The sequence below is a fragment of the Rhea pennata genome, chromosome 1 (assembly GCF_028389875.1).
Source record: "Rhea pennata isolate bPtePen1 chromosome 1, bPtePen1.pri, whole genome shotgun sequence".
NCBI classification, from domain to species: Eukaryota; Metazoa; Chordata; class Aves; order Rheiformes; family Rheidae; genus Rhea; species Rhea pennata.
In genome coordinates this window covers 177,923,369-178,067,547 of record NC_084663.1, presented here as the reverse complement: position 1 = coordinate 178,067,547, position 144,179 = coordinate 177,923,369, and positions in this window count along the sequence as shown.

Here is a 144,179-nt window from a genome sequence, read left to right as displayed (position 1 = left end):
GCTGAGTCTTACGCTTGTTTTTATGTTAGTCAGCAGAACAGAGTATGACAGGGTGTTAGGGGAATGCATGCTGTAACCTTTCAAAAGGAGTCACAGCAATTGCTTTCACATATGTTCCTTAGCTCCCCTGAGGATTTACTCATTGCTTTGGATGTGGAGTGATCACTATTCTTTCCTAGCATGGGTCCTGCTTGTAAAAGCCAAGCTAGACTTCAAAGGAAGGGAAAAGTAGGCAAAGAATGATAGCACTTCCTTCTAAAGTGTCTTGCAGTGGTTTGTTGTTAGGCTCTCCAGGACTGTCTCCACAGCTGCTAGTCACATGCTTAGAGCATAAAACAGATTTCATCCCTGATGTAGCTGTCTGATGGATTTCATCTGCTTTCATTTCCAGCTGTCTTTGCAGTTACCAGACTACAGATTCTGCTCCAACCTGCCTCACATGGGGACAAAAGAAGTAATTCAGTCACAGAGGGTGGATAGGTTAAGAAGCAACATGCCATACCATGTGACACAAAGAGCTTGAATTAAAATAGCTAGCTTACCTTGCTCACAGAAACAGTTCCCATTGACACTACTAGGGCCTATGGAATATGGAATTCATACCCTTCCACTTCTTGGGAGTTTTACATTTCCTTTAGAATTACATTAGGTAATTCTAATCAGAATTACATTACTGCCATGCTGTCCTCTGATGTGGCAACGCTTAAACTCTTGTTACTTAAAATTTTGTTATGGGTAAAAAGGGAGCACAGATTATAAGTGGAACTAAGAAGTTACAGTTATGGAAGTTATACATTAGTATAACCAATGATTTAAGGGTCTAAAAATACAATAAACCATTATTATTATTAATCCAGTTACAATGATATAGACACATTAATACATACATTAATAAACAAACTTCCTAATATCTATCCTTTTTCTCTGATGTTAAATTCATGTTTCTAATATCCCTCAGGTACTAGTGTTCTGCAATAAGAACAGGGAGAAGGGCTTCAGACAGCCCTCAGCACCCTGAATTCTTTGCAAGAAGGAATATGAGATTGCTGGTGAGATCCTCCTCCTCCTCACTATTCAGTCCAGTTGGAATATGTTTATATGTTTTCTAATGTAGTCTGTTTACTGCCTCTTTTTTTGACTGGTTCCCAAATTCACATTTTACTTTGATAGTGCTAAGGCCGGTTTTACCTGACACCAAGACTGAAATCTTTAAAGGAGTATGGATACAGGATTATGTTGATACAAATCACATTGATTAAGTACTTCAAGATTTCATTTTTATTTTTTAAACTTCATTTTTATTCTAGGATCATAGACTGTTACTGTCTTGTGAACACTGCTTGTTATTGTTACCTACTAATTTACAATAAGCATTACACTACACATCAGATTGGTAACAGTCAGTGGTCTTCTGAAGTGGTTGCTTAAGTATATAGTTTTCTGAACTGCTCAGTTCCACATCTTAAATTAGTTGGTAGATCTTTTGACAGATCAATAACAATTCATGATCTGTGAGCACCAGTATTTTAAAAATAACAATGTTTGGTAAGTTCAACTGCTTGGGGAGTAGAAATCCTAGTTTTTGTCTTTCTGTTCCACTACAGTCAAAATTGCAAAATAATTATGTTTACTGAAGCATTTGCAAATGTGTGTGGGGGGATCAGATTCTATTCTTTTTATAAATCTATGTCAAGCCAGAGTAACTTTACTAAACAGAACGGAGTTTAACTTTTACAACAATGTAGTTCATGGTAAATGTAGTAAATGGACTGTTTTCATTAAGAACACACTTAAAATTAAAGATAACTAACACTCGTTAATTTGAAGGGAAAGGAATTATAAAGATAACAAAAAAAGAAATATATATATATTTATGTAAATATCCTGTACTAAATGCTCTATTCTATTAATTGCAATTTCACTCCCTTTCAACATTCATTTTGTTTGTGTAATGTAAACATTCTTTGATACACTCAAAAAATTCAGGATACTGTAGGAGGACTTGGTGCTTTGAAAGGCTATCAGCCAGGCTGATAACTACTATCAGTAAGAAGGGCTAATAAGGGCTATCAGTATGACATATCAGTAGAATATATGTTATATTAAAGTACTTAAGTGCTGTACGGCAAACAGGGAGACTAAATTAGTGCATAGTTTAAGACTTGTTCTTTTTTTTTTCAGAAAACAATTTCATTTTAAAATATTAGCTAATTACATTTTTTGTTAAGAAAACTTCTGGGGAATGTATTTATTTTTAATGAGTCATATGGTGGATAATTTCATAATTCAGGAGATGTGATCTTTAGAAGAAGCACAGTATACATAGAATCAGATAATGGATTAGGTTGAAATATACTTGGGAGATCATGTACCTCTGCTCAAGTGAGTAGAGCAGTTTTCCTAGGGCCATGTCAAGTCAGATTTTGAATATCTCAAAGGATGGAGACTCCACCACCTCTCTGAGCAACCTGTTCTAGTGAAAAAGTGGGGGAAAAAAAAAAAAAGATACCCTTACGTTTAAATATCATTTTCACAAAATCACAGAATGATTGAAATTGCAAGGGACCTCTGGAGATCATCTGGTCCAACTCTCCTGCTCAAGAAAGGTCACCTAGAGCAACTTGCACAGGACTGTGTCCAGGGAGAAATTGAGTTTCTCCAAGAAATGAGACTCCACAGCCTTCCTGAGCAAGTTGTTCCAATACTCAGTCACCTTCACAGTAAAACAGTTTTTCAACATGTTCGGATAGAACCTCCTCTGTTTCGATTTGTGCCCATTACCTTTTGTCCTGTCACTGGACACCACAGAAAAGGGTCTGGCCCCATCCTCTTTACACCCTCCCTTCAGAGACTTATATTTTTTTCATGTCCTGTTTGAATGGTTGTCATCAAAACAGAGTTGAAGAACAGTCAGAGATATGAAAAGTTTCTGATAGGAAGAAAGAGGAAATTTGGAGTCATCTTTCATCCCAGCTTATTATTATTATTATTATTAAAAAAAAAAAAAAAAGAAAAAAGAAAGAAAGAAAGAAAGAAAGAAAGAAAGAAAGAAAGAAAGAAAGAAAGAAAGAAAGACTAAGAAAAATGTGGGCCTGCTGCTGAACCAGGGCCCCCACCTGGTGACAAAGGATACAGAGAAGGCAGAGTTACTGAATGCCTTCTTTGTTTCAGTCTTTACTGCTAAGGGCAGCCCTCAAGAATCTTAGAGCCTGGAGACAAGATAGAAAGTCTGGAGAAAGGAAGACAAGGAGGACCAGGTTAGAAATCATTTAGGCAAACCTGATACCCACAAATCCATGGGCCCTGATGTAGCACCCAAGAGAGCTGAGGGAACAATGACAAATGTTATTGCTAAGCCACTCTCCATCATCTTTGAAAGGTCATGGAGAACTGGGCCAGTGCCTGATGATTGGAAGAAAGTCAGTGTCACTCCAGTCTTCAAGCAGGGCAAGAAGGAGGACCCAGGCAACTATAGGCTGGTCAGCCTCACCTCTATCCCTGGAAAGGTGATGGAACAGCTCATTCTGGATGTCATCTCCAAGCATATGGAGAAAAGGAAAGTGATCAGGGGTAGTCAGCATGGATTCAGCAAGGGGAAATCATATTTAACCAACCTTATAGTCATCTGTGATGGAATGACTGGCTGGATAGATGATTGTTGTCTTACTTGACTTCAGCAAAGACAGTGTCTTCCATAATATCCACATAGGCAAGCTCAGGAAGTGTGCATTAGATGAGTGGACAGTGAGGTGGATTGAGAACTTGGCTGAAAGGCAGAGCTCAGAGAGTTGTCATCAGCAGTGCAGAGTCTAGTTGGAGGCCTGTGGCTAGTGGAGTTCCCCAGGGGTTAGTACTGTGGCCAATCTTGTTCAATTTATTCATCAATAACCTGGGTGAAGGGACAGAGTGCCTCCTCAGCAAGTTTGCTGATGATACCAAGCTGGAAGGAGTGGCTGATACACCAGAGGGCTGTGCTGCCATTCAGAGACACCTGGGCAGGCTGGAGAATTGGGCTGAGAACCTCATGAAGTTCAACAAGGGCGAGTTCAGGGTCCTGCACCAAAGGAGGAATATCTCCATGCACGGGAACAGGCTGGGGGTTGACCTGCTAGAAAGCAGCTCTGCAGAGAAGGACCTGGAGTTCTGGTGCAAAACAAGTTGACCATGAACCAGCAATGTGCCCTTGTGGCCAAGAAGGCCAATATTATCCTGGAGTGCATTAAGAAAGAGTGTTGTCAGTCGGTCAAGAGAGTCCTGGTGAGGCCACATCTGGAGTGCTGTGTCTGTTCTGAGCTCCCCAGTAGAAGAGAGACAGGGAACTACAGGAGAGAGTCCAGTGCAGGGTTTCAAAGATGATTAAGGGATTGGAGCCTATGAGGAAAGAGCTGGGCCTTTTTAGCCTGGAGAAGAGAAGACTGAGAGGGGTTCTTATCAATGTCTAAATGTATTTGAAGGGAGGGTGTCAAGAGAATGGGGTAGGACTGTTTTCAGTGGTGCCCAGCAACAGGACAAGAGGCAATGGGCAAAAACTGAAACCACAGGAAGTTCTGCCTGAATATAAGGAAGAACTTCTTTCCTGTGAGAGTGACAGAGCACTTGCACAGGTTGCCCAGAGAGGTTGTGGAGCCTTCTTTTCTGGAGATGTTCAAAGCCCACCTGGACACAATCTGGTCTAACGTGCTCTAGGTGACCCTGCTTGAGTAGGGTGCTTGGACTAGATGAACTCCAAAAGGTCCCTTCCAACCTCACCCATTCTGTAATTCTATGAATGTAGAAGTGGATCCATCTCACAGAACCTAATTCACATTGTTTAAAATAAATGTAAAGAGAATGTTTAACATTTTTTTTTAATTCTGTTTTTCTCTTGTGAAACATATTTATGAGAGAAGATAATTACTTTCTCTTCTAGTTAATATTTTTTGGGAATCTTGTTACCACTTTGTTTCTTAAGATTTCAGCCACTCTGTGTGGTGTAATTTTATATGAAATGCAGATAACCTTCCTAATGATCTCAATTTTCTGAAATATTAATTGCAATTCAGCTCAACAGAAATTTCTTAGTAGTTTCCTACTAATATAATCAGTAAGGAATAGAAAATACTGGAAAGAACTGTGCTAAACTGTGTTTTATCTTCCCATAAATCAAGAATAATGGAGACCATATTAAAGACATGCAGTCTTTACATAAAGTTCAGTTGCATCACAGTTAAACGATAGGGGCCAGCTTCAGGAATCGTTTTCAAAATGCTAAGCTAATCAGGTAAATTCCATTTAATTGAAAGAAAGAAGTTAGGTACCTCAAAATTAGAGTCACAACAATTTCACAAGAAATTGGAGGATTTCTAAGTTTGGCTTATAGTAAAGGATAAAAAAAAAAAAAAAAAAAAAAAAACTTTTAGATTTCAGGCATTATGTTTCACATTCTTTTTTTCAAATCCTATGATGGCCAAGTGTAAATATTTTCATATTCTTAAGAACAAAGGTGTTTCCTAAGATTTCCCCCAGAAAACAGCCTTAATCAAGAGAATCATAGAATTGGTAAGATTGGAAGGGACCTTGGAGATCATCTAGTCCAACTCCCCTGCTCAAACAGGGTCACCTAGAGCATGTTAGACAGGGTTGCATCCAGGCGGGCCTTGAAGATCTCCAGAGAAGGAGACTCCACAACCTCTCTGGGCAACCTGTTCCGGTGCTCAATAATTTAGAGACATCTTCTTTTCTACTTATTCTATATTTTGTCTCATAATGTCTACATTTTTGGTTGCATAGGACCCAAGCTTCAACTGAAACAATGAACTATGTCTGTCTTAGAAGAAATTCAGGAGTTAGTGTGTACTTCTGGCCAACAGAGAATATGGAACCATCCAAACTGAAAAAGAATTCAATTCAACTACCTGGTAAGCAGTTAAGCCACTATAATAATATGCAAGAGTTAGCTTCTTCCAGTCTTTTGTAAGAGGGACTTACAAAGGAAAAATCAACCTATTTTTGGTTAATATAGTTATTGGAGTAACTGAATTCTTTTCTAGGATTTTATTAAAAACAAAACCAACTAACCAAACAATGAGGAAGGCCCCTGGATTAACTTTTTTTACGATACTCAACTTACTAGAGTGAATCTGTGGTAATGGAAATGCAGCCTCTAATTTTTAAGTGTAAAAATTCTAATTCCCTTAATGGAATTATCTCATATTGCCCCTTCTGTGAGTCAAATAAAGTATTATTTCCACATACCTACTTGGTACATTAATTTGCTACTGCAAACAGTAGGCAATCAATCGTTAGAGGTTCCACAACATTACTCTACTTTAAATGGACCATCTAATTGCCCTAAAGGAATTGTATGAAGTAACTTTTCCTTTCCAAGTCTACTATTAATGCTATATCCTCTTCAATGTGAAGGTTAAAATGTAAATTACTCATATAGTATTTACATCATTTACTTTTTAGAGGCATCTTTTTTCACATAGTGGGCATCTCTCTAAGAGGTAAAGTTTGAAACATCTAGTGCTAAGTATTACTTGGCACTCAGATACAGAAAAGTACTTTTATATTGCACCTCTAAAGGTCTAGCACAAATAAAGCATAAGCCTTATGTTTGAGCTTTGGCCTTCTATAGGGATTACTGAAGACCAGAGACTGGAAACTTTCTCTATGACTGTGTGGATGCTAGGGAGCATGCAGATCATGTTTCCTTCATGTAAGTTAGTCAATCAGATCGTTATTACAAAGTACAATGAGATAAAATATTTGCCAGTAGTTGCCTGTCCTGCTACTCTCTTCACTTTTGCAGAGTGGAGTAGAGTCTATGACGGATGCAGACTTGGAGCTAAATAGCTTGTGAATAGATATTTTCTATCAACTGATTACTTGTTCTTTAAATTGTGGATAGTCTTTTTTTTTTAAGGGCGAGTTACTTATAAATTCTTTCTAATTGTCTGTCTGTACATGATTTCTTTTACTTTCAAAAGACTACCAGGAAGACCTCTTTATTATTAACTGCAGAGACAATAGGGAAGGAAAAGTGGTTCTTCATCCTCATTTATCATCTGCTCTACAAATAAGTTTAATACTGAGTGATATAAAATATATAGAAATAGCTTAAATGATTAAAAATATGGCCTGGAACTTTCATTGAATGGATAATTTCCCAAATATTTACAAAATTTGTACCAAATCAAACTTCATCTATTTTAGTTTTCTGAAGTGAATTTAAGCATATGATTTTGTTATGCCAGAAAGAAAGTATTAAGGTTCTTCCATTCTTCAGAGGCTCTGTTCCTCTTTGATTTTAAATTGCTGCAGAAATGGGCCAAAAAAAGCTAATGTACTTTAATGTTTTCAGAGAAGACCACCAAGATCCTATCTTCTTCCTTTCAGTGAGAAATGATTTAGACCATAGCAAATGTCTATTACACTAGTTCTCCCCCAAAAAGAATGCATGAATTGTGTATTATACACAAAAGTAACCACTTGGGAAGGAAAATAAAAGTAATGTCCTTTCTGACAATTTCAGACAGGTGTCACACCTTTTTGGCTACATATGCAATCTTACTTGAACCATGAACCGTGAAAGAGATTTACTTGTCATATATCATTGTTCCAGGGATGTACCATTAAATACTATTATTTTTAAGAACTAAAGAATATGATGCTTCTTAGAGTTGAAAATGTCTGGTGCTGACCCCATTCACAACTTTTAGTTGTGGTTCCATCTTCTTTTTTTTCAGTCACGGTCTATAGGCATTAAATGAAATAAATAAATAAATAAATAAAAGCTTGAACTAATCAATTTTTCATACGTGTATGGGAAAACATAGAAGAATGTCAAGAAGATAAGCAAGGGAAGCTAGCTAGACCATTCCATGGGAAAAGGAGTATCAATAGTGCACGTTGACCCGTAGTAATGCAGCTAAGCCTGTGCGACTGTGGCGCTACACCTGGGCTTGGAGAAGAAACAAGTGATGAGCTCAATATGTTAACTGCACATGTGTATAATACATTAAAAGCTCATATAGTGCTCCCACTGTTGTGCCTTGCCATGGACCAGCACTCAGCGGTGCTTGGGAGTCTCCTGCACCTTTATTGCCTCCATAGGAAATCACTGGGGAACTCCCACTTAGACACAGAGGTTGTAAACACTCAGTATTGGCCACAGTGTGCCTTGCGTTTGTGTATCTGTCCCTGCCAGCGTCCAGGCATTGCCTCTGCCTTACTTTTACAATATGTATCATGCACTTTATGTAAAGCAAATGTTATCGCTGTAGTTATTTGCACATTCAAATTTCCCTAAATCCTGTACTCTCCAGTTGGAAATTGTTGAATTTAAGGAATCTTGTCACTTTGAATTTCTGAACATCTGGCAGTCTGGTTAGAGGATGTCTAGAACTTACAAACATCCATAAATCCTGGGCAGAAGGCCATTGTGCATACACACGTAAACTCCATAGAGTATATGCAGTGAGTATGATGCAGATGTATTGCTCTGGGCCTGCTGTGAAGATGCCCTATATATTTTTTACTGTTTACTATGTATGGATAAGCTTTCTAAGCAGCATATGTACAGGACGTAGTGCATCTGGGACAATGGTTTTGCTGTTCATGGGTTATGTGTGATATTTTATGATAAAAACATAGTATCCATGAGCAAGGCTTCCCCAGCAGGTACTTCTAAAGTACCTGAAAAATATATGTGCTATTTTATTGAATATTATTGAATATTGAATTTTATTGAATGTTTAGATTTTCACAAGAAACACCCCTTGACTCAAAAAAAACCCCACCCTCTAAAACAATGCAGGTTTACAGATTTTACAGGTCAACATTGAATTACAGCTCATAATAAGAAACAAAATAAGCATTCAGAAGAAAACCCATATTGTTCAGATACTACAGTTTGCAAACACAGTATTTCATTCTTATGAACTGTATTGTGGATCTTGCTTAAAAGTCCATGCTCATCCTTCTTCCTAAGTTCATATGTTTCTCAGATCTTTACAAGTGACTCATTGGCTCTGTTGAGCCCCTTTTCTGTCTATTTACTGTTGAAATTTGAGTTATTTTTTTTTCTATATTGAATAATTTTAACCAAGTAAAGACTTGAAAAGTATTTTTTAGCTTTGGAATGTCTTTTGCATTGCTTTAATTTGTGTAGCAAAAGCAATCAGTACAATTTTCTTCCTTGAAAACAGTGGCTCAGGGAAGTAAGTGATCCTTGATTTGCTTGCAACTCAGTATGTTTAGGCTGTAAAAGTTTTTAATTACAAATGGATGTATATACCTTCTTAGATTTGCTTTGTGTCTTTGGGAAATTAGCTACAATGTAAACCAGTCTGTTTTACTTATTTTATACCATTTATATCCTTGAGTCACTCAGAGGTATTTGGGATATCTGTGATAAGTACTGTGGGGAAAGAAAAAATCTGAATAAGTGTCTCTGTTCGCTGAAGCAAATCTCTGGCATAGATAGACAATTTCTCAGCAAGCTAATGTTACAGCCATACTCTATTAGTTCCTTACTCCTCTGGGCAAAGTTACGTTGAGTATTGGCACCAACGGGCCTGAAAAACAGGAACATCTGTTTGAATCATAAGACACTTGTTGATGGAGCTTAGCAACACAACAGTACTTAGTTTGCCTCAAGAATATAGGAAGTTATTAGTAGGAATAGGGACTAGAAATTGCATCTGCAATGCATTTTTACAGTGTCTATACCTTTTTAGGTGGATATGAAATTTAATATGTTTATGATAATGTTTTATTAGATTTCATGTATACATTATATGCATAGCCACTTCCTTTATATTCTTTTATATTTTATGTAATTTATGTCTTTTTAATTGTATGACTTCAGAAGGTTTTTTTTGGTATGACATTTGGTCCATCAAAGTGTACTTCTGCTTCCTTATAATTCAGGTCTTTCTTTTAAATGCTCTTCCATCATGAAATCTACTCTACTTTTACTATGTTGTTATTCACTATGTAAAAATTGAAAGAGATGAAAATTAAGTTTATTTGTTTTCTTGTAGAGTTCAATAATTCATACCTACAGGGCCTTTCTGTATTAAACCACATTTATATCAGGAAGGAAAAAGGGCCTAGTTTAAAAAGATAACATTTTGTATCAGCATATATGCGAAACCAAATGAAAAAAAGAGTACAGTAGGTACCAAATGCATCTATTTCCTGATTTACATGATAGATGAAATAAATATTGTTTCTCCTGTTTATGATACATTTACGGAATAAATTTTCCATGTTTTCAGCTAAGTAATAATACATGAGTATATGTATACTTTTTAGAATGGAAGCTATGTCAGCCATCAGATTAGCCAATATCAGTCACTTTACAGAGATTAAACCAAAGTCCATTTCATCCTAGTCTTCTTTGTCTTTTAAAGATCTTATTGGGCAGAATCCACCTGAAAGCACATTTGAGAACAATGATAATGGAATTATGTAATCTACCTTACCTCTGTTGTCTGTTAATAAACAGCCTAGAAAAGTCTTAATTCAGGCTTTACAGCAAAAAATCTTCATTGTATCACCATGAAAAAATGTAGAAGAGGGTGGGCAATAGGTCTAACAGTATTTTCCTAGTTTACTCATCTTCACTGTTACAATTCACTGAAAGAAACTGATAATCTGGTAGACAAGGAGATTCATCTCAGCTGTTAATCCTTTATTTAATATGTTTAGTTCAAGCTAGTCATGTAGTCAGTGAAAAGACATATTCATGAAGTGAATTCCACACTCAGGCTGGTATCTAAAATAGGTGGAATTAATTGCTCCCTAGAAATGTCTAACTAGCTTTAAAAAGTATATGATTCCCTCCACCCCTGTTCCTCCCTCATTTTTTTTGAAGAAAAACACTAGAATTAATTATTTACTAGTTAATCACTTCAGAAGGATGTTGATCTCTTCTAGTTACAACTGAGTTACAACTGCTAGCTCTATGCAGATAACCCAGATAAACCTCAAAATCTAAAATGACAAAAGACATTTAAGATTAATCAGCTGAATTATTCCCCTGTATTTCAGACACTTACATTGACATCTAAATATAGGTTCTGCAATCTGCAATTTCACTCTGAATATTACTTATTTAGAGGACAGAGAGCTTGGAAAGCACCAGGCCTATTAAGAAATGCTTTGTTTTGTTTTGTTTTGTTTTTATCTGTCAGGTTGGCCTTCCCAACATGTTATTGGAGACAGCATATAGAAAAGAGAAAGATGTGTCAGGTGACCTGGAAGATGAGAAATGTTTTCAAAGAAGAATTTAAAAATTTAATTAATTTAGTGATAGTCTACAGAAAGTCAAATACATACATTAAGCTAACTTAATAGTACACATAGGATTCTATACATCCACTTCCTCATAATAATCTTTTTTCTTCATAATGATAGTACATGCGATAAAAAATACATTTAGCCATATTTTCAGAATAGCAAAATACCCACACATTTCTTATTAATTTAGGGATGTTAGAAATATCTAAAATATTTACATTATTTTTCTTATGACCTATAACTATTTTTTAACTCTTTCACCTCAGTGAGTGCCTGATCCTGCAACTCCACAAAGCTACAAAAAAAATGAAATAAAAATGCATGATAAGTGCCTTTCCTCAGAAAATATATATTCTATTTCAGGTAAAATTATTAGAGAGCAATGATCTACTGTATCTCAGATAACTTCTATTATAAGTATGTGTTTTACCTATGTGAATTTTCTATACAAGCATGTTTATAACAAAGTTTTAGTTTACAAATTAAAATTTGATACATTAAATTGAAAAAAGAAGTAAAGTATAGTCTCTTTCAAAAATATATGTAGAGGAAAAGCTTTTTAGACAAATCTTAACTGACTTAGGTTCCTTTAGACAAATATCAGATAGCATAATTTTTACTTTAAGTTTTACTACTAAAGTTTTTAGAGGCATCTATGTAGTAAACAGAAATATGAACCTGTTTGAACACAACATCTCTACATTTTGGTGAATTTTTAATACAGTTCTGAGTTTTAAAATTTTGGCATACTGCTACAACTGATTATTTTTCATTTCTCACATGTACTTATACACTGAATTTTTTAAAATGTTAATATTGATCACTGGAATCCCTTATTTTGTTGATGAAATTTGTATAGTCAAGATGTTTTTCCTCTAAACATACATACACACACTCATTCACATAACACTCATATATTCTTTATACATATCTATTCCTTTCATAGGCATAAGTTATGCATTCAATGAAAATATAAACAGCCTACCAGTGTAGACTATTGCTAGTGTGTTCTAAAACAGTTTATCACTGAAAAAAGATATTTCTTGTCAAAAAGTCATTTGAATGTTCTTGGCTGTAATTATGACTTGACTTTTGAAATATTGTATGGAAGGTAATTTAAAATCCTAATTTTAAAAATCTGTGTAAAGAAAATGCCACAGACACATTACAAGGTGGATGGATAGGAAAGGTCAAATTTACAATTCATATAATGACACAGAGAGTTTAATTAAAAGGTAATAAAAAAGCTATAATTTATTGATGGTTTTAGCATGCATTAATAGCTTTGACATTAGGACAGCCTAAGGCATATCTACTGTTTCTGATTTTAACAGAGTATAAATACTCTGAATTATTTCAATATTGCATATATCAGTTAACTTATCACAACACTGAAAAAAGATCAATGATCAGTTGTGCTGGTGTGCTGATCATTTATAGCATAGGTCAATTCTTCATTCATTCATAAAGATGGGCCTCAGGATGGTATTTGTTTACACTTATTTCAGTTTGCCAATGAATCTAATAATTATGCATAGATGATATTCTGTCAGCAGCCAGTGACCATAACAAACTTGTAACACCTTTATTACAGAGAAGGGTAGCAACCAATTTATCCATTTCATGGAAAATTTTAAAGATTTAATTCTCCTCTAATCTCCTCTGAGGAAGTTGCAAAAATGATGCTATTTGACTGCAACAGAAAGAAGAAATCACAATTGACCAATTCCTTTTAGTCCTGAGTACACCAGATCCTAGGTTGTCTGATTCAAAAAAACAGGAACCTTATCTTCCCATTGGTCATTTTATACATGTATGCATACACTGTGTGTGTGTGTATTTATACTTTTTATCTGTAATAAAAATCTTTCAATTTCAAAAATAATTTTCTCTATCCATTTTATGATTGCTGAATTTTATCTGAAAGAGGCTGAATGTTGTACTGTTGAACTCTGATTTAAAATTAAGATAAATCAACTTGAGAAAAGTATATGCTCCATCCTAGGCCTGAACCTATCCATATTGGAGCCCTGACCAGAGTGCACTGCACTCTAAATGGAAAAGAAAGAATATAAATTAGAAGGAAATATAGGAAGGATAAATCTGTGCATGAGTTAAAGTTGTCATAGGTCTCCTTGTTCTATGTGGATCTTAAAATTTATACAGGTTCAGTAAATGATCATACTCATGAAAAAAAAAGAAGGCTATGAAGCTGGTGAGTACTGTGGAGTATTACCACTCAGAGTTTGCCATATTTTTATATTTGTAGGCATTCACTACTAACTTCTGTCATAGAGAATGTACAAAGTTACAAATCTGCCCTGGTACAATTGTGTGTTCTTTTTTTGTTTGTATGAAACTATTTTTAGTTTTTACCTTCTTAATTTCCCTCCTATTTGTATGGCATGCAAAAATATCTATTAAAATATCCCCAGCACTTCCTTGGGAACATTGTGTATTTCCTGCAAGAATTCATTCTGCAACTCACTTTTGTCTGATTAACTGAGAAAAATTATAGACTATTTATTTTCATAATCATTTAATATTACCCACGAGGGGAGGGTAGCCAGGGTATATTCTCCAGAAGTATATAAGGCGGCCGTAATGCTTACAGGATCCTTGTCAGAATGTAAGGTAATGTGGCCTGAAGGTCCTGGAAGAACTTCTTGATAATAACTTTTCAAATCATCAGAAACAATTAAAAAACTTTAAAAAATACTCAGGAAAAATATTCATGCCTTTATCAGCTATTGTAACTTTAGGTGTGTCTCCAGCTGTAAAAAGACTGACTGAAAACAGGACAAAAGCATTAAAAATATGTATTTCTCTCTCTTTCTCTGTCTCTTACTGCAGTCTGTAATATCAAATTTTCATGTTCATGATGACCTGGGAGATGTTAAACAAATGTTAATTTTAATTCACAAAAAAAAAAAAAGATAAATTTCTATTATATTTTCAGTGGCACAATAAGCATATGCTTTGGGCATGTGAAAGATCCCTACTCGCATTAGAATCAATTGCATGAATATTCGTTTGTTGCCTTATTTTAAAATTTCCCTCAAACTGACACTTGAAATGTTGTGTCAGTTTCTTGCTGTATCTTTCATATCTCAAGAGATACAAGATATATTTTCCAAAAACGCTTTCACCACTGACAAGGGAATTATTTAGAAGTATTCTGTAAGAATAAAGGTAGAACTCTGTTGAATTACGTATGTATCAGGCATACTGTTTCTTCATCAGACTACAATATAGTTAAGAAGATTTTGTTTGTTTGTTAGTGAAGGAACAAGTAAGATAAATAGAATTGTATGCTCTATGGATAATGTTCAGCCTGCCTCCACATATGACTAGTTGGCAATAAATGATGATTGCCATTTGACTAGGAACAAATTCATTTCAAATAAACGTGTATTGTTAGGATGGAAGCATCTCTGATAATCTAAATACAACTTGTTTGTAATTAGGCACGGAAGAAAGTTATTATCATATATTTTGTTCATGAATGATGAAGATTATGGTTCAAAACTTAGTGTTTCGTTTGTGTTGTTACCTCTTACTTAGGTTTTTCTCATCTTTGATTCAGTTAATTGAGAAGTAAAATAATGTTTTGAAGTGAATTTAACTTCTGGAAGAAAGTCCTTACTAGGAGATCTTTTTTTCAAAACTTTTACTGAAAACCATATGCTTGTGTGGTTAATAACAGAACTTCACTGTTATGTGTTCAGTTCCTTCTTGTTCTGGAGAGACATGAAATTACACCACTAGCATAATAAGCTTCCACAGTCTGCTAGTTCTTCAGCTACTTCAGGAGAATGACAGTTCTGTGCAACTCCGCAGAAGTCCTCTTTATCTTTTGCTAGGTATAATGTGACCTGAGAAAAAGTGTCAAGGAATTACTATTTAAATTTCTGACATGAGTAATGATCTTACGATAGAGTTTGCTTCTCCATCCTGGCCATTACTGCCACTTCTTATATGAAGTTTCACATTGCAGGCATCTGCTCAGAAATTACAAGGTTGCACTATCCTTTAAGGTAATTTATCACTTACTTTTGAAAACTTTGTGGGAGGGATGGAGAAAGATTTGTTAATTTGTGATTGGAGCTGGGGCACAGGGACAGATGTAAGTTTATAAAGTGATCACTAGTTAAATTTCATCAGAGGTGAATAAGCTAGCTAATTAGGTTACTTGTTTCAGTTCAACAATATAGTAAAGAAATATAATAAATTCTATGCTAAGGAAGATAGTTTGTCTATACATATACTTTGAAAAAAATTGTGTCATTGTGAAAGTTTTCTTAAAAAAAAAAACAACCTTCTACAATAATTATAGTAAATGATTATGTTACCTGTAGTCCTTCAGATAAATACATAAATAAATGCTGATTTAGCTCTTATTTTCTCTTTCTTTTTAAATAAAGACCATATGTCAATGACAGCAAAGGGTTTCATATTAATCTTTAAAAGGCTTGTTAAAATATTTTGAATTGCTTCTTATATACAATTATAATTCTTAATTTTAGAAATAACACATTATACATATATCTTTCCATAATAGTTTTTTGGTTGCTTTTTTTTCATCTTAAGTAGCGAGTAAGTTTTCAGAATATATATTCAAAAATGTATTTTGTCAGTCCAGAGAGAAATACCAACTACCTGTATATAAGCACAAAAAAGCATGAGCAAAACACATTTAGAATCATGACTATGGAAAATACTACAAGTTAGATGAGTCTCCGTAATAATCCTCATTTGCTTAAATGCTCATGTTTTCTCCCGTATGAGCACAGGAGGAGGAATAAATGCATAGAGTGATATCTTTTTACTATCCTTCACACCAAGGAAAATTGTTTTTTTATAGTACTGTCAAAATGCTTGAAGTTAGAATGTGAGAGTCCTATTGGCACTGTTTGAATGAAAAATCTGCCGGACTGACTTGAGTTTGGTTGGGAACACACACAAACACATACACACACACACACGCACATGGACTAAAGGGTTTTGATAACGTAATGAATTGCATGTGGTCTTTTCATCAGTCCTGCGTATTAGGGGGAGGCATGGGAGGAGGAGTAGGAAGGTTTTCCAAATCAACAACTGGCTACACCGCTGGTGTTGACAATAGGGTTTTGGATTCTATGACCATGGTACATGGTTTGATGATCAATAACTGTTGGGGACCGATGGAATTCACCTCACCAAGTGGGGCACATTTGCCTTTGCCAACAGGTCGGCCAGCCTAGTAAAGAGGGCTTTCAAATAGGTAGGAGGGGGGAGAGGAGCATACAGACAGGGTAGACAACAAAACACAAGCTGTTGGGGGGCCTCCAAAGGGTGCATGCAGCTGGGGATGAGCATTTGGGACATGGCTATGGGGGACCCCCATACACCCTTCCTGGGAAACCTGCAGCATGACCACCTCTTTGAAATGCCTGTACACCAATGCACACAGCATAAGAAACAAACAGGAGGAACTGGAGATCTGTGTGCAGTTGCAGGGCCATGATCTCATTGCAGTCACAGAGACATGGTGGGATAGCTCTCATGACTGGAACGCTGTCATGGATGGCTATGTGCTTTTTCGGAGAGACAGGTCAGAGAGGCAAGGTGGTGGAGTTGCTCTTCATGTGAGAGAGCAGCTGGAACACATCGAGTTCTGCCTAGGGGTGGAGGAAGAGGAAGAGTCAGTTGGGAGCTTATGGGTAAAGATCAATGGGCAGGCTAACACGGGGGACACTGTTCTGGGTGTCTACTGCAGGCCACCTGACCAGGAAGAGGAAGTCGATGAGGCCTTCTATAGACAGCCGGAAGTAGCCTCACGATCACAGGCCCTGGTTCTCCTGGGGGACTTCAACAACCCTGACATCTGCTGGAAGGACAACACAGCAAGGCACAAACAGTCCAGGAGGCTCCTGCAATGCATTGATGATAACTTCTTGTCACAAATGGTGGAGGAGCCTACAAGGAAGGATGTCCTGCTGGACCTTGTCCTTACCAACAGAGAGGGACTGGTTAGAGGTGTGAGGGTTGGAGGCAGCCTTGGCTGCAGTGACCACAAGATGGTGGAGTTCAGGATCCGTCAGGAAACAAGTAAGGCAACAAGCAGGATTGCAACCCTGGACTTCAGGAAAGCAGACTTTGGGCTCTTCAGAGACCTACTTGGAGGAATCCCATGGGTTAAGGCCCTAGAGGAAAGGGGGGTCCAGGAGAGCTGGCTAGTATTCAAACATCACTTCCTCCAAGCTCAAGAGCAGTGCATCCATGTGAGTAAGAAGTGCAGCAAAAGGGGCAGGAGACCTGCATCGGTGAGCAAGGAGCTCTTGGCCAAATTAAGACAGAAGAAGAAAGTACACAGAAAGTGGAAGAGGGGACAGGCTACTTGGGAGGATTATAGGAATGCAGTCAGAGCACGTAGAGATGTGGCGAGGAAGGCTAAGGCCCAGTTGGAATTGAGTCCTGTAAGAGATGTTAAGGACAACAGGAAGGGCTTCTTCAAATACATCAGCAGCAAGAGGAGGACTAGGGAAAATGTGGCCCCACTACTGAATGGGGCGGGGGCCCTGGTGACAAGGGATACTGAGAAGGCAGAATTACTGAATGCTTTCTTTGCTTCAGTCTTCACTGCTGAGGGCAGCCCTCAAGAATCCTGCAGCCTGGACGTGAGGGAGAAAGTCCAGAGAAGGGAAGCCTTTCCTTTGGTTGAGGAGGATAGGATTAGAGACCTTCTGGGCAGGCTAGACATCCACATATCCATGGGCCCTGATGGGATGCACCCACGGGTACAGAGGGAGCTGGTGGATGTTGTTGCCAAGCCACTCTCCATCATCTTGGAAAAGTCCTGGAGACCTGGAGAGGTGCCTGAGGACTGGAAGAAAGCCAGTGTCACTCCAGTCTTCAAAAAGGGCAAGAAGGAGCACCCAGGCAACTGTAGTCCGGTCAGCCCCACCTCCATCCCTGGAAAGGATCATTCTGGAAGTCATCTTCATACATATGCAGGGAAAAAAAGGTGATCAGGAGTAGTCAGCATGGATTCACCAAGGGGAAATCCTGCTTAACCAATCTGATAGCCTTCTGTGATGGAATGACTGTCTGGGTAGATGAGGGCAGAGCAGTGGACATTGTGTACCTTGACTTCAGCAAGGCTTTTGACACTGTCTCCCATAACATCCTCCTAGATAAGTTCAGGAGGTGTGGGTTAGACGAGTGGACAGTGAGGTGGGTTGAGAACTGGCTGAAAGGCAGAGCTCAGAGGGTTGTCATCAGTGGCATGGAGTCTAGTTGGAGGCCAGTGGCTAGTGGAATCCCCCAGGGCTCAGTCCTGGGTCCCATCCTGTTCAACTTCTTCATCAATGACCTGGATGAAGGGACAGAGTGCCTCCTCAGCAAGTTAGCTGAAGATACCGAACTGGAAGGAGTGGCTGACACCTGGAGAGGCTGGAGAGCTGGGCGGAGAGAAACCTCCTGAGGTTCAACAAGGGCAAGGGCAGAGTCTTGCACCTAGGGAGAAATAACCCTAGGCACCAGCACAAGCTGGGGGCTGACCTTCTGGAGAGCAGCTCTGTAGAGAAAGACCTGGGAGTTCTGGCGCACAACAAGTTGACCATGAGCCAGCAATGTGTCTTTGGGGCCAAGAAGGCCAGTGGTCTCCAGGGGTGCACTGGCAAGAGTGTTTCCAGCAGGTCGAGGGAGGTGATGCTGCCCCTCTCCTCAGCCCTGGGGAGGCCTCATCTCGAGTACTGTGTCCAGTTCTGGCCTCCGCAGGACAAGAGAGACATGGAGCTACTGGAGACAGTCCAGCGTAGAGCTACAAAGATGGTCAGAGGGCTGCAGCACCTGCCCTATGAGGAATGGCTGCGAGAGCTGGGCCCGTTTAGCCTGGGGAAGAGAAGACTGAGGGGGGATCTTATCAATGTAATTACCTGAAGGGAGGGTGTCAAGGGGACAAGGACAAATTTTTTTCAGTTGCCCCAAGTGACAGGACAAGAGGCAATGAGCAGAAATTGAAGCACAGGAAGTTCCACCTGAGCGTGAGGGGGAATTTCTTCCCTGTGAGAGTGACGGAGCACTGGCACAGGTTGCCCAAAGAGGCTGTGGAGTCTCCTTCTCTGGAGACCTTCAAGGCCCGCCTGGATGCAACCCTGTCTACCATGCTCTAGGTGACCCTGCTGAGCAGGGAGGTTGGACTAGATGATCTCCAGAGGTGTCTTCCAACCTTACTGATTCTATGATTCTGTATCATGCCAGATAAAAGCTCTAGGGTAATTTTTTACACCTAAGTCAGTAGTAAGGCAAAATTAGTGGATATAGCAATTTCAATGTTTCTTTACTTCTGTCAGCATTTTGGGTTTTTAAATCCCAAATCCAATTTTACAATAATCTTGTTACTTCCCATTGTGTTGTGTTTTGTGTGAAGCCCAACACAATCAGATGTATTACTTTTGAATTTGCCTGTCAGTAAAAACATTTTAATGGATGAGGCATAGAGTTGCCCATTGCTTAACTAAAAGCATTAGATAAGCATTGAGATACTTAGCTCAGCCTAAAGTACTGACACAGAAAGTATACCACCAAAGCATTTGCTCTTTAATGCCAAATAATCTGTTCTTTAATCCCAAGCACTATAGCATAAAAGTGGGGTTTTGTGGTTCACCTTCTTAAGCGACAGCAGTACTTATACTGTATTTATAAGTATAAGGGCTACAAAGATGATCAGAGGGCTGGAGCACCTGCCCTACAAGGAAAGGCTGCGAGAGCTGGGCCTCTTCAGCATGGGGAAGAGAAGACTGAGGGGGGATCTTATCAATGTGTACAAGTACCTGAAGGGAGGGTGTCAAGGGGATGGGGACAAACTCTTTTCAGTTGTCCCAAGCGACAGAACAAGAGGCAATGGGCAGAAACTGAAGCACAGGAAGTTCCACCTGAGCGTGAGGGTGAATTTCTTCCCTGTGAGAGTGACGGAGCACTGGCACAGGTTGCCCAAAGAGGCTGTGGAGTCTCCTTCTCTGGAGATCTTCAAGGCCCGCCTGGATGCAACCCTGTCTACCATGCTCGAGGTGACCCTGCTGAGTGGGGAGGTTGGACTAGATGATCTCCAGAGGTCTCTTCCAACCTTACTGATTCTATGATTCTCTGTACACATACACTTAAATATATACATATACATGAACACATTCAAAAATATATTTTAGGTGTCTAACTTTTCTTCATCTTAGTGAAAACTAATTATGTATCAAGAGAGCTCTTAGCCTTTTTGTGTCAAAGTGTTTTGGTTGTTCTAGGCCTGAAGTGACTACTCCAAGTTATCACACAGCATTCGTCTCAGAGCAGAAACATTTATTTGTCTCTTAAATCACATATCATAAATTTACACACACACACACACACACACACACACACAGATATTTTATATTATATATATATATTTATATATATATTTATATATATACACAAATATTTATATGTAAATATGTATATACTTTTTTTTAATGTGCCATGCAATGTATAATCAGTGTCCAGTATGATAATTCCAACACACTGAAAATTAATTACCTGATACTATGGACATACCAGCAAGTCTCAATTTGTATAAGGTGCCTCATTCCTACCTGAATGCAAGTTTTTGAGGACAAGATCAAAGGAGATTTATAGCACAATCATGTTTCACCTTTTCCTTTCTTAACTATACATTAAGAGAATTTGTGGTCACCAAGTTCAACATTAACTGCAGTAGCAAAAGACTTCTGAAACTATCTGTATTTAAAACAGAAGAAGTATTTAGTTCCAGCTGATTTTCACTGTTGGTTAACTCTATTGGTTTTAAAAGATATTCAGTGAGAATATTCAGTATTCTACAGCATATAGTTTACCTACCTCAGTTTAATTGTATTATACTGAGTGCAAGGTCTCAACTGTGGGAGTTGAACAGGGAGTTGTGAATTTTGAGTTCCATTATACTAGAAATCTTAATTTAAACTCAGGTTCATTGTTGGTTTGCCTTATCAAAATGCTCTCCAGCAAGCTGAGCTGACGAGATAATGCAGAATGGAATATTAGTTGTCACTTGCCAAATACATAAACACAATACAAAAGCAAATAACTGTCATCTCAAAATTAACATATGCTTCCCTGAAGGACTGCTGTTCATAAACATCTAATTAATTAAATAACAGTATGACTGTATGTATGCAATAGAGCAGACTGCTTGGATACTGTGTCTTAGCATGGAGAAAAGGGTGGAAGGGAAGTCATTATAGTGGGGACATTTTCAAGAATCCCTACAAGTATTTTGAAATTACTAGTATTTAACTGTTATATCACTTAAATATTTTTTTAAAAAATCATCAATTTTATTTGTACTTTTTCTGTGTTTTATTAGATTCTCTTTATGACTTGTATTACTGCTAAGAAAATGAATGTGACAATAGACAAGGTGGCAATGACATTGTCATTCATTTAAAGCAGGACATAGTTTTGCAGAATGATTTAGAGAACATTTTTGTTTTGTTTTGTTTTTCTATCCTTGACCTGCCTGAGGAATGATTCAAATGTTTGCTTACTTAGCTGGGGCATAGCATTATTCTCACTAAGTCAGCAGCATTTTGGCATTGACTTACATGTGAGTGTGGCTGGTTCTTACAGTACTGGTAAAGTAAGGACTGTTTATTATATAATTATGCTTTCTATACACTAGAAGTCAAAACTTAAACTTTCACTTTAAGAATTTGAAAAAAAAAAAATAATGATGAAAATGATTGATAAGTTGTCTTCTGCACCAGAAAGTATTCTTGAAGATTGATATGAACTCAGGAATCCTGTCTCCATTAGCTGTGGAGACAGCCTAAGGACAGGAGCCTTTCTTGGCTGAAGTTGACCTTCACAATTCTTTAAATAGCTGTTCAGACACTGCCCAGAAGAGAAACTTCTGACAACTTTGTCAAATTCTGCAAATGTAAGCCTTTTGGTGCCTAAAATCTTTAGGTGTCTCCAGATTTAGGTAACTGACCATGTAATGATCTAATTTAAACTTTAGGAAGCAAAAGCATCATTAAACACCTGCATGACTTTGTGGGTTTAGCTCCCTGGAGCTGTCTTCATTAAATCTGCATGATTTGAACAAGCTTAAGCTATGCAGCAACCTGAGTGAAAAGCTGCTGCTTGTGAAGCTCAAAAGATATGAGATATAAGAGCAAATGATGTTTTTCAGTGATGCTTCTACTTCCTGCTTCTCTTTTGATTTAGGCTGTTTGAAAGATGCTAAGTAGGATTCTTAGATTTACTTGGTTGAAATCTGTAACAGTTCAGTCAATGGTGCTTCTTGGAAGAGATTTAGGTCAGTGTAAAGAGCTTGAAAAAACTACTCTTAAAATCTTGCTGCTTTTAATAAACTTGAAGTAAAATTTTGTTCAGTTATTACTTAAATTGAATGAAATAAAATTTGAGTCATGAACAGAACTGGGTAACAAGTATCTGACAGTAATTGCTTTCCTTTTTCTGAACAGCAAATGCATTCCCAAATAATAAATGTTTTGTATAGGAAAGTTAAAAGCTTTTTGACAAAGTATTTGTTTTCATGCAGGATTAACCCAAACTTTGGTTTAAATATGGCACTGGCTGGCCACAATGAATCCAAATTTTTAATTCTGACTCAGATTAATATCAGTATCTGTCCCTGTGAGCATCCATTATGCAAGCTGGAAGACATACATAGGGTATTTTATGTACTTATTCTCCTGTTCTCCTGCATGATCTCATTGGTAGGATACACCTTCCATTATAAATTTCTTACACGTATCTTTCAAACCTGGCAGCCATGATCCACTATATAAGAAGTACTCTCTTCAGGAACCCAACTCAGAAGAAAGGAAATGATGGCACAAAAGTAGTTACTGTGAGATGCACAACTGTTAAGAGAGAGAAAGGCTAATGCTGTACAATGTTGACCATTTTCAAAATGATGCTATTGCTACCTCTTCTTGGAAAAAATCTTAAAAACCCATGATATTTCAGATTTCCATTCCAATTGAGATGAAATAAAAATTGAAATTTTCTGTGAAAAAGTATGGCAATATAGTGAGTTTTATTATCAAACTTCTGAAATTACACCTTTAGAGAGAGTGATCTACATAGTGGTTTGAGAATTAATGTATAATAATTGTAGTTTATTTTTGTTTTTCCATATATTGTGCCGAACTTATTTCTCTCAATATTGAGTATCCAGTGATTAAGTTAATGAGATAGTTAATTTCCTGAAATTGGTTGCTCTGATGAGGTATTATGAATAGCATCTGTGCTTTACAGAAAAATTAGTGAAGTGATTAATTTTAACAAGTGGAAAAAATCAAGAAGCAGTAGAAGGACTGCATGGTAAATATTAAACATAACTGCTGTTCCATTACATATGCACTTAGTTCACATTAGCTTTTTTGTTATACTAAATAAAATAAAATTTTTGTAACTTTGCAAATACTAGTATCCAAATAAACATTTTCTTATTTTTTTTTAATTTGCAACTAATAATATAAAAACTAATAAAAGCGGACAATCTTATTGTAAACTGTTTCTTCCTTCACGCCTTGTTTGTGAGGCGCACAGTACTTTGTGGTCCAATTCTCCCAGTGAGTGAGAGTGAGGAGAGGAAAAGGAAAGGAGAAATAACAAGGAACGAGGAGACTGTTGATGGTGAAGGGGAGAGTGAGTATAGTAAATTATCCTAGAAATTTCACAGTGATCTCATTAAGTTTTTTTTCTGCACATCTGGACAAATTCAACTAAAGCTGTTCTTTATTTTTTTTTCTGGCTTCAATTGATCTGTTTAACTCCCATTCTTTATCACTACACTGAATTTTTATTCTGACCTCAGACTGCTATTGAAATATGTGATGTATAAGATACTAACCTCAGAGTCAACTCTTTAGGTTTCTTCACCTAGAAGTGCATGGGTGTTTTGGTCCTACAAATTGGAATGGAATACAGATAAAGCATCAATTTTAAGTATGCTTAAATGAGCATTTATGTACAAAAATGGCCCTTTAAAATTACCATTTCTTTGTAGTGTATGCTTAGATGATTGCTATTATCTGTTTGCTAATTTCATCAATGAGGTGACATACAGAGGCTCACTGTGGGAAATCTTTACAGTATCTGTGAAGTATTCTGAGTCAGAGACTCTTATTTTCTGCTCCATGGTGTGTGGTTGAGAACTACAATAACAATAATCTGGAGGTAATTACTGTCTCTAAATTACTTCTGTTGAGCCTCCCCTGGAACTTTAGATACTAATTTTTCAAAAGGCAGTGCACAAAATCTGTTTGAGAAGGGAAAAAACAACTTCTGAGAAATTAAAAGTTTTTTTTTTTCCTATTTTTTTGGTTTGGTTCTTTCACAAGAAATCAATAGGCTAGGCTTGTGAGCAAGTTAGGAATGCTCTGTATGTAAAACACGCATCCAATTACTTTGTATGTACAAAAGAAGGAGAATTCTGTGTAAGGCTTGTAACGTTCCATTTGCTTGGGTAATGACCCTGGTTTATCTATTCACAGTTGTGACAAATACATCTGTAAAACTCTATAAGTAAGTGCTAAGAAACCTGTTTATAAATCTGTTTGAGCTTTTAAAAAGTATTCATATATAAACAATTAGGAGGAAATGTTTCTCTAATAGTACAAGAATACACAGAACATTCACCAATTAGAGACATTTATCTTAGTAGTGATGTGAAGCTGGTATTTCCACAAAAAGTGGTATCAGTTATGAGTATGTTCCTTGTATGGCTAAACATAGAGCTCTTGAGAAATAATGAAGAAAAAATTGATACTGCTCAGTCCATGAAATGATGTTAATATGTAGCTCAAGAATGTCCTGGAGAAAAGGGAAAGAATTTAATCAGATCATAAGTACTGTATTTAGGAAGAAAATCTGAAAACTAGGTAGATCACTATCCAATACTAACTAATGTACTTATGCTTCTTTAATACCATTAAATCAGTATGTACACAAAAGTTCATGTCTCTGAATGTGTCACTATGTCCATTTATCACATGGAGATGAGTTTTTAGTACTTTGAAATCCATTATGAGCAGGTAAATTTTAGATATACCTACATATAACGTTCAGATCTGATCAGAAGTGATCTTCCTGAGTGAATCTCCCAGATTATCAGGCATTATCATGCTTTGTTTCCACTTTGTTTAACAGTCTTAGGGAATAACAAATAGATTCTTTTGGGGTGAAATTTGTCTGGAATACGTGCTCCAAAGGTGCACCTAGTACACCTAAATTGCTAATAGGTGCTTAGTACATAAGAACAGTCTAGAGCTAGTCTAAAGCAAAATCTTGGAAATATTTTTAAGGGGGAAGCAATAGGTTCTTAAAATCATCTGAAACATATTTCTGTATTTCCTCAAGTCTTGTCTCCTCTTCACTCTTTCCCAAAAGACTTAAATAGTTTTCAGGGCAATTTATTCTCTAAATAGATGGAAAGATACTTAGGCCAGAATAGACTGTTATTATCATCAAGTCAGATATGCATAACACAAGCCAAAGAAATAGTCAAATTAGAATTAAAAATATATTTTTTTATGCTGAGAAAGAATTTAAATGAAGAAAGTCTGAATTTCTTTTCCATCATAGTTTTTTTTTCCTTTTCGAAAGTCTGTTTTCAGGTGAATTCAGCTATATATCTCATTCTTCTTAAATATTTTTTACTTATCATATATAGCAACATCCATATTGTTTGTGATCCTCTATTAAGTTATTGAGAGTCTTTATAAAAGCAGAATGAAAACTAAAAGCTGATGCAGAATAGCATTGCACTCTGATTAACTGATTCAGGCAATATCTTACTATATCAAATATATAAAACTTTAAAATATTGCCAGAATTAAATTAGGAACAGTTGGCCTCTTTCTGCAAGCTGTTCCTCATTTAAGAAGTCTCACAATGAAATGAAAAATGAAATCCTTGCCTAAGAGTCTCCCATGCTACTTAGTAGTAGTTTGGGATCTCCAAAAAAGAAGTCTGCACAGTCTGTATTTCAGAGAGGGAGGTGTTTCTTCATGAAAAGTAAAATAAAATAAAATAAAATAAAAAAGCAGTGTTGCTCTATAAGATAATTAATGAAAGGTAAGTAAGTTTGAAAAGCGTCGTAGAAGAAAATGAAGTGATCAAACTGATTTCACTGAGACTTAGTAAAATCTTAGACAAACTTTATCTATCAACGATTTCTAGATTTTCTTAAGGTTACTCTGTGGTTATAAGCTAAAACACATTTAATTTCTATGTTGACGTAAATCAGCATCAGCTATTTTTACTTAACAAGTTACCGTCTATTTAAGCACAAGAAAAACTAGATGTTCAAGTTCTTAAAAAGAACTTCTTTTTAAGTTCTTAAAACTTAAGTTTAAGTTCACATGGTGAGGCAGAGGAGACTAAGAAACTATCAACCGATGTTTCTTCTCTCATAATAGTGCTTTGCACTGACGTTTATGCTCCTATAGCAGTGTCAGTAAAACATTTCAAGAAAAACACCAGTGAAACTGATGCTGACTTAACGGTGTTAATAACTGTAAGGAAATGTGAGCTGGCGTGATAGTTTATCGTAGGTTTGGGACTGGTTAAACTTTGTTTACCCTTAGATGTCTCCCCTGTAGCTAAGCCGTTAACCACAGTGCAGTTGCCAGTGCCCACAGACCCTTCCTGAAGGATGGGAGGCGAGCAACAGGAACAGCCAATCACCAGGCGCCGCTGCAATGACAGCCAATCAGAACCGGGTGCTCTCTCCCCACCCCTATAAGGGACTAGGGGTCAGGGGTCAGGGTGCTATGTGGACCTGGTGGGTGGTTGTGGAGGGAGGCCTGAGGCCCTAATGACAGGGGATTGAGGCACTTGCTAATGTTAAATATACCTGTGGCTAATTCTATTATGTATTAAATTATGTATGTATGTATTAAAAAAAAAAAAAAGAAAAAAAAAGAAAAAAAAGTGCTTCTTTTCACCACTCTTTTTCTCCAGATTGGAGTATCCCTGGGCCAGGGGTGGCAGTTCTTTGTTTCATCCAGTTTTCACTCAGTTATAACAGAGAAGGGAAGGAATAAGAGGGAGGTTGCTGACTGCTGCCAACTTGTCCCCAAAACATTCAAATAGATAATAAAAATAAACTTTTAGACTTATGGAGCTTTTGATGTTTTAAAGACAGTATAAGTAATTCCTCAGTGGAACAAAAACTGACACACACTGAAAACATGAAAGCCCTGATTTGCCATAATCGTAGCCCACTGGCAGAGTTCTGCAGTTGCCTACATGTATGCCTTTCATCAACTTGGAGAATACTATTGCTTTAGAGGAACAGTAATTCTCATCCTGTTTTATGTATTTAAATCTGACACTGGCCTTGTTCATAGACAAGGTTGTCATCTTTGTGATGGATAGAAATATTAAGGTGAGAAGGGCTATTTCAAGAACCTATAAATCAAGGTCATCAGCTGTTTTCATCACATGCACCAGTGACCAAGTACAATTCAGCATTCTTACAGCTCTACTAAAAAGTACAGAAAAGTTCATTTAAAAAAAGAAAACATTTTGTCAACTAACTAGAATTTTTAATATCAATGTGTACTGAGGAAAATAATCATCATCACAGTAAAAAGATTTGCGAGAATACTACTAAATTTAAATAGGAAATTAATATAAAAAAGCAGATCTCTGCAACTATCAGAATTATATTATATACCATTTTAAAAGTTAGGAAAATAATTTAGTGATGCACCAGTTAATATCTATTTACATTCCTTCATCCAGCCTTCTAAGTAGTTGAAAAACATGTCTCACAGCTACTGTTTCCACAAAATGTTACAGTATTTTTCAATAATAATAAAAAAGTAAAAATTTATTATAAGCATGGATGTCCATCTTCTGAGAATAGTCCACATTTGTCATATTTAGCATAAATGTAAAGCTTAGGTTTTACAGATCTGAATTTATACTATCAAATCTAATATTTTTCTGATACAGTTATACAAAGGCAGAGAATTGGGGAAAATAACACCTTGTCTGCAGGCAAAAAATATCTGTTGCATTTAGTTGAAAGTCATATGCAGTAGGCGCTGTCTTCCATGGGGAAGGTCTCATGTGTTGAAGAGTTTATCTTTGTGGGAATAAGAGGATACTGTGCTTCATAACTTTCAATACTTCTTCTTTTATGTAAGAATTGGATCCATATATTCTTCCTCTGCACGACTGCACATAGTAGAGGAAGGAAGCAAGAAGAATGAGACATCCGTACACTGCTGAAGAGCTATGATCTCACTGGAATCACAGGTGTGTGGTAGAATAGATCGCCAGATTGGGGAGTTCTGGATGGTTACAAGTTTCATTGGAAAACAACTTGGGAGAACGAGGAGAAGAGACTGTGCTCTATAAAAAGGACTGGTTAGAATGCGTAACACTTTTCCTTAGATATATGAGTAATTGATAGAGGATTTATGGATACTAATCAGAGAGAAAAAACAGCACAAGTGATATTATGGCGTGTATCTGATAGATATCTGATTTAAAAAAACAATAAGTAAATTAAGCTTTTGTTGGACACCTGTTGGAAGCTTCTTAATTACAAGTCCAGCAGCTCCATGCTGGGAGGGAAATATGGCTGGACTTCAGCACTTCAGGAAATCTTTGGATGGTATTGATGACAGCTTCTTGGCATAGGTGATTAATGAGCAGACTAGAGGAGATACTATGCTGGACAATCACAAACAAGGAAAAATTGGTTGGAGATGTGAAGCAACAACGAGACTGTGTATTTTAAAATCCTGAAAGAAGTTACCAAGCCATATACCAGTCACAAACACCAGGCTTGGGAATTTGGCCTTCTTTAAGAATTTGCTTGGCAGGATCCCTTGGGAAATTGCCCTGGAGGCCAAAGAGGCCCAGGAGAGTTGGTTGAGTCCATCTCAATATCTGTCTAGCAAATACTGCAAAAGAAAAGAGGAAGTACATAGAAAAAGGAAATACACCAAAAGTAGAAGCAAGAACAGGCTACACAGAAGGAATACAGAGACATTGCATGGGAATGCAGAAGTGGAACTAACTGTCAGAGCTCCACTGGAGTTGAAACTAGCAACAAATTTCCAGATGAACAATAAGAGCTTCTGCAAGTGTATTTGCACTTGCAGAAGTTAAAATGTTAAAAAATATTTTTTAAAAAATGTAAAAACTTAAAAAAAAAAAAAAAAAAAAAAAAAAAAAAAACTAAGGAAAATGTGATGTACAGGCCCACTGCTCAGTGGGGCAGGGAATCTAGTGTCCAAGGACATGGAAAAGGCAAAGGTGTATTTTTGCCTCAGTTTTCACTGCTCAGTTCTGTAGGAGTAAAGCATTAACTATAGCAGAGGAAGATACTATTAGGGAGAACTTCAGCCAGCCAAAGTGAGGCTTCTTTCTATCATCTTTGAAAAGTCATAGCAGTCAGTGAAGATTCCTGAAGGCTAGAAAAAGATTAACATCACACTCATCTTCAAGAACAACAAGAAGGAATATCTGGGGAAATACAAGGTGGCCAATCTGACCTCAGGTAATAGGAATTTTATAGACCAAGTCCTCCTGGAAGACATGCTCACCATTTAAAGAACAAGATTTTGATTGGAAAGGGTCAGAATGGATTTGCCCAGGAAAAATCATGCTTGATCAATCACATTATTTTCTGCAATGAGGTGACTGGCTCAGCAGACAAAAGCAAAACAGTAGATGCCATTCACCTTGACTTTATCAAGGCCTTTCATATAGTCTCCCATGCTTTTCTTAAAACCAAAATAAACTTGTTTACATGAAGGCAGTCAAAGGCCGGAACAGATTACTCAGGAGTTTGTGTATTCTCCATCCTTGGAGTGTTTTAAAACTCAAAGGAACAAAGCCATGAGCAACCTGTTCTGACTGGAAACACTTTGAGCAGGAAGTTGGACTAGAGGACTTCTAAAGATCATTTCCAATCTCTTTTGTTCTGTGTGTTTATAAGTAAATATTGAGGTGGGAAAGAGTAATACTCTACTATTTTTCTTCATTTATATCTTACTTAAGTACTGGAGTCAGTATAAATTTATTGCTAGGAGAAAATCATAGCTGTCTATAGAAATATGAATAAGAACAAAAGATAAAAAGATAAAAAGAGTTAAATTTCATAGAATCAGAGAATCAGAGAATCAGTAATATTGGAAGGCACTTCTGGAGATCATCTAGTCCAACCTCCCTGCTCAGCAGGGTCACCTAGAGCATAGTAGACAGGGTTGCATCCAGGTGGGCCTTGAAGATCTCCAGAGAAGGAGACTCCACAACCTCTCTGGGCAACCTGTGCCAGTGCTCTGACACTCTCACAGGGAAGAAATTCCCCCTCACGGTCAGGAGGAACTTCCTGTGCTTCAATTTCTGCCCATTGCCTCTTGTCCTGTCACACGGGACAACTCAAAAGATTTTGTCCTTGTCCCCTTGACACCCTCCCTTCAGGTACTTGTAAACATTGGTAAGATCCCCCCTCAGTCTTCTCTTCCCCAGGCTGAAGAGGCCCAGCTCTCACAACCTTTCCTCATAGGGCAGGTGCTGCAGCCCTCTGACCATCTTCGTAGTTCTACGCTGGACTGTCTCCAGTAGCTCCATGTCTCTCTTGTCCTGCGGAGGCCAGAACTGGACACAGTACTCGAGATGAGGCCTCCCCAGGGCTGAGGAGAGGGGCAGCATCACCTCCCTCGACCTGCTGGAAACACTCTTGCCAGTGCACCCCTGGAGACCACTGGCCTTCTTGGCCACAAGGGTGCATTGCTGGCTCATGGTCAACTTGTTTTCCACCAGAACTCCCAGGTCCTTCTCTACAGAGCTCCTCTCCAGAAGGTCAGCCCCCAGCTTGTACTGGTGCCTAGGGTTATTTCTCCCTAGGTGCAAGACTCTGCCCTTGCCCTTGTTGAACCTCAGGAGGTTTCTCTCCGCCCAGCTCTCCAGCATGTCCAGGTCTCTCTAAATGGCAGCACAGCCCCCAGGTGTGTCAGCCACTCCTCCCAGCTTGGTATCATCAGCAAACTTGCTAAGGAGGCACTCTGTCCCCTCATCCAGGTCATTGATGAAGATGTTGAAGAGGATGGGACCCAGGACTGAGCCCTGGGGGATACCACTAGCCAAGGCCTCCAGCTAGACTCCACACCACTGATGACAACCCTCTGAGCTCTGCCTTTCAGCCAGTTCTCAATCCACCTCACTGTCCACTCGTCTAACCCACACCTCCTGAACTTATCTAGGAGGATATTATGGGAGACAGTGTCAAAAACCTTCCTGGAAGTCAGGGTACACAGCGTCCACTGCTCTGCCCTCATCTACCCAGACAGTCATTCCATCACAGAAGGCTATCAGATTGGTAAAGCAGGATTTCGCCTTGCTGAATCTATGCTGCCTACTCCTGATCACCTTCTTTCCTCCATATGTCTGGAGATGACATCCAGAAGGAGCTGTTCCATCACCTCTCCAGGGATGGAGGTGAGGCTGACTGGCCTGTAGTTGCCTGGGTCCTCCTTCTTGCCCTTTTTGAAGACTGGAGTGACATTGGCTTTCTTCCAGTCCTCAGGCACCTCTCCAGGTCTCCATGACCTTTCAAAGATGATGGAGAGTGGCTTGGCAACAACATCTGACAGCTCCCTCAGTACCCGTGGGTGTATCCCATCTGGGTGCATGGATCTGTGGATGTCCCCCCTGCCCAGAAGGTCTCTAATCCTTTCCTCCTCAACCAAAGGAAAGGCTTCCCTTCTCTGGACTTTCTCCCTAACATTCAGGCTGCAGGATTCTTGAGGGCTGCCCTTAGCAGTGAAGACTGAAGCAAAGAAAGCATTCAGTAATTCTGCCTTCTCAGTATCCCTTGTCACCAGGGCCCCCGCCCCATTCAGTAGCGGGCCCACATTTTCCCTAGTCCTCCTCTTGCTGCTGAAATATTTGAAGAAGAAATTTTCTTCCACTTTTTAATTTTTTCTTGTTTCAAAACAATAGTGATCTTCAGAAGAGCTTTTCTTTCTTTCTTTCTTCATTTATTTTATTTTATTTTGTTTTATTGAGAAATATTCACAAATTTTAATCCTTAGAAGTAGTTGGCCTTTGGGAAGCCTGAAACAGAATGTAAGGCAGGCATTTGCGTATGTCAGCTTCACTCTAAAGAAAAGTAAACAAGCCACAAAACAAGGAGATTAACATGCCTGAGCCTCCCTTATTCACTTTAAATGATTCTTTAACTAGCATTGGAAGATTTCAAAACTTCCCTATTGAATCTTTACTTTTCATCATATAAGACTTCGGAGTGATAATAACAAGATCAAAACATACCTATAAAGTTTAGTAGAAGTAATATTTCTATAAATAAAAGTTGTTTGTTGTTATTGTTGTTTCTTAGTCAAGGATGAATGGCTTTTCTGATAGCACACATTTAATAATTGTGACCATCAAAGTAAGTAGAAATAAATGCAAATAAAAACTTACCCCAAAAGATTGTGCAATCTCTGTCTTTGCAGGCTTTCAAGACCCAAGTAGATAAACCCTGAGCAACCTGGTTGACCTGGTTACTACTTTGACGAGGTGGTTGGAATAGAAGCATCCTGATAGCTCTTACGAGCTGAATTATCCTATGATCTTTTGCAGACAACAGTATTTATCCCATACAGAATTTAACAGCAGTTTGCTCTCAGATTGTCATGCTATCACAACTTACAATTTTAACCTTACACACACATACAACCAAAATTCCATTAACCATTTCCTTTATTACAACAATGGCTTTAATTAAATAACATGTTAGTCCTTAGTTCCTTTCACTTCACAAATTGGACTTTCAAAACTGAAATTAAATATAAAAAGCATTTATAGAAGATGAACCTAACTAAATGAAAAGGCAAAATTGTTTACTATATTTCTCTGGAAGTATTTATCTAAAAGGAAAGGTAGCTTTAACAACACTGTTATTTCCTCCAGGAAAATGTTTGTTTTACTCTTTCTCCTTCTCTTTTTTTCTTATTTGACTATTAGATATACTTCTGACAGCACATTATTAATTAATGAAGTTTCCATTTGATCTTGTCTAATATATATGTATGTATGTATACACACACAGAGAGAGATAAATTCACCTTGTTTCATATGCAAATATATTCTTTACTTTTTTCCATTATCATATTAGTTACTATTCTTTGTTATAAAAACTGAGACTTAAATCTCTATACTTTGCTAGTGAAGTATTACAGAACAGGGCTAAAAATTTGCAGCTACCAAAATATAACATGAATAAAATGTACTCAAAATATTGTTGAACAACCTTTGCATTTTACTTTTTCTCTTTCAGGCATCGTATAACTACCACGTAACATCATAATGGCTAGTACAAGTCTCAAGATATGAGGAAAAAAAAACAGTCAAAGCAAGTATTATTCTACAGTATGATAAATTACATTGAGAAATACTGGATAGTTGCAGTTACTAGAGTGTCAGAGTACCATGAAATTTCTTGCTCTACTTTATGAAGCATTAAGCTGTTCAAAATAACTGTTGCTTCTAGATGTCATCTATAAATCAAGTCAGGCCAACGTCAGCAAAGTGATGGATATCCACCCATCTAAGGGACTTGATCATAAGACACAAGCTAAAACAGTGACAAGGCAGAGATAAATGTTTGTGTTCAGATTAACATCCCAAGGTCAGAGTGCCTAGGCATATCAATGAGGAATTTCAACCAGCACTCTAAGAATATTAATCTAGAAAGGTATAATAACAAACTGAAGAAGAAATTGAATTTTAATGAAGTTGTCTATTTTGATTGTCTAAGAAAATATTTATGGTAAACTAATCATACAGAGATTGGATTTTGTTCTTGCATGGGGCCTGTTCCTTGAAAATATCATCTTCATTCTGAATATTTTTTTTTTTCGTTTATTTAATTTTATAAGGATATTAATAAAACATTAAAGGAAAATATGTTGTGAAAATACTTTCTTTCTTGAATGGAAACAAAGACCAAAAGGAAGTCATGCATTACTAATTCTAAGATGACTTTGTGTTTATACAAAGTGTTGTTAAGGCTGTACAAGACGATTATTTAACATTGACATTTCTAGAAGTTAATAACAGGCAATAGTGGGAAAGAGATTTCAAGAACATGGCAATTAATATTTTCTTAAAAATATATAAATATCCTCTCCCTAAAGTAGCCTGGTTGTTTTCTGTATCTGCAGTATACGGTATTTTGTTCAGGTGTCTAAGATATTGAAAATATCACTTTCCACCTGAAAAAACAGAAAACTAGGACAGCATAACTAGGGCTTTCTTCTGATACTAGATTTTCAGTGTGTGCATGAGTGTAGTAGCTGTTTTAACAAGATGCTGAGCAATGCATGCTTGTCTATTTAAGATCAGGCTCAGGCCCATAGGGCACATGCTTTTTCTGTCCTGTTTTTTTTTTTTTCTTTTTTTAAAAAAACTTTCAGTGGCGTGCTCTTTCAGTTTGCTTTTGTGCATTCTGTGAATTGCAGTAGCAGGGAAAAAAAGAAAAAAAAAAACATTTGAAGTCATTAGTAACTCGTTCAGTTTATAATAACTCTTGAGAAAATCAATTTTGTGAACTACACTATGCCGGATCTTTTAAACTCTCTATAGTTATAACTGAAATTTACTGGATTAATAAGCTTTGGGTCCTGATACTTCTGTAAAAGTGAATTGAATGCAACTACTGTTTTTAAACTTTTCAAAAAAGAATGATAAATCATATTATTTAAGTAATAGATGACAAAATTATTGTGAAATGTAAATATATATATTTATGTATGTATATATCTATATGCATAAACACACACACACATATACCTCCCCTCTTTCCAGAGGAATCATTCATTAAACTATCAAACTTTAAACAACTCTAAAATCCTTATTTCTGTTTTGCTTTTATAAATTCTAGATGAAGATAAGTGGTTTATTTACTAATGTTATCTGTCATTCCTAGTCCTTTCTATAGACAGCAACAGTTCTGTTCCCAGTTTTTAGTTTTAAATGAGTTCAAGTGTTTCTATGATGCATATATATGAACATATGTATGTGTGTATATATATATATATAAATATTACAATATATTAGCCTATTACAGTTATTGCAGATCAATGATTAAAATAAAGTATATTTTAAAATAAATGAACAGGAAAAATAGATGAACAAGAGAGGATATTAACTTTGGATACCACAATGAAAAAGAAATGGTGCTACAGAAATCAGTTCGGTTTCAAGTAGCATTTTCTAATCTTTCTTATTCATTTAAGACAAAAAGGACCAAATCTTTGCAGAAGACTGATCTTTGCAGATCTCACACTGAGAAAACTGGAAAAAAAAATCAAAAACTGGAGAGCTCCTTAATCATGAGCCTCTAGTACAACAAGGAGGAGGAACATAAGAATAAGCAAAACTAATCTGAAAATACTCTAACTCCATGATGCTTAAAAAGTGCAAAAGGAAAAAAAAAAAAAAGATATTCTGAGCTGCAGATTGATTAGTTAATTTAGTTCCACATCCTTAGAGAACTTAATCTGTTTTAGAGAAAATCTCTAGAACCCTCTGCAGACCAATTTTGATGCATTATATCAGTGCAAGAAGAATCAAGAAATAATTATTAATCACTAAGTGTGAAAAATATATGCAGAAAAGAAATGTTAACATGATTGCCGACTTCATGTTCTCCATTCCATTGTGAATCTGAAAGTGTTTCTGAACATTTGGGAACTGAGAAAGAACATACTGTTCAAAGTTATAAGGAGGGGGAATCGAGTAGGAAACTTGTTTCTAAAAAAAGGATTGACATGGCTTGTCTGCAGGGAGATCAATGAAATAATGCACTGTATTTAAATGCTTCATCCAAGAAAAAGAGAACAATATTAATTATAGCCTTTAGCTCTTTTCATGGCAATCCTTTGGTAATTATAGTTCAAGAGAAAGAACAGAAGTAATTTAAAGATGTATTTCTTCATAAGACATCCAATTTTATTTTTTCTTAGAAAATAAAAAGGAAGACTTTTTCTTAAAGTTAGATATGTCTTATTTTCAAAGATGGAATGAAATAATAAACTGTGAAAAGATTTCTTCAATAAGAATTATTATATTTGCAACTGTATCCACAGTGGTAAAACTTCTCATTTACAGGCTATTAAATGACATCAACTTCAGTGGTACCTGCTGAACACCTTAATGGTATGGTGTATGAATTTTAATTTAAATTATTACAAAAGCCTTTTTTTTTTTTCTTTTTAGTATACAAAATATTATCTTATAATATCAAATTAAATAGCTGTGTAGAAACTAAGGTTCTTTTGAGGAATACATGGTAGCATACCAAAGGAGACAATGAGGTCTTACAAGCAAAATGGAAGACAGAAAAAAATAAGATTTAAGTCTGAAAATTTATCTGAATTAATGAAAGTTTGCTGTTTTGTGTACTGTATGTCATCATGCAACTCCATAAATGCCATTCTTTAAAAAGATATATGATCTACAGACAATTAAGCTCAATCAGGCTCCTTAGTTACATAAAAAGTCTTTTTTGAATTCAATATAGGGCTAGAGATACCTAGCTCACTGAATTCACTAACTTAAGTACTAAGTAAGAATATTGTAATTTAGGATAATATAGCCTTTTATTTTTAGGCAGTTGTTTAGAATTATTTGAACAATATTATGTGAAGCAGAGTGAGAATACCAAGACCAGCTTACAAGAGGAAGTAAATGAAATAGAAAGTAGCCAGTAGAAGATGGTTTCCTGATATAGGCAGTTGTTATAGTAATTACAAAGTAAAATCCTTCTTAAGAAGAATGCAAATGCAATGCAGTAAATGAAATTCTCAATATGCAATTAATTAAAAGAAATTAATTTTCTTTTGAGAACATACCTGCGTCAATTCTGTTTAAATTTAATTTGGACTGTCTAGATACAGCTTGTGGTATTTTGATATGGAAGTCTGTCAGATGTATTCACATTTTTTGTTACTATATTTATTTATTTATTTATTATTAAAAAATAAAAGCCTCATTTTGGTGGAGAACATTTTTTTCTTCTTGATTTCAGCTATTTTTTTCCACTTTCAAACAGAGGAGAGAATATATAAGAATTATAAGAAAGAATGGGTAAATAATCTTTTATCCTTTTATTTATTCTTCTCTCAGTGAAAAAAAAAAAAGACTTTTTTGGTATTCTTACCATTTATAAAAATATCTTTATCTGAGCAGAAATTGTTTGGTCATTTTTAAAATTAGTGTTTTAAAAATCCAAATTTTGTTCTTACTAGTTGTTTTCAATATCTGTGACTTCTGAGTGTATATTTCCGCTTAAATTATGAGCCAGAAGAAAACTATTTTTCAATGATGAATAGAAGTGAAGTTTCTGTCTCACAACAATTTCTGAAGATTCTGAAAGTTTTCTTTTCTATGATCCTGAGTAAGGATGAAAAAATGACTCCTGCAAACGTTCAAAATATGATGATAAAATTTTAATTATAAAAATCAGACTGAATCTGCTGAAATTTTAGATTTATTTATTTAAAATTGTTTCATTTTGGTGAAGATGTATTTTAATCATTTTGCTTTCTAGGAATTTGAATATCAAAACTATTGTTGTACAAAAACATATTACCTCTAATTTAGAAATTGTCAAAAGTTCTTTTCTGGCAGTTATAAAACTCAAGTATCATTTTTTTATTAAGTTCAGAGGTGCAGGGAGGGAGGAGGACTAAAATTGGACCAAAACTATCATTTTCCTATTAGTTTCTGAATGTTTCTGAAGCAGTTTGTTTCATGCAGAGAAATTTTTCAGCTAAAAATTTTTCAACAGTACTTACAGACTTAGAACATTGTAAAAATGGTATTTTATTAGTGAAATCTTATCTAAAACATAATTTTTTAGAGATAGAAGGGTTGTTTTCTTTTTCCCTAGCATTCATAGCACCACAGAGTATGATATGAGGGTAAATCCCTAAATGAACCTTTTTTTTCCCCTCCTTAATCTGTAATATGTTTGGGGGTTTCCATACAGACAGATGTTCCCTTCCCCCCTATAAATGAAATAAATCCATTGTTCTACTAGTTCATTTGTGTTGTTAGTGGTTCGAGAAGCATTTTGTGTGAAGTTGTGAATGAGACAAAAGCACTGATGTTTCTCTGTTCAGATAAACATTGATGGAACTATCTTTTTATAAGCTGTTTATACTTGCTACTAAACTTCAAAACCATTGAACCTGGAACATGGCTTCCCTCCCAGGGTATTCTTGAAGATATTCCAAAGTATCTGGAGTGTTTAATACAAACAATGAACTATTATAAATTAAGACTACAGAACAAATTTGTGAGATACCTTCAGTCTCTTTATCCCCCACCATTAGCATGGTATTGATTTGCTTTACAGTGTTTTTATAATGGAAACAAACAAACAAACCTCTCTCTTTGCTTCTTTCCTAACTCTCAAAGAAAGCTTACAACAGAAGCTGTGGGAAAGGAGAACAAGGAGAAATAAGAGTTGTTAGGTTATTTATATTTTAAACTTTTTAATAAAGGGAGCTATAGCTTCTCCAAATTTCTCCTTATTTTTCCCCAGTCAGTGATTTTGACTATTAGTTTTGACTAATACTTAATTATTTTATCTCTGGTTGCTACAACTGATTTTTATTTTTGAATACATAAATCTATCCCTAAAATTCCCTGTATTTACTGCAAGGCACTTTTTGAAAATCCTCTAACTTCAGCACTTACATCTAAATTGTCACCCTATTTTTTCTTTTTCCTAATAGACATTAATTGTCAGGATACATTTCACCCAAAGTAGATGTCCCTCTATGGTTAGATGAACCTTGATACAGAATATTATTTCTCTATATTCCTTACAAAAGGAGCCAGTGGAGGCTAGCTCAATTGTAGACATCCATGAAAGGAATCAAAGGGATTCTCCTCAAGTTATGTTTGAGGCAAATGTGTTTCAAATTCCTCTTTTATAGCACTGAGAAGTGAATACAGTTCTGCAAAGTTTCATATTAGAAAGTATTCTTCAGAAATAATAGGTGTCATTATTGTGTTTACAAGTGATTACATGAAGGGTCTTTATTCATCCAGATACATTAGACATGTCATAGACATATAAAAGAAGTGTCTATAATAATGTGCACAGAACATTCTGAACTAATGTTCATGGATTGTAGTTCAGAAGAACCTGTCAAGAGCCCTGTCAAATTCAACAAGAAAAAAAGATTTCAGTCGTAATAGGATATTACCATAGTCTAATTACTATCCCCATTTACCAATGAACTACAATACCATTTTATCCTTTTGAGAAACTGAACTCAGTTTGCCCACCTGTAGCTGATAGAGCCTTTGAACAGTCTATTCTTTCCGGCAAATTATCTGTTTGGAACAAGTTATTAAAAACGTCTGACATTAAACTTTGACCAATAACAAAAAGTTTACAGTATGCAAGTGAATTGTTAAGGGGAACAATTTTATGAAGAAAATTATACTCTCAGTGATATGGTTGCAGCATGAAAAAAGACTGAAAGTGACAGGAAGAACAACAAGGACAGATAAGAAATACAAAAGAAAAAAAAAAGTTAATTAACTAGTATTTCAGTATAAGTGGCTGTTTTCAGGACAGCAACTAAAGAAGAAGAAACTGCCAAAATGTTACAGTTTTACCAATCTCTGTATTTTTCATATTTTTGTAGGTTTTTCATAGATCTTTCATCTGAAGATACTAGCTTGGATACAAATTTATTGTGAAGAGCATATAAAAATCAGAGGATAAGTATATTCATTTTTCCATTTGTTTGTAGTTCAAAATGAATGAAAGTAACAATTTTCTCACCTTTTTTGTTTCTTAATGACTATGTGGAACAGTATGTTAAACACTTCTTTTTTGAGCTAAAAGCATGCTGCAGCTCAAAAGAAAATACTGTGTTCAGAAATCTAACAATAATGCTTTATAAATAATCTCAGTCTTATTTTAATTTTAGTTATTCGGTGATTCTTTAGTATTTGGAAAGGCTGTATGTAAACAAGTTTATCTCAGTAAAACAAACAAGCAAATAAAACCTTTTTTTTTAATTGAAAATGTCATCGCATTGGAACCAGCATAATGAGTTTATATGAGTTTATTTATTATTTCCATCCCCAAGATGTTGCCACTCATTTCCAAGCAATCCTGAAACATCCCAGATAGCAGTAGCATACATTAAAACTTTTGCCAAATGCCAAAGACATGGCTCAACATACTGTTGGAGCATATTGTGAAAATCTGCTGGTTTTGAGCACTTGTCTTCCAATTTTGCTAAATATTACTGAATATCTAGTATATCATAGAATAAGAACAGCTGCCATTTCAGAAAGGCAATATTGTTAAAAAGGACTAGTCTGTCTCTGTGTTGGCAAAATAGTAGCTTCCATGGTTCAAGATCCATATATTCTTGATATCTACTCCCTGGATATTATTTTTAGCAGATAGCTGAATTAAGTGCTTGAGTTGATTTTTGATTTTGTTTACTTATTTATTTTCTGGGCAGAAGCAGAAACTAGTTACTGTATTTCTAAGTTTTCTCTACTGCAGATTGTTTGGTCTGTGAAGTTGACTGCTTAGTCTAACTCTGCATTGCATTTAATTTTACATGCTGGTGGTGAGTAGATAAAATACTAAGATAGAAACACACTCTTCTACCTGAAACACTAGTAAGACTTTGACTACATCTGCCCAGCTCTAACAGACTGCATTATGTATAAGCTAGAAAGACAAAAGAAACGAAGTGAAACCTTTTTTTTAGGTAATTGTTGCTAACTGCACTTTTTTGTGTTTCTCCCCTTATTTGAGGTGGGAGAAACTCCTGTGAAAAATGCTGATTGGCCTTAGATATGTAGAGAGTCAAAGAAACTGTCCTGAGGCTACATTGCCAGTGAGACCACTGGCAGTTCATCTCAAAAATCTAGTTATAGAAAGTAACAAATAGTGAAAGCAATAGCCTCTTGGGTTGGAGAGAAGCACACACATACCTGGAAATCTGTCACTGTGTAGAAGGCTGACCTTGAGGTGGAACTGCTACACAGGAGAATTAGGACCCCAGCCAGGATACAGTCAGAATAGGTTCGTGATCTAAAGTGGACTGGAGGAGCATGGGCCTTGACTGGTAGTAGTGTGAAATGTGTCTGTATCATAAAATAGAAATAACAGACTAGAAATTAGTCTCTAGAATAGAGAGTCTTGCTAAAAATATGTAGCAAGAGCAGGGCAGGGCTACTCCTTCTTCCCCTCTGCCTTATGTTGGATGTTAGAGATGTTAGAGAGATAGACTCTTAGCTTGAATAAGTACAGCTATCCGTTGTCCTTTTTGTACTTCTGTTCTTGCCTTGCCTTGCCTTGCCTTACCTTCTCGCCTTCTCCTTCTCCCCTCCCCTCCATTCCGCTCCCTTTTTTTTTGTTTTCTGTTCTTTCTAATTTTTTTTTTCAGTAAAGCTCTTGCTTTATGGAAATTTTATGGAATTGAGCTGGAAAATTAATTATACCTTTACCATTTGCAATGTATGAATGTATGTGCTGAAGCATATCAACACAATTGCTATACACTTCTATAGTTGCAGTACTACTATATCACATATATAGCATCTTTTTTTTCCCCTCATTACTTTCTTTGACCCAGTTTTCACTGCTACTTAATTTTTTTTTCCCTCACTTGAATTTGCTTGGCAGAGTAAAATTTAAGATTTCTTAAGACTTGAAAAATATTTAATTCTTTTTAGCTTCATAAATATAATTACAAAGTAGTTTACAAATAAGCATAATTTTCATGTAGCATAGCTGCCTTTTGTTTCTTTTTTTTCCCCCGAATTATCCCAGGGGATGAAAGCAGACCTTTAAAGATAAAAGTGAATTTAAAAATCTAATGAAAGCATTTTTAGTATCTTAGCTTTTGCTATAAGGTTTACTATATAATCATGCAAATTGTCTGTGTCTGCATGTGGCGACTGTATTGTATATTTCCCTTCTTGGATGATGTGTTTTCTTCTACTTCAAAGAATCCGAAAATAATTGGACTTGTGTATTATGTACGAAACCAGGGGTAAAATTAATTGAAATTGATGTTAATTGTATTATTTTCTTAATTGCTGCAAATGTGGGTCATACCATGGACTTCATATAGCTTTTAATAGAATTGTGAATTCTGAGGTATTTTTGGATTTGCTTCAAGCATAAAGTTCTTCAGAAAATTGAATGGTAGAATTTCATAGCTAATGCCTTCCCAGTGAGAGCAGTTTTAGACTGGCCGTTTACAAATGGATATGTACTTTGGGAGAGCACAAACCATGTATTGCTTACTTCATTCTTATGCTGGAATTCAAATGTGTTCTCCAACAGCTTACATGTCTTCAGAAGGGGAATAGTGTTATATATCGAGAAGCAGGAGGCTCAGTTCAGTTGCTCAAGCAAAGTTGTCTTGTGCCATCTGCTTAAGGCATTCTGTGAGATCTGCAATTGCTGGTGTAGAAGGCTGGGAATCACCCTTAAGTGATTCTTGTATCACATTTTCCAGCTCTGTCTGGAAGTTTTCATTGCCCTAGGGCATCTGAAATTGCATTATCCATCCATGTCTAATGGATTTAAGAAGTTACAAAGGAGATTTCACTTACTCCACATAATCTGATTCATGCAATATCCAAACAATAAATTAGAGGTCCTCAATAACTGCATCTTGCAACAATTAGGCAGAGATTCACAGGAAGAGAACCCACTATCTATTTTCTAGCTGTGCTCCAAACCAAGATATATTGGTTAAAAAAAAAAAAAAAAAAAAAGAAAAAGAAAAGAAAAAAGAAGAAGAAAAAAGTCATAATGACCACAGTCTACACAGAAATAAAATCCTCAAATGAAAAGAAATGTACCTGTGAGATCCACAACAGCCTTAGCTTAGTAGAGAAAAATATAGAAAAAATATGGTAGCTACATTCAAGGAAAATGAAGGAAAACAGCTAAAAGTAAAATATTTGAACGTGGCATGGAGACTTTTCAATTGTATTGTTTAATCAGTGTGATATATGTTTATAGACTAATCAAGACTGAACTTGAAATGGACCATATCAATAAAATATAAATAATAAAAAAAACCCACAAAAAGATTAGGGGAAAAAAAACCCTCAAGTTTAAATATCAGAGACAACTAGCTTTTTAAAAGTGAAGTACACTTTAAAACCAAAAAGCTATATTCAAATGAAGAAGATAGCTTAAATACTGGCAACGTAAAGGTGCATGTAATGCAATGTATGCATTGTTTTCTCATTTATACTTTACAAATGTACCTCCATACAACAGATTTCAAAAGATTTTGAGAAATGACTTCTCAAAATTAATAATAAATTAATTCTATAAGAAGAAAGAAACTTCTCAAAGATTCTTTTTCTGTTGAAAAATTACCATGGTGCAAAAAGAATTCAAAAAGGGGAATGGAGAGCAGAAAAACAGTACAAAACAGTGTTAAAATAATTCCCTTATGAAATTGTGGAACTACTAATTAATATGTAAATTATCACTTCAGTTGGCTTAAGTATTAGAAGTAGAAGAAAACAGTAAGTGTAGAATATGCTTTGTACACATATGGATGCATACAATATAATGGAGAAAAGACAACAGGCTTTTGCTGAAAAAAGGGTATTTTCTCAAATTTATTAGAGCTTCTTAACCTTAAAAAAAGGTTTCAACAAGATCTTTCAGCAAAAACTTTTTAGATAGGGTAAGAGGGAAGCTTCTTTTATATTATGATAACTGTTTTAAAAAAGAAAAACAGGTGATAGGAGTAAAAAGGAGTTCAAGGCAAAGGATTATCATTACTCTCACACTATGATTTTTGTGGTCATTTTAGCTCTGTAGTATATTTATGTAAATGAGAGTGCAGTTACATGTTAATCTTTGCTTCCCACAGTATTAAGGGTGGTCCATATTAATGCTGACTGAGAAGAATTATAGAAAGATCATGTGGTAGCAAGTGCCTGGGTAATAAAATAACAGACTAAATCAAATTACAGTAAATGCAAAGTAATGCACATAAGAGAAAAAAAGCAAAAAAAAATATAGCTATTAGAACTACAGGCTGGTGAGCAACACTTCAATCCCTGGGAAGGTGATTAAGTAAATTATCCTAATAGCCATTTCCAAACATCTTAGGGACAAGAAGGTGAATGGGAGTACTTTGCACTGATTTACAAAGAGAAAATCATGCTGGACCAACCTGAGAGCTGGTGGAGGAGGAAGGAGGGGAGATGTTATCGGTCTTGATTGTAGTAGGGCTTTTGACACTGTCTCCCATATCAGCCTCATAAACAAACTGTTAAAGCACAGACTAGAAAAAGGAAACAATGCAGTAGGCTGAAAATTGGCTGAACTGCTGGGCTTAAAGGCATTTGTGAATAATGGCACAAAGTCCAGCTGGAGGCCAGCTACTGGTGGTGTGTCATAGTAGTCATGACCTGGACAATGGGATAGAGTGCACCCTGAGCAAGTTTGCTGATAATACAGTACTGGGAGGAGTGGCTGATACACCAAAGGGTGTGCTGCAGAGGTACATCAGCGGGCTGGAGAAATGGGCAGAGGGAAACCTCATGAAATTCGATAAAGGGAAGTGCAGGGTCCTATATCTAGGGAGGAATAACCTTATACACCAGTACATGCTGAGGGCTAACCAGCTCTGCAGAGAAGGCCCTGGGAGTCCTGGTGGACAACAAGTCCAGTATGAGCCAGCAGTATGCCCTTGCACCAAAAGCAGAATCACAGAATGGTTGAGGTTGGAAGAGACCTCTGGAGATCATCTAGTCCAGCCCCCCTGCTCAAGTAGTGTCACCTACAGCATGTTAGACAGGGTTACATCTCAGTGAGTTTTGCATATCTCCAGAGAAGACGACTCCATAACCTCTCTGGGTGATCTGTGCCAATGCTCTGTCACTCTCACAGTAAAGAAGTTTTTCCTAATATTCAGGTGGAAATCCCTGTGTTTTAGTTTTTGCCCATTGCCTCTTGTCCCGCTGTGGGGCGCCACTGAAAAGAATCTGGCCCCATCCTCTTCACATCCCCTGCCCCCCCAAAGGTATTTGCAGACATTGATAAGATCCCCTCTCAGTTTTCTCTTCTCCAGATTAAACAGGCCCAGCTCTTGCAGCCTTTCCTCATAGGAGAGATGCTCCAGTCCCCTAGTCATCTTCGTAGCCCTACACTGGACTCTCTCCAGTAGCTCCCTGTCTCTCTTGTTCTGGGGAGCCCAGAACTGGACACAGCCCTCCAGATGTGTTCTCACCAGGGCTGAGTAGAGGGGCAGTAAATCGATGATATCTTGAGCTACATTTGGAACAGTGTTCTCAGTGTGTTGAGGGAGATGATCCTTCCCCTTTACTCAGCCCTGTGAGGGCACAGCTGTACTGAGTCCAATTCTGGGCTCTGCAGTGCAAGAGACATTGACATAATAAGCGAAGCCAGTGAAGGGCCGCAAAGATGATTAAGGGACTGGAGCATCTCATTTGTGGAGAGGCTGAGAGAGCTGGGGTTCAGCATACAGAAGAGGCTTAAGAAGGCTTAAATATGTTATCAGTGTTTATAAATATCTCACAGGAGGGTTTAAAAAAAGATGGAGACAAGGGTGCCAAGTGACAGTACAAGAGCCAGTGGGAACAAACTGAAATACAGGAAATTCTGTTTAAGATTTTTTTTTTTTTAACTGAGAAGGTGGTCAAACATGGGAACATAAGTGGGAATTTGCTGTTAGTCTACTTGTAATCTGAACAATCTAATTAAAATCCAACCTGCATTATCAGTCCATTTGTGATAACACTCTCATAGTCTAAATTAATAGAGGAAAACCCCATCAATGATACCCTAAAATTGTTATACTTGAATTGTTATCTACCCCTTCTTTTTGATGTTATACTCCTTTATTTCCTCTAGCTCCAAAGGCTTTCCATATCTTTCTCAAGCAGAGACATGGGAAGCTGTCATGGTCTATTTTTGGTATCCCAAGTTCTTTATTAGAGGAGTTTCATGTTCAGGCACTGTTTCATGTTCACTTAATGTCTAAAAGTTGCACTGTAGCCTCTTCCAGCTTCAGGTCACACAAAGGCTATTCTCTGTTATGCTATTCTTTGTTATACTTGGATTTCTCACACTTTTACTGTATATGGTATTTTCCAAAGCTTCAGCTATAACAGGTTAGGGGCAATAGTCACTCAGCCACTAGGTAATTGTTACAAACAGTTAAACCTAGCTAAGTTCAAGACAACCCTGACAAGCCTTGAGCCCCTGCACTGTCTTTCAAGTACAAAGCCTTTTTATTATTAATGGAAAAGATCATATTTACTGCATTACAGAGCTTTCCATTTTCTGCATACTCTTTCTTGTATTCTTATATTCAGTGCTGGCACAGCTGGAGCCTAAGTCATAGGCTCTAAAGATGTTTCATCTGTTGAGATAGAAAAGGTCTTACTTATACAAAGTCTATTAGTCTATTATATATAATGAAGAGTTTGCATTTGAGTTTTTTTTTTTTTCTGTATTTTGTACAGACATCTATTACCAGCTAAAGAATCAAGTCCTCCGAGCTTCCAAAAAATTATAAAGTTTACTTTTGGGGAGAGGAAAGAGAAAGGATTAAAGAACAACTATGTATGCCAGGCATCCAACAATGAAATACTCTGTGGAGTTAACATTATGTAAGATAACTATTCTAATAAGTTGCTTTATGTTCATGCTTTGTAAAAGAAGGTGTTAGAGAGATAAATGGGTATATATATTCCTTTTCTATGCAGCTTTTTAAAATACAAAGTGATCTTTTTTTACTGCACTGCACAATAATTGATCTAAGATAAGATAGAAAAAGGACTTGCTAATATTAGGTTGAAAAAAAAGAAGAATCTTATTTACACTCCATCTCCAGACATTCCCAGGCACCTAGATGACCAAAGTGAAAGGCAGTGGGAAAGCTTGATTTTAGAGGACACAGAAACAGGGAGTCATGTAATTGTCCTAATAAGTCTGCCATGGTGAGTATTAGCTTAGTAGGAACTACAGAGAGTTTAAGCAGAGTAAGATAACATTTTTCAGTCTTCTTGCTTATTTTTTATTGTCACCCGGATACTTAGGCTCAATAGATCCTAGATGGTAAACAGCAGTCATGTGCTGACTGCTAGAAGAAATGTATTATGATTATGCAGTAACACTTAAAAATGGCAGTTTTAAATATTTCAGTCATTGTATATTATGATAGTGCAATTAAACAGTAATTAAGTTCCTTTTTTAAAACTTTTCTGCAGACTGAAAAATCTACTTTCCTTTGCATTTGTTTTTATATTTGTAGATAGATACTTGTAATGTAGATATACAGTTTTTACTATAGACCTTTTCTGTATCTATCTGACAGCAGCATTTCTCCCTATGATTAAGCAAATTATGGTTTGAGAAGAGCAAATAGAAACACCTGATTTGCACATCACATTAACTTTTTTATCTCTCCTCTGTTTCCTATATGTGAAGTTTACATTTTAGTTGATTTTTGAGTATCTCCAAGGACAGAGAATTCATAACCTCTCTGGGCAACCTATTACACTGTTACCATGGTAAAAATAAATAAATAAATAAATAAATAAATAAAATCTTTACCGTAAATCAGATTTTCCCTTGTTGCAACTTGTAGCTATTGCCTTTCATCCTATGCCTATCCTTTGCCTCAGAGAAGAGTCTTGGGTCCATTCTCTCTGTACTCTTCTGTTAAGTACTTAAAGACAGCAGTAAGATTTCCCTTTAGTTATTTCTTCCTAAGACTGAACACAATTCTCTCAGCTTCTCCTCACATGGTGCAGAGAGCTGTTGCAATCAAGGCAGTCATGAGCATTGGCGTAGGCCATAGATCAAAAAGTGACAGTAACACATAACCAGGAAAGTTGCACTTTTGATATCATTGTGGACTAATCTGCTTGGTGTCCTGTGCCAATATCTGGCTATATGTATATATGTATATGTATGTGTATATATACATAAGGACCCACAGCAGGAGACGCTGGATGTGTCCACACTGTAGAAGCAGAGTGCCCAAGGTGGAGCAGTTACAGGTGCCGAGCCACTGGCCAGAGGCTGGCGCTGAGACTGATCAGAGAAAGTCACTTTTCCCTGGACTAGACTGTGCCGACTCACTGGACTGGAAACTGTAGTGGGCCTCTGCTGATGGTCTGGGTGTGTGAGTGAGGGAGAAGCTTTTCCCTGACAGCCTATCCCTTGTTTCTCTGCTTGATAGAGCTTAGCAGTTCTTCCTCAGTTTTTCCCCGTGTGACAGTCCCGTGCTCTAACCCCTTAATCATCTTAGCTCTCCACTGGACTCAATTCCACCATGTTAATGTCTTCCTTGTGCTGTGGAGATAAGAGTACTGCAGGACACAGTACTTTAGATATCCAGTGGAGAGGAAAAAATCTCCTCTCTGCACCCGCTGGCTACAGTCTGGCTAATGCAGGCTGCTCTGTGGTTGGCCTCTGCTGCAAGGGCTCACTGCTGACTCATTTCACTTCTTGTCTTGCAGACCTCCATGTCTTTTCCTGTAGATCTGCTTTCTAGCCGTATGGAACCATGACTATAGTGTTGCTTTGGGATTATTCTGCCTTGTTACTGGATTTCACATTTGCCTGTGTTGAATATAGAGAGATTCCTGTCAGGCTATTCCTCAGGACTAAGGAAGTCTCTCCCAAGTATCAGCTCTCTTCAGCCTATCAGCCACTTCCTACAGTTTGTTATTGTCTGTGAATTTGCTGAGGATTTTTGTCCCATCATCTAGATCTTTAATAATGACATTAAACAGTTAAGAGAGCTTGTTTTGCCTTCCTGGTAGGCTATCAAATTAGTCAGGCGTGATTTGGCCTTGATACCTCTGTACCAGCTGTTTCCAATCATCTGTTCTCCATGTACCTGGATTTGACTTACAGGCTGATTTGATCCATATTTTTTTCTTGGGAACTGATGTCAGACTGGTGGGTATGTAGTTCCCCAAAGTCTCCTAATTCCCTTTAAAAATAAGCATGATATTGTCTTTCTAAATAGCTTCTATTCCTACTTACAATGATATAATGGCAAAATAGTGAAGCTGTGGTAAATAACAATGGGGTAATTCCATATAATATCCTGCACATAGCAATGAACCCGGTTTATAGGAAAAAAAATAATTCAGCTTCTCTAAGATTGCTTCTTTTACCGTATTGCCTTTCATTTTTTGAAAACAATAACACCTTCACGGATCTATCCTACTTTTGTAGTTTTCTCTCATTGTTACCAGACAGAATACTATGTTTTTGTAAAGTCTTATGACTACAACACTACATGTGGGGAGGGAGTTCTGCCCTCAGCTCTTCTTTTGTGACAACATTGGTTTCAGATATTTTAAACTCCTTGTTATGAAGTAATCAACATTATCTCTGCTCATACTGCCATCAGAGAGAGTGTAACTTTTCATGTTGTTCCAGGATGCTATCATATTCCTGGCAGAACAAGTTTACAATAAAGCACAGTCAGCCAAGACACTGGTCAGAATCATTCTTATTTATACTAATGAAAATCCAGAGTCAGCTGAACATAGTTAAAATGATGTCATGTGGTTCAGAACTCAGTCTGCAGATGACAGTAGAATTTGTAGATACGAACCCTAAAATATAATTCCTTGAATATGTATTAGTACAAGTGAAATATTGTTAACCTTTATCTGACTACCTAATGCTTCTCCATAACTGTCCAGTCATGCATACAACATTGTGTTTAATTATAATCAGGAATTTCAATGATGCTTCTCTTCAAAAAAAAGAAAAAAAATAGGCAGATAAAATACAGACTGAAGATCTAAAAAATGCAAAGTAAAGAGAAGTGTTCTAATATAAGGATTATTGTGAATCTGACCCCATATTAGCTTTACATTGCAAATCACGTAAGGAGAGCTCTTAACTCAGAACAAATACATAAAATTAATGAAGTCCAACACTCATTAATTCTATTAGAAAGAAATAGTTTAGTTAGCACTTTGAGGTTTTCTGTTTCTTTTGAATCCTTAGCAAGCTTTAATATTCCTTTCTATATGCAATATTAAGCCTCAAATTTCTTTCTTTAGACATATGTCCATATGTCTGTGAGTCTACCTGACAGAAAAATAATTGGGAGGCCTCATCAATTAGGAGCCTGAACAGAACATTTCCAAAGCATACTTCTTAACAAAAATTTCAGAAGTTTTGCTACTCTTAAAAATTATTATTTATAAAGCTGGGGAAGTGTGGAATAAAATAAGTAGTCTGTTTTTAAATTATAGTTCTTGAATGTGCAGCACGTTGGAGTAGGAACTGTCTTAGCGTGATTCCTGATTTCCAAGTTAGTCTTTTCCACCGTCATTAAGCTGCTAATGAAGACAATGTCTTTTGTTACCTGTATCAAATATATTATCTAAGCTTTCCAAAGTTTTGCACTCTCTTCTTCTATTTTATGGTTTAATTTACTCTTATCAAGCTTTATGTGTTAGAAGATATAAGTTGAAAGAACTGGGATTGTTCTCGGGTCCATCCTGTACAGATGAGGGAAAAAATAGGGTTAGGGTTGAGATCTTCTGTTTTCTTTCCTTAAGAGAGCTAGATGGAGAATTGTGTTATTCCTTTAGACATAGACCCAAGGCCTGTATAAGATGGATAAGTGGTATTTCTTCTTTGACAATTTAAAAAATGTTGAAGAATGTATTATTTTCCATTATTCAGTAACTTACGAGTGGACTAATGTAGTTTTATCCCTTCCCTGCCTCAAATTAAGACTAACAAAACAGAATTAAGTAAATATTTACAAAAAAAAAGGGGGGGGGGGATATTTCCTTTAGATAGTGACGGTTCAAGTCACAAAATAATATGTGATCCTATGGAAATATGAGATTACAACAAAGGAGAGAAAATGCATTCTACTTCACTAAATGCTGAGAAGGTCCAACACAGTTTAGGCCAACTTTGGTTGCTATCTGTGGATATCTACATAAGTGAAAATACAGAGTTTGTTTTGTCTGACTTCTGTTATTTTCCCTAATACTCACTCTCCCTAACATTCACAGTAAAGACCAGCAGAATGCCTGTTTACTTGATTGTTAGATTAGTATGGAGATGGCCCTATAGTCATAAATTTGAAAGGTGATGATGTTGCTTTGAGATTTTCCCAGTGATACGAAGATGAGATTTTTGACAATAGAAAAAGCCAAATCTACTAATTATTAAAAAAAGATGAAAATTATAATGGTATATTGGTCCCATTTTTGAGATGAATTTAAGCACAAAATTGAAAGAGTAGCATGCAGTATTTGGAACCATTTACTGTTTTATCACTGACCTATACTAGCTTTCATCACTCTTTCAATATTTTTATTTTATAAATGAAACTCAAAATATGGAAATCGTTTATTATGATCATAATGATGAGAAATATTTAATACATTCACCCATTAAGTAACACAAAACCCGTAATTTAAGGAGCTGTGCTAACTGAAGAGAACAAAAGGAACAGTATAAACCTTAATACAATTATTATATTGGGATGGACAATTTTTATTTTTACTGAGAATCAACCTCATCCGAAACTTTCACTTTTTACTACGGGAAATGTAACAGAAATTAAATGCTGTTGTGACATACCTGAAGAATCATTTCCTAATAATTTCTATCAGGAAAACTAATAACTGATTCAGGTTGGAATTTATTTTCAACCTATCATTTCCTAATAATTTCTATCAGGAAAACTAATAACTGATTCAGGTTGGAATTTATTTTCAACCTATGTTTAGCTATCTAAAAGTTAGACTTCAGAGTGTGAGAGTTCGCTCTGAAGGGTTCATTTTGCCAATGGGAAGAAAATAAGTATCTCAGAAGGAAATTCATCCTCATCAGAAGGAAAATCTTTGTTATAAGATAGATATCTGCTATAAGTTAGATAAGTCTCTTTTCATTAGCCATAATGAGAGCTTAGGATAACTCACATGGCACCTGGTAGAGATCTAAACTTAAGTAAAATTACTGTGTGCCATATTGCATACTAGTATATTTCCAAGGTTCTTTTCTATGAAATTTTCTATTAAATTCAACCGACTTTAAAGATCATTTCAATGAATAAAACTTATCTAGTTGTTATTACTTAATTGTTCGTGTCAGTGCTAATAAATTAAACATATTCAGTACCATTTTCTGACATTGAAGCCATCTGCCATAGGAAGGTTTGTGTCCATAGTATTAAACTCTATTGCTCTCCAAAAGAGTGTACCCATGACAGCCCTGCAGGGATTGGACTCTGGACTGTGAAGCAGTGCAGAGTGCCAGCTGGTCCAAGACAAGCTGTGCCTGGGATTGTTCTCTCAACTTAACTAGATAAATAATCAGCTGCAGAGCCCAGGAACACTCCTTGGCACTATTTAATTTATGAAATCGTTAACATTCTGTTGTCTGTTAATAACTATGCTTTACCGAAAAAATGTAAAATACAAGATTACTGCTATATTAAGAGGTTATCTTACTTATAAGTTTATCACTGTTTTGCCTATGAAATTACTACATTCTACCTTAGGTTAAATGAACATCCATATGCAAGAATAGTATGAACAAAGTGATTTCTTAATATATACTTCAACAGTTTTCAGAATCTCAAAATGATCATTGAAATATTCTTTAGAATATATTCATTCAATGCTTCAGATTTCTGCATAATGGAAACGCTGTTCCTTTTTGTCTTCTATTTTGTAATTTTAGATCATAAAAAAAAAACCAGAATTTCAAAATGGACTTTTCTGTTCATTTAGGGATTTTTTATTATTCTTATTATTTTTCCCTGTAAAATAACAACCCATGAATTGTATATGTTAGAGCCACCTTAAATTATAATTTAAAAATATTGTTTTAATGCTATGCAGAGCTAATTTTAGGGGAAATAAATAGGAAAATGCAAGTCTCTGAATGGGAAAAGAGGCTCTTAGATAAATTAGAGAATACCAAAAATATTAGGTTCTACTTAAAATCCCTATGAATCAATCATCATGTCTGCTACTAAAAAGCAATATCTGAGTGCTAAATATACAAGTAACTTATCACTTTACAAAATTGTATTTTAATGTCATTAGGTCCAGATGATGTGTTAAAAACTTTAAATGAACATCTGATCATTCAACCAATAAATAAATTTTAGGGAAATCTGTTTCTTGACACAACATTGACAGGTTTTATTTCTATTTCTATTTCTATTTCTAAGACACATTTTCTGCTGAGGTGTTTTGGTGTTTTTTCAATGAAAAACTTCATTTGATATATTTTTTTTTTTTTATAATAAAAAATATATAATGCTGTATAAAGTACCCCCCCAAGTATCTTAGTGTGGAACAACTGGAAAGAGCAATCTGTGTGGTTTGCGTTAGTAAAACTGCTAGAGTCTGTGCTGCAGCAAGACTCTGCAAAGAGGATGGTAGCTTAGTCTGCAAAGGCAACTGTCAAAATCAGAGGGATTGCTTCTGAAATTCAATTACAAACATCAGAAGTGATTCTTTCTAGTGTTTTTATGCATGGTAATAGCTGCCAACATCAAATATCTTCAATAAATATTCTTATTTAATATTTTTTTTGCTCTATACTTTAGTATAGACAGAAGGCTAAATTATTCTCCAAATGATAGAATTTCAGAATCTAGGTCATAGCTAATTTGTAAAAGACCACAGTTCTAGGAAGGAAACTGCATGTGTTATCAGCTACTTTATATTCTTTATAAGCGTGTACTAGATCACTGTACTAAGTTTTTTTCAAAATTTAGTGAACAAAAGACACTTTCATCATTAAATCTATCCCATTTGTTTGATCTTCACTCCACTGTTCTCCTGCATCAGCATGCCTTTCACTTCCTTTCTTATCCAAGGGCAAGTTCTTTTAGTTTCATTTAACTTCATGAGATATTCAGCAAGTAGAAATACTTGGTGTTGGATGCCCAAATACTCGTAAATAGTAATGAATTTAATAAGAAGAAAAGGAGTTTAGTTAATCTATTTGTGCATAAGTATTTAATTTTGCTTTGAGTTCCATTACACAATTTTATTATCCATAATAGGAAAGGATTACTTGAAAGATGCTTCGAAAGTGCAGCATTTGATTCACCATCGTGAATTTATTTCTAAAGTAGAATTTTCTTTCTGTAAAAAATAGTAGCAGGAAACTGAAAAAAAATACATATTAAAACAAAATAGTAAAAGTCAGTTATCAACAGCTACCAAGTGGTCCATGACTTACAAAGAAATCCTTATTTAAAATGCAATATGGATTCTATGCTGAAATTACTAAGTATTTTCATAGGTAAAAAAGAAGGCAGACAAAACTGTATCCATATTAACCCTGCAAAGTTTCATAGGCTTCAGTGTAGGCAAGAAAAGCATTTTCAGAATGCTAGTGCTATAATCAGGCAATGAGTTCAAAATGAAGCTAATGTTACTACAGCCTAACTGATGGGGTTACCAGAAATCAAATTACATATTTGTATTTCTTATCACATTTTCTCTTTAATATGTTTATCTTTTTTCACATACATATATATCCATACACATACTACATTTCTTAGATCTCTGAGGACTGATATGTTTGTATAAAGTAGCTAAAATAAATCAAAGATAAATAGAGTAGAACTTTTCTGTAAGTAAGCAGTTGGAGTTTTAAAAAACAAAGACTTTAAACATCCTACTCTTTACTATAACAATGAAAATGAACTATAGCTGATGAAACAGAAAATAGGTATATAGCTATATGTAGATACAGGTATATTTAAATTGCAAAACCAGAAATACTAAGAAATATCATCATCTTACATTTTGTTTGTTTACTTGCAGGGACAGTATAAGAGCAGAGCAAGGAATAGAGACAGATCCACATTCTAAACCACAAATCTTTGTTAGCCTACAGTACAATAACATTGCAGAAAGGACTGTCTGTAAAAGCTGATCTAAAATTCTAGCAAGGCTGATGCTCAGTTAATGGCAAACCCTGCATTAACTATGGCAACAAGGATATTCCATTTTGTGAACAAGAATCAATTATTAAAAGAGAAATCTATATAAGAAACATTATAAAAGATTCTCCCTGCACTCTTCTTGTCAGACTTCAAAGAGACTTTTCTTAAATGCATTAAGAATATACTAAAATTCAAAGGTTGTGTTTAAGTTGTGATGTTAGCTGCAAGAAGCAAGAGAACTAATTGTGCTTACTGTAAAAAGAGTAGATTTTTTTTTTTTTTCTGACGAGAAGTGATAATTTCAGCAGCAGGATTTTTCCATGGGCTCTTAAATTTCAAAAGGACAAGAAACATATCCTATCTTTTCTAGAACTATGAAGAAAGACAAATAAATCATAATAACCTGGTTTAAATAAAACAAAATAAACTGATATGAATTTAGTAAAGATTAAGGATTGGATAGAGAGTAATATTGATCAAGGAGAGAGAAATCCCTGCACTAGGCATGTGTGGAACTTATAATGCATACCATGGCCAGTTCTAGCGTCTGTAGATCAAGAATAAAGTTGGTTAGCTGCAGAAAATTCAAAGAGGACAACAATTATTATTCTTATATCTAAAAGCACTCCGGATAGTTTGAAATGCCAGATGTTAATCATTTCACTTTAACAAAGTTAGTATGTGATTTGGTCATTATATAGAGAGAATGGACAACTGATAGTAGACAACACTTTAAACTGGAAGAATAAAACACTGAGAGGATCAATGATAACAGAATTAATCAGAATTTTGGTGGATTTTCTATTACTGATGTATCTGAGAGAAGATTGGGCATTTTTCTAAAAATATGTTCTAATTGAAATAGAAATGAACAACGGGAAGCTTTATGCCTTTTCCTATATAGAAAGTAAGACTATGCTATGATAACTCTTAAACTATAGCACTCATCAAAAGACAGAATATCTTTACAAAGATCATATTTTACTTTTTTTTTTTTTTTTCTATCTACTGTTTTTCTCTGGAGGATAAAAAAACATGTATGAAAGAAAATTGACCTATGAAATGTGATTTATTTAAGACAGAGGTACTACAATAATTACTAATAGTGTAATCTTTCTTAGGAATCTGGCCCTATTTTATAATCTTTCACACATTCAAAGAATGTCTTTTACTCATATGAGTTTCCTTGTCCCAGGCAAAGTTCATATTGAATTAGTAACAAGTCTTCTGAATTGTCTCCAAAGCATCCCCTCACTCCTCTCCACTTGTGACTGACCAATAAACCCCTACAGTGGAAGAAGGCTCAGAGAAGATGGGTAGGGGCTAGGTGCCCATGTAGATCAGGGAAGAATGTAGGGAGTGACTGACCACTGCTGTTGCAAATAAAGCTGAATTTATCTCAACACAAAGAGGCCTAGAAGGTGGCCTTTGTTTTAGAGAAAGGGCTGTGTCAGTTGAGTGGATCAACTGGTGGCACAGATGTCTCTCCCTGGGTACTTTAAAAGAGTGTGAATGTCTCCTTGAGTTAGTCAGACCAGCATGAGAGGAGTGCATATATGGCTCAGCCCAAGTACAAAAACTGAACAATTAGCAAAAGATTTTTAAAGAGAGAAACAGGCTTGAAATGGCTTCAAGCCACATGATCCTTCCTGGCAGCTGGGAATGCCCAGTGTTGTGGTGGTGAGCATGCTACAGAAAGTGATAACGGGAATCACATCTGTACCGTGACTGCACTGTATATTGCAATTGCAATATTCTGCTAATTGTAATTTACACTTGTATTGTGATTTCAGTGTATTGCTGAACCACTCTGCTAAATGAAAATCCCATGTTACATAAAATATCTTCAATAAGTAAACTTGATATTAAAGTTTACACCTTCGATGTGTGGAATATCGAAAGAACCTAGTCAGAAAATATTGCACTCTGACACCACTATAAAAATAAAAGCCCTTTGTTCATCAACTGTTAGTTCTTACTCAGGTCATGTGGGTTCTCACTCTGTTTTGTTAAATAATTTTATATAATGCCTCACAATTTTCAACATTTTTCAACAATTGCAATATAGTTTAAACACTTACTTGCCTGGCATTATATTGATTGTATATTTATATATAAAGAAATTTCTGGAGCTGAAGAAGGTGTTAAAGAAGATTACACTGAAGTTGTTTGCTTTATATGTGGGAATACGCTAGAGGCATTACTGTAAGCACTGACCAGCAAAATAAATGTTTAAAGTATGTATCACAAAGAAGATACAGCAACAACATAAGATGGGAAAAAAAGAAAACTTTAATGATAAATTTTTAAGCTTTCAATAAAGGTGACATGGAAGTGTATTTAAAAAGTAGTTTTGATAGAAAAAATACTCAGAATTTAAACTCAAGTTACTATATTCTGTACTTCAAAGTCAAGAAAACAATGAGTCACAAATGGATTTAGGAAAAAAGAGAGAACAGATGTCAAGAAATATTTGATCATGCAGAGACTCATAAACATGTGGAATGGCCTATGAAGCAAGATTGTTGAGGCAAAAACGCTGGAGCCATTGCAACAATTAGATGGTGTCCTAGGAGGCACAGAGTGCTAAAAAGGAATGAGTTTGATGGGCTGAGTGGTCTTTAGTTATTTCACCAATATTTCTATCTTTTATGTTTTTTCTTCCCTTGGTTATATAGGGTGATGCTTTTCTTTCCATCTCTTGTAAATTGCTCAGGGTATCACACAGTAAATTAAGGCTTTATGAGTTTATCCAGAAAAGTTCATTGCAGGGCTTTTTTAGTAGAAAAGAGAAAGTTAGAGAAAAAGACTCAGCAGAAGAGGTCTTTTAAAAGTTAATTTAAATAAAATGAAGTAATATGAAAAAGAATCGGCTTTTCTGTTTAATCCACCCATCTCTACTGATCTGTGTGTCGATTTATCCATGAAAACAGGAACCACCTTGATTGTCTTACTCATTTATGCTAGTCCCGGAGAAGTTAATGAGATGATTCATGTAATTAACATAAGTAACGCTTGGGTTCTGTCTGAGATATATTAATGGTGTTTGGAATGCTTAATAAGTGCTCAATTATAATGCATATTTCATAATCCACACTCCTCTGGTAGTATAAGTCCTCAATGATTTGCTAAAAATATTAATATCATATTCTGTCTGCATTTAAAAATGTTAATAAGTAAAAATTAAGCTAATTTTTAGGAGACATTATGGAAAGCTAAAAAAGTACAATATATTTTATGAAAAATATACTGTTTTAAATTAGATTTCAAAAAATATAAATATTTGCTGTTTAAAACCTGAAAATTATAGAAAATTCATTGCTTTTCATTTTAACACATATAGCATATTAGTTTTTATTCTGTTTTTGCTTTCAGTTTTAAAATGTTAAGATATTAACGAAAGAGCACTGTTTATAGCTAGTGAAGGCTCATCATGTCTTGCTCTGATTCATTCTAAACTCTACAGAATTCATTCTAAACTCCACAATTCATTCTAAACTCTATAGAAACATTTCAATAAATTCTTTCAATTGTATTTATTAGTTTATTTTCAGCCCATTAATTAATAGTAATTAATTCAATTTCTCACTCATACACATTCCATATTTACTCCTAATGACTTAAAACATTTTGTTGCTTCTTCTTGTTTTGACACCCACATTCCTAGGATGGGTTACTTTCTACTAAGCAATAGTATAGCTCCATATCTTTGGAATTTAATGTTTAATTTTTAAATTAAAAAGAAAATCAATGAACTGGGATATAAGTCAAGTGCAATTTATCTTGCTCACACTTACATGCTATTCTCAAAATTCAGGAGCCAATAAATATACAGAGCATTTTTCATTTTTCTGGATATCTCAACCAATGCTTTTTGTTTTGTTTTGTCCTCCAAAGAAAACCTTGAAAAATTTGGCATAGTGGGGTGGGGGAGAAGGAAAAGGAAAAAATTATGGAATAAAATCTATCAATATTCCTTTGCAAGCAAGTAAAACGCCTAAAGAAGCTAGCCTTAAGCTATGCAGTGGATACAAATTAAGCTTGTTTAGGATTAGGTCTGGCAAGCACCAGATCAAGCATGAGGGAGGGATAGAAAAAGCAACAGCACTAGCCGTAAGTAAGTAATGAAGGAGAAGAGGCTTGGAAAGGCACAGGATGGCCCCTTTTGGTGTCACTATACCATTCAGTAGTCTAGGTGAAACCCTCAAAAACAGATTAAAGAAGGCAATTGAATGAGTTCAAATCTTCCACACTGCCTAATTGATTCAGACCATTTCAATGAAGTCTTCCCAAGATAATGACTGGACATGGTGTGAACTATAATTCCCTTCAGTTGCTGCTTGTAAAAGAGAATATGATGCAACACAAGCAAAATTTATCCCTTCATCCCTGCTCAGTCCTCTAACCTTATGCCAGAATGCTTCACTCCTTCAGATACCCTCACAAGTTATCCCCTGAGAAATGAAACATACACCCTCTGATACCTTAAACAGAAGCACCTCTCCGAGAGCATGAAACAGAATCCCACATTTTCAGACACTGTGGCCTGAAAACTTTAAAAAAAAAAAAAAAAAAAAAAAAAAAAGGAAAAGAAAAAAAGAAAGAAAGAAAAAAAAAAGAAATAAAAGAACAGTTATGCCTGGATACCCAGTCATGAACTGAGATGAGACTTGGGCCAGGATCATTGGTGCAATGCATCCAATTGACTCTCCACGTAGTCTGGACTTGAATCAACCATGTCACCAAATTCTAGACCCAAAGATTAGCCCCTACATTTATTTTATTTGCTAATATGAAATAAAGGCATAGCACAGCATAACTATAACCTCAAACTATCTCTGAGTAATCAGTATAGGAACTTTACCCCAATTTGCATAACTCAGGTAAAAGCAGGGTCATCAGATTGTGGCTGTGGACCATATCTAACTTATTTTCTCTTCCTTGGGAATTTTTATTTTATATTAATAACTAAATAGTAACGGCCTGTAAAGAGCAAAGCTTCATATACCCAAGAGAATAAATGTAAATATCAGAGGCAAAATTCTGTGTGTGTGTGTGTGTGTGTGTGTGTGTGGACATAACAACCATCTTTTATTGTGTCCTTTCACAGAACTGTTTCATTTAAAATAAGTGTAAATTAAACTTCTAAATCATAACGGTAGTTTATGAAAAAGTATAGCATCAAACAAGCTGCCTGAGTCCAAAATAGTCCAAAACTAACCTTGTGGTAGCTACCTGTAGGCTTGAAAGTTATACTGAAAATAATATCAAGAAAAAGAAATGACAATTCCATTTCAAGCAGAAGAGAATCTTTTATTTTTATTTGAACATTACTGACAGCATAAGCTATAAGGAAAATAAGAACTGTGTTGTAGAAAGCATTTTTTATTCTCTTTTCATTTTTCAATGACTAGTTTAAAATAAGTTTCCTTCTCATGTAGGTTGACCAAAAAACTCATCTGGACTTGAGAAATGCTTCCTGTTTGTTAAACCAACTAACTAAGTTCAACGAGCCCTTCTGAAAAGCCATCAAAAGCTATCAGTTTTATCCTCTGCACAAATTTTATTAGTCATTATCATGGCATTTGTCTTTCAGGAAGAATGAAAGACAGCTAAAAATATTTTATATGTGATGTCTGCACTGGAAAAAGTAGCACATGCCACCACAGACCTTGCTATTGATAATTAAAAAAGTAATTAAAAAGTGCCTTCTAGTGAAAGCACTGTCTATAATTAAGGTGTGAATATCCTTGTTGCAAGGCATGGTGGCGGTTAAAAATCTGCATTGATTCAGCTTGTGATTGGATTTCCTCACTTATGAGTGAGGAAAAAAATCCCTTGACATCCATTAAAAATAAAAATCACCTCAAGCTGAGGAATTTGCAAATTGCTGGAGGCTGGCAAAATAGTCTGGAAAAAAAATCACTGTATTCTGGTCCTATTATTATGCTCCTTCATAGTAATCCCTTTTTAGCTACTGCCAAAGACAGAATGCTGGACGGATGGGCCCCTGGGCTGACATGCTGCATAGCACTGTCATTTTAATGTTCTTATGCTGTTGCGTTTTCTTTTTCTTTGCCTTTTTTTTTTTTTTTTTTTTTTTTGTAAAGCAGCTAAGCCATCTGTAGGAACAGGGAGTTTTCTGGCAATATGTGCCTGTGTTTTATGAATATATCGAATTTAGACTAAAGCTATAGATACATTTTCAACAAGAGAATAATAATTGCTTCTTCTTGAGGATTTTCAGGTTTTTAGCCTAGATTTTTCCTTAGAAAACCCCTTGTATGTTATATTAATTGCAAAGTTTTAATTGTCTTTAATCTCAGAAAGGCAGATACAGCATTACTGAAATCAGTGACATCTTTCTGTGTGAGGTACACCTAAGCGATGTGTACTAGTGTGATGGCAAATTGAGGAAAAGCAATTTTCTATTTTTCTTTATATCCTTATTTTTATTTCTTATCTACTATATGCACATTACTCCTATATTTCCTAATGTTTATGGTACACAAAATAAACAGAAGAGAAATACTCAGTTTTGCTTATTAGATAAAAAATAAACCTCATATCTCATATCTTGACCAAGAAAATTTAAATTTAATTTTATCTATCTAAAGTTAATAAATCTACTTATTAAACATCTTCATCCGTTTTACGGATTTGCATTTATAACTCATGGGAGAATTTTATTGCTTAGTATACTTTGAATGAACATTGTCGTTTATATTTTGTTTCTGTCTTTTTAGAGATCCATAAAACTTAAAACTCCTTGCCATGTGAAAGCATGAGAGAGTATTAAAGTACACAGAACAGACTGTTTATTTATATGAGTTTACAAATGACCGAAGTTTATTATAGCATGAAAACATATGCGATGCTATCAATGTCAATTAAATAATTGTCAAGAACATTTGCAAAGAATTACTTCCTTAATTTATTTTTGTTTTGGAAATGTTTACTAATGACATGAGGGATAACACCTTTTTAACAAGGAAAATAACAACGTGATCTCATAGGTTTTTTTTATTATTTTTATTTTTATTTTAGTCTTCTCTTTTGCATGCAATGTTTAACTTTTACAACCCACACTTCATAAATGCTCACTTTCTTAAATTAATACTTTCTTAAAAGTCTTCTGTGAAGTGCAGCTTGAAGAATATATTTCTAATGAAGTCAACAAGTGACACAGAAATCTGTTTGGCTTATTCATGTAATATAAAAAAAAATGTATACACTAAACTGTGTGGATTTATTCTTTCTGTGTGTTGTTTTAAAGACTATGGAAATGTCTCATAATTTAAGTTATTGAAGTTGAGACCTGCTATTATTTTTTGCATAAATGTATCTGTATGTGTATATAAATGCATATATGTAAATAAACATTTGTATATGTGTACAGTTTTGTGTATAATCTGTTATGCAGATAGGGAGGATGAAACAGTTCAGAGGGCTCTATAAGAAGACTCATTTGGACTCAGAATTCTTTTGAGACTTTGGGCAAAACAATAACTGTACTTAACGTATTCTTTACTGTCATGTCTGATCTTTTCTCTAGCTGTTCATGGTAATGTAAAGAAAAGCTGATGAGTGATAATGAGAAAATGAGATATTGCAAGACTGTTATACAAGTAATGATGTTAATATTATCTTTTTTTATTTGACTTATTGGTGTTAGACTAAATCTGCTATGCAAAACTGGCTGAAAGTTTAAAGGGTAAAATGAGTGTTCCCCTATTAATAGAAAATAGGGCTTGTAAATGTACTATATTTCCTGCACCTTTTCCAGAATGTTAATAGGTTTTATAGAATAGCAATGTAAAATCCTTTTTCAGATCACTATGTTTGACAACTTTTTTTTTATTTAACACAAATTGCACATTAGTAACTCGTTGTCAAACTAATTATTTAGATTTCATTACACTGAACTGCATTTACCATCTGTTGTTCCAATTACATAAATAGTCCAAAAGCTTTTGAATCTAGCTGTATGAGTACTACTGTTTGCTCAGACTTCATTTTTAATACTGTGAGTTTTGATTCTGTGTCCGAATGCTGTTTTCACAACCATTTTCCAAGTGATGTATGGGGAATTTTCTGCAAAGCTCGGTCCCTTGTTAATGTCATTTTGTGATACCACAGGCTCATGCAGTAGCCTGAACACTGAAGTAAAGACGTCAAAGGATATAGAATCATTGGATAAATTAGTTTGGAAACAAACTAGTCCAACCCCCTCAGAGCCAGGTCACCTAAAGCTGGTTGTTCAGGTCCACGTCCCATACCTCCAAGGATGAAGACCCGAAAACCTCTCTGGGCAACCTGTTCTGACAGATAGCATGTTGAAAATGTTTCTCCTTCTGTCTATATCTTATCTAAGTACCTGTGGATTTTATAAAATGCTTCCATAGAAGAGAAGCTTCAATCCCCTTTATGTTATTTTCTGTTTCACCGAATTGGTTCATGTTTGAGACCAAAAAAAAAAAAAAAAAAAAAAAAAAGGCTCAGAAGAAAGGAATGAGAGAAATAAAGGAGTGGAAAGTGAGCAGTATATGAAAGGAAAACTAGGCAGTACACAGAATATTTTAGCTCTGGGATGGGCAGGTAAATTGGATCGTGGATAGTTGGTTGGACTTGAAGAGAAGAATTGTACAATCTGTTGTTGACAGATTAACTCATTGATACAACAACATCCTCAGTCCTTAATTTTATAATAAACCTTTAGAACACTAGAATTGCGTGTGATGGTTTGTAAAGCACATTCCAAAAGCCTTGCTTAATTGCAAAATAAGATGGGAGAGAGATAATAAAATATTTCTACAATTCAAAATTTTATACAATAGATGTAACAATTTAAAAGTGAATTTACAGGCTTCATATAAAAGTTCAATGGATTTCGGTGGTCTATACACTGTGTTTTGTGAGTTCCTGGTACACTTCGTAAGTTTCCAAAAACCCAGAAACCAGGAAAATTAATGCAAAGTTGACAAATAACTATTACAAAATTGCTCTTCCCTCCAAAAGATATACAAAAAACATCAGAATGTGTATTACTTCTTTTTCTACCGTATGACAAAGACTTCTGAACTCAGTTTTAACTATTATTTGCAAGTAATAAATTTATGCTTCTAAATCTTAAGGTCATGCCAACTCACATTTTTGTACAGCTAATGGTTTTATTTGTTGAAATAATATACCAACCTGTTTTTACAAATGTTGAATATGTTTTTCCTGACTTGCTCTCATCAATAATGCCTGCACTCTCCTTTTAAGCTATTAATAACTATCTTACCATAAAATATAGTAATCATACTGCTTTGAAGGCTAGTTTCTCAACTCGTATTGATTTGCATTTCTCCTTTTAGTTCAGTTTCAGTAGTATTATGTTGTACTTTATCATATATATTTATTAGTTTGAATATCATATGTGACATTATTTATTTAGGAAGAAAGTTTGATTTTCAAGACTGCTTTGTTTGCTTTTGGTTTTGGCTATTTTTTTTCAGCCTCTTGGAGGTTATAATTACCAAGAAAGTAATAACTATTATAAAGATTTGCTTTTCCATTTATTCAAAACTAATCCTATATCTTCTCCTTGGAAATAATATCATGAAAAAAAATGTAATCTAATTATAACACAAAATTTGCTCCACTTCTTCATAGTCCAAGTTATCAATGAAAGAAATAAATTTCCTTCTGTAAATTTTTCACCGCTGTTGAATGAAAAGCTCAGAATTGTATTTTCTCCTGTATTACATTATCATCCTTGCATGGATTTAGCTTAACCTAATGAGTTAGACTTTCTTCACTGATTAAGTTGAGAGTTTATGCACTCAATCATTTACTAACAGTTGAATTTAGCCTCAGATTCAAATATCTAACCCTAGTGTTTACATGTCCAAAGATAGTGAAATGCTAAAATTAGTTCTGCTGGGGCTAGCCACATTTATAAGCTTCAGTAAATGAGCATTTTTTCAGGATATGTATGTCTAACATATGTATGTACATTATCAGTAATCATGTTGTTGGTGTTTAAATATATAGCAGAGATAAGAAGTAGTACTTTAAAACAACAGGATTATACGTGGAAATGTATTGCTCAGTCTATCAGTATACATACCTCACATGGAGCTCTGATTACTGCAGCAGGGAACATGATGTAAGAGTTTTCCCAAGAACAATAGGTTGTAGGAAAGTATCTGAATACACCTTCAAGCATTTATCACTCAAGAATAAGTAGAACAAACCCTAGCTTTGTTTGCTATCTGTTATTCAGCTTTCATGACACTGATTTTTTTAAACTATTCACCTCAACAGCAAGTCATCAAATATAAGATATACTACCAGATAATTGCCCTAATATATTCTAATAGAGTAAAAACGAAATTCACCACTTTTCCTAAAAAAAAATAGGTTCTTAATTTGTCACTGAAATGTGTAAATGCAGGTTTCATCTTTCTAGACCAGTGTTCTAGCTTCTGTAGGAGTCTTTCAGAGAGATGGACAGAATAAAAGATGAAATAACTCATATTATAGAGGCTGTTGGGAATGGGAATGGTTGTTTTGAAAATATTCCTATGACTTCTTTTTATTATATGGATAGTAAATCTTTTAGTCTACTCTGATACATACAAAGAATCAATCTGATGATCTCCACCTCTGAACTGAATATACCATTTCTGTTCTACATGCCACAGTATTCTAGTTTTAATAGAAGCAGCTGGGGAATAAGGTCATTTTGTTCTGCAAAACTGATTATGAACTATGTTTTTTTCAGTCCTATATTTAAAAGCAATTTAACTGTTTTGTGAATGGAGAAACTTGTGACCATCCACAGAATGAAATTTGAGATAGATTCAATACTTCAGTACAGGCAGAACTTCTCTACAAACAAGCTAGGTAACACCCATTTTTAATCAGTTTTGCAAATCAGTATAGTAAATTCAGTGCTCCTTTTATCTGCTAATTTCTTGATTGCCTTAGATGATTGAGTATAACTAAGTCAAATCATAGCTAAATATTTGTTTGTTAGCTTGTTTTTCATACTCTTCTCAATTTGATATTTTCATGGTTTATATATCGGAAGTACCTCTGCATTTTCATCCCTGTAGTTTTTCAAGTTTATTTTTATTTTTCTATGTTTGTACCTTTTTATCTCTGTTTATGACATACATCGACACTTTTATGATATATATTTAAATAATTCTGAGGTGTAGTTCAGTGTGCACTACAGATATTTTTGAAGTGAGTATGATTATGATGGAGATATTGGGAAGTAAAAACCACAAAACAGAATTCTGTTTTTATTTCCTGCAGGAAAGACACATGGATTCTTTGTCACTGAGGTCTGTCACAAAGACATCTTAAAAGTGGCTTTTTATTGAGTGTGCTGTCTAAATCAGCTTTCTTATCAATTTTGCAGCTATTTATAGTCAAAAGTAATGAGTGTCTCAGCTCAAAGGTTTCAAAGTAATATATTAGAAAGTCAAAGTAAGAGTGCAATGAATGGAAACTGCATTGAACTTCAGAAAGCAATATTGATACTTTTTTTTTTCCTGCTGAGGCAATTACATGAACAGCAAATACTGTTTTTGATGTTATTAGCTGTTGACAATTTAATTATTGTAAGGGTTTTCTTAAAGAGTTCTTTCAAAATATGAAAGTGTTGCACAATATAAAGTTGATTTTTTTTAAATAGGGATTACAAATCACCATTGGGTTGAATTTTAAACAGAACTTAATGTATATGGAAACTTTAGAAATATTTTTTCTCTGAAGGGAACTGAATTATTAATGCAGGCACAACAAGTCCAGATTTTTGTATTATATTTATAAAATAAGGACAGATTCTTTTTTCTCTGCCTTTAATAAATCAAAAAATATATGCAAAATATAGGCAACATTTTATTTCTTAAATATGTATGAACCTTTCACAATCCTAATTCAGATTATACTCACTATATTATACTCACTATTCCACTCAATCACTGAGAAAGAGTGAGTGATTCAGGCATATAAGCAGGAAATGGGAAACAGAAAAAGAAAAGGTGGTAAGGAGGACATAAGAAATATTTCATGCTTGAAAATAATGTAAAGATAGGCCCAGGAAGGCTAAGGTGATGTACAGTACTGAAATTAGGAGGAATAACTAACCTATCTGCAGACCGTTGGGATTCAGTATCAATGATCTATCACATCACAGTCTCATCTTCACTTGGAAACATTTTCCTATTCCTCAAAACAACTGGTGTACTTGATCTAGTTTAATGTCAACAACAAGAACAGCAGCAACAACAAACATGCTTTCAACTTTGTGTTGGAAAAATAATCTCAAAAGTTGATCATCCTGTTATCCAGCAATGTGAAAAAGCTGTTTTCATGATGTCCTTTATTTAGTTTGCCTAAATTATGTAAAAAAAAAAAAAAAAGAAAAAAAAGAAAAAAAAATAAAGAAAAAGAAAAGAAAGAAAGAGAAAGAAAAGAAAACTAAAACTAAAAAATAATTTCACACAAATTTCTTAAAGGGGAAAATTACCTGTGAAAGAATCCTGTCCTACTTAACTGAAATTTCCATTGTAGTTTCCTCTTTCCAATCAACGCTACTTTAGATCTCTTGCAGGCTTATTTTAATTCAATGTCGATTTCATATTCAGACTATGATATACTTGTAAAAGTGTCTCGTGTGTACATAATGAAAAGAGGTGATAGAGCAGTTTATCACCTATTGCTGACCATAAAGCTTAGGATAGTTGAAAGATCCTCTGAAGACACTTCTATGCATACCAAATAAGGATGCTACAAGTGCGGATTTCTGCAGGAGCAATTACCCTTTACATTGAACAAAGTGAATATTAATATGGTAGGAGTATTTTCTTATTTTCTTCCATTTAATGAATATAAGACTTGCTCACCTGAAGACTGGAAAAATGTTGAGATATTTCCCCTAAGAAGAGATCTTCGTTCATTTGTGGGAAGTAAGTTCATCCTCTGATGAATGTCCCTGTTTTGCCCCTTATGAAGGTCACCTTAAAAAATACATAATAAAAGAAGAGAACAGTTAGCACACAATTCAGTTGTTCTGACATTTCTTTGACATTTCATCTAGTAATGGTAGGTAGGAGATAACTCAGGATCTAATTTATACATGTCTATAAAGCTGCAAATTAAAATCTAAATTCTTTTAGCAATTGGTAGTTCATGGAAGATGAATTTTCTTTCAAATTAAAAACATCGCTGTCAAAAATATAATCTTACTAGAGAGGAAAAAAATGTGGAAATTAGCCTTTCCTTAAAATAAAACTTAGATTTATGAAGGCCTTACTATTGTAATGTTATGCAAGCCCACCAGGGAGAGCAAGAGCTAAAATATTGAAACCTGTGGTGCAACCCTTAGCATTAATTTTGGACGGCACCTGTAGCGACATGAATAAGTGAAAAGAAATTTCAAGTACATTTGACATCTCCTTTTGCATTTGAGTTTGTTTACACATTAAGTTTTTTTAACAATTGGACTAGATGAATTTTATTTTTAGTAAAAGAAAAGCTGGATGTTAAAAATACATTGTCCTGTGTGTTCACCTACTGTTTCATTTAGAAATTTGTTGTGATTACTTTAGACAAACACAGGATCCAGTGTTGAAACATCTTATCCACTTATATTTTCTTAATTTTCAATGAAATTTGTAAAGTGCTGACTTTTTCTATCTGGTACAAGTAAACCTAGTCTGTGTCAGAACAGAGTTTGTGAAAAATTCTCAAGTTATGCCTCATTTTGTAGGAATATGTGAAAGTGAACTACTGCAGCTTGTTTGTTGGTTATAGTTTCAAGGACAGACTTCAAAAATATGCTATTGTAACATATCTACAACTGTATCGACTCCATATCATATTATTTTAGGACGGCTGAAGGTAGGCAGTTTTGTTGAGGGAGAAGTTACTATCAAGACGATAACACATCTTCATGAGCACTGATTAAGCATAAGGATGCAAACTTTGATTATCATTTGAATACCTTTAATTGAAGAATATCACAATGGAGAAGTAATATGCTAGTGAAATTGTATATTAGAAATGTATTCACATTATCTCCTCTGAGTTAGCAAGGATATCTTATTGCCTTATTCTGTTGACAAAATGTCTTGTCTAAATCGTGTCCTTTTTACTATACCATTACAACCGCTTCTGCGAGTATCACAGCACAAAAAGATGGGTAATTGTAACATCTGCACAGCACAACAAGGTGGGTAGTTCTAACATCTGCAGGTTGACTCTGTCATTAAAAGCTTTTTGGTTCCAAAATGCTTTGTAAAAGAAAAGTCATTTCTATTCCAACCAGCTAGCGCTCATTGACTTTCAGTTATATAAATCTCTTTAGAAGATAGTCTCTGAGTATTTGAAAACGTAGACTTAGATTATTACATCCGTGATTCTTGTGTTCAAAGTATCTAAAAGCTTATCATTTTATTAAAACAGAAAAATCTTAAATTATGGAGGAATAAAAAATAATCTGAAGACAAATCTTCATTCCAAACTTGGTTTTTAGATTCACAGTTGCAGGTAACGTACATTCGTAATGTGACTTCTTTTTTTCTCCAACACATGATGCAAATGAGGTGAAACAAGAGTATATAAATGTCTACTTTTACTTTTTTTGCCTTTGTTTTGCTAGTGGTTGATGGTGCAGTTTTTATCTTCTAGTGCCCACTTGACTCTATCTCAAATGCCTTTAGTACCTCAAAGTTAAAAGGAAAAGCTAGGGGAAGCTAGGAAAAGTGGGGAAGGGAAGTATGTGATACAACCGAAGGCTATTAGTTACATATGCATGACCAGAAAAATGTAATCTGACAAATTATTTTATACTGTAGTACAGAACTACGTGAAAACTTTATTGGGGGGGGGTGTCTGGTTTTCTTTTCCAGTCTTTGTTGAGACTGGCAAAATATTCAAAATAGCCATAGGTTTTTGAAATTGGTACTGACCAAGTAGTGTGTGCCGTGGGCAAACTTTCTCACGCATTCAGAATCACCTGTGGGTTCAGTGGAGGTCTCAACCAGGCCATAGCCTGGGCGAGGCTTCACCCTAATATCTGGATACGTATACATAATCCCTATTCTGTAATATAACAAAAGCCTTTTTTCTAATAATAATAATAAAAAAAAAAAATCAGGCAATCCATTCAGACAGGCCAATCTATTGGTCCTGACTCTGTATGATCATGTCCCTAATTTGTGTAGCAAATAGCTTAAATTCCATAATCAAAAGGAAACTCTGTAGCAGCCCAATATGGACCACACAGCAATTTTCTCTAAACCACCTCTGTTTAAGTGAAATCATGGTGAGTGAGTATTATTTATTTATTTATTTATTTATTTTTATCGGGGATTATGGGTAGATACATAAGTTGGTTATTTAAAAACCTGTCAGCTGTCCTTCATTGTGAAGGATGTCCCGTATTTCAGACTCAAACCTGATGTTATGCTAAATTTATTCTTTTAAATTACTTACCTCAGAAATGCTGAATCAGTAAATTGAAGTGATTCAAAATGTTACGCTGAGTCTGCTATCACAGCAGGGACCGTGACGAGGGCCTCGGTGCTGGGATCACATTTGCTGCCATTCCTCTCCCGTATTTAGCTGACAACAAAGGAACTTTCCTGCTGGAGACATGTACAGGGAAGGACATTTTTTTCCAGTGAAGAGTAAGAGGAGAGAGACAAGTCATCTGAATAGTACTATGTTCCATTTTCTCTCATCTCCTCTGTAATTTACCTATGAGAAAACTGTATATGAGTTAATAGAGAAGAAACACTCTCTTATAAACATGGATATTAGTTTAACTTCTTTGAGAAATGAATATACAGCTGATCAGATGATCATATTACCCACATAAGAATTCAGAAATCATGTATTATAATTTTAAAGTCATTAATTTCTTTTTAAGAAGGATTTATATACCAGTGAGCATAATGATAAAAAAAATCAGTTCCTTGTATTACATTTCCGAAATAGTAATAAATTGTCTGCATATTGAAATCAGAAATTTTCCACTGGATACAACAAGTTTTAAGAATGAATAAAAATTCAGATAGAAAATATGTATATGATATGTAACATATTAAATATGTGTAGATATGTAATAAAGAATACCGAGTACTAACTGTAAATAAAGGATGCTGAATACAAATAAATAAAAAAACCAGAAACCTCATCTGTATATTTAATACAAAATTAAATAAGTGAATCAATAAACTGAGGACCAACCTACCAGACAAGGGAAATAAGGGCTGAATTTGTTATAGCAAAAGAAAGGAAGCAAATGATTTAATGAAAAGTAGGATCACTTATAGAAAGTTAGAGAGATATCACATTTATATATAAAATCCATATACATATCCATATATTTATTAATGGATATGATTAATGAGTATATCTACATGTTTTTAAAATGTGAAAATGAATTGTGTGTCAAATTAATTGCTATCTTTCCATCCTAATATTTGTCCCATATTTCCTTGTCTATATGTAGTCTCATTATACTGTAAATGACTTTGGACAAGGTCTTTGATCTTTTCCATGACTGTGTGTCTGTCACTTTGTTAATATCCAGAAACTAAACAGACAGTAATTAATAAAATATTTTGTAAGAAAGCATAACCCCACAACATATGAAGTACATGTAATGTTTTGAAGCTAGATTAAATATTTTTATGCTTTTTTGTTTGTTTGTTTAAGATGCAGATGTAGTATCATTGCAGTAGCTGTTACCTGAAGCAGATTGACCATTTTTTACAGCAGCAGTAAGATTAATGTGGTAGTTTAATAGCCTAATTAGGTATAAATTTGGTTTCTCAGGTGTCTGAAAAGTCCTTGAGGTTTCTGAAGAAGAAAGATTCAGGAGAGAAGCATACTTTATGGAACAGGAACTGCAAAATACTTTTTCATATATTTCTTCTGAAAAAAGAATGAAAAAAAAAACCCTCACAATCAAACAACACATCTTCAACAACGAATAACTTTTTTGGCATTTTCATTTTGTGGAATATTTAAGGAGCCATTATGATACACAAAATATCCTTCTTTGGAAAAATTTCCATCTTACTTCTATGGAGTCATCAATGAAATATATCAGGGTTAATATTTTTAAAACAGAGTATGCATAAATACACATTTTTATTTCTTTTTATAACTAGGTAGTCATTCGCTGTGACAGAACATGATTTATTGCCGAGAAAATTAATGTAAAAGGCATCATAAGTTTATGTAAAGCAAGTAACTAATGATATATCGAAGTGTGAGGATTGGTAAGTAAAGAATTTTTTCATTTCCCAGAGGAAGAAGAATTTGCTAACTGGAGACATCAGCTGCCCCACAATAGCATATGGGCAACTCTTTCACAGCTTGAGCTCTTACTTTCTGGAATTTGCTTACCAATGTGGATCTCTAAAGAATTCACTACATAGTATAATGAGCTTTCTGCTCACACATTCTTTTTATTTTTATTTTTTTTTTGTAAAGTCCAGACTACATATGCCTTGCTTTAATTTTACCATAACGTGGGTCTAAATATTTTCAGAACTGAGGAAAATAAACAAATTAATTTTTTTTTCCTCTCCTTTCACTTTTCCTCTAACTGCACATCAGACAGTTCTTCACTTCTGGGTTAAGTCTTGCTCAGCAGCTACAAAAACAGTTTTTAGAACTGTCCATCATATAAGGAAATCTCATGCTCTGCAATGCTCCTGCACATTTTTGTCTTGCTTTTTTTCTTCATTCCCCCAGGAAGTTCTGTCTTTCATAGTAAATCCATGGACTTTTGTAGCCCTTCTGTACTTTGCAGCAGAAATAACCAAAACTTCATTTTTGCTTCCCCTGTTTCCTTGTGCCTTTTGTTAACTCTACTCTGTTTTTTGATCCTTCCAATTTTCCTTTCCTTTTTTTTATTGGTTTTCATTATTATATTCGAGAAAAGAAGTTTTAGGAAATAAGAAGTCATTTCTTCAATACAGTGCAGTCTTTCTCATGTTAACCAGTGGGTTAAGTGCTTGTTTCTTATTTCTTGCTAGTCCCATTTTTTCTGTTCCATTTTTTCCATTAGTTATCTGGTACAGATGATTTCTTATCACAGAAACCTCTGAACACAGGTCCCAGTTTTATCTGCCCCATTCCACTATTCTTTTACACCTGTACTTTGCAGTTTAAATATGTTCCTCCCTTGTCCTCTTCTTCTTCCCATGCCTCCTTCCTGTGCAAATATCACATACCTTTAAAGATTCCTTTCACTTATTGTGGTACTAAATTGGCAGAAGAAAACTAACCCCAATAAAAAGCTTTTGGGACTCAACTCTATTGCCCACAGATATCCATTTGAAAAGGTCAAAGATGTCAAATTTCTATTAAAAAAAGGAGCAGTTGGAGCAGTTAGTTATATTAGTTATGTCTCAGATGCATGGCTATCTTGACAGAATTTATTCTGTAAATTTTGAGAGCATGTTAATGATCAGAAACAAGAAACAGGAGTTTTACAAGTTGCCTATAATATGGGAGACTTTCAAGACAAGTCCAGATCACTAACCACAAATCCTTCTAAATTTTATTCTTCAGAATGATGCACTGTTAGCGGGATACTTGGACGTTTCAAGGAATGTGAATAATCTGTCAGCAAGAAAGATTAAGTAAGTTAGTTTTCCATATACTTACATGGTAAAATGTAGAGGATATTGTTCCCTTTTTCTTCCACAGACACAAGCAGGAAAAAATAAAATCTATTTTAATCATTTAGACATATTTTATCAATTGAGAACTGTTTAGAAAAAGGGTTAGAAATTCAAGACATGAGAACCATTAAGAAGTCTATGAACAACGTAGATGTTTCTCAGCCCTGGTTCCACTTCTACAATCTTGTTTTAATTTTCTGGCATCACAAACTCTGTGGTGATGTGTAGTGTCCATTTATCATGCTGAATAGGTACAACTTGACATTATTTGGGCTAAAAGCCTGTCCTATCCTGGTGTCACAAAAACTAGCACCTTCCCCCAAGTCTAAGGCCACTGACTGGACAAGAGTCTCTCTTAGAATTATCAGGAATAATTTTCTAAAGAGGATATTAGGTGGAATACTATGTGGAATTCCTGTCCTAATAAAAACATAGAATGATATTTTCAGGTGTTGTAAACTGTGGGTCTTGCTCTGTCCCTGACTGAAATCAGCAGGAGGTTTTCTCATGGGATCTAGCTCAATAGAAAGTATCCATGAAATCATTCCTCTAACTTATGTGTCCTAGCGTACCTCCTTTTTTAACCATGGAAGTAGGAAGTACTTCTGAGACTTGTAAAAGCTTTTCAAAACTTTATTTCAACTTTGGGCCATATATCATACTGCCATTAAAAAAAAAAAAAAAAAAAAAAAAAAAAAAAGAAACACCCACAGAGAGAGAGAGAAAAGAAGAAAAAAGAAAAGAAAAAAGCAGTTTTTCAAGTGAGCAAAAATGGTAAAAGATGAAATTTCAGAGAGAAAAGCTTTGGAAGTTTATTACTTTAACTAGAAAGTTCTTTCAACTTAATCAAAGGAATTTAAATCCTGCTTTTTATCATTGAAGTAGTTTATTTTTGGGGGGTTGTCATCATACCCCAAATGGGTTTTAGCCAGAGAAATTCAACATTATATTCTACCAGTTTCACACAAAAAGCAGTCCTGTTATACACAAGTCTTAACTTCCTGCAAAATGTCAACTAAAAGGGCTCCAATAAACTTACAGTCTCCATGCAAAATATCAGCAAAACAAATCTTCTTGGACTCAGGCTGGACAAATATTTCCACTTGAAAAATAAGACAAATTACTCTTTTTTCGTGTAGGAGTTTTGTCATTAGAAGATAGTCTTGGCATATTTATTCAGAGGAATACAATAATCACGACATATGATACATCATCTTTTAGGAAATTCATTTATGTTTGGACTCTCTTTCTTTTTTGGACTCTTACATTTTACGTTTCTAGAATTTGTACCAAACATTGCCTCATATCTGGAAAATTTGTGAAAAAATAGAAGACAAGTTCCTTTTTTTCCCTGCAAGGCTCAAAAATTCTTATATCTGAGTATTTCTTTCTTTCTTTCTTTTTTTTTTTTAATCAATTGGGGGAGTTAGTTTTGGTTTCATTTGATTCAACAACCATATTTTACTCTGTAGCTCAGGTGGGAGTTTAATCGCATATAATCATAACTGATCAGCATAAATAGCTTCTAATCTTAATGTGTTTAATCCATGTTTATTAAAAACATAAAACTTTTAATAGCTTTAAATTCTTATAGAAAAGTGTCTTTTTCTATACCACATTTTCCATGGAAGTCTATAAAAATTGTTCCCATAAATGCAACCAGTGAGATCTGTATATTCTTACATCACATTCTTCATCACCAATAATTATTTTAATTTAAATGAATTATTTTCTTCCATAGCTACATTGTCTCCATAAACTTACCACTTTTTTTTATCAAATGCAGCCACCTCATTCAGCATCTATATCTATAAAATTTGATGTTATTCGGGTAGATTTGACCGCTGCTGCAAAATCATAAGCTGTATCTCTACGGCTGTGCCTGATAAATGTGCATACTGACAAGTCCCCTGCTGCAGCAGATATAGTTCGACTTCCCTCACTGTGTTACAGACTTTTAGTTAACACATAGGACTGTTATAGCCGACTCATTGTGAATATGGGTCAAAGAGGATCAGTGAAGATGCTGACTTTCAAAACCTTTCAAAACTCCAAGAAAGAATATGCCTAGAGCTAGCTGTCCGGGTATGTAAGGGGCAGGTGGAAAGTTTAAATCTTCCCTTTGATGCTTTACTTGGGAGATGGAGAAAGGTCCTTCTGCCTCCTGGAGTTCTCATGTAAGGTTAGGTGCCCACACCCGTTCTTCCGAATAACAGAGCAAAGATCACGTTTGTTTGTTTGTTTAAAACAGTCGTGAATCTGTCTGCCTTTTTCAACAACCACCTCTATGTTAAAGAAAACTTACTTAGGAAGAGGGAGATAGTGGTCCATTTCCTTTCTGTGCCTGAGTAGATTCAAAACCATATTTCAATTTTCCACCCAAGTGCCCTAACCATACTGTAAGCTACTAAGTCTATTAAGATGGTTCCACTTTGCAGAATATAATTTAAGAATCATTGGGTCATACAAAGAAATACAAAAAGGAGCATATTTTTATGGCTTTAATAGTTACAGTAGTTTCTGTAGTTTAGCAGCTGCCTGGTAAAGTTAGAGAGAATGTTAAATTCTAGTCCCGATTCATAGGATAGCTTCAATGTTTTAACCAGTGGAATTTGCATATAAATCTCATGCTCTTTCTTACACATTCATGTTAACTATTCTAATCACTACACAGAATGGCTATATTTCTTCTTGCTTCTTCCTCTCTATGAATTTTTAATTTTATTGAGCCTTGAGGAACAGCTTCAGTAACTGACAGCTGCCTTAAAGTATCTTATCATCTAATGCATTTTCATGGCAAATGCTGAATCTCCTCACATAGGAGAAAACACAGAAATCCTTTTTTCCAGTATCCTGCTGAATCTTATAACTAGTGATTTATTTACTGATTCAAGTAGAACATCTCCTCTTTCTCTCTAAATATATGCTTTACAGTAAAGTTGCTTATACTATTATAGGTTTTGTAGACTTCAGCCAAGTCAGATTATTCATGGAACTATTAAGCTCTTAAACTTTCAGAAAAGCTCTATTATATGCAGAAAAACATCTTGAAGAATTTAAGAAATCTTCTAGTCAAAGTGTGACTTAAGTCAGAATTATTTTTCTATACTCCAGAGTCAGGTAGCTGTTGACTAAGGACTATCAGGATTATAATTTTGAATATGCAGACCTACATTCAGCAAGAATCAAACTTTAGCCCTAAAAACCCCGATGGATCCAAAAACCTTGGATCTTATTTTATATCAACCTAAAGTTATTATATATATACACATATATATATATAAGCTTTATAGATAGATAGATATAAAATTTATTGTCTCTTATAAACATGTCTAGCTATGATATCACTTTACTAACAGTCAGTCTACATTCATATATTACGTATTTGGAATATAAAACATTACAGAATTTGCCCATCATTTTGAGAAAACAGACTTAAATAGCTTATAACTTTATGTGGGAGTGAAACTGAAGAAATCAAGAGAAGCCTGCATTGAAAGACTCACATCCACAGATTGTACTTTACATATATAATAGCTACTATTAAAAATAAATAAAAGAAAGCCACCCTCCTGAAAAAACTTCTAATTTTATATAAGTTACATTGTAGTCTGTATGCATGCAACACCACCACTAAATAATTAAAATTCATTGGTAACATATAAATGCCATAATACCATTAAGACAACCAAACAATTAAAATGTTGTGCTTTGTTCATTAAAAATTGCATATCCTGTCAGATCATGCTGTTTCTATGAACTGTTTGTGTAACAGTGCAGAAGACTGCAGGAAGCCTATGCAACTTTAGATAAGAGAGGGTAATCAAAGATTTATGAAGCTATGTGTGGTAGTTTGTGGAGGAATTAAAGACTGCAGAATATTATGCTAAAAATGTGAGCCTGGCTAAACAAACAAAGAATTAATACTATATGACAGTTTATGTAAGGACTTTGAAGGCTGGATTTTGCTGTCAGTTTTCAAATGTTATGTCAGGTTTGGCAAGGAGTGATTTAATGGAATCTACTGGCTATGTCCATGTAATCGACTTTTCAAAACCAGAAGTTCACTTAAGCCAATTTTATTGTAGAAACATAGATAAAGACATGTATATTTTTAACAGAACTAGGTCCCATAGACATAAATTCCATAATAGCATACAGTCCTGAGGCTGAGGTGTGGGCTCCTTCTCAGTATATTCTAAACAACTTTTTTCTAATACCTAACTTTGCCTAGTTTCCCCAGGTTGCTGGATGATTGATGCTTTTAGTCAAGTGTTACAGTGTCTCATTCTTAACATCTGCTGTGATGATGGGGAAATCATCTAATAACTGATACACTAATCCAAGAGAACTGTATCTCTGGGATTTCAGACAGTGTAAGAAAAAGTAAGTTGAAGCTGATTACACAGGAAAAAAAAATCTAGAAAAGTTACAGAACTAAAACTTAGATGGAAATTATAGGACCTCAGTCTAGAATCTGATTCTTAACTCTTGAGCAGTGCTGCTTAATCACAGAGATGCTTAGCTGTGCAGTCCATTAATGTTTTACCTTAAAGCTTTTAAACATGTAAAGGTGAACTTTTCTACAAATCTAGATTTGATAGAATAGCAAATATTTATGTCTGTCCAAAAAGTAAGTCTTTTTTTTTATTATTATTATTTCTTTTTATTAGACTATGTGTGTATGCCTTAAAAGAGGCCAGGACCTATTCACTGTTCCTGAAAGCGTGTGAAATAGTGACTCCTATCCGTGTAGCTACATTTTCTTTCATCTCAGAGCAGGGTGGCCGTGACCAGGCTGTTTACAGAGAGTTGTGCTGTCCCCCAAACCGTGTCTGAATTTTTGCTGTGATTGTGCCAGCTGGCATGGGACAAAACTGTGTGAGGAGCAAGTAATCAATTAAACAGTACAGAAATCTTGTGCCAATGTTCAAGCCTATGTAAGGCTTTTTGTTTACCAGAATAGATGTAGCCTGAGAGATGCAAATCTGTGAAACGCTTATTCTTAAATTAATTTATATATCTCTTCAGGATCATATTGTCTATAATAGACAGTGGTCTTCCTTAAGGGAAAATATCTTTCTTTCAAAATGTGACCCATGAGGTGGAAGAGATGCTGCTACCTATCTGTTTGCTTTCCTGTCTCTTGGAGACATGTATTGATTGAGCTCGTTCATCTCACTTCTTATTTTCCAGGCAAGCAGTTTAAACCTATCTATAGCCTAAGGGTAAGAACATTCATCTGAAAACCAGAATGTAATGTTCTAGTTCTCATCCCAGCATCTGCTTGTGTAACAATTTTACATGAAACAGCCCTTGCATGCATTCTGCTAGGGACTCAGTCTTTTCGCATCAGCATTTCCACCGATTTGCTAGAGTCTCACTTCCTCTCCACAGGTTCTCCTGCATAATAAAATTTTGTGGGATCATTTTAAATAGATAAGATTATTTGAAATTAAGATTTGTCTTTCTAGCTAAAAAGAGATAGTTTAATTGAACGTATACTCCTCATGATTTGAACTGCATAAATAACAGGTTTTTCAGGTTTTTGAAAACAGAGTAAAATTTGGTATCTAATCATTTTCTTTCTTTTGTTGGTAACAAATCTGAAAAATATTAAACAATGAATAGTAGTTGAAGCAAGAAATGGAAAACTCCAAAAAAACGTACCTTGACCTTTTCTAATATTTGGAATTTAGGATACAAGCACGTTGATGAAATTGATTAACAAGCAAAATTGATTAAATGTTATTGCAAATTAATCAGTATATCTTACTTGGCAGAAATATACAATTAAAATGTTGTCCTTTCCTAGTTAAGATAGATATATATTTATGTCTGCTGTGATTAGGGTTAATTTGCAAAAAGATATTTTAATATATATCAAAAATGCAATAATATTTTCCTAAAAATTTGTCATAGACAAATCTATAAGTAGCACCTAATCTTCCATAAAAAAATGAAGAGCATGCCAACTTCTTGGTTTTGCATGGATACTATTTTTTCCTGATCTGTCTTGAGACACTTCTTAAGAACATTAAGAATTTATGAGGCACACATAGATCCGTTCCCTATAGACCTGTATTGCATTGCATGCAGACATGCTTTTATGAGAATGATTTCTCTGCTTGTATTTTTATTTTATTATTTTTTTTAACTAGGGATGCATTCATCTTGCTTATCTCTATTTTCCTAAAAAGTTAAGTACTGAGTATAACCAAGTCAGCTTTGCCCTGTGTAGGAAGAGGACACCTGAAAATGTCTATTCTTTCTGGCTATCCTATGGCCATTTTTCTTGAATCTCTTTCCATTGACTCTGAAATGAAATTAGGCAGCATAGTATGTCTTAGATAAAATTTCTAATTTAAAAAGAGTTTATATTTGCTGAGATGAATCTCATCCTGATCCTGAGAAATGGGGAAATTTAGCCATCATATTTCAGTGTCATGTGACCATCGATCTTCTATATATCCATAGTCTGAAGAAATTTATAGCTTTTGTTCTTAGGTTCTCATCTGATGGGTTTTTAATCTATCAGATTTTCTAAAATACAAATATATACATATATATATATTGCACTGAGATAATTCTGAGCAGAGATAAATCCCACTGATTATTATTGTCCACACAACATGAGTAATCTTTTTGTAAAGTAAAATCAAATCCACTAAATTTCTTAGTATAGCTTTTTTTAATTTTAACATAGTTCAATGAACTTACTTATCCAAACTTAAATCTGTCCATACTTTTCTACAGTTGTTGAAGTATGAACAGTTATTTTGACCTCTTGTAAGTAAAATCTATGTCAGTATAGCATGCCTGAGATGACAAGAAGACTGAATCTGTCTTTTAATAAATGCGTATTTCAAATCCAGTCTGTCTTGACATCAGGACATGCAGCAGGAATGGATTGAATGAGTTCTTCAAATCCTTTTCAACCTATTAATATCATTATGTGGCATTTATATTTGTGTGGTTACCACAAAATTCTCTGAAAACGCTTATTGTAGTGCTGTAACATGCCGCATTGACTGCAAATATTTTTCATGTGTCATTATCTGATATTTATGTAGAAATAATTTCTCTAGCAGGATAATTCTAAAGGCATCGCAGACTAAGTTTTAGAGGATATTCAACAAAGTATTGATATAAATGATATAATATATTGATATAATTCCACCTATATTAGCATTTGGTCTTTAAATATTGTGTTAGATCTTAGTCAAACATGATGACATGTATTTGCACACTTACAATTCTAAGGAAAAAAATGTCTAGAATAAAAATCTATTTAATGACAAAAGATCAAACTTCATAAAATTCATACAATCACAGTATTTTCCAATTGATAAAATATCTTCAATTTAAATAATTAAATAATTAGATAATTTTAATAATTTAATAAAAATATATTTAATTACATGTATACTTAAGATAGGTAAAGTTATGCTGGTAATGCAACTTTGTTAAAGAACATAGCTGAACTGAACTTTTTTCTTTATAATACCATTTTAATCAAAATTATTCAGATACTTGAATGTGGAAAATATAGATTCAGTCTGCCTATTTTAGAAATATAATTATTTGTTTATTTTTTTAAATTCTTGACATCATGAAATTCTGATAGGAATTCTAGCATGTACTGATTTTTTTGATACAGACTGAAAAAAAAAATGGAATTGAATTTCCAAAATGTGAAAGATTAGATCAGTTTTTGCAGGCCCTAGGCTGTCTTAAAAAAAAAAAAAAAAAAAAAAAATTACAGTGAGTTTCCCTATAATGTTCAACATGAACATTATGCTTAGTTTTCCCTAGGAAGCAATTATACATTCCTATATCTACTGCAAAAGTTCACATTACTCAGTTCAATCTAGCTCTATTAGTGCCAATTAAATATGTAAAATTTACAGGAAAACAAATGGTCAGAGAAGCCCTCTGGCTTTACAACAAATGTGTAGGGAAAAATATGTGATTTTCTGATTGATTTAGGTAATATGAATAAATTATTACTCCTTATAGTAGCAGAGAAAATTAATCTTTTGAGCACAATGAAATTAAAAGGTTTTGGCTTGCCTGATCCGAACAAAGTAAGATGAATTTTTAATACAGCAAATTAATTAGGCACGTAATGAGGAATAGGATGCATAATAGCTCTAATTCTGATAAATAGCAAAATAGTCCAGATCCTCAAGGAAATAAATATCATCCATCACAGACACACCTTAAATTCTGTTTATTGGGAAATATTAATGGTAAGAGAGCTTGTATAAAGGAGTTAGATAAATTCCATTTGCTGATTTTGTTCAGTGCAATTACATTACGTGTTGACCCTCATCTGTAACTTTTTGTGGAATTGATCTTAGGACATTATTCATTTCTGAAGGTGTTAATGTACCATAAAGGATTTGTATTATCGTTAAACATACTGTCTATGCCAGGTGTTACATGTTATTTGCTTCTGCCCTGAAGATCATTTTACAGCTTATAAATCTTTATGGCCCCATGATGTTTTGCTACAATAATTTGCATCTTTAAATAGCTTTTGAATGATGTGTTCTAAATATAAGTAATGAGCAACATTTTTGCTATTAAAGTACATATATCTTCTCTTTTATAATAGTGCTAGTTACAAAGCTCAAGTAATAGTAATATAGGATATAACAAGAAATTGGTTAGAAATATTAAAAAAAATCTATAACTTTTTACAGTAAAAAATATTTCAGTGCAAATTAAATTGTTAAGCAGTTACGAAAATTTCTTTTCTTGGACCTCTCCATGAGCTTTTTAGAAAGTTTTTCAGATATAGATAACTTTCTGTATTTCAGTATAAAGTAATGGATGCTATCTACATAAGTGTTTTGGACATCTAGTAGCTAAACATATAATATAATATAAATAAATAAATAAATACTAATAAATATAATCTAACCTCTTCTATACCATACAGAAATCAAGAAAACAGAATAAAAATGGGATAATTTGATAGATCTGATCTGTTTTATTTGTTCAACACTTGTTACTCTATGTCTTTATTTGAAAGGATATGGCTACATACCAGAGAAGGAGACTGCTTTGGGGGCTTATCTTGCTGCTGCACACAGCCTGAACCACCATGGGAAAGGAGAGCCCTGGGAATAATCGGGCATGCTGCTTTGGAAGAATGCTTTGGGATGGAGCAGACAGGGAATAATACAAAAAAATAGGGAGCTTATAACAAAAGGAAAGCTACCTCAGGGAAGCATGAAGAAGACAGGTAGGAATGATAATTTACAGAAAGATATAATTTTTCCTTTTTAGAAATATTTAAACCTGTAGCTCGATAATTTCTGCATGATCTTCTGTTTTGGCTGACTGGTGCTCTGTTTTCATAACTTGTGATGTCCTGCTGTTTCTCATGTTCTGCGTCGTTGGTGGCACCAGGAGTCAAGGTGATCCATATGTATATTCATTATTCCCTTTTATTATCTGAAGCATTCTATAATTTCTCATATTAGAGGCACCACAGCTCAAAATTAGCTATTGGTATGCACACTTTAACATTGCCTACACTGAACTGTATTTTTCAGCGTCCACTGAAATCCATGAGAAGGTCTCTATTGTCTTCAATTTGAATTACTTTTTTAGTCTATGCAGATTTTCCCTTCTGAGCTTTCTTTCTTTTTAATAGAAGGCAACGACAAAACTTATGTTTCAATTATCATTTCTGAAATTTCTTAAATAAGAACATTTTGACTATGCAGTTTATCCCAATTTATTTTTATGATGGCTAATATATGCATGTAAGTAAACTAATCTGAAAATAAATGGTAAGATACATATTAACTTTTAGCAGTTGATGGTTTAAGGCAATTACCATAAACCTCACTGAAAAAAAAAATTAATTACATCTCTGTATTTCTATTCACAAATAATAAAAAGTCACTGTTGAATCTATGCTGTCAGTGTTATTTATTTTCTTTATGAGAATATTCCATATACTCACGCTGTTAGTATTGATTCCCTCTTCTGTAATTTAAAGTTTGGATTTTCTTAGTAGGAGCACTCACAATATTCAGGGAGGCAAACTCTCTAACTTTCTCTTAAAGCTTTGTTAGACATTTCAGGTTGCATATAAATCGTGATTTTATTTAAGGAAAAAAACCACATATATGTATATACACACAAAGCTGAAAGCCTTAGGCCCTCAGTAACTTTAGGGTAACTTGTATGTGGTCCTGGTAACAGCCATCCTGAATAACATATGGAAAAGGACAATGACACAAACACGGCTCTTAAAGTCTTGAAAAACAAGCTTGATCACATTAGTAATTTGTTCTTCACAAAAACAGCAATACATTTCATCCTGAACTATTTGCAGAACGACTTTTATTTAGGAAATATCTTTATATATATTTCAAAGTATGCAGATATAGCTGCTAACAAATCTCTATCTAAGATCATAGGTGCTATTTAATGTAGCATATCATACACTTCTTACTAATAAGTTAGTATAAGTATTCTGAAAAGGAATAAAATATATAATTACGTAATGTTTAAACCTGTTAGCCTTAGTAATAAAAAAGGCATGCAACTGAAAAAAGAGCATCAAACCCTCAAAAAAGAATCCTTCTGTTAATCCTACTAATTCTCTGATAATAACTCACTACAAAAGTACTTTATGCCTTTCAAACAATGGCAGAGTATGTTATCTTTCATTATGTTCTCTCAGCTCAAATTGTAATCCCAGCCATGGATAAATCCAGTACACAAAGAAACAGAAAGAATCTTTGGTCTATCTTCTCTTTTTGACCTAAAGGCTAATTTACATATTCTAATTGAAGTTTATTTTTGAAGTTATTTCATAAATAAACAGGTTTTATCATTTAAATGGAATAAAAATGTATTTAATGTAGTAATAAGAAATACTAATATCAGGGAGGGCAAACATACAGTTGTTCAAATGCAAAGGCCACTTAATGAAATTTGTAACTATTTTGCTATATGCTTTTAAATAATTCTCGTATAAAAGTATGATCACAGCTTTAAAACTATGGGGTTTTTAATTATCTTGTTTATAAAAACAGATTTTTTTTAGTACATCTCTATTGCCATGGAGCATATCAGTAATCAGGCCTTTAAAACTGTACTCATTATCTATTATCCTCAGAATTAAAATTAGTAACTCGGGAGAAAGCACTTGTCTTCCTTGTCTAAGTGGGCTGTATTGTTACTAATCTTGAATTTCAAAAAAACCCTCAATGTTTATAGGATATTTTAAAGGCATCTAATCTCCAGCTGGAGGTTTGCCATACACTTACAGGCAATATACAGTTGGGGCCTTTGCTATGAACTACTGTTAGTAAACTTCATTTTTAGTAGGCTTGTATAGGTATAGTTCATATTATTTTTCCTGGTTATAGTCTACCTTTCCTTTCCCAACTTTACTCCATTTCAACTGTATTAATAACAAATTGTCTCTCAGCAATTCTTCATTTTTATTCTGTTTGTCGGATTTCTTTTCTTCATTTTATCTCTCCTTTTAGTCTACGTATTCCTTATTTCTGTTTTAGTTCTATTTCTCTCCTACATTTCTTTCTTCTTTTCACATCCTTTTCTTTCTGGAGTAATCTGACTTTAGATGGGATTCATCTCATGTAACTTTATTTGTCTAAAAGTAAGGTATACTTTAAGCAAGTTGTCATGACTCAAAAGTTAAGGAAAAAGTTAAGGAACTTTTGAAAAGGAGAAAATTGGATCTTTTACTAAAAAAATGGCTGAAAATTCATTACAGATATTTATCTTCCTCTCCTGCAGTTGAATATTCTGCCTATTTATCTATATCGGCATAGATAGATAGACAGATACATACATACATAGATATATAGATATTGACTAGGGAACTAGAGATCATTAGGAATGTTTAGAAGACTGTCAAATTAGATCGGTTTTAAACTCTAAAACTAAACTTTACTGAATACCTTTGTCAGAAACACACTGCTTGCTAATGATCAATATTAATCTTCATTACTACATATACAAAATTCTTACTCTTTAACAAGAATTATTCTTGTTCTTATTCTTTTCATTTACCAGTCACCCTCGTTCGTTGTAGATGATGTCTGGCCTTTTTCCAATCTGTTGTGCTTATCTTGTCCTTTGCGTGGCAGCTTTTGTTGTTTGGATGCCTCCTGGGTGCAACCACTCCCCTCTTCGTCCCTTTGATGGTCACGCTGCTCGCTTAGAGACCTAAAATTTTATCTGTCTGTGACACCACGGCTTTGCAAAATACTCTCATGCTCTAGTTAGTTCCACCATTTTAGTGCACTTAAAATACATAGGTGTCTAGGCCTCCGCTTTGGCTGCGCTTGGTTATAGAAGTAGCCTATACAACCAGCTTAGATGAAACATGTACGGTCAGAGATAGTTTACAACTTACATTAGCTAAGTTTATGTGTCTAATTACAGTCTCCTTGTAAGCCATGTGTCTAATCTTCCAGTACAATGAATGGGACATGAAGTCAAGACAGCCCACACAGCTATTCAGACCGAGCCCAACAGCTGCCTAGGCTTCATTGCGCTGAATTTGGTTGTCCACATATGGAAGTGCCCATGGGGTGGTATCCACATCTGCCATTTCAGATGCCGAAGGCATCTAAGACACTGCACGGGGCAGGCCGTGTGACCAGCTGTCATCAAATGATCTTGTCCTTTCTGCATGGGGCAGTGGAGACCGGGTAGAACACCCCATGCTATCTAAAATAACATTAGCACCAGTGACTGGGCAAATGAACTGAGTTTTACTGTGTGCTGACTGTCATGGCAGCGTAAATGCTTATTTCCTATGTAGACAAATTAATACACTGAAACTTTGGTATTTACAATCTTCACTTAAATTTCTCCCCTACGTTTCAGATAATTAAGTGAAAGAAATCCAGATTTCTGTAATGTTTTCTATTTTATATTACTACTGTCTCTCATACATTCATATGAATACTGTTTGCAGACAGAATGCAACTGATGAGAAACATTTGCTAACCAAAGAGTAATTTAAGAAATGGTTTAAAGAATGCCATACTGAACTTAGGGAAAAAAAACCCTCCTAGGACTGTTAGGTTTGCTCTTTAAAAATTCTGTAGATATATAGATTCAAAAACATTGAGGTACAGAGCTATATTATTTGCTATAAGATAGAAAGATAATCAATAAAAGATTTATACCGCAACTTCAAGTCTGTTTTTTCATGTGAAAGTTTATATTTACACGGGGAGTGTACTGTTTTTTTTTTTTTTTTTTTGGGGGGGGGAGAAGGCTGTAGTACTGAGAAAGAAAATGTGAGTAAGTATTTTTAGACTGAATTTAATCTTGTTGGATGATTTTTTTTTCTTTTAACACGTTGTAAAAAAAATGAAGCATTACTCTCACAGAAATGAAAATATTGTTTCAAGTAAGTACTTTCCCTAGAAACAAAAATAATTTTCTTGCTCACTTTGTAAACCACAATCTCTTTCTCATACTTGTAAATGTTATTTCAAACCGAAAATAATGATAGATCATCTCCTCAGTTCTTTAGTTTTTCATTAAATTTTCAGTTTTGAGAAATGGCAGTTGAATTCAGTTTTAAAACAAATGAATTATTTTGCTTTAAAATCAATTATTACTGTATTCCCCCTTAGATGATGTTTTGAAATGTTCTTAATATAACTACAAAACAATTAAAATTTAATAACTTTAAATGATTACATATTCTTTAATAAGTTTGTTCTTTAAATATATACATATATGTTCATATATATTACCTACACATTGTTAAAATTTTACTTAGAAAATTAAGGTGTCTGTGAGAAGATTTACTGAGGTCATCACATTTTTCAACGAGGTCTTTTTAGATGTTCACCCAACCAAAGAATACCTATTAACCTAAACATGAAGTGATGCCTTGATTCTGAACCAGAGAAAGTAAAAGAGAGATTACCATTAACTGCTGTGAGCAGTTAAGTCAAGTGAGTAGATAAGGTTGCAAAAGATACTATACTACTAAAGATACTATAAAAGATATATGAACTTACTTGTTGGCATTATTTTTTTATATTTATTTTTTAATTAATTAACTACCATTAAGTAATTTTAAGGAAAAATATATCATCAAAAGTGTGTAATTATGCTTAGTTAATAATTCTTCAATTAAAAAGGACTTTAAATGTAAAACTACTTCTCATGGTTTTCCAACTTTACATTTCTAAAGCGATTATACCTTCAGTCTAAGGTACCATTCTCTGGTACACAGCATTTCATTTTGAAGGATGTTTGTAGCTGTTTTGTCAGTTTTAAAAATTAGAGTTTATAATAACAATCTGAGCAGACAACCCAGTTAATATAAATTATGTCTGTTATCATGTTTAATTTTAAATTCATATGTATCCGGCGTTAAAAGTAGAAATATTAAAGAATATTTTTCTTTAGGCAAAATAACAAAAAAAAAAAAAGATATGTTTTCATATGTGAGGAGGAATGCTTTCTTGAAATATTATCAGAACACCAGAAAGATGTTAAAATTATGAAAATCCTTTAGCTTCCTAGACACATGAAGGCCTTTTCCTCAAGGCAGGAGGCATTCAATGCTGAACAGAGATCAGACTCAAAATTCTACTGATTTTCACCAGTTTTCATTGTTATTTTTTGCTTTAGTAGTTAAAATAATGGAGTAATTATATAACATTTATGCAAACGCATTAATAAAATAAAATATTACATTATTACAATTGCTGTATTGGGAGGGTAAAGTAAGTTTGTGAAGTTTTATTTAAAAATTATTCAAAATTATTCAGTAATCAACAGGCTTTTACATTGTGCATGAGTTGCCAGTGACTGACAATGATAAATGATATTCCATTCTGTTATTCAGTTGATGAGAATGTGCTATTCACATATGAATAGCTTTATCTACCCATGATATTTTTGAAGTTCTTGTATTGTTTAACCATTATTTAGTAATAGACATTTCCTGAATTGTTTGGAAGAATTACTAACCTTAATGTTTCTTCCAAAACCAAAGAATAGGCAAGATCCTTCACATTTTATTTATTCAAAGAGCAAAATATAATTTTAAACCAATGATCCAGATATTTCAGTTCAAATCCTTCAGTGAAAAATATTCCAGATGTAATACATCCTTCTTATGACCTTTAAAGTATATATATTTTAGCTACTGCTAGATGACAGTGAAATATATCTTAAAGGAGGAGGTGGGAAAAGAAGATGCTGTAAGGTCCATACTTCCACTGATGTAAATCAGAACAATGCTTTGAATTCTAATCATCTATGCAGAAACATGCAATCTGAGCATGTGGACCTATATTTTATTTTTACAATAACTGATACTGTTACAGTTTTACCTCTTTCATTTTATTGGAGTCATTAACTTATTTGATCTTTGAAATATTCAGGTTCCAATTACTCATAAATTTGAGTAAGCTTATTATCTACCAACAATTTTAATTACTCTTGATTTCTTTGTATCACCTCCTCTAATCTCAGATATCTAGTAGTCCTCTGACTGCAAGAAGAATCACTCTGTTCTCATACATTAACTCCAGATGCTCAGTAATAGCAGTGATCATAACACTTCAAATGCTAGATTTATGCTCGAACCTTATTTCTTTAAAGACAGTGACAATAATAATCATATTTATGCACACAGGCACACATACACTCAAACATACTTTTCATTTTTCTTTCACACTTCTTCAAAATCTGGGAAAGATGAACTTTTTTTAAATTTTTCTCTCTCATTTCCAATTTCTCCCTCTGTTTTTATCTTTGTCTTTTTACCTTACTATATGTCCTCTAACAGATCGCCACCTTCTCTTTTTCTCCCTCCGTGCCCAGGTGACCCAAACACACACATTCAGGAATAAACGATGTTAATGGTTTGTAGTCTTTTAACTTAGAAGCCCTGAAACACAAATTTTAGTGCATGAGAGAAACAGGAAAAATCTGTGAAGTTAACAGGCTCCCCATGATCTTTCAAGGGGATACCTGGATATTATTAGCTCAGAACTACTGTATTATTTCCTCATTTATCCTTTCTAGATCTCCAGTATAAGGTAGATCAAAAGATTCATACAAGAGATTGTCTTAACTTGATATAGATTTACTCACCAACCTAGTGACATGCACTGTTCAAAAGGTTATCAGATATTAATTAATAACAGTTTAATTTCTGTTCTAATTTGCCTCAGTTAATTTTAGCTGCCTAAAAATTATGCTTTTAAGACTGCCTGTATTGCTAAACAAAAGAGGACCAGGGAGCAATCCTGGGCTTGAGGTCAAGTGGCAGCAACTACTCTGTATTCATAATACTTACAGACAATTTTCTCTATACCAGTTTTCCATGGAACTAGGTATCTGGAACAATCAAAACAGTGTCAAGGAATAAGCTAACAGTTCAGCAATGTGAAAAATAAAGGGCCAGTATTGGAGCACATTCCCTGAACTGCTTTTCTTGCTAGTTAGGATGTACTTTAAGTCTACATATATTATTTAAACTCCTTCTATTTTAAATGAAGAGAAGCATTTCTAGAGGGATACAGATAGTATCCTAAATTAAGGATTAAGATTCATGTGCCAGATCACCCTTTGGTAGGTGCTCTCTCTGTAGCCATACAGGAAGCATAGATGATTAATTTAACTAGAAACCTAATATTAGATAGTGAAAATTCAAATGGAGGTGATGATACCCATCCACCGCACAAAAGAAACAAATAGAATTCTCACACATTTAAAAGAATAGTCAACTGAAACAATATAAATGTTTACAAGAACTTGGGAATGAGAAGAAAAATTTACTTTTCAAAAATCTGAAAAAAAATCACATTACAAGAATTTACATTATACTCAATCAAGATTTATGTGTTTCTTCATGTTTATATAAATAATAGAAATGCAAAGGTCTGATATGAATATATTTTTGTCATATTGTGAACAACTAATTTTTTTCTGGATTTGTATTTATATTTCTTTTCAAAATGCCTATTTTATTAATTTATTTATTATTAAATGCACATAGAACGTCTGCTAAACAGTGTGACTCTCACAGTAAAAGTTTATTACTATTATTTGTAATTTGGATTTTTTTATTAGTTTGTTTTACCATAAATGATTCTTTCACGCATTCTTCATAAACACCTAAAACGTACATGAGTAATTTTTATTTCTCTTTAAGTACAGGGCTTTTTTGGTGAATGTAAATGTACCTATTTGTGTTAGGATTAGTACAACAGGAATTGCTCTATTTTTTGGAAAACAGTGTTTAGAAAACTATTTGGAGAACTAGCCTGGTATTAGAAGTTCAAATAATGATGTATTATACTTTCTACTTAAAGGAAGACATTAGGTAACACTAGCACAAGTAATTCATGACTTGTCCTTATTTGGAATCTCTAAGACCAAATTACAGAGTCTCATATCTTGCGATGATGTTTTGCCCAAAATTGTTATGCTTTTTATCATTTGGTTATCCAAATTTTTTTCTCTCAGAAAGCTCATGTATTTTCAAAAGTTAGGATTTTTCTTCTTTATAATTCCAAGTCTTGCTTTCTGTATAGGAGCAATAAGGTCTGAAGAAAAGTAAAACTGCAGAGCTCGGAGAGAGGCATCCAAAAAATTGGGATAGTTTGAAAAAGACAGAAAAAAATATTTTCCAATTTTATTTTAAAAATATATTTTTTTCTTTTATAATTTTGACTTTATTTTTTTCCTCTGGTCTGTTCAAACAGAGTTTACAATTGCTGATGTTTCTGATTCTATAAACTGCACATCAACAGTGGACTCATTTTCTTGTCAGTGTGTAAAAAAATGGTACTAGTAGTAATAACAGTAGTGTTCACCGTTATCTGTAGAACTAATACAGATTACAAAGGTATATGTTAAGGAACTACATAGGCAGACAAAATCTGAAAAGGGACATGATCTCTGTGAAAATTGAATGAATTAATGCTGAAAATAAAGTAATAGATCACTTTGACAAAGTAGTAAAATTAATATGAATAATATTTTTATTGTTATTCTTAATCTAATTAAAGTCCTTTTTTCTAATAGTCTGGATTTTTTGAAGATAATTCCCTCATATTTAGATATATATATATATATATTTTTTTTTTTTTTCAGAACTAAACATTCATACATTGGAAGATCCTGACTAATCCTGTTCAACTTTTCAATGACCTGGATGAGGGGATGGAGTACCTCCTCAGCAAGTTTGCTGATAATACCAAGCTGGGAGGAGAGGCTGACACACCTGAGGGCTGTGCTGCCATTCAGAGAGACTTGGACATGCTGGAGAGTTGGGCGGAGAAGAACCTCCTGAGGTTCAACAAGGGCAAGGGCAGAGTCCTTAGAGTCACCTAGGGAGAAATAACCCTTGGCACCAGTACAAGCTGGGGGCTGACCTTCTGCAGAGAAGGACCTGGGAGTACTGGTGGATGATGAGTTGACCATGTGCCAGCAATGTGCCCTTGTGGCCAAGAAGGCCGATGGTGTCCTGGGGTGCATTGGGAAGAGTGTTGTCAGCAGGTGGAGGGAGGTGATGCTGCCCCTCTCCTCAGCCCTGGTGAGGCCTCATCTCGAGTGCTGTGTCCAGTTCTGGGCTCCCCAGGACAAGAGGGACATGGAGCTACTGCAGAGAGTCCAGCGTAGGGCTACAAAGATGATCAGAGGGCTGGAGCACCTGCCCTATGAGGAACGGCTGTGAGAGCTGGGCCTGTTCAGCCTGGGAAGAGAAGACTGAGGGGGGATCTTATCGATGTCTTTAAGCACCTGAAGGGAGGGTGTCAAGGGGACGGGGACAACCTCTTTCTAGTTGTCCCATTTGACCGGACAAGAGGCAATGGGCAGAAACTGAAGCACAGGAAGTTCTGCCTGAGCGTGAGGGGGAATTTGTTCCCTGTGAGAGTGACGGAGCACTGGACCAGGTTGCTCAGAGAGGTTGTGGAGTCTCCTTCTGTGGAGATCTTCAAGGCCCGCCTGGATGCAACCCTGTCTAACATGCTCTAGGTGACCCTGCTTGAGCAGGGGAGGTTAGACTAGATGATCTCCAGAGGTCCCTTCCAACCTTACTGATTCTATGATTCTATGATTCACTGAAACACAAGGATGAGTCACTATTATTGCTACTAGTTCATAAAAGATGGACAAGTAAGATTGATACACAGATAAATATAAAACCTATCTTTCAATTTCCTATATTTTCCCTTCTTCATGCTTATACATGATTTTTCACACTAAATTGGTAACTAGAATTACTTTGTTTTGTTGGTGTTGTCTCTATAATGAAATTCAGTATCTATGGCAAAATTCATCTTTAACATTTTACACCCAGCAAATACACATATATCAGAAATCTTTTCTTATTCTCAAAAAAGAAGGATAAGAACATCTAAAGAACAGCACAGATCCTTGGTGGACTGAATTACTTCAGCCCAAATTCAGATGCTTTCATTTCTGCACCCAGGCCCCAAAGTCAGGTCTTAAGATTCAGAACATTTAAGGTTGTGCAAAAACTCTTTATTTAGTTTATGAGTCTATTGCCTCAAAAAGAGATCCATATAGAATGGTATATTAAGAAGGTACTTTTTAAAGAAATGTTGATAATTGATATGTTAAAACTGTGTCCCTTGCTGAGAAATATTTTTTTTCCCCACAAAACATCTTTTCTTTCTCTCTCTCTCTCTCTCTCCCCCCCTCCCCCTTTTTGGGGGAGTGTGGGGGATGCAGAAGAGCTAGTGCTTCTAAAAGGCAGCCACAGGACTTGAAACTCAGGAGAATGCTCCCTTCCCGGATGGCTAGAGGTGAGTCTTCCCCGGTTCCTGCAGCCAGGTCCAACCAGCAGCAAAGCTAAGCACTCATTCCCTTAGGCGCACAAACACAAACAGGATGCACAGACACAGCCAGGTACAAATAAATCAATGCAGACAAGGGAACGGCACTTTTACAGGTACTCACATAAGCACAAACACTGCTCAAATAAACATTAACAGCACAAATAGCCAGATCCTGTTCCTCTTCTGGGCTTACATTTGTTAACTCACATGCATACTCACATTTGCCAGCCTGTCAAACACTGATTTTAAGATCACACAACATCTACGTCCAGACTCTGGGCTCATTTCTCCAGGTTAGAAGTCGGGTCTTTCCAAGTGTGGATTTCCTCTCAACTTGTATTCCACTAGCAGAAGTGCACAGACAGTCTCACTCCCACATGTGTCTCCCTCAGACGCCGGCCAGGACTTGAGATTTCTCTTTTATCTGTGCCCACACCCTGAGCCTGTGACAGAGTTTCCAGCTCAGACCTTGGATCTTTCCTCTTGCTGGTCTCCTACTCGCCAGTTAGCCTGCCTTGAAGTTTCCTAGCGAGTCCAACACCATCCTTTCAACCCAACAGAAGAGAAAGTAAGGTCACAGAGAAAATAGGAATAGAGTTTAATAAGAACATTTTGCTATACCCATACCCAAATTTGTTGTTTCTGAGATGCAATCCTGACCTTATTTGGTAACACGGATCTGGTTAGCTAGTATTGATGGCCCTGCAAGATTGTACTCACCAAAAGATTCCCAATATTCCCCTTCAATTATCTGTCAAATCTTTCCATTTCTCAATAACGCCCCATCCCCTATCAAAACAAGTAAATCCAACCATTCTCCATGGTGCTTTTTGTAATTTTTGTCAAATAGTCCAACAGTTTCTTATGTCATACCTGCTAGTTTTTCATGTTCTGCTCAGATAGCTTAATCCCAGGCCAGTGCCTTACCATCTGCCTGCAGCCTCAACAGCAACCCTATCATTTTCTGGTGCTCAAAGTGCAAGGAATTTAAGCTGGATTCAGTTGCACCTTCACTTAGGGAATTCAGACTCATCTTCCTTCATCTTGTCTCAACACTGTAAGAAATATCATAATATCAAATGTCACTTTTTTTTCTTTAAATAATTTGGAGCATTATCGTCTTCCCAAATACTTTTTAGGTCCTCACAGTAAAACTGTGTGTTGTCCTTTCTGTATATTCTTTACTAAGACTACAACAATTGTATTTCTGACAGGTTGTTACATCTTGACAGTCAAAACATCTTTTTCACTGTTGTACACATATGCAATTATTCTGCATGCATATCCATCCACTTTTGAAAATTTAATTTTCTGAGCCTAAAACATCGTCATTGACCTTTGCCGTATCAAACATTACTGTTTGATATCACTTTCAGAACTGTTAATTTTTATTTCACTTTACAGGTGAAATTTAATGCTGAACTTCACTTGCCCTTTATGCTATCTTTCTTCTTCCTCCTTTTATATTTTCAAGCTAACATTCTAGCTTTTTTATTCTATTGCTCCTAATGTTTAAGACAAAATGCCAATCAATGTTGACTGAGATCCATTAGCACCCTCTAAAATCTCCATTAAAAATAATTTCCAGTGAAATGACTACAGAAATCTTGTTAAATGTAAATAGTTAATTGATAAGTTGTTCTGTATATGGGATGGTGACTGGTATTTGACTACAATCTCTTGTCTTACACAGTGATTATACACTCCTAGTGGTAGTCACTGGTTTAATGTTGGTACAGATATCGTATCAAACACAAAGTCCTGGACTCTCTTTAATTAAATATTATATCTATATCACAGAGAAGTTCATTGTAAGAATAACTTTTGATTTCCTCCCTGCAAATGATTACACTGAATATTGTTTTAGATAGGTGACTTTCTGACTAATTATCTAAAGTTGACTGCTTAACTAATAAAATAAAATGTTCGTATGTATACCAGTGACTTTTAAATTCTATTGCTTTTATGGATGGACTTCAACCTTTTTGCAGGTCCAAATGATATAATATATATTTTTGTAACATACATATTCAAAGCTTGTGACTAGTTAATCTGCCTTAACAGATAAAAAGAATCTCATCAGACAGGTGACCCTAGCTATCAGTTCTGTCAATAAATTGTAAATAATATTATCAAGGTGGTTCTCATAGCAATGTGTCAGATTTCCCTAAATGTCTGCTTCAAGGAAAAACTAATGTCCTTTAATAACCAGAAAGTGGAAAATATACTTTATTAAGTAAAACACGGGGTTGGAGGAGAAAAAGGTAAGTCATTTTGGAAAGATAAATCATAAAGATAAAAGATAAGGAAAATATTAGAACTCTGAGGAAAGTCATAAAATGCCAATAATAATATTTAGTTCAAATATGCACATAATGGTCTTTTGGTATATTGCACAGAACCATAGAATCATAGAACATTTTATGTTGGAAGGGACATTAGGAGGCATTTTGCTCTAGCCCTCTTCTCTAAATATGATTGTTGCATTAGATCGGATTTTTCTTCCAAATCACTCCTCCTCTAGTTTAAAAAAAAAAAAAAGAGAGAGAGCAAAAGAAACACATAACTATAATTTAGTCTTTTTATTACTTATCTATAACTGCATAGTATTCAGTTATGTGCTTACAAACAATTTGGATGGGGAGTTGTAATGTATTTTCTTATTTTTAAACGCAGGAAAGTAAGTTCTAAGGAAATGTTTTTGTTCTTTTATTTTTATTTTGTAATATCAGACATTTTATTGCATCTGGAAATTGAGACATCTAAAGTGGAAAAAGGTCAAATATGTCAATGGATGTCCTTCTTCACAGGTTGGCTAACAACTTCCAACTTTAAAAAGAAATCTAAAAAAAAAAAAAAATCCTAGGTAGGGAGCAGAGCTTGACAGACACCTGCAGCAAACAGTTCAGGCTTCCCAAGATCTGAGTTGCTCATGGAGATAACTCTTCATTAGTTTATTGTTAATTCATATTAATTGAATGTTTGTAAATTATGCCATTTACAGACCATGCTTGAGACAGAAATGTGAAGTGCCACTCTCAATGTCATTCATTTTTAGAGACACATCCAGTAGATTTTAACTTGTTCGCTAAATACTATATACTTTCTTTTAGACTCAGTATCACAAAGATATGTGTTTACCTACATGTTCAGAATTTCTGTTAAATAGGTCACTGAGAAAATAAGAATGTACAATTAGTGTGTTTAGTCTGCTAAAAAAATGCTTTTTCAGCACCAGACACAAAATCTCTACTGAAATGATACAGAGAAAAGAGTTTTCCTGTGATGAAGTCTGCTGACCTATTCTCTAAGTTAAATTCTTTTCTCGTGATAAAAAATCTTTCACATTTCTTCCTGGATGAGCCTGTGATCATGAAAACACTGATGAGCCATTCACTGGGCTCTATTTTTTTCCTACTGAAATAATAGAATATTAAAATAGATTTGCATTTTTTTGTAAGGATTTTAATATATACATACTTACTGCTTGAAGATTTGTAGTTTTTATCTGATATCTTAGAGAAAAAAAGATTTTTTTTTTGTTTGATTGGTTCAAATTTAACTCTCAGAAAATATGGACTGTCTAAATGTTGGGGCTTACCCCTACAGTTAACATCTACGTGTTTAAAAAATATATTAAAAAATCTTTATTCTTCTGCTGATCTCTTAGGAATATGTGACTTCTCTGAGTTATTTTTAATAGGGCTCTTTTTTTTTCTATCTAATGCACTCTAATGGTATATCTATTAGTAGAGTGAAAGTGTTATAAAGATGTATGCCATCCACACATAATTTGTGACATCTATGATCACTATTGTGCTGGTGATGCTTTGGTGTCACCAAAGCATCAGGCTTCTGGCATCACCAGGATGAAAGTCAGAAGGAAGAGAAGGTCCCAGAAGAATCTCTTCCAACATTTTTCTTCCCCTCATAGCAGAATTCTTTTATTATTGTTATTTGAGGAGGATCCTAACCTTCACATATACAGGCACACGCAAATGTATGTATGTACATATATATAGCTATACATATATATATATTTATGTGTGTATATGTTGAAAAAGAAGCCTTTTACTTTGAAAGAAGATAATGGTGGTCCCTTAACAACAATTGATATTTTATTATCCCAGACAAAAATCACATCTGTGCTAAGAAGTTCCTTTTATTATTTTTCTTCCTTTCTAGATATAGCTCACTCAACAGCTATTCTGCCGTTGTTGGTTGTCATGTTTTCGGGATGACTTCAAGTTCAGATCATTTTAAGTTCCTCTCAGATATCACCCTGTATTAGAAAATGCTTCCCTCCTAGTCATGAAATCATATAATTCAGTCATCCTGAAACGGAATAAAGCTCTCCTTCATTCCCTTCCTATTGTCTACCTTATCTATGTAATTATAACAAGCCCAATTGGGTTCAATATGTGTAAGCCTTTTCACTCATGGATGTGGTGCCAGTGGCTAACAAAATGACTTCAATGAGTAAAAGAAAGATTTCTTCACTTCAGCAGAAATAGCAGCCATTAATGTGCAAAATATACAGAGTTTAGTGATTAAAAAGTGCACAAAAAACACTCATGCTCAGAACCTTTGGACACTTACCTTTCTTTGCAAGCTTTTGAATTTTTTCTCATCTACATTAATTGTATTTTATGTCTGGAAAGAGACTGCTTTGCTGGAGTAATGTGTCTTTGACTCTTTTTTCTTTCTCTCATACATAGATACTTTAATGAAGTCACATGTATATACATACATACATACATTACTCTTACTGTATTTCATATTTCCTACCTCATCCCAAAATGTAAACGTTTTACAGTTTCCTTTGATACTAGATTAAATCCCGAGAAAAACTGATAGTCTGCTTGGCCTGGATGTATGAATCTTGTATTGAAAGACCTTACATAGCTCTCTGTTCCTTCCTCCACTGAATTTATCATCCAGTTATGGCAAGTATCTATGCTAATTTCATCCCTTTTTATGCTTCACAGCCTCAGAATTAATTGCTTAGTTAATTATACCGTACTGTAGTTAAATGATTGCAAGTGCAGGACTGAGACTTGTAATGGTATTGGAAATGCAACTTTGTGGGGAAAATGCATAAATGTTTTGGTCAGAGATTAAGTGGATTCTCAATGATTATCTTTCTTGTTATAGGTTATTGTTTTAAAAATAAAGTTTTATGTAAAACTTATAAGTAACTTCTGTCTTTCATTTGAGATTTTTATTTAAAAGGTAAAAAGGAATTCGTATTTCTGACTGGTTCCATACTGACACAAATAAGAAGTAATTTGGTTATAAGACAACATGATACATCCCTTATGGTTTCATCTCACAGAATGAAAATATTGCCCAGGACAAGCTATAGTAAATTGCAAGTACGTTAAGAACCTTGGAAACTAAAATATTATTAAATTACAAATAATCTCACAAAATATAAAACTATTATCATTCGTCTTTATTATAAACCACTTTCAATTAATAGTTTAAAGTAAGATGAAAAAAAGAAGTTCAGAAGTGTAATCTTGCAATTGCACTACTATAGATGAGGTTTTGAAAGATTATGACTTTGCTCTTTTTCAATGCAGGTAGTTTGTGTATTTACAGAACTCCTTACAATGCTGCAGGCTGTACTCCATATTAAACATCTTTGTGGGCCATTTCAGAGTCAAACAAAGATATGACCTACTCAAACTCAAAATTCTGAAATCTTTAAAGAATTGAAGATCCTCAGTGTAAAGTAAATTTTATCACTTGACCATTCTTTACACGGAGCTCTGCTCTCTAATTGTTCAGACATACAATTAGATTTGTCCTAAACTGGTTCTCTTATACTCCAAATCTTTGATATAGATGTGAACTACTGCATTTAACATTTTCTTCCATTCTTTTTTTAGTTTAAGTTTTATTTATCAAAATCCAGCCTGCACAGTGATTTATCAACTTGTTTAAACCATTTGCTGCTTCCTTTTACCTGCACTCATACCAGTGAAACAAAGGGATCATTTAATACTTTTTATTCATTTCTGTACTCTAGGTGGTTACTAAAACAGCAAAGTTCACTTATTTAAAATGTTGGTAAGTTTAACAAAACAGAGAAAAATCAAAGCCCTGTCTTACTTTCTATGTCTGTTTCTATATCTATGTACTCTGTTGTATAAATATAGATATAATTTGAAAAGTAGAATTAAGAGAGTATAACCATGTAACTGTTGTAGTACCTTTTCATATAGCTTTATTTTATTTACTGATTTAACTATTTAATTTCTTGCTTTATACTCATTAAAGGACATATACATACTATATTAATTACGAATTCTATTGGCACAATATCATATCCGATCTCAGTGCAGATCAGCTGTTGAAATATTTCAGTGGTCCAAAGGATGGTGTTCCACACTTTCAGTATGCGTACCATATTGTTAACAGTAGGCTAATATGATAGATTTTAAAGACTTTTGACACGCGATGCTAGTATGTCAGCAACAAAATGCACATGACCTGTATTAACCGATAATGTGCTACTGATATTATTATTCTTACAGTTAGTGGTTGAATTTCATTCAAATTGCATAACTTTAGGCAGTAATAGTATGGTTAAATATATTTGAAGTAATCGTCTAGCCACTGAGATATAGAAATCAAAGAGAAATAGACAATTTGAGAGAAAGATTATTTCCATTCAAAGGGAACCTGTCATTAGATTATTTATTCCTTCTAAGAGCTTATTTCTGACCATTAATCACATTGAAAAGGCCTGTGGTCACATTTGAGAAATTTTATAATTTCAAGAGGTCTCTACTTCTAGACTAACGAATGGATTGACAAACTTGCAAAACTTCTTTATGCTTTTGATGTCCTGACTAATTACTAAAATTCTAAAGACACTGTTTCAGCTGACCAAATGTGTTTAGTTCAGAGAGACCTGACTAGCTCTCTGCAGTTTTGCCCAGACACCCATTTCACTGCCTGCATAAAGACATCTAAAGTCTAGGTCCTCCTGGCTGCTCCAAAGGATGCCAAGCTACTGCATGCCCCACGTCCCTCTCCCCATCTCACATATGCATCCTCCATAACTTGGAGCTACCCAGGTGGAACTAGTTGCATTTGTGTGGGCAAACTGAATCAAGTCACAAAACTCTCTTTACTAACGTAGGAGCTTAGAAACTTAGCTCATGCAGATACCACGGATATCTGCTTGATTGTCAAGCTGAATCTCAAGTCTTAGGAATTTATACCTCGTTCATTATAAAACTGAAGAAAAATCACAATGAAAATTCCTTATGTACGGCCAATTTCTGTTTTTTTTCCCCCCTTGGCCTTAGTCAAATAAAATTTCCAGTCTTACCTGAATTATATCATAATAATAATAAAGAATATTTAACATAGAATACCTACAGTAAGAGTAAATCCTAAGGACCATGCTACCTAAGAACACTAAAAAGATGTAGTTAATCAATTCAGTCCATACCTTTGGCTTAGGTAAAAAAAAAAAAAAAAAAAAAAAAAAAAAAAAAAAAAAAAAAAACTTGCTATGCTGATATGCTGATAATAGTGACTGCTAAACCAACTTGAAGAACAGAAATTCTCAAATACTGTCATTTTGAATAGAATTAGAAAAATAATTTATCAAACATAATTAATCTTATTTATATAGCAGCTTTCATAGATTTGTTGACATAAGAACTTTTCACTGAGTTTTCTGATTTTTCTGAAGGAACAAGGGAAAATGTAGGATAGTGTATTGGGTAGATAATGTGAAAAATGAAATCAGAGGGTATAATATTATTTAATAAATATGAAATGGTGTTGCTCTGGGAGTTACCAGATGTTCCTGATACATTTAATATGACAAATTTTGTTATGCTGATTGCCTATGATGTTAAGTTTTAGAGAGTTATGGTATTTGCAGAAGTCTAGTTCCTTAGAGGAACATTTAAGAGAGAATCAAAGGGAAAAGAAAATGTTAGATCAAATATAACATACAGAAACAATAGTAAAAAACAACAAACAATAGTAAGATATTAAGAAGATGAAGGAATGAAGCAGAGAACACACAGTAATAAGTGAACAAAAATTGTAAGAATTTATTTAGTCACAGCATTAAAGATATGTTGCCTACAAAATAGTGCACAATAACTGTACAAGTGTCCATATGTGCATATACCTACTTTTGATGAGGTAGAAATAATGATTATAATAATAATAATAAATCTGATTTACATTTTACTGCAATGTAAATGTTACTGGAGCTATAAATACATTATTATTATTTTCATCATTATCTTTTAACTGCAATATTGCTAATTTCTGAATTCTAATATGTCTGAAATCAGAATAGTCATTTTTAATGAATGAATTCTGTAATACTCAATTATTTACCGCTAATTGGCTAAATATGACTAAAGCATTTCTTCAATGTACTTGGAAAAAAAGTTATAAAAATAAAATGGTAAATGGAATGATTAAAATACAATTAATGTAGATAATAATGACAGCTTTCAGGACAAGGGTGGGTACAATCAGCTGCTGAAATGTTTTATCACATCAATATCTAACAAGCAATCAGATATCAGTTTCATTGAGATCTTTTGCAATTTTTGTGACACATAAGTGAAAGTTAAAGTTTATCTCTCAGATCTAAAAAATAAATTTATTTTAAATAGAGATGTAGGAACAGAGATTGCTTTTGGGTCATGGAGTCTGGTCACAAGCTCCTCCAAGAAAATGTACTAGCTCTGTCTTTAAAACAGTTAGAAACTCTGCCTGCCCGAAATATATACCAGCATTTAATTACAGCTCTTATTCTGAACTTTTTCCACAGTTACATTCTGAATGTTCTAAACCAGTTGAAATGTCTGTTCCTATGTTGATACAAGATAAAAGATTGTTTTGATTTCCCCTTTTTGTCTTTTGTGTGAATAGTTATTAGTCATAACTTTTCTCATCTGTGTTATATTAGGCTAAACCAGTAAAATTTTTTCCAGTTACCTTTAGGTGACAGGCTTGCCATTCTCAGGATATTCCAGCTACTTTCTTACATTCTCTACCTAGGATTTTTCTGGATGTTACCAGATGTCATACAATGATAAGATACTACAGTTTTCCAGAATTAACGTTCACTAGAGCTTTTCCATAGCTTTATCACATTGCTAGTCATTGCTGTTTTGGCATTTTTTTTACCATTTATATTACTCTTACCATCAGAATTCATTAGTTATCTCTTCTGATATTCTAGCCATCTGCTATAGTCATGAACTTTAACACTAGATTTCATCATCAGTTATTGAGTATATATGTAACAAGAACATTGGCAAAAGGCAATAATGGATTGTGTCAAGATCTTTAAAGAAAATATTAAGCCAAATTGGTCTCAGTCTCAAAATCAGTCGTTACGTTCAAACTAGTTACATGTTCCTTTAACAGTCTTCACTGGCATGTCTTTCAGACAGCTCGTTATCTGTCTTATTTAACTTATTTCCTTTTTCTTTGTCTTTACTGATATAGTTATTCACCATATATATATATAAAGCGAAATTCACTTACATGACATCACAGTAATATACTTCACTAGAAGTAAAGAATTTTGTCAAGGAAACTGTTTGGGTTTGAACTCACGCTGATTTTCCCTTTACCTCCATGCCTGTATGTCCATCTGTCTTCCCATATTATTCAAGCTTGCTTTTATTAGCTGGATGACTTTATTCTCATGCTTAAATTCCTAAACTCTTTGAATTTTATTCCTGTCTTTGTAGCAAATTCCATGTTCCTAACATTACTGACAATTTCTGTTTCCACTTCTTCACAAGTCCCTCTAGAGTGACATCACCATCCTTTTTGAAGCAAAATAATTTCTATAGTTAGTCCTCCTTTATTAGCTTTGTTGCTTGCCAAAAATAGATCCAAATAGCATTTCTTCCAGCTGACTCATGATTATTTGATGAAGAAATGTATTGCTGATCACACCTACAAATAACCATTATAGTAATATTAATTACATTTGTTGTTTCCATATAAGCTTGCATTCAGTAATCTTTCTGGGCATCTTCCTTTTGTGAGAATGGGACTATATAGAAACTACTGCAAATTTCTTTAAGTATATCTATGGCTTACCTCTAGCTTATCCGGAACTATTCTTCTGAAATGTCTCCAAGTAGATATTAGCCTTAGCTATATATTTTTTTTAATCTATTATTCCTAAGTTTAACATCATCTTAAACAACACTTGGTAATGTTTGGTGACATTTACATTATTGTTTTTGGTCTCTCAAGATAGAAAGGTAACTTTCAATATGATTCGTAGAGCAATGATTCAGAAGTAAATATTCACATTAAAGTTTAAAAGTATTGCTGCTGAAATCATGTATATATACAGATACATACATACACATATATATACATGCATATATATCATATACACACATAGGATATACATATAGGGTACACAAACATACATATGTGCATGTGTATGTAGGTGTGTATAAGAAAAAGCCTTAGACAACTCTTCAACTGATCATGAATAAAATCAAATGAAACTTGCACCTAAAACAATATTTACCTTAATTGTACAACAAAGGATCTAATTTTTAAATAAATTTATTAAAGGAGAATTATAGGAGTACTTAGAGGCATGTACATGAAATTATTTATATATATGTGTGTGCATATGTATAAATAAATATATATATATATATGCATATACATTGTTATAGAGAATATTTCTACATATTAATTTATTTTTTTAATATTTTTTTTTCTTTTAAACGAACCACTTTAGCAAATGCTCTCAGATTCTCGACATCAACTTACGTCTGAATGACATGAGGTTACTTGAACTTATTATACAGAAAAGCTTTATTTTTGATATTTTATCATTGTAACATTGCATAAGCTTGAATTCACCTTCCAAAAATGAAAATCCTCCAAATAACAAGTGTAAATGCAATCAGTGAAGGGTCAGCACATGATGATTCATTTTCTCTAAAACCTGAATTGTTTCCTAGAGAAGCCAAATTTCGTGTAAAGAGCTGAAAACAAGTTCATGATGCTAGGGTAAATCAAGTCAGTGTGGTTAGCAATTGAATTGATATGCATTCAATTGACTTTTTCCATCTCAACTACATCTTTTCCCTGATGGAGAGCTCTTGTGTTTACACACACACACAAAAAAATCCTATTCATATCTTTGAAATATGTGACTACAATGTAAATCTGAACTAATAAATAATAAGAGGAGATGCAGAGAAACCTTTATCCCAAAGCCAGTTATGGAAATTTGGGCAGAAATATATAAGTGAATGATTTGTGTTATAACTGGGAGGAGCAAAAGAGGAAAATTCTGTGAGAGATTTATATAGTCATCATTTAATGTAGTATTTCTAATATCAATATGTAAGAAAGATATTGATTTCTGCCACTTCAGCTGAAAATCAGTGTGATTAATAAGACAAACATATTTCACTGCAGATTTTGAAAGCCAGGTAAACTATAAAAAAATCTGTTTAAGTACAAAAGTGAAAGCAGTAATTAAATACAACAATATATACATTCTTTAATAACATCCAGTGGAAATCTCTCATGGTGATGAAAGTTGGTCTTGATTAGTTCCTTTTAATGAATATGTAATGACTTCAGGAAACTGATAATGCTTAAACACATTTAAATCACTACACCCATGAAGCACTGCAACAGGATTTTTTTCAGCATTTTCTCATATAGAGAAAAGGAGAAAGCATCTAATTTGCGATTTCTTGTGTTGTTCCTTAAAAGAAATTATGGAAAATTAACTATTTTCACTCCTATTCAAATAAACGAATTTCAAATTGTTTTCAAAAATGTAGGAGGTAATTTTGAGGATTCAGGTGACAACTGAGGAGGATTTAGTTTAGTGAATTAGGGATTAGGGAGATGGAGAATTTGACATATAAAGAAAGGTTGAAGGACTTGGATTTGTTCAACCTAGAGAAGACAAAGTTCAGGCAGATCTAATCATAGTCTTCCCATACCTAAAAGATAGCTACAGGGAAAATGGAGATACTCTTCACAAGGATGCATGGTGACAAGACATGAGGCAGTGGGCACAAGTTGCTGTGTGAGAAAGTCTGTCTGGATGTAACAAAAAGAACTCACTTCTCTATGAGAACAGTTAAATATTGAAACAGGTTGCTCAGAAAAGTGGTACAATCCCCTTAGGTGGAAATAGTCAAGACTCAGCATGACAGGGCCCTGGTTCAGCCACTTTTGCAAAGGGCTAAAGTATAAAGCAATCTGAAGGTCCATAAAGCACCTGAAGGTTCCTGTGGAGTCCTTAGTTCCTTATCATCAATCATAGCAACAGAGCAATGAAACCTGGATTATTCTTACCCTTCACTGCTGAAAAATCAAAAATGATTCATGATAAGGCTAGGCTCATAACATGTAAGCATTATAAAGACAGACTTTTTGGTGTTGTCCTGTCAATTTGAAACCATGATCAATATGAATGGTGCAAATGAGCTGCCAACTTAATTAGTGGTGCCACTATTTATACAGTTGCTGTGCATGCACCAGATATAGACATGCAGGTATGAGAGGATAACACCACAAGACATCTAAGTGCTTACAGAATTCATATTTCTCTAGGATTAAGATTCAGCTGAGCAAAGTTTTGGTTATGCAAAATGTACCAAATGTTCAAAGCACAAACCTAAATACTTTTATTCCCTCTTAAGTAATTTTTTGTGCCATGTTCCAGTTGTTGACTGAGGTACTTCATATTACAAGGATCCATTGGCACAAGAAATGCAAAGGTACTAAAAAAAAAAAAAAAAAAAAAAAGAAAGAAAGCTGACGATAAGCACACAGAAACTCAGAAACTGAAACTGAAATAGAAACTATTTAACTATTTCAAAGACTATAGAAACTCTAATTTGATCGTTTTATCTTAAAATGTACAAACTACCTCAGTAAAATATTAGATTGAAAGTGGGTAGGAACAGAGAACATAATCTGCTGTTTATGGTCAGAAGTCTGCCAAAAGACTTCAAATGGAAATCAAAATCCAAACACTCCTTCTATGCTTCCTCTTTCATATTGAAGCAGTAGGGTTATAAACAACTGAATGTCAATGATAGACACAAATATTACTTACCATGATTTTTTTTTCAGTAAGCCAATTGAGTCACACTGGCTTCAGTAAAAACAAATGTAATTGCCAAAGTTATAATGTTGTAATTTGAAATAATTATATTTTAATCCTGCTGCTTTATATTATCCCATCAGATAAACACATTAAAAATCAAAGGGTTGGATATGTAAATTTACCAGTGTAGTTTGACATTTTTCCCATGATCAAAAAATCTATTCCTGCATTAAAATCCCATAAATATTCTTTTTTAAAGCTTTGAGTAACTTTTAAAATAGCTTTAATTATTAATAACACAAACATTTCTTATTTATCACGCTCATTCTTATAATCACATATCACTATATGTAAATTAGTTGCTTATTATCCTTAAGTCACAGTAGCGCCAGTGTATAAATCATTAATGGGTGAAAGCTTTGGAAACACACTGAATGTGAAAACATTTTCTACATAATCTATTTCATTTTTATAATTCAATACATTATGTTTGAAGGGTGCAGTTGAATTGGTTGATAGGAAGGTGATCAGAAACCACAGAGAATGAAAGTGAGTAGACACCATATAGATTGTGATTTGATAGTACAAGATTTGGTTTCTGCCGTCAAATATTTGATTTTTGAGAGACATTTCTATGCTGCCTGTCCTTCCTTGTCCCTTCATGAGAGTTCCATAAGAATAATGCTAATAAGAATAATAATACTATTGAATTCCACTGTTTTCAGCTGTATTGGCTTTGCTGCATGAAATAGAATGGAAACCACATTAAACAAACCAAATAGTGCATAAACTGAGCAGGGTTAAGTGCAATCAAGAAAGTCGAAGGCTGACCAAAATCTTAACAGAAGCATAGCTGAATGCACGTAAAACATGCATTTAAAGTTCACTTTATACCACTATATACCACTGAGCATCCTGCATCCTAGAGATTACCCTTAGTTATAAGACCAGAAAGTGAAAAAGAAAATAAAATCTAAACAATCTCACTTTCAGTGAAAGACAACCGACACATGTATTTTCATACTGGGGACATTCCTCTAAAGCTGCTAAAGATTAGGTTGCTATTTCCCCCCCCCCCTTTTTTTTTTTAAGAAAACTATTTGCAATATATATAATCTCTTTCATCCATTCTGATAGATCCTTACTGTCCTACCCTGTAGAATTGCGTTGGTGCTAGACTTCAAGATCCTTTTGACAGAGAATAACGTGGAACTGATTGAACTTGCTTTATGCCATTAATTCATTATTGAATTTATTTATGAATTCATTATGTCTTTACTGAAATGAATACTGAAAAAAGTTGATATTTATGAGTCAAAATAGTATCTGAAAAACTCTTTGCTCCTGATGCTCACCTGTTCAGAGAAAAGCTCCAAGTCTCTTCCTAATTGTTTATCTGAACACTGTACTACTACTTTTCTAAAAAAACCTGAAGTTATCTGTTATTTTTCTCTACTTGTTAAAACGCCATCTTCTTTGCAACGTTCAATTGCCTCATTTTAACTCATCTATTATTGACAAAGTAAGAATAATAAGCTCATAAACATCTTTAAGTAAAAAGATATGAAATGATATGAGTTATGATGTAATATTTCACATTTACTGTACAAAATATGTTTTATACACACATATTTTAAAGCATGAAATTTAAGGCTGTCTCTCAACTGTGTACTGAGGTACAGTGTAATATATCACAAGTCATGCCCTGAGGTGACTTAATACATTTATGAAATACTGAGTGGGTTTACTGGGAGAGTAAAAGAAAGAGTTTACTTATAGTCACATTGTGTCATGTGAAACAGTATATCATAACACTGCAGAAGAAGGATGGAAATTGGTCACTTCTCATAGGAGGAGTATTCCTGTGTTTTATATATATTTTTTGCATTGGTATGAAGTTTGAGTCATTTTATGCCTAAGAATAAATACAGACTTTGTCTTTCATTTTAAGCCTCTTGGAAACCAAAAAGTAGTTTTTTCTTTTGTTAATATATATATACACATATATACATATATACACATATACAAATATATGGTTTCTAGAACTTTTCTGTTTGGAGACACATGCAATATAACAAAGTATGTTTTGCCTTGCCTGGGCTGACTTTATTTTTTGGATTAGTTTATGAGGGAGAAAAGGAGCTTTATTTCTTAAAACGTCAATGATTTCTGCTATTTAAATGGTATCCTAATGTCACAACTATTTATAAAACATTAGTCATCCTGAATATGTGTTTTTATGAACAGATTGTATGTAAAATAAAGGCTAAGCAACAGGAAGGGATGATATTTGAACGGACAGATGACAAAGTAAATTTTAGGCATCAAAATTTAGGCACCAAATTTAGGCATTCCAAGGCCCCAAGATTGCCCTGAAAAGTATTTAGATATGTTAGTTATAGATTCTTTAATACGAGATAGATGATGTTTGAAGGGAAATCAGAGTAACTATATTTAGTATCTACCACTCTTTATTGTCAGCTTATAGAATTTAGAGTATGAAGAATACAGGACAACTAAATAAGGCACCAAAGTGAATATACTACCAACTGAAATAAAAAATAAATAAATAAAATCAAAAGAGTCAATCAAAAGAGAGGTAGTTTGGCAGAGCTTGAACGGGTTCCTAACGAGGCACAAATATCTATGTGCATTTGTAATTCCTTCTGTTCTGAGGAGGAAACAGCACCCATCTTTTTTGCACAGTATTCTGGTAGTTGCAGCAGTTATTGGAGTTGGCTGTTGGAGTCCAGGCTGAGGCTGTGGGATATGATTGTGCAGCTCTCAAACTCAAGTTTGGAGATTGTGGGAGGGAAGCAGATTGAAATAGAACAAATAAATAAATAAATAAATAAATAAAACCAAACAGACCTCAAAGCCAAAGAGGAAGAATCTTCACTGTGGACAGCCTGCTCCTCCCAGCAAGGCACTCTGGCTGCTGCTGAGAAGCTTCCTCCACAGCTTGAAGACAACTGAATCTACTGACTGTAAGTCCAAAAGGAACAGTAGAAGAATAAGTACAGCACCAGAGAAAAAGAGGAAGATACTGGGAAAATTCTGGTGGTAATTTTTACCTTATTTTTAACGAGACTTTTCGGTATTAGTTGGACACTTTGGACTACTACTCCATTACAAAAAAAAGAAATTGAATTAACAATAAATTCTTGTGTCCATATGAACGGTGTGAAACCTTTTAACAATAACAAGTTTTTGTGTCTAGTAATATACACAGGTATTTGATTATGATATATGAATAACTGGCCTATATAAAACCCTTCTTGGAAATATATTTTTAGGACATTAGTTTTCTAGGAACCAATATGGATAGATCTCCTCTTAACATTGCTCATATCAATATCAACATTAAACAGACTGATTATGCAAAATTATTTGCACATCTGTTTTATGAACTAATCTGAACTACAATTGCACACAAATTCTTTTATGGGAATTGTTCTGTTTAAATTTAAACATTTGGAATTGCCAAATGGCAATTATTGAATATTATTAAAATAACATACTACTTTGCTATCCCAGTGAATGCCTGAACATCTGTAATTCATTGCTGTCTTTTGAAAATAGAAGGAGATTTTAACTCTCAAAAATAAAGTCCAAAATATGCTTTTACAGTTCAGTCACTAGGAATATGGAGTTTTAAATATAAGGTGTGTAAAATAGAATTTAGCCCTCTCTATATAATCAGTTCCTTGAGATGAAACTAAAATTTTGGTTTAAATGATAATGAATGAATTTTCTGAAACACTTGTATGTCATACACAATAGATTATGTCATTGTGTTTGTTCTCATATTTTGATACTAAGTACAACTCAAGATGCAAAATTTTTCAGAGTACAATTATTAGAAACCTTTTTTCCCCCCATCTTACCATATCAATTGTTTCCATTCTGGCTTTTTTCTGAAATGCTTAGATAGGGGATTTAAGCCTCTATCTAAAAATGGTTTAGGCTTAGTTAGGCTGTGAATAATCTGCAAGGCAGTTGTGTTTGATGCTTTTTCCTTCAAAGGGTAATTGGGCTTGCATATAAACCTGAAACATTATAGAACTATTTATTAAAAAAAAAAGAAGAAGAATTTTTGTTGTTAGTTTGACAGTTTTGAGTGGAGACAGAGGATAGAAGGCTAAATAAAATTCACTGAATGCTTTGAGCAGGTGTAGAGTTCATAAAAATATTTTGTGTACACCTCAAAACAAAAGTACACATTTTTAACAGAAGTATTTTTCCTATTAAATTGGGATTCAAACATTAATGTAATCAAATTTTATTATTTTTAGCATTTTTCCGGAGAACAAAGAGGAAAAAGTTTTAATGTACCTGGGTTCAATTCATTGTCCTGGGTACTCCAGTATGCTCATGAAATCTGTGAGATTTTGAATACATGCAGGAGTTCTCTTTTTGCAGTGGCAATACATTTTTTGATGTATTTTATTTTACATAGACCATTTAGCATTCCTAGTGCTTAGTACAGTGACTACATTAGTCAGTCACTGGTGTCTTCGCTACAGTCAGAAAAGTGTATTAAAACATAACTTGCATCTTTTAAATTCAGACTGTTTTAATTCTTCTTTATGTATGCATATGTATATTCTCCTTCAGTAACAATGACAAACTTTTCTTCTTCAAATTTAATCTCTTTTTTATCTTTAAGACTATAAAGATAAAATAGTCTTTATGAGAGATCAATTACTTATCACAGATTAAAGTTTAAAGAGTTGACTTTTCCACAGGCACATTACCATCTTTTAATGCTTTTGTCTGAAGCAAGCCTATTGAAACACAGAATAAAAGGCATATTTTGTTAAAAGTCTAAAAGAGCAAGCACACAATGAATAGAAAGATCAATACAATAATCGATAGACCCAGAGAAGGATGAAATAGAGGTAAGTTAGTCTCACAATTAGTAAGCAGGTGACAGTTCATAATAGCATCCCTAACAAAACACAATCAATGTTCTTAAATATTTTGCGAAGGGAAAAATCTGTTAGTTGAATGAACATAAACTCAGAGACTGAAAGTAAGAGCAGCTGATTGGGAAAACAGAGCTAAACATATATAGAAATAGAAAAAAAAACACAGACAATACTAAGATGATAAACATTTTCATATGGTTGACAAGATATACGATGGAGAATATTTCATGTGATTTTGTTATAATACAAACTGTAGGGTTTTTATAACATAGTATAACTAAATAGCTTGGAAAATATCTATACATAATCACAAGATCAAATATGCCAAAGTATAACTCCACTTTTTTTTAGTAGAATTCCAGTTAAATTTGTAGAAAAAAATGTTAATTTCTAAATATGATTTTTCTTACACACAGCTAACATATTGTTACATTTAGAGATTGAAGCCCAGAAGTGATTTTTTTTCCTACTCCATGCTGAAGATAACATACTAATTTTATTCATATGCCATACCAGTATCCTTACAGGATTTTAGCCATTAGTGATAGTATTTTAATGTCTTGATGAACTGTACTTCTATAGTAACAAAACAGCATATAGAGAATCATCTTCTTTTATTCTTGGGAAACCTTCCAAGAAAAAAGTGAAACAGAGTATGTACCAAATAGAGTTAAAATATTGTGGAAGAGAGAAGTTTAATGTGATGTTGTTGAGTTAATATATTTTACATGGATCATCAGGGAAAAAACCAACACATCACTCCTACTCAAAAGAGGTTTCCTTAAGAAAGAATATAATACATCAGTATTATAAATAAATATTTCTACCAGCTGCACAGCCCATTTCTATACTTTCCAAGGAAAGCTTTCATTTGTTCTACTCTCCTCCACAAGTAATACTCTCACACCTCGCATCTGTGTACAAGGAACATTATTCTGCAATGTCTTGTTTATAAACTAACTCTCTCTCTGCTGTGCCTAGCTGTCTGACTTTGGTTGCTCGCTCTCTCTCTCTGCCTTCTTCTTTCTAATCTCATTCTGCTTCTCGTATTTTGTCTCTCTTTTTCTAGCCTTTCCATTTTCTTCTTTTCCTGGAGAGAAATTTTAGTCAATGGCAAAAGTAATTTTAGATTACTTGTGATGCAACGTTCCCAAACTGATTTAATAGTTACCTCAATGGCAGACATGTACGTGGCAGAATTTCTGGCTTGCTCTGTACATTTTTTAGTGCCTATAGGTAGGCAGGTGAGCGGTGCTTTCTCTGTGCTCCTGTCAATGACGGCAGGCAGGCAGGTAGGACCTATTTGACTGGTTTTGCGTTATGTACTAGCACTGATCCCTAAAAACATACACAGAGATAGATCTGCCCGTGTTTGAGCTGAGTGCTTCCTCTCCCCAGTCGCATCAAGGCGACAGAGGGTCTGTGTGCCCAGATTCTGGAGAAGATCAAGCTGTTCTTTTGTGCAGCACACCATGACTTTTTAATTCCCCTAAAAAAACCCAAAACAAATAACCAAAAAAACCCCCAAACCTATATAATCTCCAAATTTAGACAGGGGTTCCCAGTAAAACTGAATACTCTAGAATAGCGGCAATAGGACTAGGAGACTGTTGTCAGTCTGGCTTGGGATCTGTGCGTGCAGATGTCAAAGGATTCCTGACTAGCTACATGAGGGAAAGGCTGAGAGGCACAGGATAGACTTTTAACCACTTAATGGAGATATACAGCATGGGATTTCTTACTTATTTTTTGTCTATAACTACAGGAGCTTTGGGGGAAACTGTGTATTCAGCATGGCATAACTGAATGACTGTGCTGCTGCTACTGCTACCTGTGGAAGTAGTCAACAAGCTGGCTTTCAGGACAGACCACTAGACATTTCCTGCCCTGTCCTGCACTACCGTTCCTCCACTGAATGTACCGCTGCGCCGTGTCACCTTGCCCTGTACTTTCATGACAGCTCCTCCTCCTAGAAAGGTTTCCAAAACAAAAATCTATATAGTCCATTACAGGTATTCATTTAAGAAGAATCTGTGAACCAGCTTGAACCAAAAGAGAGCCTAGGATGAATTTCATTTCCTTAAACTCATCCTCATCACTTGCTATTATACTGCTTAATTATGCACCCAACAAGAGACCTTTCCAGTGTCTTGAGTAAATACATTTTAAAAAGATATAAATATATATATATAAGTTATTAATAAGCATCTATTGGAGATGTTCTTTTCATTTTTTTAAGGTAAATAGTAGAATTCAAACAAGTTATTCAAGATATTTAGATATACAAAGTTAGGTTAGACACAAGAATTCAGACTTATCCTATCTAAAAAGCACGGAAAAAGTGCACAAAAATAGTAGATATACTAGCAGTGCATGACTAGTATAGCAATTCAGTTATAAGCTAGATTTTGTAAGAGGATCATCCATTTGGTCCAATTTCTCTCTTTACAGAAAGATAATACTAAAAGACTAAATGTATCGAAAATTCTGAAGATTTTCATACTGACACTTCGTTGAAGTTAAAGCTCTTTCAGACCTTAAATTACCTGATATTTTAAATCCAATTTTAAACATAATTTCATACATACATTACATTAGTAGACCAAAATTAATGTATATTTATGTTTATGTGAATGCAAGTGAGCATATATTTATCTTCACCTTTAAATTTATATTCCTCTATGAGAATTTAATGATCTTTACTGCAACTGTTCACCCCAGGGCCTATCATGCCCATTTCCCCTGTTCAAACACATGCATCTACCTTTTGTGGCAAAGAAAACACTTTGCATTAGTAAACCATCCTTGGATCAGTAAAATTCATTTTATCTTCATTGCTAAGCTAGCTATGTAACCAGGATTTAATTGTATATAGCCCCTCAGGTCTTTCAAGAAATGCTTATAAAGTGATATTCTCTGATTAAATTATTTCCTCTAGCAGTTTGACAGAATGATATTAAATCTGCGTATGATTATTAAGTTATCTAAGTAGCCTTTTTTTAGTTAAATTATCATTTTTACATATTTTTTCTTAAAAAATATCTTTTTGTAAGCAAAACAAAGCTTCAAGAAGTTATCAATGTGGTGCCAACTCTCATTCCATATAGGAGAATGTCAAAAACATTTTCTAGTGGTATTATTATCTAATATCATAGACTGCCACTCTACAAGCCTAAAACAAAGAAAAATAGCTTTAGAAGGAAAAGCTATCCTTCAATTCTTCCTCTGTAAAATAAGTGATTTTCACTAACAATGCAGTTTTACTTCTTATGGTGAATCATGACATATTTTAGCTGCTATCATGCTATTACATGTGCAGAAATTTATGTAAAGCTATGTTGAAAGGGCCTCCAGGTTTCAAAGTTCAAATATGAAGCAAATGTGTTTAGGAAGTAAATACTTGGGAAAAAAAGTTTGAATACATAACAAAAAAATCTGTTTTATTTATCAGAAAAATAAATCTTATTGTGTGTGATCTGCCTCTACAATTTTGCATTTTTTTGATTATTCCATACATGTGCTCTATACACTACTTTTCATGAGAAAAGTTTATAAAAGCATTTTCTTCTGTAAGATATCCATAAAATACAAGGTACCTATAAAACAGATGTTCCCAAAGCAGTTCAAAACTATTTCAATCTACAAGGAAAGGAACAAACATTCTGTAAAATGGGTGTTGCCATGTTTGCTTGTCAGCAATTTATGTCATGTTCCTCCCACCAGTTATTTCCTTTAAGAATACAAAATTAGAGCATTCCAAATTGTCCTGGAAAATGTGGAGTTAATTCCCTTTTAACTTTCTTAACAATTTTGTTAATATTAATGCATAAAGTAGAATTAATAATCTTGACGTATTTATTGTACAAATATTCACATATTTATAATTCCAGAACTTCTGGATATTACTAATTAGAAAAATCACTCAGGGCTAGATATACTGGTAAAGTTGAAAATAGTTTTGATATAAAAGTATTTTTTCACATACTTTTTTTTTGGGGGGGAGGGAAGTATATTTGCCTTTGTCTTTTTGATCATTCTCTTTTATCATATGCAGACGTAGTAAATTCAGTTTGTTGCTCCTCTGCAGAGAAGTCTATATTTGCATTTTGTGATACTGGGAATCTCTACCATTATCACATCCTCTTACTGTAATGTTAAATGTGAAACAAATTACATCATTGCATTTATTGAAAATAGGAGAAGAAGGCATCCACTCATAGGGTGCCTTGTATACTGACTTGGCTCTGTTGTATGGCATGGGAAGGGAAGGGAAAGAAAGAGAAAGGAAGGGAAGGGAATTATCGTATGATTTGTGTGTTTAATCGTGTTAATATCCTAATTCTTTAGATATTTTGTATACAAAAAATGAGTTTAAAGATAACAGTAGCATTCAATTTCTGTTTTACTCATGTAAATTGTATTTAATTATGGGCTTTTTATGAGTCATGGAAGCAGCTGAATGACATACATTAACATTAGAATTGTTTTTTCCTCAAAATATTTTGAGTGAAATAGTATCTTCTAATGAACAAGCAGTTGTCTTTTAATACATCTTAGGAGTCATTCCTTATTTACTTCTTTGTCATAACCATAGTTCATGCCAACAAGTTTCAGAATTCATAAAAGTTTTATTAATTGTACATGCATTGTCCAAAGCATGAGTCTTATTGACTTTGTTAGCATAAAATACTCATTTTATATATATATATATATATATATATATATATATATATATATATATATATGATCAGCACCTTTGATAATAATTTATTTGAAAACAATAGATTGAAAAAATGTGCTAAAAAACCCAGCCTTTAATCTATCACAGACTAAGCACGGACAGAGAGAACAGAATTGATTATAGTTAGTCATGTAATCTTACAGACGGAAATCAAATCTTAAAGGACAGTTGTTTAGAATATTTAAATCACTTATTGCTGAGTCTTGCTATCCATTATTCATGGAATTTTAGGCAGCACTTGGATAAGCATTGAAATAACGAAGAACATTGAAAGAGTGACTACGATTAAGAGCCAGTGTTGTGGCATCTCTGGAATATTATATGGTAGCACGTGTATCAAGACTACCCTGCTTGACAGGAAAGAGAGGGAGAGAGGAAGTATCATGTAGCAACACAGACTCATCCTGGGTTGAGGTCCAGCTTGGCTTCATCCTGAATAATCTCCTCTAGTATGGAATGTCTATGGTTTAGTCTTCTTCCTTGACGTACTTCTCTTAAAAACAGCTATCCCAGGACTAACAAACTCCTGAGCCAAGTCCTACTGTTCATACCATCCTTGCATGGCCAGAGATATGTGGCCTGATCCATTTCTTTCCCTTAAAAATAATTCAAACATATTAGAATAAAAGAAATGAAATCAATGACAAATGGCACCCATTAACTCCAAAGCGATTTTTGAATTGACAAAGTGTTGACAAGAGTATTAAAAAGAAAACATAACTTTTAAAAACATATACTCATGGTGAAGTTCAATGTATATATCTCAAGGCTCTCCAAAAAGGAAACCTTTATCCCCAATTTTAAAGATAGAAGAAAGGCTATCAAGAGAATGAGGAAATAAAGTGATGAAATTTTGTGCAATTAAAAAAATATATCATAAGAATATCTTTACTATTTGTATTATAGTAATAAACAAGGGAATCTGGATTCTGTATAATTATTCTCTGTCTTTGTACTCAATTTGGGTTATCTAGATGTAAATAGACTAAATAGAAAGCTGGAGAAAGCAGTATATTAAAAGTATAATAAACAGATAATAAACAGTTAATTCTGTTTGCTTGTTTGATTGGTTGCTTCATGGTACACCTGCTTAGTTATACTTAAAAAGGGCCATCATAATGCTCAGCTTTCTATTTCTAAACATAAAATTGAAATTTGAATAAACCATTCAGACTGTTTCTATAAAGCCTTGATTTCTTGCTTGATGTCTTGCTTATTTGTCAGCATTAATGTCTGTGAGCCTTCATCCTTCTCGGCTGTGGGTTATGTATGTCACAAGGCATTTTTGATAGCTACGATACTTCTCCTTATAAAGGAGATCTGTTCTGACTAACTTCAGCAGCTGCCTTGCTTCTAAATAGCTGGCACCTTGGGTCAGATTAGTCTAATCTCGAGGATATCATATTAGAAACTTCCATAGCAAAGAGAGAAAACTAAGTGCCTCAGGGTGGTAATTTATGTCTAGTTAAGATGAATGTTTTAAGTACATTAGATGAATTAGCCTCTGGAGAGGACCATACAGCAATTCTGTGGTGATATATAAGACCTTATATTTAGATATCTACATTTTAGAGCCAGCTGTCTTTTAGATGTTCAGGTTTGTTGATATGACTTCCACCTAGGTGAGCTTTCCCTTTTGATAGATGCTTAAAATGAGGCATCATTTTAAGTGGTTTCACTTTTAGAAGTGCTCATTTCCATTGACTGCATAGGGAATGCGGGCACTTACTTTGAGAAGATGCATCTATTCTACCTGATATAACTAAAGTGTCTTTCAAGAATATATTTTTCCTTGTGCGTGTGTGTGTGTGTGTGTGTTTACATGTGTGCATGTGCATGTGTTTGAAGAGAAAATGACTACTACGTTCAGTATTCGACTGTACATTCAATAATATGTACTAAGAATTAATCATAACAAAACTATTCACTATTATTATTTCACTAAATATGGAAGTTTCATACAATCAGTGATTTATTAGTTTGGCAAAGTCAAATTTGTTGTTAAGAGTAACTTATAATACTATCAGTAAAGTGAATAACATACATTTACATGACTACGTTCAGTTTTCTCTCCTTCTCCTTCTCCTTCTCCTTCTCCTTCTCCTTCTCCTTCTCCTTCTCCTTCTGAAGTAGTGTCTGTTTTTCTACTTCCACTGTTTTGGTTGTTAATTGTCCCTGTCACTTCTATTGTCAGTCCAGTGGGAATGACAATTAAAGAAAGAAAAAGATTTCAAGAATATTGAGAGATACTGTCACTTTTTAAGATAAATTGTTTTGGGGTACATAAAGGAGGAGAAAGATTTAGGAATCTGGAATGTGAATCTAATCCAATAATAATAATAATAATAAAGAAGTCCTATTCCAGAGGTAATTGAATTCAGGGATAGCCTACAATCTAAATGTGGTTTGGTGAAGAAAATACATTCAAAATTCAGTCTTTCCTCCATTCATAATCTTGAAATCTGCATTCTGAAATTTACTTGATTTCTTTTGCATGATTATCAGAATCTAATACTTTCCAACAGTGTCTGAAAATGGTAATAAATTTTTGATTTAAAATAAGATATACTGAATATGCTATTTCATGACTACAGAATTATTTTCATGAATACCATAACATTTTTGTTGAAAAACAGTAAGTATGAATAATTAAAATAAATGATAGAATACCTTTGCTACAAATAACTTATAATTTATTTATAATTTGTAATAGTAGAATCACACTACTTTTACTACCTGAAATTGGCATCTCAGGAATCCAGAAAATAGAAAAGTACTATTATTTTCACGTCACCAAAAGAAAACTGATACACTAGAGATTCAAAAAGACTCTTATGCTCCATGCAATACCTAACATTCAAACAGCGGTTGCCAGAGACGGCAAAATAATACATTATCTTATTCTCGTTTTCTCTCCAGATCAAATGAATTTTAAATTCTTTACTCTGAAGTCACAAGAGAGGCTGACATATACCCAACACATTTTATAACCAGTAGCCTGTGTCACAGCAAATAATATGTATAGTTTCCCTTGGCTTTTGGAGAGATCTTTCTGGTCTAGTGTTTTTATCTGGTTGTTATTATGCTAAATATGGGTGCCAATTTCTTCTCCAGTCATGTATTTAAGCAAAAGTCGTTCTGACTGCTAGAGTGTTGAATTCAATACAGTCACATGAATTATAAATTTCTAGCACAATGGATCAAAAAGACTTGAGACAAGAGTTAGTGAATCTGAATAGTGATGAGGAAGTAATAGGTGCTGAATTCCTTACCTCTTCCAAAATGTTAATAAGTCTTGGTCTTCCATAGCACTTTAATTTTAATGTACCTCTCATAACATAGTTAAAATGGGATCTACTCCACATTCAGACTTGAAATTTAGTTGTGTAATTGGTGAGCTATCTATGTAATCTCAAAAAGAAGTCAATGGAGCATTTGCAATCAGTACAACCAAGTAGGTTCAGAAAATTTATTATACTTATTATAAACCAGTCAATCAAATTTCATCAACAGACTTGCTCTATAGTCTCCCCCTGCTGCACAGGCTAGAGTCAGTTGACTAGATGGGGAGTTTAGACTTCAGCTTAGACTTCCACTCTGCAGATACCTGAAGGTTAGGGCTAAATTTATTTCTAGAATGTTAATGTAGATGTAGATATTAGTCCCACCAGAGATGCCTAAAGAATTTTTTTTGAGAAAATGTCAAAAGAGCTTATATCACTCTTCAGTATAGTAGAATTTAGATATCAGGCTGCTGGGTTTAGATAATTGTGCTCTGCTTAAATTCTAACAGACTTACATCAGAATTATTTCTGACCTCATTTTTCATGTCTCACTTGGCAATTGTACATTTTAATCTTGGGATATGATGTCTAAGGTGCTGTCTGTGATGGTCAGCATTATGTGACTGAAAATTCTTTTGTCTATATAAAACTGAAATACACACTTTGTTAAAGAAAATATATTTGTACATCTTGAACTTACGCAGATTTAGCTGGACAATGCTATAAAGCTATTTTAAATAGGTCAACTGTGTTTCTCTTTGTATCAATATTTATTGCTTCTTTATTACTATCTTCAACATGCTGTAGTGAGATTTATATGCTAAAACATATGCATTTTTTATTTTAGACTATTGGTGGTCTTTTATTTTTCAGGGTATATTCACATTTAAATAAATAATTTTCTAAGATTTTATTCTGGTATATTCTGATCAACTCCTCTACCTTCTATGTTATTTGAAAACTCAAACAGAAGAGGAAGCACACAGAATGTGGAAGAGGGAACAGGTCACTTGGGAGGATTATAAGAATGCTGTCAGAGTATGCAGGAGTGCAAAGAGGAAGGCTAAGGCCCATTTGAAATTAAGTCTGACAAGAGATGTTAAGGACAAAAAAAAAGGGATTCTTCAAATACATCAGCGGTAAGAGGAGGACTGGGGAAAATGTGGCCCCACTACTGAATGGAGCAGGGGCCCTGGTGACAAGGGATACAGAGAAGGCAGAATTACTGAATGCCTTCTTTGCTTCAGTCTTCACTGCTAAGGGCAGCCCTCAGGAATCCTGCAGCCTGGACATGAGGAAGAAAGTCTGGAGAAAGCAAGACTTTCCTTTGGTTGAGGAGGAAAGGATTAGAGACCCTCTGGGCAGGCTAGACATCCACAGATCCACTGGCCCAGATGGGATGCACCCACGGGTACGGAGAGAGCTGGTGGATGTTGTTGCCAGGCTGCTCTCCATCATCTTGGAAAAGTCCTGGAGACCTGGAGAGGTGCCTGAGGACTGGAAGAAAGCCAGTGTCACTCCAGTCTTCAAAAAGGGCAAGAAGGAGGACCCAGGCAACTACAGGCCAGTCAGCCTCACCTCCATCCCTGGAGAGGCGATGGAACAGCTCGGTCTGGATGTCATCTCCAGACATATGGAGGAGAAGAAGATGAACAGGAGTAACCAGAATGGATTCACCACGAGTGGACAGTGAGGTGGATTGAGAACTGTCTGAAAGGCAGAGCTCAGAGGGTTGTCACCAGTGTGCAGAATCTGCTTACAGGCCTGTGGCTAGTAAAGTTCCCCAGGAGTCAGTAGCGAGTCCAGCTTGTTCAACTTATCCATCGATGACCTGGATGAGGGGACAGAGTGCCTCCTCAGCAAGTTTGCTGAGGGCAGTGTTGCCATGTATATAAGTATATATACATATATACTATGTATATAGTATATATGAAGGGAGGGGTTCAAGGGAATGGGGTTGGACTCTTTTCATTGCTGCCCAGTGACAGGACAAGAGGCAACTAAAACATAGGAAGTTCAATCTGAACATGAGAAAAATCTTTTTTACTGTGAGAGTGACAGAGCACTGGCACAGGTTGCCCAGAGAGGTTGTGGAGCCGCCTTCTCTGGAGATATTCAAAACCCACCTGGACATAATTCTGGTCAATGTACTCTAGGTGATCTTGCTTGAGCAGGAGGGTTGGACTAGATGATCCCCAGAGGTTCTTTCCAAAATCAACCCTCTATGATTCTGTGATTGTGAACACTACAGATTGAAAGATCATATCTGTTTTTATAAAATTTTTCACGTTTTCCAAAAATGTTTGGAGAAAGGGAAGGTAGATTGATGAAACTTATTTATATTGTATTCTAACATTTGTTTAATTCATTAATATTTTCTATATTGACTATTCTGCCAGTTCAAATGATTCTCCAAATTCTGGAAAAAAAAATCTATTTAATGTCTTTAACTTCAGTCTTCTATTTACAAACATATGAAATGTGAAAGTTGTGCAGTGTCAATGTCTTGGGCAGGCACATAAGTGTTATTGAAATCAATTGACGTTTTACTGAGAAATCAGTAGGATAGTGGAAGTCAGTGCATAGTAAGTTCACTATATGAATTTATATGACAATGGCTACTCTTCACTGATTAGCTTTAGATCCTCTTTGAAAGAAGAATAAACTGATACTTGCAAAAAGTCAGATGTTAGACGATACAGCCTGCATTCAGAAGAGGCTGCGATTTATTGAGCTAGGATCCTACATTCAATTAGGTTCCTAAAATGTAGTTTATTTCTACACAGTAACTTCATGTTTGTGTATGACTGACTTAACATAGTCTTGAGATTCCATGTTTGTACCAAGCCACGCATCCACACTCGTACTCCTGCAGAGTTTATTTAATCTGAAGTGACACACAGGTAAAGCAATATAAAATAGGGTGTAAATGAGAAAATGTGTGATTAAACATGCGTAATACATGATATGAAAACACAGATCTATATAACAACCTGAAGATTTGGGTAGTGAAAATGTCAGCAGTCACTTATTACAACTTAGAGGTCATGGTTAAAATCTGAAAATTGTATCTGAGTATGAGATGCTAAGCAGTGGAGATTTAAACACTTTTGGGTACTTAAATCTCATCCATTTGAATATACACTATGAAGGATTAGGATATTTCAAACAGTCATTTATCTCGGCTAAGCTGAGAGTTAACTGCCCTGCTTCAGCCACAGCAGGTTAGGTGGCGATTCTAAATGGTTACCCAAGCAAAGTGAAATGAGATGCAGTCTCTGGGAAGTGGAAGCAGACTACTCAAACAGGGAAGGGCTGATTTCACCTGGGAGGTAGCAGCTGCTGCCTCTTGGGGTTCATTTGCTATCTCTTAGCTGGTTAGGCTGTGAATGTGCTTCACTGTTTTTTTAAAGCACTGGTGGTGTAATCTAAATTCTTCAGGGTTTCACTTGAAGGGGGTGGGAAAGGATTACTCATCGAATTAACAACAACAACAACAAAAAGTCCAAAAAAGAAAAAACACCCTCTGAATGTTGCTTTGTCAGTTTATGACCAAATTGACAGTTCAGAGACTAAAAGGAGTCAGATAACATAACACTTTGATCAACAATACGTTGGCAATTTTATGAGTTCTTTCATGCATAACTCTGCAATCTCTGTTGCCAAAGTCTCTGCCTCTCCGTGTCTCTGAGACACCTTCAGGAGCACCTGCTCCACCTGTTTCCTGTAAGCCTCTCTACCATGTGTCTCTTAAAGAGCCTTTAACTATATGATTTCTTTTATCTCTGAGATAAAATCCTATTTCGCTTTAGAGTCCTCAATACATTAGAGCCTTCAATTAAAATTATAAATTCCCTCTGTAAACTGTAATATATTACTTAATATTGATTGATGCCTGTCCAAAGTTGTGGGTATGTGTCATTCCCTGTGATATTTTAAATTATTTTCTTTATTTAGAGCTGAAGAGAAACTTGAGGGTCAAATCTAGTCAAAATGAAAACCAGCTGCTATGGCATTCCAGTTTCATTTGAGGATTTAGTCTTATTTTCTACTTTCAACATACTGGTGATTTTTTTCCTAGCTATTATTACAATTCTAGGAATCCAAAAATAGTCAAACATCTCAACTCAGCCAAATAATGGAAGAATCATAAACAGCATCTGCAATTGTGTTTTTTATTTTAAAAGAAATTATATAATCCAAATAAGAAACACTAACAGTGCATAACTATCGCTATTTAATTCATCTTGTAAAATATATTCTATCTTATAGTCTTCCTTTTTTTGTGTGTGTGTGTGATCTAAAATCTTTTGAGGGAGTTATTCTCTAAGAGACAAAATTAGGAATTTCTTTAAATAATAAGAACTTTGCACTCTGAATTAAAGACAGTAACAAGACAGTGATATGACTGACTGAACAAACATACCTTTCGATATACTAATCTTTTCTGATCCATGGCACTGTGTATTAGATTATGTTCAGACATGATTTTAGAAGAGATAAGAAATATAAACGTGGTTGATCTGCAGGATTCTTTCTTAAACTCATATATTTCATGAATGTTTTGAACACTGTCAACATTTTGAATCAGTTTCTGATTTCGATTTTTGATATTTTTAACATTGACATAAACACTCATCCTTTCCCTGGGAACATTATTAGGCCTTTCCATCCATTAGAAATAAATAAGCATCTTCCATAGAAAGTAATAATGATAATAATATGGGGCGGTATTGCTTGCACCAAAACCTGGGAATTGCATTGTATTTGTATACCTTCATTGATACAGCTTGGTGTATGCTGTTCCTTTTGTCAGAACGAAAGACTTTCTTATTTTCCCTTTATTAGTAGCAATATCTCTTTTATGTTAGTTCTATAGTGGACCTGGATCACAAAACAAAGATAATTTTCTGCTTCTACTGTAATCTTTTTATCCCAATCAAGTGAAAGGAATTTGCAAGAAAGCAATTTAATAACTCTCATCTCAGGAAATATTTCTTTCTTTATTTTTTTTTAATGTAAAAAGACATATTTTTATCAATAGACTTACTTGCAGATAAAATATCATTAGTAAAGAATAAATAGTCTCCTTAACACACTGTCTACCAAAATCTCAGGTAACTGATCAGGCACTAAATGCTCAACTACTTTCTTAACTGAGATGAATGTGAAGAACATTCTCTATAAGGTTAATGTCACAAATGTTCCTCATTAAATGTTTTTATTTCCTCAGAAATACTTTTTTATTCAATGTAATGAGAAACTAAGATTTTACAAACATATACAATGTTTATCCTTTGTCGATTCAAATATATGCTTCTGCTTTTTATATAATGTAGCTGTGGTGTACAATGTGGTCATAATTTTTCTAATCATAACCACATACCTTCCAGCTATTCAAATGATAAAGAAAAAAAAAGTATTTGGATATGCAAAAGCTTGATGATTATGTGGAGTGCTCCTATATAGTATACATGCTAAAAATCATTTATGGCTGTTAGCAAATGTTGTCACATTCATATAAAAGGGGTTAGAAAATGACTGTGTAAATGATGTTTGTTTTCTGTTCACTAATCAAAGACTGTATACATTTTGTACTTTTGGGGCATGTGATTAGGGATTTTTACATATTTCTATATTTGATTTCTAAAAACAAAATCTATCTCCTTAAGCTTTCTCAGGCCTCAGGGTTTCATATATAGCAGCAGTCTTTCACAAGACATTGCATTTGGAATCCATACCCTTTTTTTTTTTTAATTATAGAAGGGGTATGAATGTGAATGTTCTTTTATGAATATACCTCATATTTTTTATGTGATTTTTTATGTTTATGTTTAGAGAAAAATTAACTTCTAGTGCCAAGACCTTAGGAAAACGCCTTTAAAGCTGACTGATTGCTTCTACTTGACTTAGTTTCAGTTCAACATTTTTCCCAATAGCTCTGACTTCTGATAAGGTATTTTAATACGAATCAAGGAGACTGGCCATCAGTGACTATGGAGAAAAGCCTTGTTTTTCACCAAAAGATGAGGTATCCAGAAAATACACATGGCTATGAAAAATGGCTAGAGTAACACTGGAAATATTATACTTGGACAGTTTTACTAGTAGACATTATGTTACAAAGCTAGCTTGATTTTTACAGGAGTTCACCACACTAGTCTTAAGGAATACACACACGCATTAAAGAGCAACTTACTTGCATAGACATATAACAAGTATGAGACGTTACTCATATAGCATTAGTCACCTTAAAATCAGACATCTAATCACATTAGTCACCTAGGTATGCATCTGTAGTCAATGTTCAGAGTTTGATATTTAATTTATAAATAAAAGGCTTTATGTAGTGATTTAAAGGAGTTTAATGAAATGACTTTAAATTTGCACATTAGCCTTGAAGTGTGTTTTTTTTTTTTTTTTTTTTTTTTTTCCTGAATACTGACTCAATTCAAGTTAGTCTTAGGAATTCAGAAGTGAAGTGTCTAGTCTAGTCTAGCTTTAGTTAAAAAATCCATAGAATACTTTGGCAACCTTAATGAGATGAATTAAATTAGTCTCAGGATTGTATAACAAAAAGTTTCTTCAGTATATTAGTCTAGTAATTTTCTCATAAATAAATAGACTTTGGGTGGGGGTGGGGGAGAAACTTCCTGAAAAAGTTAGTAGTTCTGTCACTATATGAAGAGAAATGGGAAGGATAGTCATAACTGATCCAAATCTAGTTAGAGATTAAGATACTTTGAAAAGAAATTCTTCTCTAAGACTGATTGATCTTTGATTTTTTATATAGATGTGTGTATATATATATATATATATATGCTTTAATAATTGTAGAATAGCATGTTATGTTATTCATAGGATTGCTGAGAAATGTTGTTCAGATTTTCTCTTAACCTTCCATTTAAATTCATTCCTGTGGTCTGCTAATATACTCAAATATCAGTCTCATCTACCCTTACACATAAAGAGCTACTATTTTGACAAAAGTGGAAAAGAGTTGACTAGTAAGAGTTACTAGAATAAACCTGCTAGAAGATACAGTGCTGCCATGTGCAATACATCATTGCAGCTATCAAATAATCTCCCTGAAGATTTTTATGAATATGTGATTTGATATCCCAAGAGAAATTATTCCATGTATTATTAATGTGACTGATAGTATTGTCAGTCATCCCACATTAGTTTCAACATTCTGCACTAAAATGTGCGTATGCATATGTGTGTATGTAACATACTATTTTTCAAAATAAATATTTCTGTTTTCAGTAACATTTGATACCATATACAAAATATTGCATTCAGGATCAGTTAGACTCAAAATAGTAAAGATACTTCTAAAATCAGGGATTGTTTTTAAGCAAAACAAAATATCTCAAAGATGAAAAGGTTACTAGAGTAGAATTATTGCTCCATTCATGGGGAATAATATGAAAAATGCTGTCAAACTTGCTTAATCATTTGAAAATCCTTAAGACCTTGAAACTGAGTATCTATGAAAAGACAATGTTTTGTTATTTAGCATGCACATATTTCCACCAGCAAAGACCTAGATTAAAAATAAATAAATAAATAAATAAAATAAAAAGAGGAAAAGAAATCTATTTTATTCAGAGTGCTTTATTTCCTCCCCCCTCTTTTTTTTTCTTTTTTTTTTTTTTTTTAAGTCAGTATGGTGTTATTCTTTTGCTTCATATAAAATTCTAAGGCTTTTGAATACATTTTCAATTAGAGCTCTACCTAATAACTCAGAAGATTTGGATTTAAATTTTTGTATTCTTCACATCCCAGGAGATTACCTCAGTCCCAAACCAGTTATTATATTTAAAAGTATGTCATCCAGATTTCAAGCTGAAACTGGGTGTTGTACAGCTAGGAATACCAGAGATGTGTCACCAGATGTAGAGCAGTTTTCAGAAGAGCTGATTACACTCTATGCTGTAGCCAAAGCCTTTTGTAGAAGCCTTAAAGTAGAAGCAGATTAAAAAGCACACAGTTGCTTATTTCTTGCTTTATACCCAGACCTAAGCACACTAAAATAGTCTGGTAAGTATTTCCTATCATTGCAACACTACTAGTAGAATTTTGGAAGACAACAGTGTACAAATAATATATAACTGCAGTGTGACAAAAAGAGACTTGTGATATAGTTCTACAAACAGGGTTCAGGAAACCATATGAAAGCAGTAAAATATATAAGAGAAGGACAAAACTAGGATGCAGAATAGGCAGGAAAGATGCTTGGCAAAATGAGAGCAAGTCCTGGTTCTCAAAGAAGGTGAACTTTGTCAGGAGCATATAATATCACCCCCTTTTCTTTTAAAAGTGGGCTGTAGAATCTAAAACATCACTGAAGAGATAGTAAAGGCAGGGAAGAAGGAAGATGTACACTTTGAATCTGGCTTCCCCTGTCAAAGAGCTCTCTCAAACCTTGACCTCAGGGACTTGGCCAACCAAGGACTGTAGCTGCTAACCCCAGGTTCATGCTATTGCATACTCACAGTTGATCTAGCACGTAAAGTGTTAACAGTTTTGTATATGCAGATACAACACTGGATAACACATAAGAATTAAGACTGGCCATGTGCATTACGAATGAAAAGCAATCCAGTATTGTCCTAAAGCTTAAAACTGGCCTCATTTGTCAATCTTTTAAACACTCCCATCACAATAATTTCTAAATCCCTGAGTGAACATACATGCATGTATTATACCTATACATTACATGAACATGTGTAAAATGTATATACACACACTGTGTGTGCATGCTGCATATATACAAAATATATTCAGTTGCAACAATATCCTTATAATTTTAGGAAACATGTTGGGAGGAATCCTAGTTTCTAGTACAGCACTTTCTAGATAAGCTTTAATGTTACAAATGATGAGCACAGTTGTGATCACCTCTACATTTTGCATTCGATGCAGTCTAAGAGAGTTAGGCAATATCTAGTTGCACTACAAAACTAGCCTCTTACAAGGTAACAATTGCTACCTTGACTGTAGGTAGGAGGCAAACATCTAAGAAATTGTCTCAGCAAAGATATGGGCGTTACTCTAGTGCCATTTTAGGTATCCAAGCAAACTCCTGTTTGAAATCTCAAGTCTGTGAGTTTTTTTATGCATCTTAATACTTTCAAAATCTTATTAGTGTACATATAGTACACTATGTGTGGAGGGATTATGATGAGCTGTCAGTATCAGTGTTTTTGCTGGGAAAAACATGATGGTCACAGTGATGGGTTCTTCCTCCGTAGTAATGGCTTCTGCTTAACCCTGTTTTTTATATCTTTTTACTGTAATTTACTTATGTCTCATGGATTACCAGCTAAAGGTTGAAGGTTGAGCTTCACCTCACCAGTTTCAAGCTGGGCTTCTGGGCTGTTATTTGTTGTGCAGTGACTACCTCAGGACACCAGACATTTACATGGTATTACTAGACCTTCAGTTACAACAACTTAGTATTTTATCTTAATTAACAATATTGCAATTAGATTTTTTACAGTCTTTTACCATACTTTGCCTCTTCTTTCAACTTCAATACCTCACATTTGATATTCTGTTTCCAGAAGAACAGTAGAAGTATTTTAAGTCACATTGATTTCCATAGCATCTAAGTCATTCCTCTCCCTGAGATTTTTCTGTTTTATTTACTGCTGTTGGAGCTACATACTTTTTTAGGAACCTAGAACCTTGGGATCAGATCCAAACTGAATAATCCATTTCTTTGACTATGTCATTTCTTCTAACGTGTGTGGAGGAGCAGTTTTAGGACAGTGGGTGCTTCTACTTTAACTCTTGATTAATGTAAGAGAGAGGGTGAGAGGCAAGTATTCTAGAAGAAGAGCAAATGTGCTTAATTGCTTAATACAATGAGAGAGAGAAGATTTATTTTTCTCCTTTCTTTAGGTGTGCCTGGATTACTGTCCCCTATTTTACTTTACAGAAATACCTGCCTAAACTGGGGGAGGGGGGAAGAAGGAAGGGAGAATCTGTATTCGACCCTGTCATAAGAGAAAAGTAGAAACAGGGACTTCCAGTCATCTAAGAATAAGATAAGCTTTTAGTCAAATTTCAGTAAACTGGTTTCTGGCTGTTACCAACCTGATTGAGCTATCAACTGTTCTCTCTTCTTTCTCTTAGATTTTTGACAAACTGCCACTGCTGAATTACGGACAGACCATAGAAGTGAGGCAGAAATCACCTTTTCCCTTCTCTCAGATTTTCAGGGATCCTTGATCACCTGGAGTGGTCACAAATCAATTATTATATTTTCATGAGATATTCACCAGGATCATAAGAACACGTATAAACTTCATTCCTGGTCTTCTACCACTTGCAAAAGGCTTTCATAGAAGAGTTGCTCACTACATTTTTGTAAAGGCTCACAAAAAGTTTTACCTACGTTCTCCAACAATTTACACTCCTAAAATCTATTATGAAGAAATAGGAACGCTCTGTATATATAGAGACAGGAAATTTTTGTTAGTCTGACTAGTACTTAACAGTGTCTTTTTTTCCCCAAATTAATATAGAAACTAATACAGAAAAGCCTCACTAATAACAATATAGTTAAAATTGTTATACCTAGAAATTTTTCTAGTATGGGTCTTTTACTTTGGTGCTCTGCTTACTCTCTCAATATCCTCCTGGGTCTTAAGATTGATACCTTACTCTTCCTCAAAAAGAAACGGGATAGGGAAATGTGATCAGTATGTGTCCATAGCATCCTAATTTATCTACCTTTTTTCTCCAGTGTTTTTCTCCCCTTCTGATGTTCCTCTGAATACTAAAGTCAATTCTTCCAGGCTCCTTAAAGAATCAAAAGCTCCTCCGTAGGCTCCTTCCACCCTCAGCTGGCAGAAAGGACTTTTGTTTGCTATGCATTGACCATCTGGGAGTGTCAGACCCCTGCCATATGCAACGCTTCCAGGGCTTCAGCCGCAGGAGGTCAATCGGCAACTACTACAACAAGCTAAAATCAGCATGGGCCAACGCAAGCACTGACAAGTCCTAAAACCCTGCAATGTCAGTAGAATGACAGTTCAGTAGTACCATGTGTATATATGTATTTATGTAAATAAATATGTATTTATTGGGGTGGAGTTTAAACAGATTAAGTGAGGTTTTCCAATGCTGTGTTGACATAGGCTTCTAAACTTAATCTCAGTAATAGTTAAGATGCTTAAGTTCTTTATAGCATGATAAGTCTAACTTTTTTGTTTGTTTGTTTGTTTGTTTGTTTTTACAGCCCAACTAGTTCTCAGGCTCTGTTCAGCCTGTATGAGGCTTTCAGAATCACAGATTTTTGTTCAAAGGCCTATTTTTTTCTTTCAAAATCTCTCATTCAACAAGGAAAAGAAACCGGCTTTTTATCCTAAGTCTCATCAATGAGACTCATCAAGAAAGCGAAAACAGATTAGGATCAGGCACGGACTACTGCTATAGTTCTATAACTGATAGGTCTGCTACGTCTCTCTGTAGTATTTTTTCCTGAAAAAATGGGATTGTGAGCAATACAGGAACTGAAGTTTCCAGTGACTTCTATGTTGATTTTCTACATCTGATATGAAGTAAGTTTCTTCATATCTTCAGTGAAAAGGACCTTTTAAGCTGCAGCTAATTCTCTTGGGGCTTAAGGAACTTAAAGACCTTGAGATATCTGTACTTATATCAAATTGTTTTATAATGGGCTGCATAATCAGAAGTTATGTGGGAGGGAATCAGACACATTTGCCTTAATCAACACACGCATAGACATGCATTCACATCCTTAAAGTCTTACAGAGGAGATGAGGACATCCCATATAGCTCTAATCCATGTATTAAGTGGTGTTTTGAAATAAAACCTAGATTTCATTTGTTACAGAAGCTGCACTAAATATTTTAAATATATGAAAACTATAAAGTAACTACATAATAATAATAATAATAATAAAGATTTGTTTAGAATAAATAGCATTGGCATACCAAATCATATTTGTTTGAAAGAATCACTAGTATCCCAAAATTCTGGTCAGCTGTGGTTGGCATTGTTACTGATAGAAGTGTGATCACCATTCCTAATTTTCTGAATCCAGACTAGGAAGGAACATTAAACACACGGTTTATCTACCTTAGGTTAGGATTTTAAAAGCCAGATGCATAAATCTGAGCTAAATACTGCTGCTTTTTTTATAGTTAAGCAGAAAAATAAATATTGAGGAATTGATAATAATTACAAATTAAATGTCTGAGTTACATTGCATGAATCATCGACTGGAGGCATATATTTCTCTGCATTGTCTGAAAAATGAAAATAGATTGATTCGGACATCTTTTAAATGTTTAAAGCTATGAGTTTTGAATATCACCTTTAGTTTGGAATTGCCTCAGCTCAAGCTGTTCTATCATTTTCAATTACTTGCTTCAAGTTGTTATTTACATGTATTACACATAAAAGAGCAGTAATTTACAGGGAGACTTTCTACACTGTTCAGATCAAGGTTTAGTATCTTCTAAAGGACGTACTTCATCTGATGTATGATCTGTGCTGTGCTAGAGGTCATATTACCTTATCACAATTCTCCTTTCTTATTCTAAAATATCTAAAAGCATTAATCCACTTATAGTAGCATTAAACATTATTGCTATTCATGAAAGAGGCATAATAAACTAATTGGGAAAAAAAAATCTACATTGCCCTTACCAAAAACAAGCTAAAGAATAATTAGGTAGTTGGAACCATCCTTTTCAAACACTATAGACTTTTGATTATGATTTTTTTTTCCAATTCACTTTCTTCAGTTCTTTATTAAAATATTTTGGGCAAATGATGACATAAAACAAAAGCATTCACACTTATTTTCTTGAAAAGTAAAAGAAATCTATAATATATTGGGATCCAGTATTATTTATTTATTTATTTACTTATTAACCAGTACACAAATCAAGTACCATAAAAGCTGAGTTGCTGAAGGGTCTGGCTATCACTATAATTCAAAATGAAAAAATCTGGCAATGAAAAGAGGTTATTTAGGGAGGGAAACTGGAAGAAAAAAAAAACAACAACTCATATCTGTGTTGCAGCTTTATATTTTCCCCTAAAATATAAATTTGATGTTCATCTTGTGATGAATGTAATTTAAGTCTGGTAATAGTATGAATAATTGAGCTAACAAATATATAATTATTTTTCTTTATATAATCACCTTGTTTCAAATAGTATGAGCAGCCTCCACAAAGACACGTGACAACCTTTATATGTGTTTGAAATGATCTTCATTTGATGTACTTGTAACTGACAGAGATGATAAAAGAGTTAGTTCAGATAGTGTTGAATATTTCTAGCTAATCATTGTCAATCTGAAACCTACACTGACTTTATAAATTATTTTATTCATATGGGATTTGTCTGAAATTTCAAGACAAGTAAGATCAATACTTGCGTGAATTCTATACAACAAAATCCTGCTTGTTCTGATAAAATAATTGTTCTATTTTTTTTCAAATTAATTTATAGTTCTCTTCCTATTAGGAGCAAATACAACCAAAATATACACTGAAATACAATTTCTGGGCTGATTGATAGTTCAAAAGCCTTAACATCATGGGAAGGAAATTATTTTTTGTGTTTCACTCCTGTTGCATTCAGAGAAATGGGATTTTGGAATCTACATAAATGAGCAAGACTATTTCAAACAAATCTTGTACTACAGTCAGTCCTTCTGACTAGAACAGCCTTCAAGATCATGAGTTCTCAGACAGCTTTTCGAACTGAAAAAAATAGGGTAGGTAGGGAGAAGGTTAAAATAGCCTTCTCTTATTTAATAGAAGCATCCTAAGTTTATTCCTCTTTTTTCTCTCTTTCTCTCTATGTCATTAAAGTAACAATATTATTATATTAAAGGTTTCTTCTTCTTCTTCTTCTTCTTCTTCTTCTTTTCACTGCTCTTCTTTTCAATCTTTTCTCGTTAGTCTAGTAAAGATAAGTATAACAGAGAACTTCTCTTTCCTTCTTACGTGTTGATAATACACTGTAAGAGCTAATATTGTGAAGATTTAATAGTGATATTTTTGCACTTTCATTATTAGACAAGCACAGTCTCCTTAAGACTTAAGTCAAAGACTTAAGAAATAAAATCATGTAGAGTACTGTGGGGTGTTTTTTTTGTTTTTTGTTTTTTTTTTTTTTTTTGTATTAGAGGGGGTAGAGTAGCTGTAAGGATTAAAGGGTACCTGTGAGTATATATATAATATTCATGTGAATTTTACTGAAGAATAAGAATATATTTGAGTAATTTCATTTTCTCTGCTACATGATTGTTGTATTACACATATAAAAAAATCTATGACTATACATAGTGATGAGATATGTAATTTTGAAACTTACAGTCATGAGCTTTTAACAAGTCTTGAATTGACAAAAGAATCAAAACTTAGGGACAGCCATTTTAATTTAATTTTAATTTTAATTAAATAAATATTTTTCAGGATAATTAATTGTTGTTCTATTGTAATGCCAATTTTATATATTTTTTCGAAGTCACAGTTCTAATTTCAGTGATTAATTATATAATGAAAAGCTAGTCATTGATAATGAGTACTATTTTTTCCCCTATATTGTTGAAATCTTTTTGTGCATGTTAATATCCAAAATACACATAGTAAATTTTCATTTAAGTTCATGATTGTCCCCCTAGCAAGGAAATTTTGGAATATATTCTGACAGTATACATTATTTAACATGTTAAGAAATATTTCATAGCATGGTGAGTGAATATAAATTTGAGTAGCTAATGATTGCTTTTGCTGTATGTTTTCATCGCACATGTATGGTGTCAACATTGAAATCTCAGAAATGCCAACACTAGCATAGCCACAACATAGAAACAGTACTTACGACTTAGAAAGCATAATCGTAGGCTCAAGGTAACGATAAAGATTTCTCCAGGTTTATTCTCTACAAGACACTGATTTAACTTCCAACAATATTTTAATACATGCATCATAATTGGTGAGATATGGGCTGGATAAGTAAACAATGAAGCAGATGAAAAATTGGCTGGCTTAAAAAGTTGTGCTCAGTGGTGGAAAGTGCAGCTGGCAATCTGTACCTAGGGGTATCTCTCGGGGATCAATACTGGGGCCAATACCTTTATTTTCCTCATGAATGACCTGGATGACAAGACTGAATATATTCTCAGCATATTTGTGGGTGACGACAAACTGGTGAGAGGGATCAGTATGCTGGAGGGCAGGGCTGCCCTTCAGAGAGCCCTCAACGGGTAATGGTCAACGATTATCCTCAGAAATGGTCAACGGGAATCTCTTGATGTTCACCAAAGGCAAATGCAAAATCCTGCACCTGGTAAAGAATAACACTATGCACCAGTTTAGGCTCCAGGAGGACTGTCTAGGAAGCAGCTGACCAAATCTAATTAAGTCTTTTGATTGTTTCGAAGTTTGGATGCAGACATCCTATTTTAGAGGGTAAGGAAATTTAACAGAATGGATGTGGGCTGTTTCATATCAATTGTCCTCACTTTCAAGGAATTTTCCCAGGAACATTTCATTTATCAGTATAGATGAAGCCCTTGGGTATAGACATCAACATCAGAGCTAGCCATCATTAGATCTCTTCATAGTTAATGGGGAAAAATAACACTTGTATAGAATGAATCACGTAATCTATTCTACTTATCTATATTAAGATAAAATAAAACTCGTTCTAGAAGTATATTTCTCTCCGTAGAAATCTTGAGGTCAAATATAGACTTCTGTAATATACTTTCAATTAAAGAAATCCCATGCCTCGCTTCTGGAATAAAATCTGTAGTTTTTAATTAACTTGCACAGAAAACATGAAGACAATACAAGACTCCATAACAGAATTCCAGCAATTAGTGTAAGGAAATGTGTTCAACATACTGAACACAGAGCCACCACATGCTAGCCAATAGGGAATATAAGCCAAAGAGATTTTTCTTAAACCTAACCTCTCTATAGCACTTCAATTAAGGAATCCTTCACTTATTTTGGTATTCAAGAGCAATAGAATAAATAGTAGTGGGAGCAGGGAAGAAAATAGAAAAACTCTCTTCAAATACCTGAGGATTCATTACTGAGACATTATACTCTTTCTTATTTTTTCCTTCTCTAACCCCAGAGATTTTTATTCTTCTCTGTAGATTGGTTGAGATGCAAAGAGAAAATTTGAGTTTGCCCTGTTGGACCTGGCTGCTCTTCTAATGGCCTGGGAGCTCTCTGGAGAGGTATAGCTTTGCATTCATCCTCTGTGAGTGCTACAGCTAATGATCCACTATATAAAGGAAAGTATTATTGTTGCACTTAGACAACTTAAGAACTTAAATGCAGAAAGGATTTGGCGATATAATCCCAGTATCACATAGCAGTACTTTACACTGCTGGATACCCATGTTTGAGAGACGAGAAGGGGTGCTTCCATCTGTTCACCAGTTATCCGCTGGGTTACATGTTCAAATCTATATTCACACAGGAAAGAAGAAGGTGGCAGGGCACAGAGGGAGAAGCAAGTTGCTAATATTAATGAATCTGAGAAAGGGACCAAAGATAGGATAAGTTATTCTGAAACATTTAGGATAATCAAAGTGAAAGTTCTGCGTGAGCTATGGAAAATCAAAATTATTCACAGAACAACTGCTTATCCATCTTCCTGTGCATTTGACATGGAGTGGGAGAGAAGAGCTATCAACCGCTTTTTACTGTGCTTTGCTGTAAAGGAAATAAGAAGCAAATACAGAAAATGAGAGAATGAGCTTGTTACTTTTCCTAAAAACCACATTGAAAATGTGTGGAACTGAAGCCCCCCTTCAAACAAAAGGAAAGGTGTGCAGTTTTGGGCCCTACTGTTTAAGCATTAATAAGCTTCCGAGATAGTTGTTAATGTGCCATGCATATTTAAGAATTATACGATAGCATAAAATGCTTGCAAAAGCTATTGAACTGCTTATATTATGATTCACTATCTACTTCTACATTAAAGCTTATCCACTGGAGTGTTGTAATGGCACTAATATAGCAAAACAGGTGCAAATATTTTGTTTAACTGTGTTACAGAGTTACTGTCTTTCCCAGGTAGGGTAGTGGCAACTGGGATTTTACTCTGGCAGAAGGCGTATGTGACAGAGTCTGGGGTGGGACCCTAACAGGAGAGCCACTCTCTCCCAAGTGTACCGGCCCTGAAGACTTGTGTTTGATATTCCTTGTATTGCTGAGCTCTGTTTAAGTTTCTATAGTCATGACATTTAACAATTTCTTCTATGTGATAATTGCTAGAGAAATGTGCAGATGAACTATGTAGAGGTCTGAATTCAGACTCATGAATTAATTATCTACTCTATATCTTTTCTTGTATCTTTTCATCCCCTTTTGCCTCCTTCCTCTCCTTTTTGTGCTTTCTTTTTTCTTCTTTTTAGTACTAGCAGTGCAGATGAATAAACACTGCTCCTCAATTTCCTTGAACAATTCTTAGAATCATTTTATTTTTATTTTGCTTTTATTCATATTTATTATTTCATAACTCAGGCAGTTTAGAACATTTAATGTTGAACATAAACATTAAAAATTATATGGTACTTAAAAGCAGTTAAAAACAGAAGTTAAAAGCAATTACTGTATCAGCTAATTTAAAAGCCTTACATAAATACAGAAGTTATTAAAACTTTTTATTTCACTTTTTTTAACAGTAACTCAGAGACCAATGTAATATAACAGCTTGCTCAAGATTGAAGGGATTTTTCTTAACTTTACATTTACTGCTACATAGAAGCTGTTTTTCTCCTGGTTACCATAAAGACTATTTAAACTGTAAAGTGATACTTTTAGAAAATGATTCTCTTAAAAGCCATGTTTTTAAGCTGCCATGTTAAAAAAAAAACATATTTTCAGAACAGATTGGCTGCCACATAAGGACCTAAATGAAGCATCCAGCTTTTCAAAACCTCTTGGCACTTTTAATGAGTAGTTGTTTGGAGCTCAGCTAGCCCTTATCTAAATGTAGCTGATCAGAGCCAAATCAGTGCACTGGCAATATACTAATAATTGATTATACTACAGCCATCAGCACCTTAAAGAATTGCACCATTTCGATCTGACCTGCAGGCTGCATTTTTGGCATGGCAGAGCTATCGACCTGTAAATGGGAACTAAGGAGCTTGGATCAAACATTGTGGTGGTCTAAATATATTTCTGTTTATTGTTACTGTTGTTGTTGTTTGTGTGTATTTGTGGTGAACCCAACAAATGTCACGAGAAAGAATGTTCTTTCAGGTGCTTCTGTCCAGAACGAAGGGGGAAAACACTAAATTCATACCTCATTAATTTGCTAGCTCAGTTCTGCTACAGTTTCAGCATGGCCACACGAAGAGTTCTGACTTGCCACTAACCCTCTTTATATCTCCTCCCCACTCCCCACCACTCCCCTTGGTCCTGCTTTTTGATCTGTTTTTCAACGGTTCTGTTTTCCGTTCATTCCCATCCGCCTTCCCCAGTCACTGCAGGGTATCTTTTTCCTATACTTCTACTTGTGGAGGTCTGAGTTAGACAGTCATTGGAGGGAGAGGAGATCCACCTCAGCAGCTCTAGACCGTCTGTCTGTAGGCAGGCATACACTGCCTCTGGGCCAGTCACTTCTGCCTCTCTGTATGGCCAGTTGAGAAAAGTAAACTTTTCTAGAGTGGGAATCCAGACTTCAACATAGTTACCGACTGTATTATGGTTCATATGAAACATATGCAGAACATTTTTTTTTAAGGCATTTTCCACTCTTTTAAGGTGACTAGGCTAGATACAGCCTATCTATAAATCTGTATTTATATATCTATAAAACAGATATCTATAAAATAAAAGTAACACAATATTAGAAATAGTAAAGAATGACACAGTGAAATGAATAAACAGCTAGAAAAAACATACAGTGTACAAGGGCCAAAGGATAGGTGGTAGTAATGATCTTTTTAGAAATTTGGAGAAGAAAAGACGTAAAACTAACTTATTTTTCTTCAGTGTTTTGTGGACAAAAAAATACTAAAGATTGACATTTTGTACTTGCTGTTCTATAGGAAAATCATTTTAAATGCTAGTTTGTTTGAGATAAGGGGAAACAAAGAAATTTTGTGAAGATTGTCCAGTAGCTATTATTTCAATAGTAGGGAGTCTATTATATATTATTCTTGATGTTAGGTTTGTTTCTATAAAAATATATTTTTAAAAAAATCCCAGCTATAATTTATCAGAAAAAAAGATTGTCTGCTATACTCATCCCTCTCAAATTCCCAAATCCAAAACAGTCACAGATATAAATTGTGATAATGATTCCACTTAAGTCCTACCTATGAAGGTGTTAGCTGCTCTAATGTATACAGAAGGGGACACCAAAGACTAAGACTGGATGATACATAGAGAATATTACTGCTTGTTTGCTAACCAGTTTTGTCTCCTGTCACCTTCTGGCTGTGCCACCGTAGCCAGGGGAATAAGACCAAGCCTGAGTCTAGTTTACTGGTTGAGTACTTAGGTGGGAGGAGAAGCAGTAGAGTTTGTTTCTCTTTGTTTTTACTTCCCTGCCTCTGTAAATGTATACAGAAAAAGAAGGAGGCAGAGAGAGAAGCCCACTGACTCTATGATATAAATATAAAATTCTTACATATTCAAAACAACAGGGACCAAAACCATATATAGCCTTTTTAGTGGTATGCAGATTGACCCTGGTCAGTGTTAGAATAGTTTAAATGACCCAAATCTGACATCCTTGAAACATGTAGGCTTACATTTTTTTTTTTTCCCCTGTCTGTAGAAGAAATAGATTTCTAACTTCATCAAAAGACATGTTGAAATGAAATCTGACCGGAACATCTCCTGTGGATCTTCACAGGTACCCACTTATCTTTATCCTTGATCTCTTTATTGTGTTTTTTCAAGATGCATTATATGGTTTCCCAATTTGCTGTTTCAAATTTTGACCAGGTAAAGTGATTTTATTCTCAAAATAAATAAATATTAAAAAAAAAGAAGAAGAAGAAGAGGAAGAGAAGAAGAAGAAGTTTCCCACTGAAAACTCTATGTATCACTTATCTGTCTGAACCTTTATGACTGGTTATCTCAGTGATGATTGGCTGAATAGATGACACTGTAGTAGCCTCGTACTTTGGTACTCATTTATGGTCTGTAAATCATTCCTTTACACCTTCTAAAATGCCCAAAATACTGTGGAATGCACACACTTAGCAAGCTTCTTTTTTTCCCTGCTGGAGCTATAATTGATTTTCTTTTTCTTTTTTTTCTTCTTTTTCCATTAGTGAAAGGTCATTTTCTTTGTGAAATTATTCTAGAAATGGCAAATACAACTTCAGTTTGGAGTTTACTTCTCCTTTCTTTTACAATCTCTTTTGCATAACTGCTTAAGTTAATTCAAAATTGTTGCTTTTCCTGTTGTTCCATGAAAAATTTATTCCAAAGTTTTATGCTAGCAGAAAGCATATATTTTCTAAATGATATTTATTTCTGCCAGTACTTCTTCAAAAGACGGCTGAGTTGTTACACCCATGATATACATAGTGTGCAGTTCTAGAGTTAGTCTGAATAAATGTCATTTTTTTTATTATTTCAGAATTATATATTAAATCCATAAACTGTTAAAACATTGTTAAAATGTTCATTTTTTCAAAAACATCTGCCATAGAGATGTTTTTACTTACGTACATTTCTAGTTCCTTCAGGATCTTGATGATCATGCTCAAGAAGACTTAGGGAAGCGATCTTCTAACTCTACTCAGCCCTGCTGAGGCCTCATCTGTAGTGCTGTGTCCAGTTCTGGGCTCCCCAGTCCAAGAGAGACATGGAGCTACTGCAGAGAGTCCAGCGTAGGGCTACGAAGATGGTCAGAGGGCTGGAGCACCTGCCCTATGAGAAACAACTGCGAGAGCTGGGCCTCTTCAGCCTGGAGAAGAGAAGACTGAGGGGGGATCTGATCAATGTGTATGAGTACCTGAAGGGAGGGTGTCAAGGGGACGGGGACAAACTCTTTTCAGTTGTCCCGTGTGACAGGACAAGAGGCAATGGGCAGAAATTGAAGCACAGGAAGTTCTGCCTGACCGTGAGGGGGAATTTCTTCCCTGTGCGAGTGATGGAGCACTGGCACAGGTTGCCCAGAGAGGTTGTGGAGTCTCCTTCTGTGGAGATCTTCAAGGCCTGCCTGGATGCAACCCTGTCTACCATGCTGTAGGTGACCCTGCTTGAGCAGGGAGGTTAGACTAGATGATCTCCAGAGGTCCCTTCCAACCTCAATTATTGGATGAATCTGTGAGTCTATGAAAGGGAAATTAGCATTTTTTCAGCTAATGCATAGGCTTCATCTTTTTCAAAAGAAAATGCAGAAATGTTTTAAAAATAACTAGAAATCTGTTTTTCAACACCACTTTTAAATCCAGATTGATCCCATATATTTTAAAGCTCTCAGTGAACAACCTAAATTAAGAAAATAACCACCGATGATTCCTGATATTATTGACAGAAATATGTGAATTTCTAGAGAGAGCTTCAGATTTTAAGTGGGATGCTTCTCTCCTCTACATATGGAGAGTTTTAGGAAATCTGTTTTTCAGTGCCTAGAGTCGCAGGGAATTAGTTTCAAACTAAATATTTTGATGCTAAAGGTATTCTGAAGTGTTGAACAGAATTGGTCACACATTCTGATTTTATAATGTTAAAACTAAGAAAGAAAATTTTAATATATGAAGATTTTAAATGTTCACTTTAAAATTGCATCAGACATTAAACAGTAGAAGAATATCATCAGGTCATATAGTCTCAGGCACAGTGCTCACAGTGCTGCTATGTCTTTGGAGGTGGTATTCGCTTTGTTCAAACTGAGGGCAAAGTAATTCTAGGTGTCAGTGCAATGCTTGTGTATGTTAGTGAGGTGTGAAGCACACAGCTGGTAATATTCTCAAATGCAAATCAAAAAATCGAATTTTTTTCTTTGTTACTGCTTTGATTAGAGTAACAATGTTTCCTACATTAATTTGTATTCTGCACTAAATCTCTTTAATTTTCTTTATCTCATGCAAAATATCGTGTAACCCTAATGTAATTATATCTTCCAAATGACAAAAACATACTTGCATGTGCTTCTACTTTTTCACAGCAAAGAGAAAATGCTAAAATTACTTAAATATATTCTTCTTTTTGCAGGTGACCTTGCAGATCCAAAATATTCTATACTTAGGGCCACTGTAACTATTAATACTGAACGTTGAACTCAATTTTGAATTCAAACCTTGATGTAATTGAAAACCTTAAATATTCAAGGAGTACAGAGATACACTCCATTGCACATAAGATCCATTTGATAAAGCACTGAATCATAATATCTGGAGTGATTTAACTATATTCTCTAGAAAAAAATTAAATATAATTATGAAAATGATAAAACATATTTTGTGTAATAAAAATAAATAAACAGAAGCTAAAAGTCTCCTTGTATTTCATCGACGCATCAACAAAGAAATTTCCAGACTACCAGAGAAAAGTGATGTAATTCCTCACATTTTGTTACCTCATTTTAGTAATAAAACTGTTGAAGGTTAATAGACCACTTTCAGAATGTGAAGAGGATAATCAAAAAGCATTATAAATGTAGGTGTCACGTAATAGCTGTTGTGCAACACATTTGCACTGCTTTTTCTTGGTTTCCATAGCACAGCAGGAGATTGATTATATTTTTCCCTAGGAAAGATGGTTGTCTGCATTAATTGAAACATGATGTTTGGACTTTTATCCTTTCAGCTCTTTTATTTATGTATTTATTTATTTAAGTAGAAACATTAATCTAGAGTCTTTATTCTCAAAGTAACTCATAGTGACCCCCAACATGTAGTAGGATAATTTTCTCCAGTATAAAAGATTTTTGGCAATTTTTTGAGGGGAGCTGCGTCACACCCATTGATTACATCAGGCAGCTGAAATTCATCAGTGAAAAAATCTTGGCTTTCTTTGCCCTTTAAAATTCCATTCATTGGCTCATATATCAATGTTTGAAAACTGTCATTATATTTCACAGTAAATAGTTCAAAGAAAGAGGATGTTACTAAGTTATCTACATCATCTGATTTATAACAACAACAAAAAGTATATAGAGAGCAAATCACAGACCCATGGGTCAGTTTGTGGTCAAGACTGACGAACATCAGCTGGAACAAGACAAAAAAATATTCAATTTAAAGTATCTTGACTGTTGGATTGGTATAAGCTCTGCGGAGTTTGTAGTAACTCTTTTTACCCAGCATCCCTAACAATACATTTTAAAATACCGCATAATGAAGACAGCTGGATTTTCCATGGTTTAGTTCTATTCCTCTGAAAGTACTAATTTCTGATACCTATCTATCCATTCTATGGCTTGTCTTAAGCTCCTTCAAAGACTTTCAGCTGTACACCCTGTTCCTCATATTCACCTGTCCCCAGGCATAGCTTGTCTTTCGTGGGAGTGCGGTAAAGCCTCATGTCGGTGGGATGAGGGTGACCACTTGCCTAAAGGAGTGACTATCAATGCAAAGCTGGTGTCTGAAGCAGTCTGATAACTGAAGTTGTAAGAAGTTATGTCTGACAACTGAAGTATCAGACATCTGGAAGTCTTGGGAATCATTACATTTGGACTTTGGTACCTCACTTCTTCCTCAGATCCAATTTAGGTGACTAAGGGCTCCCTAAAGGTAGTTGAAGTTATTACAGTCTAGTTGTTTAATATGCATAGATTGATCTGGAACATGAAAATAGCAAAGATGACTCATCAGGGCACCATTCCCAGGAAGTTATCCTTCTCTTTAAACAACTTCACGAACTTGCATGTAAGACCTCAGTGCCATACTTACATAGCTTTTGGAAATCGATCTGAAGGAGCTCAGATATCTCTGCATGACTCCAGACAGGTTAGCACTTCAGCAAGAGGAAGACTTTTCCATCCATGTTGAGTTCTTATCTGCAAATATGGATAGTGCTTCCCAGCTAGTGTGAACAATAGTGACTCCCTCTGATAAAACAGTGATTATCAACCTAAGAAAAGTAAAGTTAGATCAGGTAATATAGATGCTGGGTATACCAATAAGTATGATAAAAATTGGAATAGTGTCTCATTTCCTGAGTCTAGTCAATCACATATATATATAAAACAAAGCTAT